Below are 138680 nucleotides of genomic sequence, written 5' to 3'. Positions count from 1 at the left end.
AAAAAAATGGCCTCCAGGAGCAGTAGATTCCTGGTGCAGGCACTGAGCCCCAGCAATAACCATGGAGGCAAAAAAAAAAAAAAAAGTGGGTGGTGAGACAGGGTCTCAATGAATCCCAGGTGAGAGGTGCTAACGCCCCCACAGCAGGCCATCCTGGGGGCTCCAATATTCTTGGGACAGTCCTTCCTCGGTTTTGCCTAACCTCATCGCCACTTTTCCTTTGTTTGCCTGTGAAGAAACAGCAGCTGTGGCCATCCACCTGGTACTCACCAGGGCGAAGCCTAGAAAGTCATTTCCTGAAGAAGTTCTTTGTGACAAAAGGTTTACTTGATAATCTCGGGTTAAATGACATCACTCAGAGCAGTATAGAGGGGGAGGAAGAAGACATGCAGTGGAGGATAGGAACCATGAAAATATGAAGTTATAGAAAGAGATTAGGCTGTTACCTTATAAAGACAATTTGATGGAACTGCCATTATGCTTGGATTAAAACATCTCATTCTCTACTCAGCATTGCAACAAAAACGTGCAAGGCAAGCAGACTACCTACCCCTTCCAGGTAAACCTGGTCGTAGCCTTGGTCCCTCAACACCTTTTCTAAGGCCTATCTTCAGGTAGGACCCGCCCCCAGAACAGTCTTTCCTTATCCCAGTAGCTGAAAAAGGCACTGTGGTAGTTTCTTCAACCCATTCTTGACAAATAATGACCGAGAGGCCTTAGAGCTCCCAAGATAAGGAGGGGTTCCATTTCCTTTCACGCACCGACAGCATAACCTTAAAAAGAAGGCACCGCGTCAACGTGCTTTCTCCAAGGCAAACCCCGCGGGGTGGGACTGGGGGGAGCAGCCACGCCCCCACCGCACCGGGCAGCCCCTTCCAGCTGCCACCTCCGCGCATGCTCCCGGGCCCCGGCTCCAGCGCCTCAAACTCACGGAGGGGAATCCCGGGGCTGGGTCCCCACCCACCGCCCCCTGACCCTCGCCCCCGCGCCAGGCCCTACTGGCGGAGCTCAGAGCCCAGCTCCGGCGCCTTCTCCCCAGAGACAGTAGCCCAGTCCAGCCAAGCTGAGGCCCCGCCCCCGGCATGCGGCAGCTCCGGGCCCATCTGTGCGACCCCCTCCTCTCTTGGACACCTGGAGCCCGCCCCCTGCCACCTGCCGGGCCTCCCCCTAGGCCTCCCGGGGCCCCGGAGTCCTTCCGTACGTCCGGGCCCTCAAAGCAGGTTACTTTCCACCCGCCCAGGTCTGCATGCTGCGTCCTTTGACAAACGACCCCCTATCGCGGGGCTCCCGTCGCCCAGGTCTCCCCCGGAACTGCACGCAGCCCTCCTAGAAGCTGGGCCCTCATCCCCAGGGCGTCCTCTCCTCCCTCGGAGTCCCGCGCTGCACGCGGCTGTCGCCAGGTCCCAGGAGCGCGCACCGGGCCCCCCGCCCGAGGGCCCCTTACCTGCTCCCGAGGGTCCCGCTTCCATCCCATATACCCGTGCGGAGGTCAGGCGGCCCAGAGTCTGTGGAATCCAGCGTGAGGGGCCTAGGTAGCCCGGGCCCTACCTCCTCGGGCTCCCGGGCCGGGCTCGGCTCCCCCCCCAAGCCCGGCCGCTCGCACCGTCGCCCCCGCCGCCTCCGTTGCCGCCGCCGCTGCGGAGCCTGCAGCAGCTCCCCCTGCGAGCGCCCGGCCAGCAGCTAGTGCGCAGGCGCGACCGCCAGGCCCAGGGGGCGGACGGGAACGAATCAAGCGGGGCGCTCCGATGGCAACAAAGGCCAATGGAGAGGGGCGGGGGCACCGGAGGGCGAGGCAGCGACCCCTGGCGGTCACTCATCGCCATGCAGCTTGGCGGGAGGGCTCCAGGGAGAGGCGCCGCGGGACCGCGCGGTGTTCTAAGTGGGGCCCGGCTGGAGGACACCCTCCCTGATAGCTTCCCTCCTTGGGTCTTTAATCCAGACAAGACCCACCAAACCAACACGCACAGTCTTCCGTCTTTGCAGGGACATGCGCACACCACAGGGACCCCACCTCATTTGCAGTCAACCCCTTACACCTCCCCCAACTGCCCCATCACCCCATGCCCTCCTTTCTACCTTTCCTTCCAGTCACCCTCATTCTTCAAGCCCTGGCTGCAAATCGGCTGCCTTCGTGAAATCATTCTCAGTCCTCAGTCACTGAATTCAGTGACGCCACCCTTTCTCCCAGGCCTAGGGCTAGTACCCTCACTACCCTAGAAATATGCCAGTCAACTCCAGAAAGCTAGTGTTCTCTCTCTCCCTTTGCCTCTTTCTCCAGAACCTAGGACTACTTTCTCATCTACACTCCAAGTTGCTTCCACCTTCACCACTTTGGGGGTCAAAATTCAAAGAATCACTTCAAGTCATTTCTCTGTAGCACCTGGTACAGTGTCTCTCCTTCCTTTATGGGTTCTCTGCTTGATTTAAGCGTTTCCTGAAGTCTCCTGTTGTCTATATCCTTTCCAGATATATTCAAGGGCCCCTTCTTGCTTTCTCTTCATTAAATAAGTGTTCACTGTAGTCTCAAACCGATTTTCTTCTAATCTGACTCTTTGTCCCCCCCCCCCATTACAGTTTCTCACCCAGTTTTCAAGCTCAACTAGACCTCCAATTCTCTATTTCCAGTCAGTCTCAGATTTCCAAAGTTCTGCTGGACGGCTCCACCTGGATACCCTACAGCATTCAAAAATGAGTCCAAAACCACTCTCCTCCACCACCACCACCACAAAGGTGCTTTTTCTATATTGTTGTACCCAGATATAGTACCTTCATTCCAAAAGTGACAATCTCCGGGCGCCTTGCTTCGGTCTTCCATTCAGATGTTCACCAAGTTCTGACAAACTTACTTCCTAAACTGCTCTCAGATGGTTCCCCTGCCGTTTGGACAATTCATCTTTATCATCGCTGGCCAAAAAAGTATAACAACCACTTTCTTGCTAGCCTCACATTTTATCTGCTACAGTTGATAAGTGGTGGCTCAAACATCACTTCATTCATTTATTTGTATTCTTTTCATTGTATTTTTATGCTCACTTTACACTAAGTATTGTGCAGAGGACTAGGAATATAAAAGATAAGCCATACTGAGTTCCTACCCAGGGGAGGACTACTTTCTGACACATTATAGTATGTCTTGCTTCTTTCTCCATTTAAAAAAATTAATTTGGGGGGGAGGGGTAGATAGTATAATGGTTATGCAAAGAGAGTCTCATGCCTGAGACTCCAAGGTCCCAGGTTCAATTCCCTGTACCACCATAAGCCAGAGCTGATCAGTGCTCTGGTAAAAATGAAAATAAATAAATAAATATATTAATTTTTTTAGTGGTCCGGGAGGTGGCGCAGTGGATAAAGCGCTTGACTCTCAAGCGTGAGGTCCTGAGTTCAAGGCCCATGTACCAGATTATGTCTGGTTCTTTCTCTCTTCTCCTATTTTTCTTATTAATAAATAAATAAAATATTATTTTTTATTGTATTGGGCTTGGAGTCTGAATGAGAAATTCACTGCTCCCAATGGCCTTTTTTCCCTTTTATTATTATTTTTTAATAAAGATAGAGAAATATTGAGATGGAAGGGGGAGATAGTGAAGGAGAAAGACAGACACTTGTAATGCTGCTTCACTGTTGGAGAAGCTTCCCCCTAACAGGGAGGGCCAGGGACTTGAACCCAGGCTTTTGCACATGGTAATGTATGGGCTTTATAGAATGCACCACTGCCCTACCTGGCCTTGCTTCTTTCTCTCTTGAAAAAGTTTTCAAACATCAACCTTCAGACTGACCTGGATGATGTTAATACCCTGATTATTGAGTCCAGCACACCCAAGATTTGTGATTTAAATGGTCTTAGGTGTAACCCAAAAGTGTGATTTCAAATAAACTTCAATATCCAATATCAGCTTAAGCTGATACTGCTTATCTCAGAACAACACTTTGAGAATTACTGTTCTACAATATAAAGAACAAAGATTCTAGAGACAGGCAGTCCTGGTGCTGCTATTTCCTAACCATGGAAATGTTGGATAAATCACTTCACTTTGTCTCAATTTCATCCTCTTTAGGATGGGGGTAAAATAGTCTCTACCACATCAAGCAGGTGTGAATATATATAAAGATCTTAGGTGACAGAGAAACAGCCCAGAAGTAGTAGAGTGCGTGCCTTGCGTTGCAAAAGGATCTGGATTTGACCCAAGACATCGCATGAGAACACCATGGATGGTTCAAAGGGAAGCTCAGTGGATGTTGAAGCAGAGCTATAGTCTCTCTCCTTCTGTCTCCCCCTGCCAGCCTGGGAGCAGTGGTGTTGCCCTGGTGTTAAAATTTAAAAAAAAAAAAAAAAACATGGAGTAGGGCACCAGAGAAAAAACCCTGGGTGGAAGGTAAGGGTGAATGTTCAGCTTCATGGGGGTGGGGAGTGGGGCAGGGCAGGGATGGGACACAGTCTTTTGGTGGTGGGAATGGTGTTTATGTACACTCCTATCAATCACTATTTATTTAATCAATATTTATTTATTAAATTTATTTATTAAATTTATTAAATCACTATTTAATTAATATGAGAGGGGGAAAATTGATTGAATATCTCAAACTTTTTAAAGCACAGACTGAGTCTTTTTAATACATAGGCTGAGTCTTTGATATGTTGACTCTCTTAAAAGCTTAGTCCAGGGAGAACAAAAGCAACTGGTGGCATAGCTATATGCAAACAATGTCAAAGGACATGAAATATGGTGAGAGTGTGTATGATACAGCAAATCCTGACAAAGGGATTCTTCAAAGTTAACCCAATTGCCAAACAGTGTGATTATTGCAATAACTATCTATTGTCTTCTTAAACCCTAAGACAACAGGAATCTCCTGCTTCATCTATAGAGCCTATGTTTCTCCCAATCCTGGAACCTCTAGGGTTGAGCTCACTTCCCTGCATGCTTCTCTCAAATCAGGCCAAATGATATTGCATCTGCTGATTCCAACCTAATCAATGCAACAAGTACCATCTCAGCATGCTTCACCTCAGACTGTGAACAGAGACGTCAGGCATGGAATGCCAACCCTTCACCCTCATCACTCGGGTGAGACCTTTTCTTTCATGGTATTCTCTAATTCCATTCCAGGAGGTTCACTTCCTAACAGAGTCCCAAAACCTAGATATAGGCCAGGTCCTGTAAGATAGAGCACATGTTCACATGTATCTATAAATTAGGGCAAATATATATACCTGAAAGCAAAAATACACAATAGTCTTTAGTGAGTCAGTATGAAGTTCATAATGAAATAGTGTCCACTTAGATTTAGATACCCTCCTCACCTACTTCCTATTACAGTTCTCTCATTTACTCCAAAGCTAACCTTAGCAAAGCAAGGACTGCAAAAACTGAATTAAGGGCAAGAGACTGGCATACTTTAATGATGACTCTTTAATCACTATCAGGCCATTCCACCAGCTGGGGCCCTAATTCGGGAGTCCTGAGTCTCCCAAACAGACTTGATGTGCCTAGACCTCAAATAAATCCCTCTCTCCATTGTTTCTGGTCATCTCTATCAGAAACAACAAAATAGACCCCTTTGTGGGCCCCCATAGGACCTTGCCCTCAACTTGGATCAACAATGGTAGAGAATGTTCCATCCTCAAAGGGAGGATGGATAACATACTCTATGCTACACCTGAAGAAGATGGGTCGATACTGGGGCAGCATGCAGTATGGAATGCTCCTACTCATGCATGACCACAGAATGTGAGCTCAGATCTAGAGGGATGTAGAGGTCACACAGGCTCCTAAGATAATTATGGGCTCCAGATTACATCAAATTGATGGGGTTTACAGTAATATTTATACCCCATTCCCATATTAGGGAGCTACTCTCTTCCCTGATCCAGCTTTCTAGTCCTTTTCCCAGCCATGACATCATCTCCCCAGACAATAATTAGGATTCACCTGCATATCAGATTTCAGGGTCAGGCAAAAAAAAAAAAATGCCTACTAGCTATCTACAAAATGAAGGATCCCCCCCCCCCAACACTTCATCTGCACTATTCCAGCCTTTAGGTCCATGATTGTCCAACAGTTTGTTTGGCTTTGTATATTAACTCTCTTTTCAGCCACCAGATTCCAGTTGCTAGCAGGATGCAACCAGACTTCTCTGGACAGACAACCCCAGCAATGTGTCTTGGAGCTCCGCTTCCCCAGAGCCCTTCTCCACTAGGGAAACAGAGAGACAGGCTGGGAGTATGGATTGACCTGTCAATGCCCACATTCAGCGGGGAAGCAATTACAGAAGCCAGACCTTCAACCTTCTGCATCCCACAATGACCTTGGGTCCATACTCCCAGAGGGGTAAAGAGTAGGAAAGCTATCAGGGGAGGGGATGGGATACAGAGATCTGGTGGTGGGAATTGTGCGAAGCTGTACCCCTCTTATCTTATGGTTTTGACAATGTTTCCTTTTTATAAATAAAAAATTAAAAAAATAATAAAAAAACAATAACAACAATGATGATAAACAACAAGGGCAACAAAAGGGGAAAAATATAAATAGCTTCTTAAAAAAAAAAGCAACCTTAGAAGAGTGCCTAGAAAATCTCAGGCAATTTTAGTTGCAACCAAAAGCACTTGTCTTCCTCAGGCATTATTGTCGTATGCTTTACATTGGTTTGTTCTAACCCTCCCCCGCCAAGAGAATTGGATTAGTCCAGTTAATTTGGCGGGCCTGCTTGGCCCCGCCCCAAGGAACCCTGGGAGAGAGTTCCTGAGTTCGAGAGTGCCAGAGTTCCTGAGTTCCTGAGTCCGAGAGTTCCTGAGTTCGAGAGTGCCAGAGTTCTTGAGTTCCTGAGTTCGAGAGTTTCAGGGTTACAGAGTAAGAGAGAGTGCCAGAGAGACAGAGTTCCTGGGTTCCTGAGTTCCAGAGTAAAAGAAAGAGTGCTTGCGCCGCCGCAAAGAGACAGCAGAGTTCTGTTTGGTGATTAGTTTGTCTTAGTTTATGAATCGTTGTTCCTGAATAAAGAAATACAGCTTCCCTGCCCAGCCGTTGTCTCCGCGTCTCTGTTACCCGCCGTGAAGCAAGCCGGCCGGTCAGAGCTTCCGAAAATTTTAACAACAAATGGCGCCCAACGTGGGGCTGACCTGCGCATCTCTCAGATAAGTAAAGACAATTTGGCTACCTATGCACTATGGCCTTCTCTTCTGCTTGTGAAGAGATCTCCAAAGGCCTCTGCTCTTTCTTCACGAGACTGTTTTGCTGTTTCTGGAACATTTATCTCTGGACCACTCTGTGGTTTCCACTCGCTCGAGCTAACTCAGAACAGCCAGCGGGAAGAGCCAGCGGGAGGGAGGCAAGGCGCGGAGCTGCCGTTTCCACCTGGTTAAGCAGCCAGCCAGCCGGCTGCGCCCAGACAACCCCGCGCACCGTGCCCGCAGCCCCGCAGCCCCGCAGCCCGCAAGAGGCCTACACCATCACACAAGAGCCCCTAGAGCCCGAGGCCAACACGCAAGAGCCCGAGGCCAGCCCACAGGAGCTGGCTCTCCACCACGTGGAGCAGGGCACTGGACGAGTGATCCCTCCACGCTGCTCGGCCACTGCGAGCAGGGCAGCAGACATGGCAGGGCCATGGGGCAGGGCCGCGGTGGCCTATCATGGCCGCCACCCCTGGGCACCTAGGCCCACGCCTTCTACAAAGATGGCCTGCCTGCCCTCTTGCTATGAATTCTGGAACCATCCCGGGCCTCCCGGACCCCCGGGCTCCCTGCCGAAACTGGGCACATGAGATCTCCAGCCGCCGCCGGTCCGGTCTGAAGACAGACAAGCTGGAGTACGCAGAGATTTGTGCAGAGATCGCAACCTACAATTCCTAAAAGTGAAGCTGTGCGGGAAGCCACCTCCGAATGGTGACCCCCCCCAACCACTAAGACAGTACAGATTTAAATTCGTGTTTAAAATGACATGTCTTCATAACAAAGGTTTCTCTCCTTGTGTATTAATGACCATGTTTATGTGTATGTTTAAAGTTTGGTAAACAGTAGCTTTAAGGCTAAATTCTTACTAGTCAAAGTTAAATGAAAAAGGTTTTCAATGTAATTCTCATAAAGATAAAATTAACTTACATTTAAAGTCTAAGGTAAAAATTAGTTAACAATCAATATATTTTAACTAAGTTAGTCTAAACAAAAGGTTAAATAGACTTGTTGATATGTAAAACTCTCCATTACCTTCTCTATTAGAAATGGTAGATCGCACAATGGCTATGCTAATTATTCTCATGCCTGAGGTTTCCTCTCCGGCCCACACCTAGGGTGTGTCTCCATCTTGAATGGGTGTAACAAAAGGTTAAAAGACGTTGTTGATATGTAAAAGTCTCAAATTCCTTCTCTATTAGAAACGTTGGATCGTGCAGTAGATATGCTAATAACAAGTTTTGTTTCATAGTAAGTAAGTTGCAGCCAGCTGCCTGTGGGACTCTAGGCCATTCCCCGCCCCCATGCAAATGCCCGTCGAAGAAAGTACACCCCCCAGAGGCAAGAAATGTTTTTTTTTAAGCTGATAAAGTTTAGTTTGTACCAGTTTCTTTTTTAAAAAATGCCTGTACGATATAGGTTTCTGTTCACCCCACACCCTTGATACTGTAGCCATTTAGTTAAAAAGAAAAGGGGGAATTGTCGTATGCTTTACATTGGTTTGTTCTAGCCCTCCCCCGCCAAGAGAATTGGATCAGTCCTGTTAATTTCGCGGGCCTGCTTGGCCCCGCCCCAAGGAACCCCGAGAGAGGGTTCCTGAGTCCGAGAGTTCCTGAGTTCCTGAGTTCGAGAGTTTCAGAGTTACAGAGTAAGAGAGAGTTCCACAGTGGAAGAGTTTCAGGGGGTTCCCCAGTACGAGAGTTCCAGAGTTCCAGAGTTGGAAAGTTCCTGAGTTCCAGAGTAAGAGAGAGTGCTTGCGCCGCCGCAAAGAGACAGCAGAGTTCTGTTTGGTGATTAGTTTGTCTTAGTTTATGAATCGTTGTTCCTGAATAAAGAAATACAGCTTCCCTGCCCAGCCGTTGTCTCCGCGTCTCTGTTCACCACCGCGAAGCAAGCCAGCCCGGCCAGAGCCGTCCAAATTTTAACAACACATTATAATTTTAAATTTTTTTAAAAAAGAGATTTTTTTTTTTTGCCTCCAGGGTTATTGCTGGGGCTGGGTGCCTGCACCATGAGTCCACTGCTCCTGGAGGTCATTTTTTTCCCTTTTGTTGCCCTTGTTGTCTATCGTTGTTGTTAATATTATTGTTGTCGTTGTTGTTGGATAGGACAGAGAGAAATGGAGAGAGGAGGGGGAGAGAAAGACACCTGCAGACCTACTTCACCGCCTGTGAAGCGACTCCCCTGCAGGTGGGGACCCGGGGGCTTGAACCGGGATCCTTACACTAGTCCTTGCACTTTATGCCATGTGTGCTTAACCTGCTGCACTACCGCCTGGCCCCCAAGAGATTTGTTTTTAGGGGCCATTTGAGTTGGTGGTGCACCTAGTTGAGTGCACATATTATAATGCACAAGGAGCAGGGCTCAAGTCCCCGCTCCGCACCTGCAGGGGGAAAGCTTCACGTTTGGTGAAGCAGGGCTGCAGGTGTCTTTCTGTCTCGCTTCCACTCTATATCGCCCTTCCTCTTGATTTCTCTCTGTCTCTATTAAATAAAGATAATAAACAAAATTTTTTAATTATTAAAAATAAAATATTTGTTTTTATTTACTATACATGGGAGAGAGTTTCAAATGAGTGAGAGAGAAGGAAAGGAAGGAAGAGTAACCAGAGCACCACTCCAGTACATGCCATGCCAGCGATCAAACTGAGAACCTCAGTCAGATGCTATATGAATTAAGCCATTTTCCCAGTAGCAGTCTTTAAATAACTTCTGAGATAATAAGACTTTTGCTAAACTGAAAACTCAGTATTCCATAAGAGTTAAAATCCCCTGTTCTAAATATTAAGCCTCACACTTGAATTTGTAGACACTAGTCAGTCACTAGTCAAGTGCATCTACAAAGTAGCTTGTGAAGTCAGCCTTGCCCCAGACTCTAAGGTTATTTCTGCAGTATCCATCATAATAGCTTTCACTTGGCTAGGCACAATGGTAAAATACAAAAGACATAAATATTGAGTTGTCAGAAAAGCTGTATGATGCATTTTTTGCGTAGAAAAATATGTCATGTGGGGCCAGGTGATGACACACCTGGTTGAGTGCACACATTACAGTGCACAAGGACCCAGGTTCAAGCCCCTGGTCCCCACCTACAGGGAGGAAGCTTCATGAGTGATGAAGCAGGGCTGCATGTGTCTCTCTGTCTCTCTCTCTCTCTCTCATCCCTTTCCCTCTTAATTTCTGGCTGTCTCTATCCAATAAATAAATAAAGGTAATACAAAAAAGAAAGAAAGAAAGAAAGAAAGAAAGAAAGAAAGAAAGAAAAATATGTCATGACCTCATCAATGTGTCCCGGGACCTCCCCTTTCCAGAGCCCTACCCTACTAGGGAAAGATAGAGACAGGCTGGATGTATAGATCGACCTGCCAATGTCCATGTCCAGCAGAGAAGTGTTTACAGAAGCCAGACTTTCCACCTTCTGCACTCCAAGAAGAATTTTGGTCCATACTCCCAGAGGGAGAAATGTTCGATGACCAGAGGGCTCAGAAACTCAGATTGAGAAGGAAGAGAAAGATAGAGTGGGAGAGAGAGAGATACCTACAACCCTGTTTCATCACTAGTGAAGCTTCCCTCCTGCAGATGGGCACTGGAGGTTTGAACCCAGGTCCTTGTGCATAGTAAGATGTGAGTTCAACTGATTGTGCCACCACTCAACCCCAATTTAATCAATTCAAACATATATATAGACCTATCAAACTAACATCACTATCAAGAAATACATCACTCCCAAATTTTAAAAATCATCACAGTGGGGGGTCGGGTGGTAGCAACAGCAATGACAACAATAACAATAAATACAACAAAAATAAAATAACAAGGGCAACAAAATGGAAAATAAATATAATTTTAAAATCATCACAGTGATTTAGTAAATATAGGAAACTTTTAGATAAGTGTAAACTAGTCAAGTTGAATTCCTGAGTAAAAATCTTAAGTTACCTGTATATTTTCCTTTAAAAGTGCAAAATAAGAACTAAAAAACAAGAACTTAATAATAAATTAAGGACATTGATATAGTCACCAAAAGTGAGCAAAGATCATCTGGCTCAGAAAGTTAATTATTTAATAATTCTTCCAAAAGAGATAATTCTGTCCCATGTTATATGACTAACTACATAGGGGAAAGAGGGATTCTCCCAGTTTGTTCATAAAAGATACAAGTACTGACCTCTTATCAGACATGGTAAGTGAAATACTAGCATATAGAATTCTAAAAGAGTCACTGAAATTATGATAATAATATTTAACATTATTAAATGTTTACTTAATGATAACTGTCAGGCACTATTCCAACTCTTCATTATTTATTTTTACTTGGCACAAAGGAAGAAATAGCAAGATCTTATTCATGGATAACATCAATGAGCAGCCTCCTGGCCCAACATTTCATTCTTTTTTAAAAAAATATTTATTTATTAAAAAATATTTATTTATAGTTTCTCTTTTATTGCCCTTGCTGTTTTATTGTTGTAATTATTGTTGTTGTTGGATAGGACAGAGAGAAATGGAGAGAGGAGGGGAAGACAGAGAGGGGGAGAGAAAGATAGACACCTGCAGATCTGCCTCACCGCTTGCAAAGCGACCCCCCTTTTGCTGCAAGAACTCCAGGATCACTCAGTTTTACATATTAACTCACATATACTCCTCACAAAATTTCTGAAACACCACAGAATGGATAGGTAGGTTTAGTCGGAGAAACAGCAGATACACAATCAGCACAAGCAGGTACTTTTACTTAAAACACAGACACAGAGAGGATGAGGTGCCCAAGATTACACAGCTTCCAACTAGTGAAGGCAGAACCTGAACCTAGATTGGATGGTCCTAGAGTTAACACTGTTAACCACATCACTATTTGACATTATTATTAACAGAATAGCATACTATAAACACAAGGGCAAGTCAAGGATGGTTCAAAAATAAAGAAATATCCTACCATGCCATATATTTAATTAATAAAAATAAGCATGACAATTGTAGAAGATTAGGTTATCTGGTAAAATTTAAGTTTTATGAGTTTAAAATTTTCAAATCTATCTTACCAGAACACAGCCACTATCAATTCAATAATATCCCTTCACTGCAGTTCACTGAACTTACTTCATCCCTTGATTCTTCCTCCCCCTCTTTCCCTCTTACTCATTCTTTTATTTATTTATTTATTCCCTTTGTTACCTTTGTTGTTTTATTGTTGTAGTTATTAATGTCGTTGTTGCTGGATAGGACAGAGAGAAATGGAGAGAGGAGGGGGAGACAGAGAGGGGGAGAGAAAGACACCTGTAGACCCGATTCACCGCTTGTGAATTGACTCCCCTGCAGGTGGGGAGCTGGGAGCTTGAACTGGGATCCTTACACCCGTCTTTGTGCTTTGCGCCCCTCTTACTCATTCTTAATAAGTATTATATATTTTTGGCAGCACCAGGGTTTCGTGCATGCACAGCCTCACCACCTGTAGGTCAACCTTTTTTTTTTTTGCCCTTAATTTCAGATAGAGGGAGACAGAGAAAGAGAGGAAGAGATACCACAGCACCATTCCATCAACTGTGGAACTTAACCCTGGCACCATGATACATTTCATCTAGTGCCAGGGATTGAAGCTGGGACTTCAGGCATGGTAAGGTAAGCACTCTACTAGGTGAACTATGTCCTGGGCCTTAAAACCATTCTCTCTTTCTTTCTTTCTTTCTTTCTTTCTTCCAGAGGACTACTTAGTTCTGGCTTATAGTGCTAAGGGATTGAATTTGGGCCCTCAAAGTCTCAGGAATGAAGGTCTTTTGAATGGCTATGCTATCCTCCCGACCCAAATCATTCAATCTTAAGATAACATATCCATTTTTACTCAGTGAGAAGCAGTAGATACCTTCTTTCTCCCCTTTTTTTTTTTTGAAGATTTAAAAAAAATATTTACTTATTTATTCCCTTTTTTTGCACTTGTTGTTGTAGCTATTTTTGTTGTAGTTATTGATGTCATTGTTGTTGGATAGGACAGAGAGAAATGGAGAGAGGAGGGGAAGACGGGGGAGAGAAAGATAGAGACCTGCAGACCTGCTTCACCACTTGTCAAGTGGCTCTTCTGCACATGGGGAGCGGGAGGCTCGAACCAGGACCCTTACACCGGGCCTTGTGCTTTATGCCACCTGCGCCTTCTTCCTCCTCTTCACACCCCACATCCTTTGTTGTTATTTTTTTTAATTTTTTTAGTATTTATTTTATTTATTTATTCCCTTTTGTTGCCCTTGTTTTATTGTTGTAGTTATTATTGTTGTCGTTGTTGGATAGGACAGAGAGAAATGGAGAGAGGAGGGGAAGACAGAGAGGGGGAGAGAAAGATAGACACCTGCAGACCTGCTTCACTGCCTGTGAAGCGACTCCCCTGCAGGTGGGGAGCCGGGCTTCGAACCGGGATCCTTATGCCGGTCCTTCTGCTTTGCGCCACCTGCGCTTAACCCGCTGTGCTACAGCCCGACTCCCGCATCCTTTGTTTTTAACTAGAGCACTGCTCATCTTTGGTTTATGGTGGTGCCAGGCATTGAATCCAGGATCTCAAGCCTCAAGCATGAAAAATTTTTTGCATAACTTGATACTATCTCCTCAGCTTCTTTTTAAAAACAGAAATACAGAGAGTTGAAGCGGTAGTGCAGCGGATTAAGCGCAGGTGGCGCAAAGCGCAAGGACCAGCGTAAGGATTCAGATTCGAGGCCCCAGCTCCCCACCTGCAGGGACGTCGCTTCACAGACGGTGAAGCAGGTCTGCAGGTGTCTGTCTTTCTCTCCCCCTCTCTGTCTTCCCCTCCTCTCTCCATTTCTCTGTCCTATCCAACAACGACAACAATTAAAAAAAACAACAACACAGAAATACGGGGGAGCCGGGTGGTAGCGCAGCAGATTAACTGCAGGTGGCTCAAAACACAAGGACCAGCGTAAGAATCCCGGTTCCAGCCCCAGCTCCCCACCTGCAGGGGACTTGCTTCACAAGAGGTGAAGCAGGTCTGCAGGTGTCTATCTTTCTCTCCCCGTCTTTCCCTCCTCTCTCCATTTCTCTCTGTCCTATCCAATAATAACGACATTGCTATAACAATAACTACAACAAAACAACAAGGGCAGGGAGTCTGGCGGTAGCACAGCAGGTTAAGCGCACGTGGCACGAAGCACAAGGACTGGCATAAAGATCCCAGTTCCAGCCCCAGCTCCCCACCTGCAGGGGAGTTGCTTCACAGGCAGTGAAGCAGGCCTGCAGGTGTCTATCTTTCACTCCCCCTCTCTGTCTTCCCCGCTCTCTCCATTTCTCTCTGTCCTATCCAGCAAGGACAACATCAGCAACTATAATGACAACAACAATAAAACAACAAGGGCGACAAAAGGGAAAATAAATAATATTTTTAAAAAAAAAAAAAAGGCAATAAAAGGGAATAAATAAATAAATAATTTTAAAAAGCCAGAATTACATAAAGTAGGGAGATAGCTCATCTGGTAGTGTATGCATTTGCTATATGCAAATACCCAGGTTGGAAACTCCAGAACTATAAGAACACAATGCATTGCGCCAGAAAGAAGCTCCATGAATGCTGGAGTGGTGTTACAGTATGTCGCCCCTGTCCCTCCCACGACCCCCTCTTCCCCCTTACCCCCACCCCCCATCCTGTCTCTTTCTATCTGAAACTGAAAAAGAAGGAAGAGGAGGAGGAGAAGAAGAAGAAGGATGAAAGACAAAAGACTACCAGGAGCAGTGGAGTTATGGAGGTGTAAAGCTTAGATAAAAAAAATAAACAAGTGGTGTGGGAGTTGGCACAGTGGATAAGGCACTGGAATCTTAAGCATGAGGTCCTGAGTTCAATCCCTGGAGCACATGTACCAGAGTGATGTCTAATTTTTTTCTCTCTCTTCTATCATTTCTCATGAATAAATAAGTAAAATATTTAAAAAATAAATAAATAAAAAGTTAATACAATCACATGGTTCAAAACTCAAAAAGTGTAGGAAGTTAGAGAGATAGTTAGCTGTAGTATACAAGACTCAGAGGTCCCAGAGCCCCTAGAACCACCATATGCTAGAACTGAGCTCTACTCTGGTGTCACTCTCTTTCTATCATGTAAATAAATACATATGCAAAGACCTGAGCAAGGATCCCAGTTGGAGCTCCCAGCTCCCCACCTGCATGGGGGTCACTTCACAAAAGGTAAAGCAGGTCTCCAGGTGTTTATCTTTCTCCCCCTCTCTATCTTCCCTTCCCCACCTCAATTTCTCTCTGTCCTTCTGTCCTACCCAAAAAAAAAAAAAAAATGGCCACAGGAGCTGTGGATTCATAGTGCAGGCACCAAGCCCCAGCGATAACTCTGGAGGCAAATAAATAAATAAATAAATCTTTTAAATAATAAAAATGGCAATATATGAGGTCATTCTCTATACTAATATTATCTTACTATTGAGTTATATAATATAATCAGAAAAGAAAAAAGTCAGAGACAGAAAGGAAGGACAGAAATATAAATATATAAAAAATTGTAGTGCGGTCAATGCAGTTATATAATTAGAAAATATACAGTCCATGGGGGGGGGGGTAGATAGATAGCATAATGGTTATGCTAAGAGACTCCGAAGTCACAAGTTCAATCCCGTGCACCACCATAAATTAGAGCTGAGCAGTGTCTAGTAAAAAAAAAAAAAAAAAGCAAAAAACAACTACATCAATAATAACTACAATGACATCAATAATAACTACAACAATAAAACAACAAGGGCAACAAAAGGGAATAAATAAATATTTAAAAACTAAATATATATATATATATATATATATATATATATATATATACACACTCTACTAAAATTACTAAGATTAAGTAGTAAGATTTGAGAAAGTAAGCAGAAATTGGCAGCATTCACTGATGGTTCCAGGAATTATTAATTAGGCATTATAACCACCACTCTATAAAAAAAGAAAGAAAAATAGAAACTATAATGATGAAAAAAATCCAATTCAAAATACCTAGAAGTAAGTTTCATGAAAAATGTTTGTGATCTATAAGAAAACCAATAAGAGGTATTAAAAAATGTGTGAGTTAAGTATATAGATGGGCAAACTTCCTGAATGGAAAAAATGTAATAATATGGGTTAAACTCTTGCTACTTCAACTCCAAGTTCTAAGGACTAGCATGAGATATCCCTGCTCATCCCAATGCACTGTGTTCCAGCTATATAAGCTAGATTTATGTCAGTCCCTGCCCCCAAATAAGAGAAAGACAGGCGCCAGGCAGTGGTGCTTCTGGAAAAGAACACACATTATCATGCATAAGGAATGGCTTCATGAGTAGTGAAGTGGGGTGTCACTCTCACCCCATCTGCTCCTTCCCACTCAATTTCTATCTCTCTGAAAAAACAAAAACAAAAACAGAGTTCACAAGCATTGGGGCTTCTTTGGCATTCCGGTTTGTGGGCTCCTCAGCTGGCAAACTCCCCCCTCCACCGTGTGTCTAGGTCTCAGCTGAGCCCCCTATGTCTTTACCTGTGTAAGTTTGTGTCTTTTTACTGACTATTCTTTGTGTTTGTGTGAATAAATACCTCAACTTCCTCTAAAAAAAAAAAAAAACAGAAAGAGAAACAGACATGACAGTTCAACATAATAAAAATATGTGAAGGAGGAAGATAGCATAATGGTTATGCAAAAAGACTCTTGTGGCTGAAGCTCTAAGGTCCAAGGTTCAGTCCTTTGCACCAACATAAGCCAGAGGTGAGCAGTGTTCTGGAGGGGGAAAAAAAAAAAAACTAGAAATATGTGAGATACATAATTTTAGACTTTTCCAGTAGTAGCATTATAAGAAGCAAAGAAATGAAATTAATAATTTTTAGTACTTCTCAGTCCCCAAACAGTATCATTTCAATATATCAATATAAAAATGATTAAAATTATACATTCTTTTTATATGTCTTTGAAACCTGGTGTTTATACTCATAACACTTCTCAATTTGGACTATTCACATTTCAAGCACTTAACATACAAGGTTAATGCCTACTGTTCTACATAGCACAGATTATTTTGTGTAAATTTTTGCTTATTTTGTTTTTTTACCAAAGCACTGCTCAGCTTTGGCTTATGGTGGTTGTGGGGATTGAACCTGGACCATTTGGTGCCTGGGCATGAAAGTCTTTTTGCATAACCATTATTCTATCCCCCAGCCCTATTTCATGCAATTTTAAGTACAATGACAGAGGCAAGCAGAGGTCCTATAAAAAAGGTTCTGAGCTAATTCCAATGTGTGGGTTAAGAGGGAGGGGTGTTCCCCACCACCATCAACAAACAATTCTCTTTGACACCAGCTAGATATCCTACAATTCACCTCATTCTGACACAATTTGAAGAAGACATCTGTTTCCACAGGTTAAAGGCTTAATCCTAGGGCCAGAGAAATTCTTGAATAGTGTGCTGCTTTGCCATGTGCGCTACCCAGATTTAAACCTGGCCCCCACTGCATTGAAGGAAGTTCCAGTGCTGTGATCGTTTCATTCTCTCTCTGTCTCTATCTTTAAAACACACACACACACACACACACACACACACACACACACAGAGAGAGAGAGAGAGAGAGAGAGAGAGAGAAGAAAGTGGTGGAGACTATGTCACTCCTCAGTCTTAGAAGGCTGCCTGCTGGGAGTCAGGTGGTAGCGCAGCGGGTTAAGAGCAGGTGGTGCAAAGCGCCAAGGACCTGTGAAAGAATCCTGGTTAGAGCCCCCAGCTCCCCACCTGCAGGGGAGTCGCTTCACAGACGGTGAAGCAGATCTGCAGGTGTCTATCTTTCTCTCCCCATCTCTGTCTTCCCCTCCTCTCTCCATTTCTCTCTGTCCTATCCAACAACAACAACATCAGTAACAACAACAATAATAACTACAAACAATAAAACAAGGTCAACAAAAGGGAATAAATAAATAAATACTAAAAAAATATTTATAAAAAAAGAAGGCTGACTGCTCCCACCCCTAATTTCAAATAACAGTTGCAAGCCCACATGTTACCAGTATTTCTGCACTAGCTGTACACAAGACATTCCCACTGTTTAATTTGCCTGAGTGTCTCTTAGAATGTCAGAGAAACAACTTATCTGTAGTTGACCAGTTTATTAAAGATATTATAAAGAATACAAATGATAGAGAAAGACATAGAGCAAGGTCGGGGAGGATTCCAAAAGCAGGAGCTTCTGTCCTCACAGAGTTGGGGTGTTACCTCCCGGACATGCATACACTCAGCCTGGAGGCTCTCTGAACCCCATACCACCAGGATTTCAGAGGCTTTCTCACTTAGGCACAATTATTAACTCTATTCCTGCTCTCGCTCCTCTCTGGAGAAGGGCTGAGGTGAGCAGAGCTAACAATTCCAAGCTTCTAAGCATGGCTTGGTATTTCTAGTGACCCAGCCCCCATCCAGGAGCCATCCAGAGGCCACATTGTTTCCAGTGTTCTTATCACTTAGGAATTTAGAAGGATTTTAGGAAGTCTGTGTCTGGTACAGGGTAAAAGACAAATATTATAACAAGAGATGTCACTAGTGCTCTTATCTCTTAAGGAATTATAGGGGTTTAGGAACTCTGTGCTAAGAACTGGGGTCAAGGACAAATATATATATTTTCAACATCTCACAGATGGTATGGGGACTATGAGGTGATGTGTTAACCAATCTAGTTGAATTGGTTTTAAAAAAAATACTTAAACAGACCTGGAATGATGAACCAGGGAAAGGAGCAATAGGAGAAAGGCATGCCAAGCAGCATCAGCAGAGAGCATGATTGTGGAAATAGCACGTATGCCAGGAACTATTAGTAGTGATTTTCTAGCATAAAAAAGGAAACAGGGGCTGGGTGGTGGAGCACCTGGTTGGGTGCACATGTTACAGTGCACAGGGACCCAGGTTCAAGCCCCCAGCCCCCACCTGCAGAGAGAAAGCTTTGTGAGTGGTGAAGCAGTGCTGCAGGGGTCTTTCAGTCTCTCTCCTTTTTTTTTTTTTTTTTTAACCAGAGCATTAATGGTGGGACAGGGCATCCTGGGATTTTGGAGCCTCAGGCATGAGAGTGCCTTTGCATAACCATTATGCTATCTACCCCTGCTCCCTCTCTCCCTCTGTCACACCCTTCCATCTCGATTTCTGGCTATCTCTATCCAGTAAATAAGTAAAATTAATAATCATAAGAATAATAATAAGAAGAAGAAAACAAAGGACCCAGGCTCAAGCCCCTGGTCCCCACCTGCAGAAGGAAAACTTCAGAATAGTGAAGCAGTGCTGCAGGTGTCTCTCTGTGTCTCCTTCCTTCTCTATCTCCCCCCACTCCTCAATTTCTCTCTATTCTATCAAATACAATAAATAAATGAAGTTTAAAAAAAATGAAAGTCTTTAAAAAAAAAGAAAAAAGAAAAGAAAACAGTAGGGGCTAGGGCTGGGTGGTGTAGCACCTGATTGGGTGTACACATTACTAATAAGCAAGGACCTGGGTTCAAGCCCCCATTTCCCAACTGGGGGGAAGCTTTATGAATGTTAAATCAGGTCTGTAGATGTCGCTCTCTCGTCTGTTTCCCCCACTCCTCTCCCAATTTCTCACTGTCCTATTAAATAAAAAAGAAAAAAAGAAGAGAAGAGAATAAGAAAAGGTCACCAGGAGTGGTGGCTTTGTCATGCCAGTGATATCCTTGGTGAAATAAAATAAAGAAATAAAATAGGGGTCGGGTGGTGGTGCACCTGGTTAAGCATACATGTTACAGTGCTCAAGGACCCGGGTTCAAGCCCCCAGTCCCCACCTGCAGAGGGAAAGCTTTGCAAGTGGTGGAGCAGGGCTGCAAGTGCCTCTCTCTGTCTCTCTCCCTTTCTTTCACATCCTTCCCTCTCAATTTCTGGCTGTCTCTATCCAATAAATAAATAAAGATATAAAAAAAAAACACTTAAAAAGAAAGAAAAAATAAAATAAAAAGATAAGAAAACAACAGGGGCTGAGGAAATAGTACAGTGGTAGTGCATTTGATACGCATAATAGAGGTCCTAGGTTTGATCCCTAGTCAGAGTTGAGTGGTGGAAAGAAAGAAGGAAAGAAGGAAAGAAAGAAAGAAAGAAAGAAAAAAAGAAAGAAAGAAAGAGAGAAAGAAAGAAAGAAAAAGAAGGGGAGAGAGAGATAGAAAGAAAAATAGGTGGAAGAGAGTCAGGCTGTAGCGCAGCAGGTTAAGCTTAGGTGGCGCAAAGCGCAAGGACGGATGTAAGGATCCGGATTCAAGCCCTGGGCTCCCCACCTGCAGGGGAGCCGCTTCACAAGCGGTAAAACAGGTCTGCAGGTGTCTATCTTTCTCTCCCCCTCTCTGTAGTCCCCTCCTCTCTCCACTTCTCTCTGTCCTATCCAACAACGACAACAACAATAATAACTACAACACTAAAACAACAAGGGCAACAAAAGGGAATAAATAAATGAATGAAAAATAGGTAGAAGAAGGGGAAAGGAGAGATGGTGAAAGAAAGAGGGAAGTGGTCCAGGAGGTAGGTGACACAGTGGATAAAGCATTGAACTCTCAAGAATGAGGTCCTAAGTTCAATCCCCGGGAGCACATGTACCAGAGTGATGTCTAGTTCTTTCTCTCTCTCCTCCTATCTTTCTAATAATTAAATAAAAATCTTAAAAAAAAAAAAAAGAGGTAAGAGGGGGGAAATTAGAAAAATATTAGAGGGAGGTCGGGCAGTAGCACAGCGGGTTATGCGCACATGGCACGAAGCGCAAGGACCAGTGTAAGGATCCAGATTCGAGCCCTGGCTTCCCACCTGTGGGGCGGGGGCGGGGGGGGGGGGGTCGCTTCACAGCTGAAGCAGGTTTGCAGGTGTCATTCTCTCTCATTCTCTGTCTTCCCCTCCTCTTTCCATTTCTCTCTGTCCTATCCAACAACAACATCAATAACAACAATAACAAACACAACAACGATAAAAAACAAGGACAACAAAAAAGGGAAAAAATAGCCTCCAGGAGCAGTGGATTTGTGGTGCAGGCACTGAGCGCCCCAAGTCTGGCCACTCTCTTCCCCAGTCCAAAACAGGAGAGAGGCAGCAGGGGAAGGACAGGAGGAGCTGTCCTTGGTTCTGACACCCACTTTTGTTCTTTTAAAAATGTATTTATGGGGGCCGGGCGGTAGCACAGAAGGTTAAGCGCACATGGCCCGAAGTACAAGTACCAGTGTAAGGATCCCACCTGTGAAGCGACTCCCCTGCAGGTGGGCTCGAACCCGGATCCTTACACCGGTCCTTTGGCTTCGCGCCACGTGGGCTTAACCCGCTGCGCTATCGCTCGACCCCCTTTATTTTATTATTTTATTTTACTAGAACACTGCTCAACTCTGACTGGTGGTGGTGCTGGCGATTGAACCTGAGACCTCAGAGTATTTAGTCTTTTTGCATAACCATTAGATTGTCTCCCCAGCACTTCAAAAAAAAAAATTTTTTTTTTCTTACTAGACTTCAAAGGCAAAACCTCAGGGGCTGGAGAAAAAAGTGCTAGATTTGAATCTTAACTCTTAAAAGTTACCTAACCGGGAGTCGGGCTGTAGCGCAGCGGGTTAAGCGCACGTGGCACGAAACACAAGGACTTACGTAAGTATCCGGGTTCAAGCCCGGCTCCTCACCTGCAGGGGCATCATTTCACAGGCGGTGAAGCAGGTCTGCAGATGTCTTCCTCTCTCCCTGTCTTGCCCTCCTCTCTCCATTTGTCTCTGTTCTAGCCAACAACAAGGACATCAATAACAACAACAATAATAACTACAACAATAAAAAAACAAGGGCAACAAAACGGAATAAATAAATAAATCTTAAAAAATAAAAAAAAAAATTAGTCCTTCCATTAGGAGTTTAGTGGTATCTTACTGTGGTTTTGATCTAAACTTTCCTAATGGCATATTATGTTAAGCATCTTTTTTTTTTTTTTTTTGCCTCCAGGGTTATTGCTGGGGCTCAGTGCATGCAGCATGAATTCACTGCTCCTGGAGGCTATTTTTTCCCTTTTGTTGCCCATCGTTGTTATTATTTTTGTTGTTGCCATTGCTGTTGTTGTCGTTGGATAGGACAGAGAGAACTTGAGAGAGGAGGAGAAGACAGAGAGGGGGAGAGAAAGATAGAAACCTGCAGACCTGCTTCACCACTCATGAAGCGGACACTCCCTGCAGGTAGGGAGCCAGGGGTTCGAAGCAGGATCTTTAAGCTGGTCCTTGTGCTTAGCGCCATGTATGCTTAACCCACTGCACTACCATCCAGCCCCTTATGATAAGCATATTTCAAGTGTTTGCCATTTGTGGTATTTCTTTTCTTCTTCTTTTTTTAATCTTTATTTATTTATTGGATAGAGACAGCCAGAAATTGAGAGGAAGAGGTTGATAGAAGAGAGAAACAGAGAGACACCTATAACACTGCCTCACCAGTCCCAAAGTTTTCCCTTTGATGGTGGGGACTGGGGACTCAAACCTGGGTCCTTGAGCATTTAATCAGATGCACCATTACCCAGCCCCTGTGTGTATTTCTTTAGGTGAAGTGTCTGTTCATATTACTTATTTTAAATCAGCATATTTATCTTATAAAACAATTTTTTCAGAAATTTGAGCTACATGCTCTTTATAAGATATAGACAAATATTTCCTTTCTTTTATGACTTACCTCTTCATTTTCATAAGTGTCTTTTAAAAAATAAATTTTTTAATTGTCATGAAATTCAATCTATTGATACTTTGTAGGGGGCTGGGTGGTTAAACACCAGGTTAAGCACACATAGTCCTAAGCACAAGGACCTACACAAAGATCTGGGTTCGAGACCAGCTCCCCACCTACAGCAGGGATGCTTCAAGAGTGATGAAATATATATATGTGGAGTGGTGAAGCAGGTATCTCTCTCTCTCTTTTTAAATATTTATTTATTAATGAGAAAGGTAGGAGGAGAAAAAGGACCAAACATCATTCTGGTACATATGCTGCCAGGGATTGAACTCAGGACCTCATGATTGAGAATCCAATGCTTTATCCACTGGGCCACCTCCTGGGCCACCTCTCTCTTTCTCTATCTCCCCTCCCCTCTCAATTTCTCTCTGTCCTACTGAATTTAAAAAAAAAAAGGAAAAAATGGCCACCAGGAGCAGTGAATTTATAGTGCTGACACTGAGCCACAGCAACTGGACATATAAAAAAATCAATTTATTTAAACTTTTGGTATAAATAAATAAATAAACTTATTTATTTATTTATTTTAGAAAGATGCAGGGAGAGAGACCCACAGAGAAACACCAGAGCACTGTTCAGCTCTGGCTTATGATGGTACAGGGGATTGAACCTGGGATTTTAGAACCTCAGGCATGAGAGTCTGTTTGCATAACCATTATGCTATCTCCCCTGCCCTATTTATACTTTTATTATATTGTTTTTGCCTTTGTTTTATTCTTTGTAAGTTAAAAAAAAATTATTCATTCTAATTTCATAGGCTGGAGAGAAATTGAGAGGGAAAGGGGAGGTAGAGAAGGAGAAAGGTACCTTCAGCACCGCTCCATCACTTGTGAAGCTTTCCCCCTGCAGGTGGGGACGGACCTGAGGCTTGAACCCAGGCCCCTGAGCATGGTAATGTGTGGGCTTAAGAGTGTTCGAGACCACCTGGCCCCTTTTGTTTTCATGAGATGCCAGGCTTTGAACCCAGAGCCTTGCACTTGGGCTCCACCAGCAAGTCACCTCCCTGACCCAATTTTCATTGTATATTTTTATGAGAGTACTAGATAAAAGACAAAACTTATCCGACAACAACAATTATTACAATAACAACAAAAACAAAGGTCACAAAAAATGGGAAAAGTAGCCTCCAGGAGCAGTGGATTCGTAGTGCAGGCACTGAGCCCCAGCAATAACCCTGGAGGCAAAAAACAAAGCAAAACAAAACAAAAACCAAAAAAACTTTAAAAAGAAAAAAGAAAAGAAATTTTTGCTATATTCAAGATCATTAATATTTTCTTTTAGAGGTTACCATTAAAGTTTTTTACATTTAAGTCTGTAATCCATTTAAAGTTATTTTATTTGCACAAGACTATCTAATTGTTGAAAAGACTGCTTCCATTAACTTATCCTAACATATGAGTTGAAAATCAGACTGTAGACATTGGAATCTATTACTGGACTCTGTTCTGTTCTATACACCTATCTATCTATCTTTATACTAATATTACAGTCATATTTTTGTAGCTTTGTAGTGAGCCCTGCTATCTAATAGTGTATTGGCTATCTATTATTGCATAACAGATTACACAAATCTAGAGGCCTAAAATAATACACATTTTATTATCTCACAGTCTCTGAGGGTCAAGAGTCCAAGCACAGCCCAACTGGATCCTCTAGTGTCACTTAGGGTGAGACCACATTATAGGCTGGAGCGAGAGTTTCATCTGGAGACCTAACTGAGAGAAAAAAAAGTCACCTCTTAGCTAGTGTGTTGGTCAGCAGCACTCAGCTCACTATAGTTGTACCACCAAGAGCTTCCTCTTTGTTGTTATTGACTGACTGCTGGAGACCACCCTCAGCAACCAGAGACCGTCACAATTCCTTCTCACCTGGGCTTCCTTGACATAGCCAAAAACATGAGAGGAAGCAGAGAGAGAGAGAGAGAGAGAGAGGAGAAACACACACACACACAAACACACACTGACTTTAGAGTGAGTCTGCTAGTAAGACAATCTAATCTTTTTCTTTTCAGAGCCATAGACTTGTCAATGCATCTTTTCATGGTTCACATGTTGACTTTATTTTCTTCATTCCTTTATTTCTTTTTGTTTGTATCTCTCTCCCCCCTCTCTCCCTCCCTCTTGCTCTCTCTGTTTCTTTTTCAGAATTTTTTATTATCTTTATTTATTGGATAGAGACAGACAGAAATTGAGAGGAGGAGGGAAGCTAGAGAGGGAGAGAGACAGAGACAACTTCAGACCTGCTTCACCAATCGCAAAGCTTTCCCCCTGCAGGTGGGGACTGGGGGCTTGAACCTGGGTCCTTGTGCACTGTAGCATGTGCATGCTTAACCAGGTGCACCACCACCTGGGCCCTCCCTCTTCCTTCCTTCCTTTCTTCCTCCCTTCCTTCCTTCCTTCCTTCCTTTTTCTTTCTTTCTTCCTCCTTCCTTCCTTTGTTTCAATTTTTTTATCTAAACCATCTGATTAAGGAAGTAATGGTTCACAGGTTAGTTGTTGATACAAGAGTAGTTTCTTATCTCCCTGTGATAGGTGTCTACACACCACTCCTACCACCAACCCTGGTCAACTTTTTCATTGACAGAGAAAGAGACCACAGCACCTGGAGTCATAGCACTCCCATGTAGTTCAGGGACTCAAACATGGGCCATGATTGGCAAGACATTTGCCCTACCCAATAAGCTATCTCTCCAGTTCTAATACAGAGTCTTACATAATAACACAATCACAAAAATTACATCCTCTTTGCAAAGCACTGCTCAGTTCTGTCTTATGGTGGTGACAGAGACTGAACTGAGGGGCTAGGTGATAGCGCACGTGTTTCAGTGTGCAAAGACCCAAGTTTGAGCCCAGAACCCACCTGTAAGGAGAAAGCTATGCGAGTGGTGAAACAAGGCTGCATGTGTCTCTCTGTCTCTCTCCCTCTCTATCACCCCTTCCCTCTCAACTTCTGGCTGTTTCTATCCAATAAATAAAGATAAGAGAGAGAGAGAGAGAGAGAAGAGAGAAGACAGAGAGAGATGGAGAGAAAGAGAGAAATTGAATCTAGACTTTTTTTTTGCCTCCAGGGTTATCACTGGGGCTTGGTGCCTACACTACGAATCCACTGCTCCTGGAGATCACTTTTTCCATTTTGTTGTTGTTATTGTTTTTGTTGCTGGATAGGACAGAGATGACTTGAGAGGGAGAGATAGAGAGGGGGAGAAAAAGACACCTACAGGCCTGCTTCACTGCTGGCGAAGCACCATGCCCCCCCAGCAGGTGGGGAGCCCAGGCTGGAACCGTAATCTTTTAGCAGGTCTTTGTGCTTTGTACTATGTGCGCTTAACCCAGTGTGCTACCACGCAGCCCCATCTCTTCTAATTTATATCAGCAGTGTTTTATAGTTTTCAATGGACAAATCTTGCACTTATTATTTACTTTATTTAATTTTTTTCAAATTTATTACTAAGCATGTCTGCTGCAATTTAAATGGGATTTTTCTTTTTTTTTTCTTTTTTGTTAAAAGATTTTATTTATTTATTCATGAAGAATGAGAAGAGAAGAGAGAGAGAGAGAGAGAAAGAACCAGACATCACTCTGGTCCTTGTGCTGCCGGGTACTGAATTCAGGACTTCATGCCTGAGAGTTCAATGCCTTATCCATTGCACCATCTCCTGGACCACATTAAATGGGATTTTTCTATATTTAAATATTATTCTAAAATGCCTGGTCTATAAACTTGGAAAGTAGACTTATTCCCTTTGTGGAGAACCTAGTTTGTCCTGGACTTACTGTGATTAGGAGAAACAAACCAGCTACATAAATGAGAATGTTAATACGTCCTTTTGGCTTCACTTCTTATCTAAGTCTTATCAGCAATAAAGTTAACCTCTTGCTCTTGGTCTGTCTGATGTCAGTGTCTATTTCCTAGTTGTTTCTGATTTGGAGTAAGAAAGAGAGCATGACTTATGAACTCCTAAGGCCTCAAGATTTCCTCCATCTGACTGATGAAACCTACTTACATTTCAAAATTCAGCTCAAAGTTTCTTGGTTTGATGTCAACTTCCTGACATTCCCTACTATTCTTCCCTGCTTGGACTTCCTGTGTTGCATGTGGTAACTCTTACAAACTCTTACATACTCTCCTTTGTCTATATAGCCTTCTCCTCCCTCTAAACACACAGGTCTAAAATAAATAGGATCAGAAATAAAGGGGAAAAAATACTACTGATATACAAATTTGCAAAGGATCACAAGAGACTCCTATGAACAACTTTATACCACTGAATTGAAAAACTTAGAAGAAATGTATATATATTTTAAAAAAATTGTTATTTAGGGGTAGTGCAGTGGGTTAAGCGCACGTGGTACGAAGTGCAAAGACACCGGCATAAGGATCCTGGTTCCAGCCCCTGGCTCCCTACCTGCAGGGGAATCGCTTCACAGGCGGTGAAGCAGGTCTGCAGGTGTCTGTCTTTCTCTCCCCTTTCTGTGTTCCCTCCTGTCTCCATTTCTCTCTGTCCTATCCAACAATGAACGACATCAACAACAACAATAATAACCACAAGGCTACAACAACAAGGGCAACAAAAAGGGGAAAAAAATAGTTATTTATAAAAAGGAAATACTGACAAAACCATAGGATAAGAGGGGTACATCCTTAGCCTCACTAGAGTGAATGAAGAGGAAGTAGAAAACCTGAACAGACTGATAGCATGTCAAGGTGTTTAAAGAGTAATCAAAAGTCTCTCCCCAAGGGGCTGGAAGATAGCTCACTAGTAGAACAGACACTTCGCTATGTACAAAGACCTGGCTGGGGGTGGAGGAGGGCAGCTGGCTGGTTGGTGGTGCACCTGGTTGAGCGCACATGTTACAGTGCTCAAGGACCCATGTTCTAGCCTCTGGTCCCCACTTGCAGGGGGAAAGCCTTGCAAGTAGTGAAGCAGTGCGACAGGTGTCTCTCTTTATTTATTTATTTATTTTTAAAGATTTTATTTATTTATTAATGAGAAAGTAGGAGAAGAGAGAGAGAGAACCAGACATCACACTGGCATATGTGCTGCTGGGGATTGAACCCAGGACCTCACGCTTGAGAGTTCAGTGCTTTACCCACTGCACCACCTCCTGGACTCTTTTTTAAAAAAAATTATCTTTATTTATTATTGGATAGAGACAGCCAGAAATTGAGAGGGGAGGGAGAAATAGAGAGGAAGAGACAGAGAGACACCTGCAGCCTTGCTTCACTGCTTATGAAGCTTTCCCCCTGCAGCTTGGGACTGAGGTCTTGAACCTGGGACCTTACATATTGTAATATGTGTGCTCAACCAGGTGTGCCACCACCCGAACCCCACTCTTTTTTTTTTAAAGATTTTATTTAGTTATTAATGGGAAAGATAGGAGGAGAGAGGGAAAGAACCAGACATTACTCTGGTACATGTGCTGCTGGGGACTGAAACTCAGGACCTCATGCTTGAGAGTCTAGTGCCTTAGCCTCTGCGCCACCTCCCGGACCACCCCGGACCACTCTTTCTCTCTCTCTCTCTCTCTCTCTCTCTCTCTATCTCTATCTCTATCTCTATCTCTCCCTTCCCTCTTGATTTCTGGCTGTCTCTATCCATAAACAAAGATTAAAAAAAAAAAAAAGTCCTGGGTTCAAGACCCTAACCACCACATTAGGAACACCATGCAAAGTGTTAGCGTCAAATGCAGGGTAGCATTATTGTGGTATCTCTCTTCCTCTCTGTCTCACTTGCTATCTGGGAAAAACAAACAAACAAACAAAAAAAAAAACAAAAGAAAGAAAGAAAGGAAGGAAGAAAGAAAGAATCCACTAGGAATGATGGAATTCTGTAGGTACAAAGTCCTAGAAACAAAAGCCCAGGACCATAGTCACTGGGAGCTATAGTAGTACCGGCACTGAGTCCTAGTGATAACCCTGGTGGCAATTTAAAACATTATCTGATTGGGGGCTAGGCGGTGGTGCAGCAGGTTAAGCGCGCATAGTATGAAGTGCAAGGACCCGCGCAAGAATCCTGGTTTGAGCCCCCAATCCCCACCTGCAGAGTGGTCACTTAGTAAGAGGCGAAGCAGGTCTGCAGGTGTCTTTCTCTCCTCCTCTGTCTTCCCCTCTTTTCTCAATTGTTCTCTGTCCTATCCAACAACAGCAGCAGCAACAACAGTGGAAAAAAGATGGTCTCTAAGAGCAGTGGGTTCTCGCACCTGGTTGAGCGCACATGTTACAATGTGAAAGGACTCAGGTTCGAGCCCCTGGTCCCCACCAGGAGGAGGAAAGCTTTGAGAGTGGTGAAGTAGTGCTGCAGGTGTCTCTCTGTCTCTCTTTCTCTTTATCACCCTCTTGATTTCTGGCTGTCTCTATCCAATAAATAAAGATAATAAATTTCTTTTAAAATTAAAAAAAAGAGCGGTGGGTTCATAGTGCAGGCACCCAGCCCTAGCGATAACCCTGGAGGATATATATTACATGATCATATTAATAGATAAAGAAAAAGCACTTGACAAAATTCAATAGCTATTCATGATACAAAATAGGGATATATATATTTTTTCTTTTATGCCACCAGGGTTATCACTGGGGTTCTGTGTTTGGACAATTCCACTACTCTGGCAGACTTTTTTTTATTTGTTTATTTGTTTTCTAGATAGAGGGTGAGAGACAGAGAACAAGAGAGAGACACACACACAGAGAGGAGAGATACCACAGCACCACTCCTCCAGTCATGACGCTTCCCTTTGCATATTCTCCTACGTGGTAACTAGAGGCTTGAACCTGAGCAATGTGTGAACTCTACTGAGTGAGTCATATCCAAATTCCAAGGAAAAAATATTTTATAAGGTTATTTCCTATTGATTTAGCACTGGTTTACAAAGGTGTAAGGCTTTCGGGAGCAGGGGAGATAGCATAATGTTTATGTAAAAAGACTTCTGTGCCTGAATCTCCAAAGTCCTAGGTTCAGTTCTCTGCACCACCATCAGCTAGAACTAAACAGTGATCTGGCCTCTCTCTGCACTTCCCTCTCATTAAAATAAAACAGATAAAATATATATTCAAACATTTTTGTGAATATAGTTTCATATGCATGTACATGTATACACTAGTCACCACACCCACTACCAAATGCCACTACACCAGAGACCCCTTTACCTGTCCTCCAACTCCTTTCTTTCCAATAATTACCACCATATTTTTCAGAGTCTAATAGTTAGTTTGATCATTATTTACTGAGGTTCATTTGTTTTAGGTATTTATATTCCCATACATGAGTGAAAAACCATATGGTGTTAAATTTCACTTCCTATTTCACTTAGCATAATCACTGCCAATTCCATCCATTTTGTCCTAAAAGACATTATATGACCATTTTAAATGACATAATAGCATTCCATTGAATATATCTCCCACAACTTCTCCTTTTTTTCTTTTTTATTATTTTAATCTATTTATTGTATAGAAACAGCCAGAAATTGAGAGGAAAGTGGGAGATAGGGAGGGAGACAGAGACACCTGCAACACTGCTTCACCACTTGCAAAACTTTCCCCTTGCTGGTGGGGACTGGAGACTCAAACCCAGGTCCTTCTGCATTGTAACATGTGCACTCAACCAGGTACACCACCACCCAGCCCCCCCCCAACAACTTTTTAAAAAATATTTATTTATGTATTCCCTTTTGTTGCCCTTGTTGTTTTATTGCTGTAGTTACTCTTTTTGTTGTTGCTGATGTCATCATTGTTGGATAGGACAGAGAGAAATGGAGAGAGGAAGGGAAGACAGAGAGGGAGAGAGAAAGATAGACACCTGCAGACCTGCTTCACCGCTTGTGAAGCAACTCCCCTGCAGGTGGGGAGCCGGGGGCTTGAACTGGGATCCTTATGCTGGTCCTTGCGCTTGGAGCCAAGTGCACTTAATCTGCTGCGCTACTGCCCGACTCCCCCAACAATTTTCATTTGTTCCTGCTTATTGAACAATTTGTCCTGCTTTATATCTTATTGCCTTTCAGCCACAAAGTTGCAGATACTACCATGACACCATCCTGACCTTCCCAGGTAGATGACTTAGACAACATGTCCCAGAACCCCACCTCTCCAGAGTCCTCCCCTACCAGGGAAAGATAGAAACAGGCTGGGGGTATAGATCAACCTGCAAACGTCCATGATCAGTGGAGAAGCAATTACAGAAGTCAGACCTTCCACTTTCTGCACCCCATAAAGAATTTTGGTCTGGGGGGAGCAGGCGGTGGTGCACCTGGTTAAGTGCTCACATTACCATGCACAAGGACTAGGGTTCAAGACCCTGCTCCCCCACCTGCAGGGGGGGAAAGCTTCACAAGTGGTGAAGCACGGCTGCAGATATCTGCCTGTCTCTCTCCTTCTCTATCTCCCCCTCCCCTCTCAATGGCTCTCTGTCTCTATCCAATAATAAATAAATAATTTTTTTTAAAAAAAAGAATTTTGGCCCATATTCCCACAGAGGGATAAAGAATAATTGGGAAGCTTCCAATGAAGGGGATGTGACCCAGAACTCTGGTGGTAGGAACTGTGTGGAATTATATTCCTGTTATCTTACATCTTCTTAATCATTAGTAAACCAGTAATAATAATAAGTAAAAAAAAAAAGATTGCTACTAGCTTCTGGAAAATGAAACTACATAGAAGGGACTGGGCGGTAGCGCAGTGGGTTAAGAACACATGGCGCAAAGTGCAAAGAGCAGAGTAAGGATCCGGGTTCAAGCCCCCGGCTCCCTACTTGCAGGGAGGTCACTTCACAAGCAGTGAAGCAGGTCTGCAGGTATCTGTCTTTCTCTCCCCCTTTTTGTCTCCCCCTCCTCTTTCCATTTCTCTCTGTCCTACCCGACAACAACATCATCAATAATTACAGTAATAACCACAACAACGATAAAACAACAAGGGCAACAAAAAGGGGGAAAATAAAATAAAAATAAAAAATTTTTAAAAAAGAAAACTACATAGAGGAAATCAGAGTCAAGAGATGGAGAAAAGAGGCAGAAGAGACACATGCCTAGTAATGATGCTGATCAGTCTGTGATTTCCATATTGACTGGCCACACATACAAGAACAGGCAGTGACTGATTTAAGGAAAGGTGATGAATATGACACCAATAGTGGGAGGTAAGATTTTGATAGAATAAAGACCATTTGGAATCAACTAAAACACATAAAATAATAAGATTCCCTAAGAACCCCTAAAATGAGGATTCTATCACCCAAAGGAAGACTAAGGAAAAGTATTTGTATAGGAAAAAAAAATGTTGCTACCCTAATTTATTCAATGGAACACAGTATCCAGAATCCTTTGGCTCGCCTACCTCAACTACTTGATAAATTCTTGCTCATACTTCATGATCTATCCCAAATTTCACTAGTCTTCCCTAACTCTCTATTGGAAAATTTATTTTTCCCTTCTAAGTTCCTCAGAGTATTCCGTCATTTAAAAAAAATGTTTATTTATTTATCCCCTTTTTTGTTCCCCTTGTTGTCCTTTTATTGTTGTAGTTATTGATGTCGTTGTTGTTGGATAGGACAGAGAGAAATGGAGGAGGGGAAGACAGAGAGGGGGTGAGAAAGAAAGACCCTGCAGACCTGCTTCACCGCCTGTGAAGCGACTCCCCTGCAGGTGGGGAGCCAGGGGCTTGAACCGGGATCCTTCTGCCGATCCTTGCGCTTTGCACCACGTGCGTTTAACCCACTGTGCTACCGCCCGACTCCCTAGTCCGCCATTTTATGTTTAATAGCAGAGGTAAAGATTTAGGCAAGCCTGGTCTCAAAATCTGGCTTTGCAGCTCAGTAATTGCGTGGTATTGATATACTATCTTAAAATCAGGGTATCATTACCAATCTCAAGGGACTTTTGCTGGTATTTTAAGATGTCAATAAAAAATGACTAGCTACTCACAAAATGTTAATTTCAGTGACTCTTCATGCCCATGTCATATTAGAATAAACCCTGAAGATTTAAAAAAAATATTTTATTTTAATGAGAGCTATAGGTAGAGGAGAGACCAGAGCACTGCTCAGCTCTGCCTTATGGTGGTGCAGGGGATTGAACCTGGGAATTTGGAGCTTCAGGCATGAGTCTCTTTGCATAACCACTATGCTATCAATCCCACCTGAAGATTTTTTTTCCATATCTTATTTATTTATTTATTTATTCCCTTTTGTTGCCCTTGTTGTTTTATTGTTGTAGTTATCATTGCTGTCATTGTTGTTGGATAGAACAGAGAGAAATGGAGAGAGGAGGGGAAGACAGAGAGGGAGAGAGAAAGATAAGACACCTGCAGACCTGCTTCACCGCCTGTGAAGCGACTCCCCTGCAGGTGGGGAGTTGGGGCTGGAACCGGGATCCTTATGCCAGTGCTTGTGCTTTGCGCCACCTGTGCTTAACCCGCTGCGCTACAGCCCGACTCCCCCACCTGAAGATTTTTTTAAAAAAAGATTCATTCACTTATTTATGAGAGAGAGGAGGAAAGAGAAATAGTATCACCCTGGAACATGAGATCAAACATGGGACTTTATGCTTGAGAATCTAACCTTCCTCCACTGTACTACCTTCCAGGCTGCAAGAATTAAGTTTTACTTTCTTGTGTTCTCAATAACTGCATGTACTGAGTTCATGGTAAAGGGACAGTTCAAAGGCTTAAGGGACAATTGTGAGAAGAGGCATGTCTTGGGAGATGGTGCAGTGGACAAAATTTGTATTCTTAAATATGAGGTCCCAAGTTTGATTCCTGGAATCACACGGCATCTGGTTCTCTTTCCATCATTTTTATAAACAAACAAATCTTTTTTTTTTTTTGAGAAAGAGGTATATGATGCTAATGAAGAAAACAATTACCTATAATAAAGTTAGATTTTTTTTTTGATAGAGGATGAGACAGAGATAGACAAGGAGAGGAAGAAAGGAGAGACACCTGCAGCACTGCCCCGTCACTTGTGAAGCTTACCTGCAGGTGGAGCTTGAACCAGGACCTTGAACATGGTAGTGTGTGCACTCTACTGGGTGAGCCACCACCTTGCTCCAAAATTTATTATATACAGGACATGGTCCTCTGATAAATGACAAACTCCCTGAGGATAAGGGCCATATCATGTAAACTGCTGACACATGCACCAAAAGAGCTTTGCTTGTGGGATTTTTTTTTCTTTTTTGCTACCAGGGTTTCTTGTCTATGCAATTCTACAACTCCTAGTAGTTTCTTCAGATAGAAGGTGACAGAGAAGAAAGGAGAAATACCATAGCAATGTTTCACTGCTTGTTCCACTTATTTGCATGGTGCTCCCATGTGGTGATGGGGATTTGAAATTGGGTTCTTGTACATGATAAAGTGTACACTCTCCTGGCCCTGCTTGTGGGAATTTTTTTTTTTTTTTGCTTCAGGGTTATTGCTAGGACTCTGCCTGCACTACGAATCCACTGCTCCTGGAGGCCATTTTTTTCTCCTTTTATTGCCCTTGTTGTTTACCATTGTTTTTTTTATTGCTGTTGTTGGACAGAAATTGACAGAAATTGAGAGGGGAGGGGTAGAGAGAGAGGAGGAAAGGCAAATACCTGCAGACCTGCTTCACTGCTTGCGAAGCAACTCCCCTGCAGGTGGAGAGTTGGGGCTCAAACCCGGATTCTTATGCCGGTCCTCGTGCTTTGTGCCATCTGTGTGTAACCCGCTGCACTACCACCCAGCTCCCACTTGTGGGAATTTTTAAAAAGACCTTAGAATGGACAATCACATGTTAGATGAATTCTTCTCCAGGGGAGAAATTAGTCTTATAAAGTATGTGGCCAGACTGTCCTTGGTAACTGAAGACTTTTGATAAAGCATCACTAAAATAGATCTTCCCACTACCCAGAATCCTGATAAATCTTAGGTAAATTTTTTTAAAATATTTATTTTATTTATTCCCTTTTGTTGCCCTTGTTGTTTTATTGTTGTAGTTATTATTGTTGTTGTCATTGTTGGATAGGACAGAGAGAAATGGAGAGAGGAGGGGAAGACAGAGAGGAGGAGAGAAAGACAGACACCTGCAGACCTGCTTCACCGCCTGTGAAGCGACTCCCCTGCAGGTGGGGAGCCGGGGTTTGAACCGGGATCCTTATGCCGGTCCTTGTGCTGTGTGCCACCTGCGCTTAACCCGCTGCGCTACAGCCCGACTCCCCTTAGGTAAATTTTTATTTGTGAAATGTTTTGTGAATTTCCTCTAAAATTCCCAAATAACAATATCTAAAAATAACAAGACCCGAGCTTAAACACAAAGTTTTCCCAGAATTCTTTTGTCCTCAAATGGAAGTTACTGTTTTTAAAAAGCAACCAAGTGTGTTGCTGTTACATACTCCATATTTGTCAGACAATCAACCAGACAATATTTGGCATAAGAATACCGATTTATTCATTTTTGTAGACACATAAACACAAAAAAATCCCTGCAAGCCAAAATAAAATTGCAAAATTTAAACAACCATCATTTTGTCTCAACATGGGGATACCACCTCTCCCTTAATAGTTTAGAAAGTACCTCGTATTGCTAGAGACATACACCCAGTCCAAGTTTTATAAAATACATTTTAAAACATTACAAATCTAACAGTATAAAAACAAAAATTACACCATTAGTCAAATGAACAAATGCAAACATTTTTTTCAGCCACTAGACATAGAAGGGCTAGAAAGAGCATGAGTAAGTCAATAGCAAGGGATAAGAAAATGGTTATTCAATAACAAGATTTTCCCATTAATTGTATAGGGAAAAGTTCTTGGAGTTCAAACAGTATTGATACAATGCCCTCAGTCTCCACTTTCTTAAAATGAAAGCAGAGCTGCTACCTTGCTATTGAGCAAGAAAGTCTTACAGCACATTCACAAAGGGTCTCTAGGGCAGGGAGGCTAGGGTGAGTCTTATTAAATAGTAGATTACCTTTTCCCTTAAGAAGGGTAGGTAGTTGAGCCAGGTAGATAAACTGTGATATAGGCCGGGCACCAGATCCTAAAATACAAACTATCTAGAACATATCTGTTTGTAAATCATTACCTTTGGAAGCAGCAAATAGAATTTACAGTAAGAGCGAAATGTTTTGCCTGCCCAGACCGCTGGCTGCATTTAAGTCAGCTAGTTCACTTTATAAACCATTCAGGATTCAACAGCTACCAACAAGAACAAAACATAATTGGTTCAACATTTGGGTCTTTACCACTCTCTTTATGTCCCAGCTCCTTAAACCCAAATTGTACTCTTTAGCTTTGCTACATTTAAATCTTTCACACCACGTGACAATGCCTAAACAGGCTGCATTTTATAAAACCAAACAGCCAAAAACTACTTCTAGAGAATGCATACCTCCCATTGATTGACACATGCATAACGATTCAGTCAGCCCCAAGGGGTTACATATTCAAATTGTCAAGCCGAATTAAATTAAAACCAAACATGTAGACTTGATTGCAATAGTATTGCTGTAACTCTGATTCTGCAGTGATAACCTCTAAGAGAGCCACCCCATAGCAAGCTTTTTTTTTTCTTCACAATAATCCTAGTTTGTCCGTATTTCTTTAATTTCATTCAAAACGACAGCACAACACCTGTCATGGTTCTGTTTTCGTATAAAAATAGGCCTCCCGGCTTTTCCTCCACCACCATACTGGTCAACTCCAGTGTACTAGGAGTGACTGAGGTTGTTGTACTGTATAGTTTGAGGTTCCATTTATAACCAACTGCAGGCAAGTGAATCAGGGCTTCCAGGTACTCTACTTTGCTCCCTGCTCCAAACATACCAGGGGATGGTGAGAAGTGACGCTCTTTTTGTGCTCTGTGCATTAATATCAAGCAAGCCTGAGGCACTCAAGTGCAGGTCTGGTGTCCGCTGGCCAGCCAGCCAGTCACCAAGAGTTCTTCATGTCCTGGACTCCAGTGAGTCCTTCTTCTCATTAAAAAACAAACAAACAAACAAAAAAACCCTTTCATTTATTTTGTTCTCCTCTTGGGTCCAGGGTGGCTTTGCTGAAGGGTATTTTCTGTGCTCTCCCTGAACAAGCATGAATAACAGCAGCAGCCAGTTCCTCACCAACATGTCTTGATTTGTACTATCCAAGTGAGGTACTTGAAAAAAAAAAAAAAAAACAACAAGAAATTTACAGATGTGATCTCTTCACTTCTGCCTATAGTGTGCCTTAATTCCAGAGCTTGCTTTCACCTCATTCTGTGCAGAATTAAGGATGTCTGCTGCACTCATCTTAATGAGCATTCAGATTCCATTTACATCATAAAACTCTCAGGAGACCAGTCTCAGCAAACATTGGTGGTGCTGCTGATCAACAGCACATGTAAATGTAAACCTCAATGTATTTACAAGCTTGTTTTAAAAACTGAAGAGAAACAATTCTTTATATTGCTGGGATTTTGAGAAGGCTAGTTTAAGAGATTTGGACTGGCTAATGAGTTCAAACAAACATCCTTCACCATTGGATTCAGAGGTGACAAAAATCTCATTTTATCACATGGGGTTTGTCTCTCCCCAACATCTTCCCTCAGTCATGTGGAGTGCGGCTCCAGGTCATTTACTCCTCTTTTCAGCTCTTGTTCCTGAGTTTCCAGGATAAAGAACTACGAGCCAGTAAAACCCAGGTCGGGATACACTGGGATACCAAGACTATGTAACTGCTGTCCATTCACAAAGTATTATCTACACTAAATACAAAATACATTTTTCCTTACTTTTTTTTCTCTTTCCTTCCCTTCTTTCTTTCTTTTTTTTTTTCTTTTCTTTTCTTTATTTATTTTTGCCAGAGCACAGTTCAGCTCTGGAGTATGCTGGTGCTGGGGACTGAACCTGGGACTTCTGATCCTCAGGTATGAAAATCTATCATGTAAACCACCGTGCTATCTCCCCAGCTCTTTCTTCCCTTACATTTTAACTGATGTTTGTTTTATATTAACTCCCCCCTTTTTAAAACAATAAAGTAATCTTGTTTCTGTGTGAGAAGAATCCAGAATCTTTTAAAAGAAATTAATCTCTACTATGTAGTTTTAACTTAACAAAAGGAAGGAAACCCCACCAAAACATTTCAGGTTGAAGGGGAAACAAAAAAATGTGCACCGCAAATAATTGTGTGGGTAACCTTAATTCCCAGGAGGAAAAGAGTTTTAAATGCTGGTACATTTTTATAAGTTGCAGCATTACTTAATGAACCTTAAGGATCGGCAAAGTCAATCCAATAAGGAAGCATCTTAGTTCTAGCTTATTTTAAAACAAAACAACAGGACACCAATTTGTGACTATAAAACAGATTATAACAATTCTTTTAAAAAGTATGGAAATATATGTCATATCTGACCAGTTTCAGAAATTGCTACTAGTTGTGATCTATAAGAAATAGTTGATAAAATCATACTGAAATATCACCTAGAAAACCTCATTGTCAGAGGGAAGTGGAAGGACCTTAAAAAAATGTTTATTGCCAAAGTTAACTTTCTATGAGAAAAGTTTAAAAATCATTTAGAGCTAACAAACCACACAGCAGCATAAAATGGGCACTTTTAAAAACTTTGAAAAATTCTAAAAGCTACTTTTCAAGAGAGGGAAACATGAGTACTTTTACCATGGCAGTGTTATCTGTCACAGTGACATGCATTACATCTGTTTGTGTTACACATTCACAAAAGTCAACCAAGTAAGAGAACTGCCTGTTTGAATCAGCAGCCAAATATAGTGCAATTGCCTGGCAGCCTGTACTTGCACCAGCACAAGTCTGGAGAGATTAATAAGGTAAAGTAGTAAAACTAATAAAACTCTGTAAAACTTTCAAAAATCAATGCTCATTAAAGGCATTAACAGTGGCGAAGTCAGAAATCTCCAGTAAAAAGTCGATTTTCCCACATCATTAAATAGTTAACGCTGAACAGAAGTAGATTGTTTGGTTTTTGTCTCCCACTTATTTATACGCTTCACTCGATGAAGACAGATAAAGTGAATAATCTTCTTTTATAAGACTAGAGGGATGCGGTGAACACCACAGCAAGCAAAATATTCCATAGAAACTTTTCTTGTAAAGACCTTTAGAAAATTCAGGTTGATCGGTCTTTGCATGATGAGGTAAAAATTCGGTCCAGTGCATCAGAAAAGACAACCTATGAGTACCTACTACTTAAAAAAAAAAAAAAAGAAAGAAAGAAAGAAAGAGAGAGAGAGAGAAAGAGAGAAAGAAAGAAAAAAATGGCTCAATTTTGTTGATGCATCAGACAGTGCTGTGAAGTAAAGATTCAGTGCGACTATTTCAAGCTGCTGGTAGAAGAGCATTTGAAGTCAACTTGGTTCTCTCTATAGGCAGTATGAATTTGAAAGATTAGACTGCGTGCGGTGCCAAACTGGTTGAGTTCTTCCTCTGAGGCTCTCAAGCGAAATACATTGTGTGCTGAGTATCGTGGTGAATCTGCACAGCCTTAGCCAAGGCCTGAGGATCTCGGCCATTGCTCTGTCCTGACACATGGCTGCCTTCCGCACTATAAAGAGAATAAAACAAAACAAAAAAAACAAGGAATGACAGAAGAACATTTCAAACTACACACTTCAAAATAAATATAGCACAGGATTGAAGATCTTTGGCTCCAGCTGTGGCTCCTTAAATAATTTGTTATGCCACTCTAAACATCAGTTTGCCCCAATTAAAAATGCAATAGAACTTATTTAAAGAATGCTGTGATAATTATGTAGAACAATGTCTGCAAGGACCCAGATTATTTAGTGTCTACATAATGTCTGCCTGTTACATCTGGTAAATGCCTATGTTCCTTTAGGCTTCAGTCTAATGTCACTCCCACCCCACCCCACCCCCTACTCCCCCAATCTCTCCTAACTCCAAAGTTCAGTTAGAGCCACTACAAAAGTGACTTCACAGAATCTTCTTTATTTAACCAGAGCACTGCTCAGCTCTGGCTTATGGTGGCGTGGGGGAATTGAACCTGGGACTTTCAAGTCCTCAGGCATGACAGTCTCTTTGCATAACCATTATGCTATCCACCCCTGCCCCCTTCACAGAATCTTCTATTCTCTTTTCACTTGAAAGAAATTCAACTGAAATCAAATGATGCCATCAGTTTCTTCTTGTCTTTACCTCACTAGTGGTATGACCCTGGAAAGGCAACAATTCCTTTGAACTTTGGTCTTTTAGGACAATAACTCCTAAGGGTACTGTGTGCTATAAAGGGCTTAGTAAACTTTTTGTTCACTTGTTTAAGGAGCCGGGGCCTTGCACATGCACACTTTCAACACTCACAGGCTGTTTTGTATGTGAATGTTTGGGGGCAGGCATGGGGGTGGGGGGAGAAAAACACACCACAACCCTGGAGCTTCCGCTGGTGTCACGGCACCTCCTGTGTGGTGCTTGAGCTTGAATGTGAGTTTTTTTTGTTTTGTTTGCTTTTGTGATTAAGAGTGGGTTACAAGATTGTAAGATTACAATATATAGTTCCACACCACATCCACCACTTGAATACGAGCTGCACGCATGGCTAGGCAGTCACTCTACCTAGTAAACAAAGTACTTCTCTGGTCCTGGGACTGAGATCATCATTTTTCTTACTTCTCTGCTTAAATTATTATCCTTATCACTGAGGTTCAAATATCAATAATCTTTTATTTCACCTTCTCTGCTAATGATATCCAATTAATTTTACCCAGGAATAGTTATTTATGTTTAATGAAGATAATACTTTTTCATCGTCATGCCTGTTAGTGCCCTTTCATATGCTCCAGCCAAAGAAAACTTGCTATTGTCCCAACATGCCACTAGCTCTCTCTGCTTTGTGTGCACTGTTCCCTCTGCCTGGAAAATCCTTTCTCTTCAACGTAGAGCCAAATCCTACCTACCCAGTTACGACATTTTCTCTTAACAGCCTTTCCTCTAATGTCCCACTACACTTTCCTCTATATTGCTTTGGGCTAGTTATCAGTTCTCTGCCCTTATAGCCTCTCATACCTAAAAATAAAATCCAAAAAAAAAAAAAAAAACATGTCATCCTCATCTTAAATTTTTCAGTACCTAGTACAGTGTTGGGCATGTTGTTAATACCTAATAAATGTGCTATATGAATGAATGTACATTACAGAATGCAAGGTGCAATGCCAGAATTAGGCATTTTCCATAAAAGAGTATTTTCAACTCTTACAGAAATAGACTTGCAGTGGAATGTCTACTATTTAGCAGCTGAATTCAGATTTGGGGAAGAGCCCAGAAATTGCTACACTTCACAGATGGTCATTTGGAAAAGAAAATAAATGCAGAGAACTTGATTGACTGTTTAATAGTAGCTTACTAACAGGTTAAAATGATTCTCAGGACCAGGCTATAGTTTACCTAGTGGTCAGTGCAATTTACTATGTGTGAGGACCCAGGTTTAAGCCTCTGGCACCACATGGGAGCACATATATAAGGTGAAGTTTCATGAATGGTGTTGTGGTGGTGTGGTATCTTTCCAAGTGGGAGGGAAATAAGTATATAATAGGGATTCTCTTGAGATTTCTATTTGGGTGTGAGACTGGCTTGGCACTTGCTTCCCCTCCACAGGTTCACTATGGTGCAGTCTTCCAGACTGAACAGAAAGCAAATAGTTGGTCGGCATGCCCTTTTACAAGGAGTAGAGTCCACAAGGCTGTAATTGTCCAGGCCACTGTGCTGGACATTTTTTAAACTTGCTCAGGATCTGAGCAGAACTGAGAGGCATCTGGCTTAATGAGAAAACTATAGGAAACTTCCAGTTAGACTCTTTTGTTTGGGCAGATTTTAGACACACTATACACGTATGAACAAGCCTGAGTACTTCTTGGATCAAAAGCCACATTATACGCTTTCAAAGGCACATACAATTTTATTCACTCCTTGTAATTTAAGCCCTAAAAGGAAGTTTAACTTTCCAAAAGAGTTTTCTGTGGAAGTTCATTTTTTAAAACATCTTGCAAAGAGAGATAGAAAGAGATTTCACTGTGCCTGAGAAACTTGCCTGTCATGATCTTTATCCACCAGGTGATACCTTGCCCTGAATGCTACAAGTCGGGCATAATATGCAGGAGCTGGAATAGAGACTGAGCGTGTGCACCGCACATAGGTGTGGCATAACTGGTAAGTTAGCAGCTGGAGCTCATCTGCGGTGAAGCAGTTGTCATCCCACAGGACCTGGTAATGTGAAGGACGGCTGGTTCCCTGGTGAGAGTGTTATTAACGTAGTTAGGGTAAGGGATGACAACCTGAGAGAAGAAGTAGCACCTACTCCTTAGACCCCTGTTATTCCTGTCTAGTACACCTACAGGCAGATACTTAGACCAAAAGATAATAATGCCAGGGTAGGAACACGAGCAAAGTTATATAGCATTTAATAACAAGTCTACTCAAGCTAGGCACTCAATTTGCAAACATCTCCCTATCAAGTAAAATATCTGGACCAGTTTCCAAGTTACCTGAATTCCTGCATGACTACAGAGGTAAAAGTCAAACTCAGAAGGATGTGTGATGGTGCTATCCACTGTAGTACCTGCTGGTACATTGCCACTTTTCCCCACCTATCAGAGCAAACACACACAAAACGGTATAATTAATCATTAAAGTGTCAAACTGAGCTCAGGTTTTTTTGCTTTTAAATTTATATGTTAATTGACAGTGAATTAGGGGTTCGAACCGGGATACTTATGCCGGTCCTTGTGCTTTGCGCTACCTGCGCTTAACCCGCTGCGCTACAGCCCGACTCCCAATCTTATAGTTTATTTAGCTCCTTGTTAACTGTTGTTACCTTCAGCTGAAGATCATGTATCAACGCATGCAAGAACATCTATAAATATAAGAAAGTTTCATACTGGCAAATTCATATAAGAACTTGGGTGTCTAGCCATGTAACTGAGTTCTAATTATTAAAAATTTTTTAAAAATATTTATTTATTTATTTATTCCATTTTGTTGTCCTTGTTGTTTTATTGTTGTTGTTATTATTGATGTCATTGTTGTTGGATAGGACAGAGAGAAATGGAGAGAGACGGGGAAGACAGAGATGGGGAGAGAAAGATAGACACCTGCAGATCTGCTTCACCACCTGTGAAGCAACTCCCCTGCAGGTGGGGAGCCGTGGGCTCGAACCGGGATCCTTATGCCAGTTCTTGTGCTTTGCACCACCTGCGCTTAATCCGCTGTGCAACTGCCCGACTCCCTTAGTTCTAATTCTAGCAGTTTTCCAAAGTGTGATTTAGGTTTATTATTTCTGTAGGATATGTTTAGATACTTTATAGTCAGATTTGAGAAACAATGGATTAATTCAGAGTTAAAATATTTATTTATTTAAGACAGATACAGAGGAAAAGTTACTGAGAAAGATCAGAGCACTGCTTAGCTCTAGCTTATGGTAGTACTGGGGCTTGAACCTGGGGCCTCAGAACTTCAGGCATGAAAGTCTTTTTGCATAACAATTATACTACCTCCCCAGCCAGGGCCTTTATTCAGTAAGTATATATATATTTTTCTTTTGCCACCAGGGTTACTACTGAGGCTAGGTGCCTGCATGATGAAACCACCTCTCTTTGTAGCCACTGGCCTTTTTTCTTTTTCTCTAGGGTTTTCGCTGGGGCTCGGTGTTGGCACTACAGTTCACTACTACTGGTGGCCATTTTTTTTTAAATCTTATTGGATAGGACAGAGAGAAATTGAGAGAGGGGACCGGGTGGTGGTGCACCTGGTTGAGCACACGTGTTACAATGTGCGAGGGCCCGGTTTCTAGCCCAGTCCCCGCCAGCAGGGGGGAAAACTCTGGGAGTGAAGCAGTATTACAGGTTGGCAGTCAGCTGAGGTAAAGAACAAACACCTCATCACAGACCCCTGCAAGCGTCAACCCGGCTTTGACCTAGCACGTTATGATTGGGCCCTCCTCAATCGCTATCGAACAGGCCATGGCCGGTGCGCCACTATGTTCCATCGCTGGGCAGCCAGAGACGACCCGAACTGCCCCTGCGGCTCCAGACAGACTATGACCCACATAGTCAACGACTGCCACCTCTCCAGATTCAAAGGAGGTCTCGAAACTTTACATCAGGCTCAACCTGACGCTGTTGACTGGCTACGGAAGAAGGGCAAACGCTAGAAGAAGAACAGGTGTCTTTCTGTCTCTCTTCCTCTCTATTGCCCTTTCCCTTTCAATTTCTGGCTGTCTCGATCCAATAAATAAATAAAGATAACTGAGAGAGAGAAATTGAGAGATGAGGGGGAGACAGAAAAGGAGAGAGAAAGATAATACACTTGCAGACCTGCTTCACTACTTGTGAAGTTACCCCTGCAGGTGGGAAAGGGGGTGAGGCTTGAACCCAGATCTTTGTGCAATTCCTTGAACTTTGTACCAAGTGCACTTAACTTAACCAGTGCATCACTGCCAGGGCCCCGCCCCCTTTCTTTTATTTGCTAGGGCAGAGAAAAATTGAGAAGGGAGTGAGAAATTGAAAGGGAGGGAGACAAAGTATTTGCAGTATTTGTTTCTCTACTCATGAAGCTTCCCTCCTGAAAGTGGGGAGTAGGGACTCAATCCTGCGTCTTTGTGCATGACAACGTGTGCTTAACCTCCTGGCTCCCAGTAATGTATAACCTTTTTTAAAGTTTTTTTAAAAATTTTATTTATTTATTCTCTTTTTGTTGCCCTTGTTTTATTGTTGTAGTTATTGTTGTTATTGATGTCGTCGTTGTTGAATATGACATATAGAAATGGAGAGAGGAGGGGAAAACAGAGAGGGGGAGAGAAAGATAGACACCTGCAGACCTGCTTCACTGCCTGTGAAGCGACTCCCCTACAGGTGGGGAGCCGGGGCTCGAACCAGGATCCTTATGCCGGTCCTTGTGTTTTGCGTCACGTGCACTTATCCCGCTGTGCCACTGCCCGACTCCCGTAATGTATAATCTTAAATAGGGAGATAAAGTATATAACATTTCCTTTTTAAGTATTCTATTTCTTTCTTATTTTTTTAAAATTTATTTTGCCTCCAGGATTATTGCTGGGGCTGGGTGCCTGCACTACAAATCCATTGCTCCTAGAGGCCATCTTTTTTCCATTATTGTTGCTGTATAGGATACGGAGAAATTGAGAGAGGAGGGAAAGACAGAGAGGGGGAGAAAGATAGACAAGTGCAACTTGCTTCACCACTTGCAAAGCGACCCACCTGCAAGTGGGGAGCCAGGGTCCTGAACCTGGATCCTTATAAGGATACTTGTGTTTCACTTAAACCGGTGCGCTACCGCCCACCCCCTATTTCTTTCTTTTTTATTTATATAACTTTTAAAAATTATCTTTATTTATTAGATAGAGACATCCAGAAATTGAGAGGGTAGGGGGAGACAGAGAGGGAGAAAGACAGAGAGACACCTGCCGCAATGCTTCACCATTCGAATAGCTTTCTCCCTACAGGTGGGGACTAGGGGCTCCGACTGGGTCCTTACCCATTGCAACATGTGTGCTCAACCAAGTGCACCACCACCCAGCCCCAGTACATAACATTTCCCAAATGTATCTGACCACAAAAATTTGTGAGTTAATTTGTTTTTACTTATTATTTTTTATTGAGGGGATTAATGGTTTACAGTAAATACAGTTGTTGATACATTTATAAAATTTCTCAATTTTCTACAAAACACTCCTACCCCCAGCCTGGGTCCTCCTCCACCATCATGCACCAGAATCTGAATGCACACCCTCCCTGGCCCCCAGAGCCCTTTCTTTGCTTTGATGCAAAATACACCAAACCCAGTGCAAGTTCTTGATCTCATTCATGAAGCGAAGTTGAGAAATAATAGCAGAAAGGGGAAATATCCATCATTAATTTAGATTAATTAAACATTAATTAAAAAAAATCTCTTAGGGCTTGGGAGACAGCTCACTCCGTATGGTACATGCCCACATACAGCACCACACGGGAGTACCACGAACGCCACCAGGAAAGCTCCACAGATGGTAGAACAGTGCTGTGATGGAAAAGTGTGTGCACTTGTTGAAATCTGTAGAACATCACACTAAAAAGAGTGAAGTTTACTGTAGCTATATTAAACACTAATAAAAATAAGAAAAGGCAGTGGCTGAATGTGGTCATTCTATGGATAAAAAAATGTAGAATGTAGGGGCTAGACAGTGGCACACCTGGGTGAGTACACATGTCACCATGTGCAAGGACCAGTGTTCCACCTGCAAGGGGGAGCTTTCACTGCAGCTGTCCCGCTTTCTCCCTATCTCTCACTCCCCTTTCAATTTTTCTCTGTCCTGTTAAATAATAAAACAGAAAGAAAGAAAAAAATGTAGGATATATTTTGGGAAATCAGACATATGAGGACATGGTGAAAGATAAAACTAAAATGTTTTGTTTGGGATACCTGAGGAAAACAATGAACACTGTGAGAAATTATTTGGCAGGCAGTGGACTATACATTAAGATTTCTGAGAGATAGACTAGCAACATAAGATCTATATTTTTAAAAAGTCAACTGGGGGGACTCAGGTGGTAGCTCAGTGGGTTAAGCGCACGTGGCCCAAAGCGCAAGGACTGGCAGAAGGATTCTGGTTCGAGTCCGTCTCTCCACCTGCAAGGGAGTCACTTCACAGGTGGTGAAGCAGGTCTGCAGGTGTCTGTCTTTCTCTCTCTCTCTCTGTCTTCCCCTCCTCTCCATTTCTCTCTGTCCTATCCAACAACAACATCAATAACAACAATAATAACTACAACAATAAAAGAACGAGGGCAACAAAAGGGGATAAATAAATATTAAAAATAAATAAATAGTTAACTGGGAGTTGGGTGGTAGCACAGGGGGTTAAGCGCAGGTGGCGCAAAGCGCAAAGACTGCTGTAAGGATCCTGGTTCGAGCCCCTGGCTCCCCACTTGCAGGGGAGTCGCTTCATAGGTTGTGAAGTAGGTCTGCAGGTGTCTAACTTTCTCTCCTCCTCTGTCTTCCCCTCTTCTCTCCATTTCTCTCTGTCTTATCCAACAACAACGACAACAATAATAACTACAACAATAAAACAAGGGGAATACAAAAGGGAATAAATAAATATTTTTTATTTTCATTTTTTAATATTTATTATTGATGTCGTTGTTGTTGGATAGGACAGAGAGAAATGGAGAGGGGGGGAAGACAGAGAGGGGGAGATAAAGATGGACACCTGCAGACCTGCTTCACTGCCTGTGAAGCGACTCCCCTGCAGGTGGGGAGCCAGGGCTCAAACCAGGATCCTTACACCGGTCCTTGCACTTTGCACCACGTGCACTTAGCCCGCTGTGCTACAGCCCAACTCCCAAATAAATATTTTTTAAAAAGTTAACTGTAAGGTCAGTAATGTACTCTGCAGTAGAGAACAGAACTTGCATGTATGTCGTCTCAGGTTTGATCCCCAGTACCACATATCCAAAGCTGAGTGATACTCTCTCTCCCTGTTTCCTTTTTTTTGCCTCCAGGGTTATCTGGGTTATCAGGGTTATCGCTGGAGGTTGGTGCCAGCACTACGAATCCACTGCTCCTGGAGGCATTTTCTCATCTTATTGCATAGCACAGACATAAATTGTGGAGGGGGGGGTTAGAGAGGGAGAGAGACAGACACGCGCAGACCTGCTTCATCTCTGTAAAGTGAACCCCCTGCAGGTGGGGGGGGCGCTCGAATCAGGCTTGAGCATGTCCTTCCACTTTGTACTATGTGCACTTAACCCGGTGCGCCACCACCTGACCCCTATTTTCCCTCTCTCCCTCCCTCCCTTCCTTCCTTCCTTCCTTCCTTCTTTCCTTCTTCTTTTTTGTCTCCAGGGTTATCACTGGGGCTTGGTGTCTGCACTACTAATCCACTACTCCTGGAGGCTATTTTTCCCTTTTGTTGCCCTCGTTGTTTATCATGGTTGTTGTTATTATTACTGTTGCTGTCATTGTTGTTGGATAGGACAGAGAGAAATGGAGAGAGGAGGGGAAGACAGAGAGGGGGAGAGAAAGATAGACACCTGCAGCCCTACTTCACTGCTTGAGAAGCGACCCCCTGCAGGTGGGGAGCCGGGGGCTCGAACCAGGATCCTTATGCCGGTCCGTGAGCTTTGCCACGTGCGCTTAACCCACTGTGCTACCTCCCGGCTTCCCCTTTCTTCCACCTCCCTCCCTCTCTTTCCCTTTCTTCCTTCCTTCCTTCCTTCCTTCCTTCCTTTCCTTTCCTTTCTTTTCTTTTTCTTTCTTTTTTTTTAAATTTTTTAAAAAAATTTTATTTATTTATTCCCTTTTGTTGCCCTTGTTGTTTTATTGTTGTAGTTATTATTGTTGTCATCGTTGTTGGATAGGACAGAGAGAAATGGAGAGAGGAGGTGAAGACAGAGAGGAGGAGAGAAAGACAGACACCTGCAGACCTGCTTCACCACCTGTGAAGCGACTCCCCTGCAGGTGGGGAGCCGGGGTTCGAACCAGGATTCTTATGCCGGTCCTTGTGCTTTGCGCCACCTGCGCTTAACCCGCTGCGCTACAGCCCGACTCCCTCCTTTCTTTCTATCTTTCTTTCTTTCTTTCTTTCTTTCTTTCTTTCTTTCTTTCTTTCTTTCTTTCTTTCTTTCTTCCTTCCTTCCTTCCTTCTTTCCTTCCTTCCTTCCTTTCTTTCTAAAACAATGAGAAAGAGAGGGGGAGAGAACCACATTATCACCCTGTCATATGTGATGTTGGAGTTCGAATTGGGGACCTCCTGCTTGAGGGTCCAATGCTTTAGCCACTGCATCATCTCCCAGGCCACTCTATTTACTTGTTTATTAATGAGAGACAAACAGGAGAAGAGAGAAAGAACCATAGCATCACCTGGCACATGTGATGCAGGGATAAAACTCAGGACTTCACGATGGAGATTCCAATGCTTTATCCACTGTGCCACCTCCCAGGCCTCCAATCAGTCTCTTTTTCATTTCATTAATTAACTAAAAGTAAAAACAAAGAGGTAGCCTTGCAGGTGAGGGGGAAAAGGAAAGAGGGCGATTTCTAGGACTCCCCATAAATACAGAAAAGTTCCACTAGGGCAGAGGAAACACACCAGAGGAAGAACTAAAGCAGGGGACTTCAGGGGAGAACTCTAGAGAATTGTGGCCAATTGTTTATTAGGGAGTGGGGGGATCAGGAAAGGAGAAACATTTAAAGATAATTCTGAAGTTTCTAAGTTAGACAACTTAATACACAGTGCTGCCAAGTAAAAAAAGAAAACTTGGGTGGGGAGGGGAGGAGGGAGGAAAAGTGTTTGGATGAGGATGAAACAATAAGCAGAAAGAAGGCTTAGACATGTTTTGCTGTGGATGATTGTATCAGTGGTGCCAAATATTTCTATGTCACTTTTAAATACAGGATTATATATCCCTGCCCAATTAACTCAGGAATAGCTATGTAACTTGCTTTGGCTGGTAAAATGTGACCTGAGCCGTGCTAATTCTGAGCAGAGGCTTAAAGAGTGTGTAGCTTTTTATCCCTCTGCAATAATGATCGAAAATGTTCAAATATTGCATGTACAAACTATTGTATTTACTGTTGAATGTAAAACATTAATTCCCCAATAAAGAAATAAAAAATATAATATAAAAAAAAGAAAATGTTCAAATACAAGCATCTCTGTTAACCTAGGCTTCAAAGGGAGGATAGTAGGGTCATAGCTGCTGAAGAGCCACAATAAATGTTTAATGTGAGGGAAAAAACAATAACAAAAACAAATAAACAATAACCCAAATCTCTGTAAGTCACCAGGACTTTATACAATTTTTTAAATTAATGTGACAGTCCACCTATCCTGAGTGATATAATTCCTACAGAACATCCAAGAAAATATACTGGGGGTGGAGGTACATAGCATAATGGTTATGCAAAGGCATTCTCATGCCTGAGGCTCCAAGGCCCCAGGTTCAATCCCTCGTACCACCATCAGTCAGAGCTGAGCAGTGCACTGGTACAAAATAAAGTTAAATAAATAAATAATACACCTAAAATAGACCTATTAGCTTTTTCCAAAACAGAGACCCCAAATCTCATCTGCTATACTTCTGCCTTTAGGTTCCTGATTATTAAACAATTTGTTCTGCTTTATATCTTAATTCTTTTTCAGCCACCAAGTTGCAGATGCTACTATGGCGCCAGCCTTCACTGGGCAGGCAACCTCACCAATATGTCCTGGAATCCCACCTACCCAGAGCCCTGTCCCACTAGGGAAAGATAGGGACATGCTGGGAGTATGGATCGACCTGCCAATGCCCATGTTCAGCGGAGAAGCAATTACAGAAGCCAGACCTTCCAGCTTCTGCATGATCCTGGGTCCATGCTCCCAGAAGGGTAAAGAATAGGAAAGCTTTGGGTGGGGGTATAGCATAATGGTTATGCAAAGAGACTTTCATGCCTGAGGCTCTCAAGTCCCAGGTTCAATCCCCCACACCCCCATAAGCCAGAGCTGAGCAGTGCTCTGGTAAAAAAAAAAAAAAAAAGAAAAAGAATAGGAAAGGTTTCAAGGGCGGAGATGGGATATGGAACTCTGGTGGTGGGTATTGTACCCCTTTTATCCTATGGTCTTGTCAATATTTTTTATTTTATAAATAAACTTTTAAGAATTAAAAATATAAATTAAATAATTCCTTCAAAAAAAGAAAAAAATATACTGGTAAATAATCAGAAATGAAGTTTAAGAGCTGCACAAAAAATCTTGGGGCTGGAAATACAGATTTAGAAATCTAAAAGCAAGTGAGTGAGTATAGGAAAGTGGGTGAGTACAGAATGGGAGAAGATCTTTACATGCCATACATCAGACAAGAGGCTAATAACCAAAATATATAAAGATCTCACAAAACTCAGCAACAAAAAAACAAAAACAAACAAAAAAAGAAAAAGACCCCATCAAAAAATGGGAGAGGATATAAACAGAATATTCTCCATAGAAGAGATTCAAAAGGTCAACAAATGTGAAAAAATGCTCCAACTCATTGATTGTCAAAGAAATGTAAATAAAAACAACAATGAGGAAGTCTGGCAGTAGCATAGCAGGTTAAGCGCAAGGTAAGAAGCGCAAGGACTGGCTTAAGGAGCCGGGTTCGAGCCCCCCCTCCCCAGCTCCTCATCTGGGGAGTCGCTTTACAAGCGGTGAAGCAGGTCTGCAGGTGTCTTTCTCTCCCCCCTCTGTCTTCCCCTCCTCTCTCCATTTCTCTCTGTCCTATGCAACAACGATAATATCAACAACAACAACATTAATGACTACAACAACAAAAAAAAACAAGGGCAACAAAAGGGGGAAAAAAGACAACAATGAGATACCACATCACTTCTGGAAGAATGCCATACATCAGAAAAGGTAGCAGCAACAAATGCTGGAGAGGTTGTGGGGACAAAGGAACCCTCTTGCACTGATGGTGAGAATGTAAATTGGTCCAATCCCTGTGGAAAGTAGTCTGGAGAGCCCTCACAAGGCTAGAAGTGGACCTACCCCATGACACTGCAATTCCTCTCCTGGGGATATATCCTAAGGAACCCAACACACCTACCCAAAAAAATTTGTGTATACCTATGTTCTAGCAGCACAATTTGTAATAGCCAAAACCTGGAAGCAACCCAGGTGTCCAACAACAGATGAATGGTTGAGAAAGTTGTGGTATATATACACGATGGAATACTACTCAGCTATTAAAAATGGTGAATTCACCTTCTTTACCCCATCTTGGATGGAGCTTGAAGAAATCATGTTAAGTGAGATAAGTCAGAAAGAGAAGGATGAATATAGGATGATCTCACTCAGACAAAAACTGAAAAACAAAATCAGAGCTAAGCAGAACCTGGACTGGACCTGGTGTATTGCAACAAAGTAAGACTCTGGGGCTGGGGGGAAGGGTTCAGGTCCTGGAACATGATAGCAGAACAGGAGGACTTAGTGGGGGTTGAATTGTTATGTAGAAAACTGGGAAATGTTACACATGGTACAAACTGTTGTATTTTACTGTCAACTGTAAAACATTAATCACCTAATAAAGAAAGTTAAAAAAGAAGAGTGAGTGAAATTAAAGGCAGTAGAAATTGAGAAGAAAAGGGGGAAGATATATGGAATGCCAGGAATCACTGGTATTTAAAAGAAAAAGGAAGGAAGAGGAGTCAAGAGAAGCCTAGGTAAAAAGGTGGATAGTGAACTTGGGGAAAGTCACATTACCATGACCATAGAAGGCAACTATCTTAAGTGTTGCAAAGAGATGGGTATAAGAACCTCACAAGGTATTATTGCTGGATTTGAAATGAGTAAATTACTATACAGAATTTGAGTATTATAGTCATAGAAATCAAAGTCAGGCTACAGAAAATTGAAGTATAATGTGAGCAAGTACTTTTTTATTTCCTAAAATGTTGACTATGAAAGGAAGAAAAGAGTCAGCCAGGAGATAGAATGGTGAGTGGGTTGAGTATGAAACTTAAGTTCATGAAGTCCTGAGTCTGATCTCCATCACCACACGTGGCAGAGTGATGTTATGGTTCTCTCTCATTGACTAAATCTTAAAAAGAAGGACTAGGACTGTCAGTCTTGAAAGCTTAGCAGTAGCATTGGATGGTAAAGAGCAAAGGTATGGAAGAGGTAGAGAGAAGACAATGCAGTTAAGAGTTGAGAGAATTTGTACTAGTAGGGCTTATTTCAAAGACAGTATTTTGAATCTAAGTTGATTGGTGGACCTGGAGCCTAAGGAAAACACCAGAATTTTCCTTCTTTTTCTTTTTTTCTTTTTACCAGAGCACTGCTCAGCTCTGTCTTTTTGTATAACCATAACACTATCTCCTTAACCCCAGAGTTTTCTAATGATTCAGAAAACAAAAATAACTGCTTAATTTTGAATTAGAGGCCAAAAGTGAGGTTGTACCAAAAATAATGGGAGTGACCTACAAGTTTAGGCAACAGAAAGAATTGAGTCTCTCTGGGGATGGATCAGGCAGGACTTGGTAAAGATGAAGTAATGTCATTAGAAATACCATAGAAGTCAAGTCATCCAGGGGTTGGGCAGCAGTGCAGAGGGTTAAGTGCATGTGGCACAAAGCCAGTGTAAGGATCCCGTTCGAGCCCCGGGCTCCCCACGTGCAGGGAAGTCACTTCACAGGCGGTGAAGCAGGTGTGCAGGTGTCTGTCTTTCTATCCCCCTCTCTCTCTTCCCCTCCCCTCTTCATTTATCTCTGTCCTATTCAACAACAAAGACATCACTAACAACAACAATAATAACTACAACAATAAAACAACAAGGGCAACAAAAGGGGGAAAATAAAATAAAAAAAAAAGTCAAGTCATCCAATATTATATACCTGCGACCTCTCTAGTTAATGTTAAATACATACATATATACATATCAGATATATGTACTACATAAATACATATCAGATTATAAACAGATAGATTACACAAAGTGTCTTTTACCAAGGACAAGAAACTATACCCAAAATTAACACTAATTTACTAACTTAAACTATAGCAACTCTGTGAAACTTTTAAAAAATTTTTACCACAAGGGTTCTCATGATTGCATTGTTCTTAGTGAACTGTTTTTTTTTTTTTTAATTTTTCTTTACATAGAGGATAAAAGGCAGAGAGGGAGAGAGAGAGAGAGAGAGAGAGAGAGAGAGAAGGACACTACAACTCTGTTCTACTGATTATGAAGCTTTCCCTTTGCATGGTGCTTTTAAGTGGTGACTGATGGGCTCAAATCCAGGCCTGTATGCATGTAAGGTGTGCAGCTGCAGAGTCCCAGTACCTATATATTGGTTTTTAAATATTTATTTATTTTCCCTTTTGTTGCCCTTGTTTTTTTACTGTCGTTGTAGTTATTATTATTGTTGTTCAGTAATTATGTCTTCGTTTTTAGATATGACAGAGAGGAATGGAGAGAGGAGGGGAGACGGGGGGGGGAGAGAAAGATAGACACCTGCAGGCTTTATGTGCATAACCCGCTGCGCTACTGCTCTACTCCCTATGTATTTTTTTTACATTTATTTATTTTCCCTTTTGTTGCCCTTGTTGTTTATCGTTGTTGTTGTTATTGCTGTCATTGTTGTTGGATAGGACAGCGAGAAATGGAGAGAGGAGGGGAAGACAGAGGGGGTGAGAAAGGCACCTGCAGACCTGCTTCATTGCCTGTGAAGCGACTCCCCTGAAGGTGGGGAGCCAGGGGCTGGAACCGAAATCCTTACGCCGGCCTTTGCACTTTGCGCCACCTGTGCTTAACCCACTGATCTACGCCTGACTCCCCTATGTATTGTTTTTATAACATTTTACTGAGCTAGTAAGCAGGACATCATAAATTCTGTTCTAAGTCTGTATCCTCAGTATCTCCTGCACTGACGCAAAATTATTTGGAAGATAAATTATTATTTTTTAATGTTTATTTATTTATTCCTTTTATTGCCCTTGTTGTCTTATTGTTGTAGTTATTATTGTTGTTGTTGTTATTGATGATGTTGTTGGATAGGACAGAGAGAAATGGAGAGACGAGGGGAAGACACAGAGGGGGAGAGAAAAATATACACCTGCAGACCTACTTCACCACCTGTGAAGCAACTCTCCTGCAAGTGGGGAGCCAGGGGCTCAAACTGGGATCCTTAACTTGGTCCTTGTGCTTTGTGTCACGTGCGCTTAACCTGCTGCACTACCGCCCGACTCCCCTAGAAATTATTCTTTATATCCTGGAACTACTGGCAGCTCTGGCAGCAAAAGGCAATAAATTCAAATAGCTAAGCCTTCTTTATGTAGGCTGCCTACAACCATAATATATTAGGCATGTTTCTTTTTTTTTTTAATTATATTTTTATTTTGATAGAGACAGCCAGAAATTGAGAAGAATGGGGAGGTAGAGAGGAAGTAAAACAGAGAGACACCTGCAGCCCTGCTTCACCACTTGTGAAGCTTTCCCTCTGTGGGTGAGGACTGGGGGCTCAAACCCAGGTCCTTGAGCACTGTGATGATTAGGTATGTTTCTGATCTCCACTCTAAACTCTGTAAGTCAAAAGAAAGCCTCTGCCAATTTGACCACTTATTCTAGCATAACATCCAATTTTGGAATTAACAAAGACTAAAACACCACCCACCCACCTCCCACCCCCTGCAAAACAAAACTCTCTAGAAACCAGCATAACTGCCACACAAGAGAAGCAGTCAGTCTTCAGTCCTTTATCACTAAGAACTGATCATCTAGGCTCAACCTAGAGTTGTTGTTAGGTTATTATGATGCATTTCTGACTACAGAAAAATTGTATATATGTTCACACAAAAACATATTCACGCATGTCTGATAATAAAGCTTAGCCTATGCTTTCTTACCCTTTCTGTTTTATCTGCACAGAAGAGTCGTGTGTGGTGTCTTTTCTGCACCACAATATAAGTTATTCCTGGTCGATAATCTTCTTCCAAGCTAATGCATGCCTTTCGAATTGCTATTAGTTCTGGCCAAGCTACCTAGGAGTCAGAAATGGAGTGACGTTTAATTGAGAAACCCCCTGGTATCTCTCAGATCTGCTTTACCCAGAGTGGCAAATAGGAGGAAACTCCTAGAGACACCTAGAAATCCCAGAAGGCAACTGTAAGATAATGCGTACCTGTTTCATTTGTCCCTCAGATACCCCTCCACGGTAATAGATGATCCTTGTGGGTTTGAAGCGTGTGGATTTGTAGAACTGGATCAACAACTCTCGAACCATGTTAGTAAGGTCTTGGATTACCTCCTGACTATAGAGGAGCTCCTGCGAGATCTCCTGGCGGGAGGTCTGCACCCGAACCGTGGCACAGTACCGGCTGGGGTGGCCATCCATACTGCCAACCACAGCAGCAATGGAAGGTTTCTTCCCATCTCCTGCTGGGGGGTGTGTGACATCTGCTCCCAGGAAGATGACGGGCTGCTGGAATACTGAGGGCCTGCTCAGATTTAAGCAGATATTGCCTCTTAGACATATAAATGAAGATGATGGGTTAAGTCAGCTCATAAGAAGCAATCACAGTTTTTAAAGCAAGAATAAAGACTTGTGACATTGGAAGAGTAACTATTAATGTTGAAAATATGTATTCTATGTGATTCAGAAATTCTTTTTTTTAATTAAAAAAATTTGTTTTGTAATTCAGAAATTCTACTTCTGAATATATACACTCAAGTCCAACAAAAATTTCAAGAACTGCATAATGAATATAAAAAAAATCTACCAATGGTAAACTAGATTAAATTTTTGGTATATTCATATATTGACACAATATAAGCAATGAAAAGAATAGACTACCACTTAATGCAGCAACAGGCATGAATCTGAGACATAATATTGATCAAAAGCAGACAGACAGTTAACATGATTCCCTCAAACTCCATCCAACATCTTAAAGCAAGTACAAAAAAGAAAAAGGGGAAAACATAAACTAAAACTTGAACTGGGATTGGAGTATTTTGTCAGCAAAGAATCCTGCTGACAAAAGGCAGAGTGGGGGTAGGAGGAGGCTTTGGGGCCCTGTGCATGATGGCAGAAACGACCTAAGTTAGGGGGTGAGAGTGTTTTAGAGACACCTAGCATAGGGACATGAGAAATTGTACCTGTGTGCCAACAACTGTACTGTAAACCATTAATACTCTAATAAAATGATTTTTAAAAAAACAGGAAGAAGATAGACACAAAACAGTACACATTTTTAGGGTGGGAAATGATTCACTTGGTGGAGTACACAAGTGATTTGAGCCCTTGGCTACCACATAAGAACACCCGCATGGAGAAAGCTTCATAAACTTCAGAAGCAGTACTGAGGTGTCTCTCCTCTCTCTGTGTATGTCTCTCTCTTTCTTCCTCTCTCTTTTACCCTCTATCTTAATGGGGAAAGAAGCCTGAGGGGAGTGGAGGAACTGTGCAGGCATAGAGCCCCAGCAATAATCCTGGTGACCAAACAAAACAAGTAGTGTACACTGTGTACACTGTGTAGTTACATTTTTTTGAAGTTCAAAAATAGGCAACATTAGTCTGTCAAAGTTAGAACAATGGTCATCTCTGAGAGTTATCTTATAGTGAGACACCATAAGGAAGTCTAATGAGGTGCTGGGAATACTGTCTTAACTTGGGTGGTGATTACATGAGTGTTTATATACATATGCTTATTAGAAAGTAATCATAATGCATCATTGAGACTTGTGTGCTTTACCATAAAGTATGTAAGTTAATTCTTCATAAAAAAGTAGAGAGAAAAAGTTCAGAAACTTACCTTTGATGAGGTACAAGCACGTTGTTAATTCCTCCAAGCTTTGCATTTATCTTCAGGCAAAGGTTGGAAAGGGTTTGGGGTGAGGTCTTCACTACATTTTTTACCTGAACACACTGAGTGGCCATACCCAGAAGGGTATCTCCAACACGCTTCACTTCAGCTATAAAAATAATGTTAAAATAGTCTTTGAATTACTAGGAATAGAGAGAAGAACTACATTAACACTTACAGAATGCTATTATAGAGTGTGTACTGTACTCAATCCTTTTAACCTGTGTCATCTCCTAATCCACCTCCCCAAGGTATTTTCCAATGTGAATAAGTCCTCCTCCTCTCGTTTATTTATTTATTTATTCATTTATTTATTTATTTAATTTATTTTACCAGAGCACTAATCAGCTTTGGCTTATGGTGGTGCAGGGGATTGAATCTGGGACTTTGGAGCCTTAGCATGAGAGTCCCTTTGCATAACCATTATGCTATCTACCCCCACCCCACCCCTTTCTTGTTTTTTTAATGGGGTGCCAGGGAGCAAACTGGCACTGAACAGAGCCACTTCTACGGGGCTCCCCTGGGGCAAATTTTTATTCTTCTTAAAATTTATTTTATTATTTTGAGAGAGAAAGAGAGAAAGAAAGAAAGGAGACAGGGAGAAGTGAGCATAGTGAGAGGAAACATACCATAGTACCACTTCACCATCCATGGAGGTTCAATGTGGCTCAAACTCAGGGCCTCATGCACAATAAGGTGTGTGCTCTACTGTGTGAGCTATCTCCCAGTCCTTCTCTTCTTCTTCTCCCTTCTGTAGCTCTTGAAGCATTCTATTTCCTTTATTCTTATCTGCCTCCCACCATTCGCTTAGATCCTATGATGCCCTTTCCCACAAAACTGGTCTAGCAACTGCATCAGCAGGCCAAGATTTTTTTCCCCACCTACTTTTGTTTAAACACTACAGATAAATATAAGGAAACAAAAGAAGCCAATTCAGAGAGGGTTGAAGACATTTTTTAAAGTTCAAAAGGCTGTTTGTGAGTTTCTAAATCAGTTACTTAGATGATAGCCAGAAGAATTTTGTATCGTTCTTCTTATTCCTGAAAGTGGTAGGCTTCCCTCCTCTTCCCTTTTCTGATACTACTAAATGCTTTTCTCCAAACAGTTCAGTTCTCTCTGCCTTGGAATTTATGGTAGAATTGCACTGACTGTCCCAGTCTTTATTCCCATTGCTTTTTCTGGTGCCAGCCCCACCTTTCCTATTCAGATCGGGAAAAGCCACGCAGCTGGTGGAAGGCAAGGAATTGCATATATAGGGAGCCAGGTGGTAGCACACCTGGTTAAGAGCTCACATTACAGTGCGGAAGGACCCAAATTCAAGTCCCCGGTCCCCACCTGCAGGGGGGAAGCTTCACAAGTGGTGAAACAGGGCTTGCAAGTATCTCAGCTTCTCTCTGTCTCTATCCAATAGTAAGTAATTAAAAAAAATTAAGAAAAGAAAAAAGAAACTGCAGATATAGACTCCTCTCTACAACGTTTCAAAGGTTCCACCAACTGAGGCTTTTGGCCACTAAGAGTTGGGTTGTTTGTGGCTGAAGCAAAACCTAGTTTATCCTGACTACCAGATCTACTACTTGAAATTAGCCCTTCTTCAAGATTAAAAGGATCCATACCATATACTGGTGTCTTTCCAGGTAAGATAACCACTATGAGCTGTAGGCCCACGTAAGTCATTTTCAGATGTTTAAACATGGGCTCCACACTGTCTGCACCTTGTGCATATTTGCAGAAACATGGTTGACCTTGGATGGGCATTCCTGCATCCTTCGAGATTTTACGAAGCTGGTCGGTGAAACTCCTATTAAAACAGAACTATTGGTCCAATCTTTTCATTTGTCATCACATTCTTAGATTACATTTATTTCCCTCTAAGATGTTTCTTTTTAGCTCTTTAAACTCTCGGTGAAAATTTGAAAGAAACAAACAAACAAAAAATTTCAACTGATCATCAAAAGGAGATTAGTTGTGGTATCACTTATTGTTTTGAAGTTTTAAATAGTTATACATAAATTAGGCCCAATTAGTGACTTGAAAATCTTCAAATAAGTAACTCAGGACTAAAGTAAAGTGAACAGGTAACATGTAATCTAAAAAGCCTGGGACAAGAATAGCTAGCTAAGTTTCTATTCAAGTAAGAACATGGAAACAAACACACTGTGTATTTAGTATATTTAGAATTACATTCAAACTGGTAACAAACTTGATTCAGTAACAGTTTTAAATGAAATATCACTAGAAATAATTGTGAAATTAAAATTTTTAGATTTAAGAATTTACTTCAATCTTCAGAATAATGTATTTTGTGCATTTGTCAATATTTTATAGGTCTCCTTTCTTTTTTCCTATCTAGTTTTTTTCCATCTTTCTTACTTTCTTTATATAGGTAGTTGCATCTGTAAGGGTAAGACATGAACCAATGATTTCACTCAGTGACACTGCAGTAAAACACACTAGTAACTTATCTTGATTCGAAGTGAACTTGTTTTTATCTTAGCTGAAAAGATGCAATTAGTATCAAGGGAAACGTCACTTAGAACACAAAAATTTGCCAACTGGCACCACTTTTGCCTGGCTAGTCACAAATTTCTGCTCTAAATATAAGGAAGCTGAGTCAGGTTCTTAACATAGTTCTCAAGTTTACAATTTTCTATAATACAAGGTCTTTTCCCTATAGTCAGATGGTGTCACTGTAGGAGTGAGGGGTCTAGTGCCAATGTTCACAGCACATTCACATCAAGATGGCATTTTTATATCTGGAAATGATATTACTAAGCTGAAAATAAGAAGGTACTCACTTTAGTAAATCTTCCCTACATTGTTTCTGAGGCGCAAAACAAGCAACTGCCCAAACTTTAATTTCAATGCCAGCATAAAACTGCTTTCCTCGCATGTCCCAGACACCCTGGTTGGGTGTGGCTACTGTTTTATTCTTAAAAAAACAAACATAAAAGAAACAAAAGAAAAGAGAAAAGACATTACAATCTAAGGCCATTTTTAAGTTGATGAGGGGATAAACTTAATTAGCCAAGAGATAAAAATCAATAATGTGCCAAACTATGGATAAATTCAGTGTGCTGTAGTAGTTAAAAACAAAAAACAAAAAAAACCCAGGTTTACTCTCATTTTGATTAGTTGCTGGAAGTAGTTTGTTAATAAAATAAAATAAAATAAAATAAAATAAAATAAAATAAAATGCTTACCCGGCCTCCGTATTGCAACATTGGTGCTGGAAGTACCCTGCCTGTGAGCTCTGTCATTTCATTGTGGACAACAATACCAAATTCTTTAAGGTATGGATCAGGTCCACCCACCATGCTGTTACTCTTCACCTAAAGAACAGGAAAGCCTGCATATATAGAAGCCAAACAGTAACTGTGTTCTATCACAAGTATTCTATTTTTTTTTAATCTTAAAGTTAGCTTATCTTAAAGAGCACCCCTTTACTGACCAGTCTACTGATTTCTTCCTGCCTGTCAGGAGCAGATCTTGCTGTGGCTTTGATCATCGTGGAAGTCTGATTGTCTGTAAGCTTCTTTATACATCGTTGTCCTGCCACTATATTACAGACCTACCAAGAGGCAAAGAAGAATTAATTTGTGTTTAAGTCTTTGCCAGATTGTATCTCCATTTCCTCCCAAGTGCAAGCACTGTTGTTATATAGTAAGCTATTAAAATATTTTACAATTTAATTTTACCATGAATTAAAAAAATGACTTTTAGAAATATTTACCAAAGAAATAAGTTTAGCTTACCTCAAGTGGCAAGTATGTATGTTTTTGTTCTTGTCCCACTTGGAGACAGGGAAGATGAGGGTATTTCAACTGCAGACTATACTTTTGCTTGAAATATTGAGCTACTGTACATTCCATGGCTTGGCCATTTTCTAGCTGTAAAGGAAAACTATAGGAGAGTGTCTTTTTTAGAACATTTCTCAGTCTTTCTTTTTTTTTTTTTTAAGTTTTGTTTTATTGTTGTAGTTATTATTGTTGTTGTTATTGATGTCATTATTGTTGGATAGGACAGAGAGAAATGGAGAGGGGAGGGGAAGACAGAGAGGGGGAGAGAAAGATAGACACCTGCAGACCTGCTTCACCACCTATGAAGCAACCCCCCTGCAGGTGGGGAGCTAGGGGCTTGAACCGGGATCCTTATGCCGGTCCTTGCGCTTTGCACCATGTGCGCTGAACCTGCTGCACTACCGCTGGACTCCCCTCAGTCTCTTTTTTTCCTAAACAAGCAACAAAATTCTATTAACATTTTCTACCTTGATCAGCCACTACAAAAAAACAAAGGTCGGGAGTCGGGCTGTAGCACAGCGGGTTAAGCGCAGGTGGCCCAAAGCACAAGGACCGGCATAAGGATCCCGGTTCGAACCCCGGCTCCCCACCTGCAGGGGAGTCGCTTCACAGGCGGTGAAGCAGGTCTGCAGGTGTCTGTCTTTCTCTCCTCTCTGTCTTCCCCTCCTCTCTCCATTTCTCTCTGTCCTATCCAACAACGACAACCACAAGAATAGCTACAACAATAAAACAACAAGGGCAACAAAAGGGAATAAATAAATATTAAAAAAAAAAAGGTCAATCTTTATTTGCACAATTTCACCTAAGTCATTTCAGTATTTATTCAAAAAAAACAACCCCATTGGAATGTTCCTTGTCAGCTGAAGCTAGAACAAGAAAAAAATGTTGATTGAAATATAAAAAGAACTTGAAGTAAGAAGTGTCAGGGGCTCAGAGATGGCTTACCTGGCGGGGCATATGCCTTGCTGTGCTCAAGACGCTGGCACCACATGAGAGCACCACAACACTGGGGGAAGTTCTGGTGCTGTGGTGTCTCTCCCTCTCTCCGAATAAAAAAGTTTGCTTAGGAACAATAAAGTCACATGTGTGCAAGGTTCCAACTTCACCAAATAAAATTAAGTAAATAAAGTAAATAAGATAGTGCAAATATAGAGAATAGACAAACATCCTTGAGCTCAATTAACACCTCCAGATACAAATATGATCTCTTGCTGGCTTCTTAGAGATGATTCAATTCCAATAAGGAGTTGCAGTCAACCACATGGCTTTGGTTATATAAGAGAATTTTTTTTTTTTCAAATGTGTAGCATAGTTATTCAGACCACATTTCAGATACCCATATGAGGACAAATAACTGTGGATGTGGACCTCAAACACATAAAACAGAGACTGGACCAGGATATTTGCTGTAACTATGCGGCATGATTCCAGCAGCTATTTTCTCTCATTCATCATTCCTTCCTCCCCTCCTTCGTTCCTTCCTTCCTCTTTTTCTTTCTTGGCTGGACTACAGTGGGAAAATATTATCTCAAATACTTTGCATAATAATCATTTCAATCTTGCTTTCTTTATTGCTATAGTCCCACAATGTAACAGAATAGCAAAGATCAATTATGTACTTTTAATTAAAATTAATTTTTATTAGTGCTTTAACAGTGGTTTACAAGACTATAAGATTAGAGGGGTATGCTCCCATACTACACCCACCACCAAAGTTCTATGTCCCCTCTCCCAACAACAACCAAAATAGTTCTCACAAAGTCTTAGAGATAATTGGCTACATTTTTATTGAAAGTTCAGCATTTAAATTCTCCAGATGCTTTTATTTATTTTTTTTAACTTATCTGAACACTAATTAATTAGCTCTGGCTTATGGTGGTGTGAGGAACTGAACCTGAGACTTTGGAGTCTCAGGAATGAGTCTCTTTGCATAACCATTATGCCATTATGCTATATACCCCCGCTCACTTTTTTTTTTAAGACTTATTTTTAATTTGTTTTATATGTGATAGTATTTTACATGAAAGAGAAGTCAGAGCATCACTCAAGTACATGCAGTGCTGGGGAGCAAACCAGAAGTGTGAGGAACGCACGTCCTGTCTCAGGCATGCAAATCCTTGTTCTACCAGTTGCACTGTTTCCCTGGCTATTAGTTTGGGGTTTCCTTCCTTCCTGCTGCTTCTTCTTCTTTTTTTTTTCTTCTCTTTTTACCTCCAGGGTTATTGCTGGGGCTCGGTGCCTGCACTATGAGTCCACTGCTCCTGGAGACTTTTCTTTCCCCCTTTTTGTTGCCCTTGTTTATCGTTGTTATTGTTGCTGTTGTTATTGTTGTCGTTGTTGGATAGGACAGAGAGAAATCAAGAGAGGAGGGTAAGACAGAGAAGAGAAGAGAAAGATAGACACCTACAGACCTGCTTTACCGCTTGCAAAGTGACCCCCTGCAGGTGGGGAGCCGGGGGCTCGAACTGGGATCCTTAAGCCGTTCCTTGCACTTTGCGCCATATGTGCTTAACCCTCTGCGCTACCGCCCGACCCCCTCTCCTTCCTTCTTCTATTTCTTTCTTCCTTCCTTCATTCCCTTCTTTCACTTAAAAACTTCAACTATAGGGGCCAGGTGGTAGCACACCTGGTGGAGCACACATGTTACAATGCACAAGGACTTGGGGTTTGAGTTTCCGGTCTCCATCTGCAGAGGGAAAGCTTTGTGAGTGGCGAAACAGGGCTGCAGGTGTCTCTCTGTCTCTCTCCCTTCCTCCCTCTTCCTCTCAATTTCTGTCTCTATCCAATAAATAAATAAAAATAATTAAAGAAATTATTTAAAAATTCAACTATCAAGAATAAAGCTTAAAAAAAGGAAAAAATAGGGAGGGAGATAGCTTAATGGTTATGCAAACAGACTCTCATGCCTGAGGCTCCAAAGTCCCAGGTTCAACCCCCTGCATCATCTTATGCCAGAGCGGAGCACTGCACTGTTAAGAAAAAATTATACACACACACACACACACACACACACACACACACACACACATATTTATCTTAAAAGCATATTTACATTTACTTTCTCCTTTGGTTCACAGTTGGTTAGAAACTGGGTGATTAGAAAAATTAGGCTGGAGAAGTAGAAAAAAGTAAGTACTGGAGGTAGGAAACACTGACTGATAGTTGAAGTGCTAGCTATCTACAAAAGGAGTGCCGACAATATCAGCAAAATACAAAGCTGCATTTATCATCTTGTGACAGCTTAGTGGTTTCAATAGGCCCATTGGACTATGCTTTAAGAATTGTAATATTGGGGGAGTCGGGCGGTGGCGCAGCTGGTTAAGCACACGGTGCAAAGCGCAAGGACCAGCGGAAAGATCCCGGTTCGAGTCCCCGGCTCCCCACCTGCAGGGGAGTCGCTTCACAGGCGGTGAAGCAGGTCTACAGGTGTCTATCTTTCTCTCCCCGTCTCTGTCTTCCCCTCCTCTCTCCATTTCTCTCTGTCCTGTCCAACAACAATGACATCAATAACTACAACAATGTTAAACAACAAGGGCAACAGAAGGGAAAATAAATACAAAATAAAAATAAATTAAAAAAAAAGAATTGTAATATTGGGAGTCGGGCGGTAGCGCAGCGGGTTAAGCGCAGGTGGCGCAAAGCACAAGGACAGGCATAAAGATCCCGGTTCGAACCCCCGCTCCCCGCCTGCAGGGGAGTCGCTTCACAGGCGGTGAAGCAGGTCTACAGGTGTCTATCTTTCTCTCCTCCTCTCTGTCTTCCCCTCCTCTCTCCATTTCTCTCTGTCCTATCCAACAACGACGACAACAACAATAATAACTACAACAATAAAACAACAAGGGCAACAAAAGGGAATAAATAAATAAAATAAATTAAATAAATTTTAAAAAAAGAATTGTAATATTAGGGAGTCCGGCAATAGCGCAGCAGGCTAAGCACACGTGGCGCAAAGCGCAGGGACTGGCATAAGGATCCCGGTTCAAGCCCCGGCTCCCCACCTGCAGGGGCGTCACTTCAAGGGTGGTGAAGCAGGTTTGCAGGTGTCTATCTTTCTCTCCCCCTCTCTGTCTTCCCCTTCTCTCTCCATTTCTCTCTGTCCTATCCAACAACAATGACGTCAATAATAACTACAACAACAGGGGCAACAAAAGGGAATAAATATTTTTTAAAAACTGTAGTATAATCACTGATGCTTATAATGATGAAACTATATTATTAAATAAAAGTTGCTCTGTTTAGCATACTCTGCTTAAGAAATGAAATTAATTAATTGCAGGAAATATATTTTACAAATACCTATCAAAATATTTAATGTATTTTTTAATATATTTTTTGTTCTTTTATTATATTTTTTAGGGGAGAGCGCGAACGCAGTCCCCCACTACCACAAATTATGCAGTTGAGTTTCCCACATTTGGGGAAATCGCAGGGGTCAGCACATCTGGAGTGCAATGGATAAGCCTCGCCCTAGGAAAACCACCTTCGTGATCATTGTATCTCTCCTGCCAGGTAAGTATAATATTTAATGTATTTTTTTAAAAAGTTTTGCGCTTAAATGTGAAGACTGTACTGAAATGATACCAATTTCTCAAGTGATTATAGTAGCTGTTTCTGTTACCAGAAATGCAATGGCATTGCTTTAAATACAATTAACAGGGGGTCGGTTAGTAGCGCAGCGGGTTAACTGCATGTGGCACGAATTGCAAGGGTGGGGTAAGGATCCCGGTTCAATCCCTCGGCTCCCCAACTGCAAGTGGAGTCACTTCACTGACAGTGAAGCAGGTCTGCAGGTGTCTTTCTCTCCCCTTCTCTGTCTTCCCCATCTTTCTCCATTTCTCTCTCTCCTATCCAACAATGACGACATCACTAACAACAATAATAACTACAACAATAAAACAACAAGGGCAACAAAAGGGGGGGAAAGCAAAATTAAAATAAATAAATAAATAAATACAATTAGCATACGTTTGATGACTGGCTGGTCGTCTAGTAACATTACAAACTCGATATTTTCGTTTCATCTGTCCACAGTGAGTGACTTCAACTTTAAGACCTAAAATTAAAAAAAAAAAAATCAATATTAATTAAAGTCATAGTTAACAAAAAAAAATTTATTTTTGAATGCTTTAAGAAAGCATTTTATGGGAGCCGGGTGGTGGCAGCAAGTTAAGCGCATGTGACACGATGCGCAAGGACGGGAGTAAAGATCCGGTTTGACCTCTGGCTCCCCACCTGTAGACGGGTAGCTTCACAGGCTCACAGGGTCTGCTGGTGTCTGTCTTTCTCTTCCCTCTCTGTCTTCCCCTCCTCTCTTGATTTCGCTCTGTCCTATCCAAAAACTATGACAACAATAATAAAAATGACGAGCAACAAAATGGGAAAAATATCCTCCAGGAGCAGTGATTCGTAGTGTGGGCACCGAGCCCCAGCAATAACCCTGGATGCCAAGAAAAAAAAAAGAAAGAAAGAAAAGAAAAGCATTTTATAAGACAAAAGTTCCAAGGATGGGGGAACAGCTTTCTCATAATATATGGGGAAAAGTCTTAGCTATACAGAAGAAAACAGAACTGAAGAGCCTGGAAAATAGCTCAGTAGTAGAGTGCAGGACTTGCTAGCCTAAATTCCCAGGTTCAGTCCCCAGCACATATATGCCAGAGTTACATAATGCCAGTTATATGCCAGAGTTAAATCAGGTTCATGAGGCTTTGGTTCTATAATCAATCAATCAATCAATCAATGTTTTAAAAAATGAAAACTTTGGGTTTGGGTGGTGGTGCACCGAGTTAAACGCACATAGTATGATGCAAGGATCCCTGTTTGAGACCCCTACTCCCCACCTGCAGTTGCTGTGGGGAGAGAGGGCGGGTTGCTTCACAAGTGGTGAAGCCAGTCTGCAGGTGTCTATCTTTCTCTCTCCCTCTCTATCTTCCCCTCCTTTCTCAATTCCTCTCTGTCCTATCCAAAAAACTGGAAAAAAAATAAATGGCCCCAGGAGCAGTGAATTTGGAGTGCGAGCACTGGTAGAGCATGGGACTTGGTATGGCTGAGGTACTCTGTCATCCCACGTACCAGAGTGGTGTGCTCTGGTATCCTGGCATGCCCCCCCACACCTCATTCTAATATGAAATAAATCAGAAAAACAAAAACCCAAATTACTTAAGATGTGAAACCTCTTTTAATTTATTAATTGATTACTTCATTATTAGGCACTAACTATGTTCTGGTGCTTATTCTCAGATCAGAAATGACCTTAAGGAAGCTTATATTCCAGTGAAAAAGATAGCCAATAACAAACTAAGAAGAAAAGAAATTCTAAAGGGCTAATATATGAACTTGTATTATCATCATCATATTAGAAGCTATTTTAATTTTTATTTATTTATTTTTTAATTAATTAATGTATTTATTCCCTTTTGTTGTCCTTGTTGTTTTATTGTTATAGTTAATGTTGTTGTTATTGATGTCATTGTTGTTGGATAGGACAGTGAGAAATGGAGAGAGGAGGGGAAGACAGAGGGGGGAGAGAAAGATAGACACTTGCAGACCTGCTTCACTGCCTGTGAAGCGACTCCCCTGCAGGTGGGGAGCTGGGGGCTCGAACCGGGATCCTTCAGCTGGTCCTTGTGCTTTGCGCCATGTGCGCTTAACCTACTGCACTACCGCCCAACTCCCTAGAAGCTATTTTTAAATAACATTTATGAGAGGGAGAGAGAGAGAAGACAGAATCAGAGAATCACTGTGGCATATGCAATGCCAGGGTTCAAAACGACCCCACCAATGTGTCCTGGAGCCCCGCTTCCCCATAACCCCACTCCACTAGAAAATGAGAGAGACAGGCTGGGAGTATGGATAAACCTGCCAACGCCCATGTTCAGCAGGGAAGCAATTACAGAAGCCAGACCTTCCACCTTCTGCATCCTGACCCTGGGTCCATACTCCCAGAGGGATAAAGAATAGGAAAGTTGTCAGGAAAGGGGATGGGATACGGAGTTCTGGTGGTGGGAACTGTGTGGGGTTGTACCCCTCTTATCCTATGGTTTTTGTCAGTGTTTCCTTTTTATAAATAAAAAATTGGAAAAAAAAAACACACACCTCAGTTCTGTGCTTTGGTCACTGTGCTGCCACCCAGATCATAATATAGAAGCTTTTAAATAGATAAGGGTAATCATTGCTGAATGCCTGATATAGGACAGGTACTATTCTAGGAGCTTCATAAATCTGATTATGCTGAATTCTCACAATAATTCTACAAGATACAAATTATTGTCTTTACCTTAGAGATGAATAATCCAGGGTTCATAATGGCTAAGTAACCTGCCCACTGACAGAACTGGTTAGGATAGGATGAAAGCCCAAGTGTATCTGACCCTAAAATCCACACTCCTTGCACTATGTTTAGCTGCTTCTGCAAGCAAACCCCTGCCTCTAAGTTGGCAATGTAAACACTTACCTCTGATTTCTTTGGTAAACTTGACACGCTGGGAGTCTGTTAGAGGTTTGGTCTGTTCATTGATGTTCTGAATATCCAAAACTTCACACATGAACTCAATGATAGGCTGAGCCCGGTAGAAAGCAGTTGCAGATACTAACAAACAGAGAGGAAGAATCCTTTGCTTCAGGGAAAGGGAAAGGACCCAAAAACCCAGTTAAAAGAGTAAAAGGTAAAGAAAAATCCATCCTACCATCAATATTGAGCATCATATTCCACATGGCAGGCCTCACAGACTGATGAAAGCCAAACCAGACCTCCCTGCCCCCTCCCAGAGGGTGGTAGTAACCTTCAGGAGGTGAGAAAAAGGAACGGCCCACTGGGGTGTACCTGAAGAAATTTAAAAAATTCCATGTTCCACGGTTCTCTTAACTTTGTAAACTGAAACTAAATTTGAACTATGACTTATGCAGAAATCTTTCAATGACTCCAACATAGCCTACCAAACAAATTCTGATAATTTGGGGCAAGAATCCAAACTAAATTACTAACCTCATGGAGGGAAGGTGTCTTGTGATAACATCAAGAGCCTGAACTGAGTCATCTGGGACTTCATTCAAGTGCCCGGCCAAAGCTTCTAACAGCAACTGAAGGCTCACAACTGATACCCACTGAACAGATACTTTAAAGGTTTGGTCTTTGCCCTCACCTGGAAGGGTCACTTCCATATCAACCTAGCCGGAAGGAGAATATAAATATATATAAACATACAGATCTATTTATTTACACACACACACACACACACACACACACACACACACACACACACACACACGCGCTGAGAGACAGATCCCAGGAATATCCAATATAACACATAGCACATGATCATATATATATTTTAATCAGAGCACTGCTCAGCTCTGGTTTATGGTTATGTGGGGGATTGAATTTAGGACTTTGGAGCCTCAGGCATGAGAATGTCTTTGCATAGCCATTATGCTAACACCCCTGCCCTGATTTAAAATATTTTTAGTAGCTTGGGAGGTACTGCAGTGGATAAAGCAGATTCTTAATCACAAAGTCCCAAGTTCAATCCCCAGCATCTCATATAGTCTCCTTTTCTCTCTCATTAATAAATAAATCTATAAAAAACAGTTGAAGAGGGAGTCGAGTGGTGGCACAGTGGGTTAAGTGCATGTGGTGCCAAGCGCAAGGACCAGAGTAAGGATCCCAGTTCAAGCCCCCAGCTCCCCATCTGCAGGGGAGTTGCTTCACAGGTGGTGAAGCAGGTCTGCAGGTGTCTATCTTTCTCTCCCCCTCTCTGTCTTCCCCATCTGTCTCCATTTCTTTCTGTCCTATCCAAAAACGATGACATCAATAACAACAACAATAATAACTATGACAACAATAAAAAAAAAAAACAGCAAGGGCAACAAAAAGGAAAATAAATATAAAAATTTTTTTTTAAAAAAGTTGAATATTTCACACTTTCTGCAATTTTTAAAAGATTTACCCTTTTTTTTTTTTATACTAATGTGAGGGAGAACCAGAGCACATGTAATGCTGGAAATCAAATTTAGAACCTCATGCTCCCAAGTCCTATGGTTTATCTACTGTGCCACCTCCTGGGCCACAACAGTCTGTAACATTAAAACACTAGAAATTACCTGAGTGTCCATCAATAGCAAAGTAATTTAGTATGGAATATTCTGCAATAATGTAAACTAAGGTAGATACTATAATACAGATGAAATGTGAAAATAAGCTAAGTGAAGGCCAGGTGGTGACACACCTGGTAAAGGAAGCATATTACCAAGTGCAAGGACCCCTCTCCCCACCAGCAGGGGGTCTGCTTCACTAGCCATATGAATATAGTTGATAGCTTTGAATTGTGTTATAAAAATGGTTAAAATAGGGTGGAGGAGATAGCATAATGGTTGTGCAAAGAGAGTCTCATGCCTGAGGCTCCAAAATCCCAGGTTCAAACCCCTCCAACACACACACACACACACACACACACACACACACACACACACACACATCACCACAAGCCAGAGCTGAGAAATGATCTGGTGGAAAAAAAAAGTTTAAAATAGTAAAGTCTACTTTACTACAATAAAAAGCAATTGAGTTAATAGGGTTGAGGTGTTGGGAAATTGTGCAGATGTGGTAGAGCTTGGCAGGGCCCACAAACCACCCTATTTCCATGCTAGTATTATGATCTCCCCTTAGGATATTGCTAATTCTCTCCAACTGAATCCCTGGCAACGGTTGCTAGGGAAGCCCCTACCATTTCCAGCCCCTCCCACTTAATGGTATTATAAAAGCCACTTCCTTTTCTGATTTCTCTCTCTTCTGCCTCCTGACCTGGAAGAGGTCAGGCATGCAGACTGGGAGGCTGACCATTGCAGCTGGCTCCACGTGGCTTAACCCGCTGCACTCACGCCAGACTCTGGGGCTCCCACATGAATAAAGATTTGTATTGCTACGAGCTTGGTTCCTGAGTCATCTATCTCTCCCCTTGCTGAGTGAGTAGCAGCCCAGGCTGAGTCCGGTCGAATTCTCTCCAACCCAGAGTGCATGCACTCGGGGAAGAGGCACCCCCACGCTAACCCAGCATTGAGGACACAGCACTAGATGTAGCACAACAAACTTTCATGTCTATGGTACTACAGGTCCCAGGTTCAATCCCCAGTAGCTCCAAAGCCAGAGCTGAGCTGAGTAGTGCTCTGCTCTGGTGAAAAAAAGGAAAAAAGAAGACAGATTTAGATGTACAGATATGGAAAGATCTCCCAGACACAGAGTTAAATGAAAAACTATCAGAACAATAGGAAAACAAGTAAGAATGTATATAAACAAATGCATAAATAGCTAATGCACATGAAAATATACAAAAGGAGGCAGTGATGGAACATGACAGGCAGTTAAGAGATGAAAGGCCTATGAACACTGCTGAGCTTAGTGTGGTTTGGTGTGGCCAATGGCTTGACTGGGATCTTGGAGAAGCTGGGGACATGAAATCTAGGCCATAGAATATATCTAGGGGGTAGGATGGGAGAGTCCTTTGGAGACAGTTATAAATTCTATTCTTGTACAGCCTTTCATCCAAAAAAAAAAAAAAAAGTAAAAACAAATATAAACTAGTGTTTTATATCCAAAAGGATATAAAACACTAGTTTCTTCTGACAGGGTAAATGAGATTGAGGGGTACAAGTGGATGGGACCAAGGCTGAACAGTGGAGCATTTCTAGGTTGTCATAATGAGTTTATAATAAGTATATATGTACATGCTTTGTAAGTTTAACAATAAATATTTTAAAGTTGTGATATTAAAATAGTTTCATAAGTAGGCGCTGGGTAACTTTCTATAATTTATGTACACATTCATTGTTCAGATTCAGACAGGTCTAAAAATGGGAGGAATCTGGAATAATCATAAAAATAAAATCAATCTGGGGGTCGGGCGGTGGCGCAGTGGGTTAAGCGCACATGGCGCTAAGCGCAGGGACAGGCGTAAGGATCCCGGTTCGAGCCCCCGGCTCCCCACCTGCAGGGGAGTTGCTTCACAGGCGGTGAAGCAGGTCTGCAGGTGTCTATCTTTCTCCCACCCCTCTTTCTCTGTCTTCCCCTCCTCTCTCCATTTCTCTCTGTCCTATCCAACAACAAAGCAATGTCAACAATGGCAATAATAACCGCAACGAGGCTGCAACAACTAGGGCAACAAAAAGGGGGCAAAATGGCCTCCAGGAGCGGTGGATTCATGGTGCAGGCACCGAGCCCAGCAATAACCCTGGAGGGAAAAAAAAAAAAAAAAAAATCAATCTAAACTCTAGAGCTCACCTCAATATCAATTACCAGTTAATTAGATGAAGAGAAGATGAACAGAAAGGCTACTTTATGATCATGAGAGACAATGGTGAGAACTAAATTGTTATAAGAAAGGGAGACATTGTTGCTGGACATAATTACCATTGAGTGGCTTAAGTCTAATATAATACTTCTCACTATTAACACTTACCCTGTCTCGTCCAATTGGCAGTGGATGTGCTGTGTACATGTTTCTTTTACCATCATAGCCAGGCTGCCGATCACCAAATATTTGCATCTTGAAGTGCCGCACCATTGTATCTACTACCTCCCTTAACAGTAATGACAAAAAGTGAACAGTAAGGAGACTCTTGCTCCACCTTGATAATCTAAATGTAGTTCGAAACATAAGAGAAAACATAAGAGTTAAGGTTAACTGATTTAAGTGATTTGAAAGACAGAGTTAACAAAGGCCAGAGAGATAGTTCACTGGGTAGGGTGTATGCCTTTCCACTAGCCAGACACAGGATCCAAACATGTTGTCTCTTGTTCCCTCTGCCTCTATCACTTTGTCTCTCTGTTTTTTTTTTTTAGTTTAATGGGGAGAAAAAGTCATACTAGCTCCTTGGAATATGTCTAAAGTATACTTCCTAGCTTTTTCCAAAATGGAGACCCCCTATCTCATCTGCTGTATTCTTACCTTCAAGTTCCTGATTAATAAATGATTTATTCTGCTTTATATCTTAATGCTTTCAGCCATCATATTGCAGATGTTACCATGATGCCAACCTGATTTCCCTGGGCAGACAACCTCACCAATGTGTCCTGGAATCACACCTCTCCAGAATCCTGCCCCACTAGGAAAAGACAGAAACAGGCCGAAGTATGGATCGACCTGCCAACACCCATGTCCAGTGGAGAAGCAATTACAGAAGCCAGACCTTCCATCTTCTGCATCCCGTAAGGATCCCAGGTCTATACTCCCAGAGAGATAAAGAATAGGAAAGCTTCTGGGCTGGTTGATGCTGCAGCAGGTTAAGTGCACAAGGCACCAAGGCAAGGACCAGTGGAAGGATCCCGATTCGAGCCCCCAGTTCCCACCTGCAGGGGGGTTGCTTCACAAGCAGTGAAGCAGGTCTGCAGGTGTCTATTTTTCTCTCCCCACCCCCCACCCGTCTTCCCCTCATCTCTCAATTTCTCTCTGCTTTGTCCAACAACGACAGCAATGGCAACAATAACAACAACAACAAAGGCAACAACAAGGGCAACAAAAATGTGAAAAAATGGCCTCCAGGAATAATAGATTCCTAGTGCAGGCACCGAGGCAAAAAAAAAAAAAAAAGAATAGGAAAGCTTCCAATGGAGGGGATGGACTATGGAACTCTGGTGGTGGGAATTGTTTTAAATTGTACCCCTCTGTTGTACAGTCTTGTAAATTATTATTAAATTTAAAAAATTGGGGGGGCTGGGCGGTGGTGCACCGGGTTAGGCGCACATAGTATGAAGGGCAAGGGCCAGCACAAGGACTGCAGTTTGAGTCCCTGGCTCCCCACCTGCAGGGTCACTTCACAAGCAGTGAAGCAGGTCTGAAAGTGTCTTTTTCTCTCCTCTCTATCTTCCCCTCCCCTCTCAATGTCTCTCTGTCCTATCCAAAAAAATAAAAATGAAAATAAATGGTCACAGAAGCACTGGATTTGTAGTGTAGGCACTGAGCCCCAGTGATAACTATGGAGGCAAAAAAAAAAAAAAAAAAAAAAGTCAGCCCAGAAGCATTACACATAAGGCCTCAGCTCTGTAAAAAAAATGTATATAGGGGAGTCGGGCTGTAGAGCAGAGGGTTAAGCGCAGGTGGCGCAAAGCACAAGGACCAGCATAAGGATCCCGGTTCGAGCCCCGGCTCCCCACCTGCAGGGGAGTTGCTTCACAGGCTTTCTCTCCTCTCTGTCTTTCCCTCCTCTCTCCATTTCTCTCTGTCCTATCCAACAACAACAACAATAATAATAACTACAACAATAAAACAACAAGGGCAACAAAGGGAATAAATAAATAAAATAAATATTTAAAAAATTGTATATAGTAATAATATAACTAAGGAAAGGTATTAATAAGTGAACTAAGGCATTACAAAATAATAAGAGTGGGGTAGAGAAAGTGGTATGCCGGCTAGAGAGATAGCTCACCAGAGAGAGTGTTCTTTGCCATGTAGGAGGTCTAGATCAAACCCCAGCAGCACCAAAGGGAGATGCTATGACACAGGAGAGACTAAGTCTTTCTGTCTCTAGCTGAGTAAAAAAGTATCCCAGGAGCAATAAAACCACATGAGTGAGCCTTTAGCTCCACAAAAAAAGAAAGAGAAAGAGAAGAAATAAGTACAAAATTTAGGGCATTCCCTCAAACTTCTGCTTTCCAAAATCCTCTCCAATGATAAAGAGTCTTTTTAAAATAATTAGTTTAATTAACTAATTTTGGTGTGGATGTCAATGATTGGAGAATGACAAATGAAAAAGAATGGCTAGAGGCTCAGAAATCCGAGAATTAAGGGAATGTAGCTCAGGGGTGGCATGCATACTTTATGTCCTGGGTTTGATCCCTAACACCACATACACCAGAAATCTGAGAAACAATAAATCTAAGATGCATCATATTCAAAGGCAAATGCTGGTGATTTATTCTTCTGCAGCCTGTTCTGTATTATTTTAAGAATTATTTATTTGTTTACTGTAGATTGAGAGGAGAGGGGCAGGGAGATGGCGCACCTGGTTGAGTGTACACGTAACTGTGCAAAGGACCTGGGTTCCAGTTTCCAGTCCCCATCTACAGAGGAAAAGCTTTGCCAGCAGTGAAGCAGTGCTGCAGGTGTCTCTCTGTCTTTCTTTCTCTCTCTCCCTCCCTCTCCCTCTCTCTCTCTCTCTCTCTGCCTCCAGGGTTATCACTGGGATTGGGTGTCTGCACTACAAATTCACTGCTCCTAGTGACCATTTTTTCGATAGGACAGAGAGACATTGACAGGGGAAGGGAAGATAGAGATGGGGAAAGGAAGACACCTGCAGATCTGCTGCACCACTTGTGGGGTGGTGGACAGCCCAGTGCTCGAACTGGGATCCTTGTGTGGGTCCTTTTACTTCATACTACGTGTGCTTAATCCGGTGTACCATCACCTGGCCCCCTCTGTCTCCCTCACTACCTCCCCATTCCTCTCAATTTTTCTCAGCCTCTATCCAATAAATAAACAAAATATTTTTAAATTTTTTAAAAATATTTATTTATTTATTTTCCCTTTTGTTGCCCTTGTTGTTTTATTGTTGTAGTTATTGTTGGTGTTACTGATGTCATTGTTGGATAGGACAGAGAGAAGTGGGGAAGGGAGGGGAAGACAGAGAGGGGGAGAGAAAGACAAGCACCTGCAGACCTGCTTCACCTGCTTCACCGCCTATGAAGTGACTCCCTTGCAGGTGGGGAGTCAGGGGCTCGAACCGGGATCCTAATGCTAGTCCTTGTGCTTTGTGCCACGTGGTCTTAACCCGCTGTGCTACCGCCCGACTCCCATAAACAAAATATTTTTTTAAATATTCGTAGAGAGAGAGAGAGAGAACAAAAACCAGAGTTTCAGTCTGGCACATGTGATGATCTTCCTCCATTATAATATAAGTTTCTCAAAGGTAGGAACTTTTTGCCTCTTGTTCATGGTGTATTCCCAGAGTATAGAATGACACCTGACTTCCAATTAAATATCTGATGAATGGATTAACATTAGTCATTACCACCACTGTGTAATCTCAGTTATACAATTACCAAATAGTTATGGACTTAGCTGAAATTGAACAGTACTATAATGCCAAATTATTGCTCTAGGGGCTGGGTGGTGGTGTATCTGGGTGAGCACACATGCTACCATGCACAAGGACTCAGGTTTAAGGCCCCAGTCCCCAGCTGAGAGGGAAGGTGGGAGAAACTCAAAGAGCAGTGCAGCAGTGCTACAGGTGCCTCTCTCCTTCTCTTTATCTCTCTTCCTTCTTGATTTCTCTCTGTCAATAACAATAACAAATAAACAAATAAGTAAGGGGGTTGGATAATAGCACAGTGGGTTAAGTACACATGGTATGAAGCACAAGCAACAGCATAAGGATTCCAGTTCGAGCACCCGGCTCCCCACCTGCAGGGGGTCCCTTCACACATGGTGAAGCAGGTCTGTAGGGGTCTTTCTCTCCCCCTCTCTGTCTTCCCCTCTTCTCTCCGTTTCTCTCTGTCCTATCCAACAACAATGGCATCAATAACAACAATAATAATAACCACAATAATGATAAAACAACAAGGGCAACAAAAGGGAAAAAAATAGCCTCCAGGAGCAGTGGATTCACGGTGCAGGCACCCAGCCCCAGCAAAACCCTGGAGGCAAAAAAAAAAAAAAAAAGAATAAGTAAATAAATAGAAATAGTTAATCTAAGTTACTGATCTATAATGAGAAAAAAAGAGCAGCAGAACTGTACTTGACAGCAAAAGCAGTCAGGAAAAAAATAGCAAGAATCTTAATAAGACTGCTTGAATAATGTAGTATAGAAATAGAAAATTAGGTGTTATTTAAAAATTTTTTATTATCTTTAGTTATTGGACAAAGACAGCCAGAAATTGAAAGGGAAGAGGGTGATAGAGAGGGAGAGAGAAAAAGAGACACCTGCAATACTGCTTCACCAGTCACTAAGCTTTCTACCTGCAGGTGGGGACCAGGGGCTCGAACCTAGGTCCTTGCACATTGAAAATTAGATGTTCTTAGTACATTATAAAACTATCTGAAGGGGCCAGGTGGTGGCACAGCATTGAGCTCATATATTACAATGCATAAGGACCCAGGTTCACCTGAAGTGGGGAAGCTTCATGAATGAAGCAATACTGCAAGTCTCTCTCTCCATCTCTATCTTCCCCTCCCCTTTCAACTCTTGTCTCTACCCAAAATATACCAAGAAAATAATTTTAAAATGAGGAAATAAAACTCTGCTACAACACTGTCTTCATAGAAAGTAAATTCCATTCCAAGAGTACACAATGCTTAAGTCATATAACCCAGACCCATCATGAATTATGCTGGAAATAAACAGAGCTTTTTTTTTTTTTAATAATCCAAGAAGAGTCTTCTTTTTACATTTCTATCTTCACATGTCCAATACATATGTTTAACAGTAAACTTTTAATTTCCAGATAGTTTTATTTCCTATAGATAACTGCAAGTGTCAACCCGGCTTTGACCTAGCACGTTATGATTGGGCCCTCCTCAATCGCTATCGAACAGGCCATGGCCAGTGCGCCGCTATGTTCCATCGCTGGGGAGCCAGAGACGACCCGAACTGCCCCTGCGGCTACAGACAGACTATGACCCACATAGCCAACGACTGCCACCTCTCCAGATTCAAAGGTGGTCTCGAAACTTTACATCAGGCTCAACCTGACGCTGCTGACTGGCTACAGAAGAAGGGCAAACGCTAGAAGAAGAACTAATATCTTCACCTACATAAAAATGTCATCTACCCTTTGTCAATGAAACAGTGGGTTTCTTCATTTAGTAAATATTTACTGATTTGGTATACGATAATGAGTATGAGACAGAAATCAACAAACTTATTGGGGCCAAGTGGTGGTGCACCTGGTAGCACTCACATGCTACAATGCACAAGCACCCAGGTACAAAACCCTGGTCACCTGCAGAAGAAAAGCTTCAGGAGTGGTAAAGCAGTGCTGCACATAGCTCTCCTGCCCTCTCTCTCTGTCTCCGCTTTCCCTCCTTAATTTCTCTCTGTCTGTAACCAATAAACGGTTAAAAAAAAAAGTATATATAAACAAAAGAGAAGAAAGAAATTCATCATCTTAGAGAAAAACAAGTCTACATATCACAATAATTCAGAGAATAATGGGATACGAATAAAGTTTATGTACTTAATATATAGAAATGTACTCTTTCTAATACTTACCGGTTGACTCTTCGAGGTCTTTTTTCTGGTTTAATATCCACATCATAGTGATAAACATCTATTTTAGGAATCTGAACCTGAAAATGATTGGCTAACAGTCGAATTGGTTTTCCAACAGTTCCAAGGCCAGGACGACGAGGTGGTTGGAACAGGCTGGTTGGCGGTCCTGAAGAGATTGAAAGACATTTAATATGCTATTTGATCATGAAGAATAGTATTCCCTTCTTGATAGCAACTGTAGTTACTTTTTTTTTTTTTTTTTGCCACTAGGGTTATTGCTTGAGCTTAGTGTCTATATGACTCCACCATGCTAGCATTGATTTCTCCACTCTTTTCTCTCTCTTACGTAGAGTTTAGAAAGAAAAAAGAGATAGAGTAGAGACACAGAAGCATCACTCCACCTCTCTAGAGAAGCTATCCTGTGTGGTGGCCAGGGACTTGAACCAGGGTCCTTGTGCATGGTAACATGTGCATTCTTCTGGGTGAGTAACTTCCCAGACACAACAGTCACCACTATTAAGAGTTTCTTATTCATAGAGTTTGGAGTGTCCTCTGAATCAGTATTTTCTGGATTTCTAAATATTTTGTCTTGATGTTATTTTTTCCCTTTTATATGATAGGCCAGAGAGAAGTTGAAAGGGATGTGGGAGACAGAGGGAGAAAGACACCTGCAGGCCTGCTTCACTGCTCGTGAAACTCCCTCAACCTCGTGAAGCTCCCTCCCCACCACCAGAGGTGGGGAGCTGGGATTTGAACCTGGGTCCTAGTCCATAGTAATGTGTGCACTCAACTGAGTGTACCACCACCTGGCCCCCTCTGTTGCTATTGTTTGAGTATAAGTAGTATAGTTGTAGGGGCCAGGCAGTGGCATTCCTGGTTAAATGTACATAGTAAGTACGAAGCGCAAGGACCAGCATGAGGATCTGGGTTTGAGCCCCAGGCTGTCCATCTGTAGGGAGGAAGCTTCACAAGCATTGAAGCAAGTTTGCAGGTCTCTCTCCATCTCTCTCTCTCCCTCCCTCCCGCCCCCCCTCAATTTGTCTCTGTCCTATCCAGTAAAATTGAAAAAAAAAAAAAAAGGCTACTGGGGGCTGTGGATTTGTAGTGCCACCATCAAGCCCCAGTGATTACCCTGGAAGCCAAAAAAAAAAAAGAAGCTATTCTAAAAAGAAAAAGTAGTACAGTTGTTAGTATGACAAACTTTCAGAAGTAGGCTACTATATCATAAAAACCTTTAATGAATATCAATAAATTTAAAGCTAGGTATGAAATCATATGCATTTTATTATTCATTTGTTTCACTGAGACTTCTCCACTCCACATCTGTTTCAGACAGATAGAGACAGAAGGAGAGAGATAAAGAGGGCAGAGGTAGATAGCACAATGGTTACGCAAAGAGACTCTCCTGCCTGAGGCTCCAAAGTCCCAGGCTCAATCTCCCCACTAACACTACCATAAGCCAGAGCTGAGTAGTGCTCTGGGGTAAGGGGAAAGAGAGAGAGAGTGAGAGAGAGAGAAGAAGAAGAAGAAGAGGAGGAGGAGGAGGAGAAGGAGGAGGAAGAGGAGGAGGAGGGGAGGGGGAGGGGGAGGAAAGGGGAGGGAAAGGGAGAGGGAGAGAGATAAAAAGTACAGAAACTTTCTCTAGTATAATAGGGACCAGACTTGAACTTGGGTCGTGTACAAGCTAAAGAAGGGACACTATCCAGATGCCCTCTAGGAATTTATAATCAAGAGCAGAGTTTCTCACCTTGGGGAGATTTTTGTCTCCCCCCACCCCAAGAAACATGTTGATAAATGTACAGAGATGTTTTGAGTTGTCACACTTGAGGAGTGCCACTGACATGTTGTTAGGGTCAAGAATACAACTAAACATTCAGGACACAGGAAACACACAGGACAGTCCCTACAACAAAGAATAAGCTAGTCTAAAATATCAATAGTGTTAAGGTTAAGAAACATTGATCAATACAAATCATCCATTCCAAACTATTTTATTTACAGTTTAAAAGAAATAGCTTACAAAAGGATACCATAAGCTAAAGAAGCTGCATATTCTCTGAAAGAAGCAATCCTACCTCCAATTGAAGCCAAAGAGATAATACTTTGGAATGAATCTAGCAAAGGAAGTGAAGAACTTTTTTTTTTAAAGGAGTTTTTTTTTTTAATATTTATTTTATTTATTTATTCCATTTTGTTGCCCTTGTTGTTTTATTGTTGTAGTTATTATTGTTGTTGTCGTCATTGTTGGATAGGACAGAGAGAAATGGAGAGAGGAGGGGAAGACAGAGAGGAGGAGAGAAAGACAGACACCTGTAGACCTGCTTCACCGCCTGTGAAGCGACTCCCCTGCAGGTGGGGAGCCGGGGTTCGAACCGGGATCCTTATTCCGGTCCTTGTGCTTTGCGCCACCTGCGCTTAACCCGCTGCACTACAGCCCGACTCCCGGAAGTGAAGAACTTTTATGATGAAAACTATAGGATGTTGTTAGAAGAAATAGAAGATGACACAAAGAAATGGAAGAGTATCTTTGTTCATGGATTAGAAGAATAAATATTACTGAAATTATTATCTTTCCAAAGTCAATAAATAGATTTAATGTAATACTAATAAAAATTCCAAGGATATTTTTCAAGGAAATCCATTAACTTTTCCAAAAGTTCAGGTCGAATCACAACACACACACACACACACACACACACACACACACACACACACAGTCAAAGCATTCCTCAGGGAGGAAAAAAAGGAGAATGGAAATATGGTCCTCAACTTTAGTTTTGATTACAAACCAATAACAATTAGAACAGTTAAAAAAAAAACAATTTAGAACAGTGTGCTACTAGAACAAAAATGATCACTTAGGCCAATGGAACAGAGTAGAGAGACTAGAAATCACTCCCCCACATATGCATATCTAATATATCACAAAGGGGCCAAGAGTATCCAGTGGGGGAAAAGAAGGCCTCTTCACTAAAAGTTATTGTGAGAACTGGACAGCCAGCCACATGTAGAAAAATGAAACTAGATCACTATTTAATACCATATGCCAAAATAAGCTCAAAGTAGATCAAAAGATCTGGATATTAGATCTGAAACTATAAACATCTGATGTTTATCTGACAAAAGATTGATATCAAACACCTAGAAAGAAATTCTATGACTTAACAATTGTGACATAGCATGCATTTTGAGCGTTAATTAGCATATTGCTGAGGCTGATGAACGTAATTAGAAAACAAACCCCCAACTAACCTGGTTATAATAATAATAATTAATTATTGATAGTCTAAGCTCTTTCTAAGGCTATAAAACAAGCCTGTTGGATATGAAGCTCTAGGGGTGAACACTGTGTTGAAATGTATCCCTCTTATCCTATAGTCTTGTCAATATTTCCATCTTATAAATAAAAATTAAAAAAAAAAAAGAAACTCCTTGCATTCTCTTTAAGACCCTCATTTTGCCCAGTCCTGGTACCTCTAGGACTATGCCCATACTTCTTGATATTTCTTCCCTGTAACTCGTAACCACCATACCACCTCTGTTGACTTCAACCAAATTACTACTGGTGCTGCCACCGCACATTACGCTGCTACTGAATTCCTACTGTGGACTGTAACTAGAGATACTGAGCCTGAGAAGTCAACCTCACAACTCTTCAAATCTGGTCATGCCACCTTCTAGAAACCAAGTTACAGATACTACCATGATTCCATCCTGACTTCTCTGGGCAGACAACCTTGTGTCCTGGATCCTCACACCTCCAGAGCTCTGGCCCATTAGGGAAAGACAGAAACAGGCTGAGGGTATGGATTGACCTGCCAATGTCCACGTCCAGCTGAGAAGCAATTACAGAAACCAGAACTCCTACCTTCTGTACCCCAAAAACAACCTTGATCCATATTTCCATTGGGGGAGAAGTGAGAGGATAAAGATAAAAGAACTCCAGCTCCATCAGCACCCAGAGAGAGAGAAGGAAAAGGAGGGACATATGGAGGTAGTGATGTTGTCATGAGTGGTTTGGAGGGGAAGAAAGGATTGGATCAGGGAAAAAATTGGATCAGGGCAAATATGTATAAATGTTGGTAGATAGTTGCAGAGATGATGGTTGGCCCATGTCTACAACCTTAGGGTAACTATGGTGGATTACAGTGGGGTGACTGAAGAGTCAGAACCCTGGTGGTGGGAATGGTATGGATTTATACCCCTGTTGACATGTAATTTTGTAAAATAAAAAAAAATAATAAAAAGAATATATATATATATTTGCCTCCAGGGTTATTGCTGGGGCTCGGTGCCTGCACTACGAATCCACTGCTCATGGAGGCTATTTTTTCCCTTTTGTTGCCCTTGTTGTTTATTGTTGTTGTTATTGTTATTACTGTCATTGTTGTTGGATAGGACAGAGAGAAATGGAGAGAGGAGGGGAAGACAGAGAGGAGGAGAGAAAGACAGACACCTGCAGATCTGCTTCACCGCTGGTGAAGCAACTCCCCTGCTGGTGAAGCAACTCCCCTGCAGGTGGGGAGCCGGGGCTCGACCCGGGTTCCTTGCATTTTGTGCCATGTACACTTAACCCACTGCACTACCACCCGAACCCCCCCCCCAAAAAAAGGAATATTACAACAACTATTGTTGAATATTATCAACAACTATTGTGACAGCACAGAATTTGAATGTAATTAGCATACAGCCAAGTCTGATGAATGTAATTAACATATGGCTGACGTCAATCTGACCAAGTGACTTGAGTGCAAGCTGGCTGATGTTAGGCTCTCTTTTCCTGTGCACTCTAGTGCTGGTTCTGCTTCCCAGGCCTTGCCATGCTGCTTCCCCCTGGAATTGAACACCTGAACCCAAGCACTGGTAACTAGTCTCTTTTCCCTCCTCTCCGTTCTGTTTGCATACTTGGCTGCAGCTCTCTTTTCCTGTGCGCTCTTGGCGCTTGCTCCCATCCCCAAGGACTGCCATGGCCACTTCTCCCGGGACCCGTACAAGGGGAGCTCCGCTATGGTAAAACTAGCTTAAAAGACTCATGGCTCTTTGGCATTACGACTACCCAATATCTCTGCCCCATTGCCTATCTTGATGTACCTAAAAAATACTGTTCCATACCGCTGTACTGTGATGTAATAAGCCTCTCAACTGTATAAATCCCAACCACAGCTGCCCCCTGAAGTCTTATTTTTTAATTACTATATACAACAACAAAGATAAATAACCCAATTAAAAAATGTGCAAGAGATATGAGTAGACAGTCTACTTTTTCTTTATTTCCACCAAGGTTATCGCTGAATTTGGTGCCTGCACGGCAAATCCACTGCTCTTGATGGCCTCCCCCACTACTCTTTTTTTTCCCTGATAGGCAGAGAAGTAGAGAACAAGCAAGAGATAGAGACAATGAGGAAGCGAAACGCCTGAAGCATTGCTTCACTGTTAGTGGGGACCAGGGACTCAAACTCTGGTCTTTGCGTACGGTGGCATGTGTACTCCACAAGGTGTGCCATTGTGCAGCTCTCTGAATCGAGTTTTCTAAAGGAGGCATGAAGATAGCTCACAGACACACGAAAAAAATGTTTCACTTCGTCATTAGATAAATGCAAATTAAAACCACAATGAGATACCACCTACAAGAATGGCCTATATGAACAAAACAGGAAATGTCAAGTATTGGCAAGGATTTGGAGAAAAGGGGACTCTATTACACTGTGCGAATACTGGTGTAACCCCTGTGGAAACAGTATGGAGAGTCCTTAAACAAATAAAATGAAAACATTTTATGAGAAAGCAATATCCCTCCTAGACATATATCCAAATGACATGAAAGCATTAACTCAAATAGACATATGCACCTCTGTATTCATAGCCATTTTATTTGCAATTGCTAAGGAGTGGAAGCAAGCTAAATGCCCAGCAAAAGAAAGCTTGATAAAGAAGTTATGGGACATATAGTCAATGAAATAATACTCTTCGGGAGTCGGGCGGTAGCACAGCGGTTAAGCGCAGGTGGCGCAAAGCACAATGACCAGCGAGAGGATCCCGGTTCAAGCCCCCGGCTCCCCACCTGCAGGGGAGTCGTTTCACAAGCGGTGAAGCAGGTCTGCAGGTGTCTTATCTTTCTCTTCCCTGTCTATCTCCCCCTCCTCTCTCCATTTCTCTCTGTCCTATCCTACAACGAAGACATCAATAACAACAACAATAATAACTACAACAATAAAACAACAAGGGCAAAAACAAAGGGAAAATTAATAAATATATAAAAAAAGAAATAATACTCTTCAATTAAAAAAATGATATTGTATCTTTTGGGACAAAATGATAGAACTGGATAGTTGTGATTACAGTGGGAAGTTAAAATAAGTGTTCTTATTACAATGACTTTTCTTATAACTTCTTTTTTTTTTAGATTTTATTTATTTATTAATGAGAAACAGGAGGAGAGAGAAAGAGCCAGACATCACTCTGGTACATGTGCTGCCGGGGACTGAACTCAGGACCTCATGCTTGAGAGTCCAATGCTTTATCCACTGCGCCATCTCCCGGACCACACAATGACATTTAAAAAAAAAAAGTTTTAATCGGGGGAGGGTGGACATGCAGCTTCCTGGGCCGGTGGGGGGGTGGAGGTGGGGGGGTGGGTGGGTGGGATGAGACACAATCTTTTGGTGATGGGAATGTTGTTTATGTACACACCTATTAAACTGTAGTCATATAAATCACTAATTAATATGAGAGGGGGAAAATTGATTGTACGTCTAACAAAGGGACTTTTCAAAGTTAACCCAATTATCAAATAATGTGATGATAACAATAACTATCCATTGTCTTCTTGAACCCTAAGACAGCAGGAACTTCACATTTCCACTATAGAGCCTAAACTTACCCCAGTCCTGGGACCCTAGGGTAGGGCCCACTTTCCCGTATGCTTCTACCAATTCTTATCAAATAATATTGCATCTGCTGATCACAACCTAATCAATGCAATGAGTGCCACCCCAGCATGCTTCACTTCAGACTGTGTCCAGAGACTTCAGTGTGGAATGACAACCCTTCAGCTTCATCACTCGGATGAGATCTTTCTTTCATAGTATTCTCTAATTCCATCCCAGGTGGTTCACTTCCTAACAAAGTCCCAAAACCTAGATATAGACCAGGTTCCAGGAGACAGAGCATATGTTCACACGTATCCATAAATAGGGCAAATATATACCTGAAAGCAGTAGTACACTAGAGTTTGCAGTGAGTACCCCCCAACACTTCATCTCCACTATTCCAACCTTTGGGTCCATGATTCTTCAACAATTTGTTTGGCTTTGTATGTTAACTCTCTTTTCAGCCACCAGGTTCCAGATGCCATCAGGATGCCAGCCAGGCTTCCCTGGACTGATGACCCCACAAATGTCTCCTGGAGCTCCGCTTCCCCAGAGACTCACCCTACTAGGGGAAGAGAGAGGCAGGCTGGGAGTATGGATCGACCAGTCAACGCCCATGTTCAGTGGGGAAGCAATTACAGAAGCCAGACCTCCCACCTTCTGCAACCCACAACAACCCTGGGTCCATGCTCCCAGAGGGATAGAGAATGGGAAAGCTATTGGGGAGAGGATGGGATATGGAGATTGGGTGGCGGGAATTGTGTGGAGTTGTAACCACCCCATCTTATGATATTGTTAGTCTCCTTTCTTAAATAAAAAAAATAAAATTAAAAAATTTAATTTATTTTCTTTTGTTGCCCTTGTCTTTTATTGCTGTTGTAGTTACTATTGTTGTTGTTATTGATGTTGTCGTTAGGACAGACAGAAATGGAGAGAGGAGGGGAAAACAGAGAGGGGGAGAGAAAGATAGACACCTGAAGACCTACACAGCTATTAAGAATAATGAACCCACCCTCTCTGACCCATCTTGAATGGAGCTAGAAGGAATTATGTTAAGAGAACTAAGTCAGATAAAGATGAGTATGGGTGATCCCACTCATCAACAGAAGTTGAGAAAGAAGGACAGGGAAACTAAAAGCAGGACTTGACTAAATCTGGAGTAGGGCACCAAAGTAAAAACCCTGGGGTGAGGGTAAGGGTGGACATTCGGCTTCCCAGGGCAGCGGGTGGGTGGGATGGGACACAGTCTTTTGGTGATGGGAATGGTGTTTATGTACACTCCTATTAATCTGTAGTTATATAAATCAGTATTCAATTAATATGAGGGGAAATATTGATTGTATGTCTCAAACTTTTTAAAGCACAGACTGGATCTTTTTAGTACATAGGCTGAGTCTTTTATATGTTGACTCTCTCAAAAGCCTAGACCAGGGAGAACAGAAGCAACCGGTGGCACAGCTATATACAAGATGCTGGGTCTTATACAGCAAATCCTAACAAAGGGAATCTTCAAAGTTAACCCAATTACCAAATAATGTAATGATAACAATAACTATCCATTGTCTTCTTGAACCCTAAGATAGCAGGAACCTCATATTTCCACTATAGAGCCTATATTTCCCCCAGTCCTGGAACCCTGGGGGGGGGGCGCACTTTCCTACATGCTTCTCTCAATTCATATCAAATAATATTGCATCCGCCAATATTATCAACACAATGAGTGCCACCTCAGCATGCTTCATTTCAGACTGTGTCCAGAGACTTCAGGTGTGGAATGACAACCCTTCAGCTTCATTACTCAGGTGAGACCTTTACTTTCAGAGTATTCTCTAATTCCATAACACTTCCTAACAAAGTCTCAAAACCTAGATAAAGACCAGGTCCCCTGAGATAGAGCATATGTTCACACGTATCCATAAACTAGGGCAAAATATATACCTGAAAGCAAAAGTACACAATAGTCTGCAGTGAGCAACCCCCAACACTTCATCTGCACTATTCCAGCCTTTAGGTCCATAATTGTTCAACAATTTGTTTGGCTTTGTATGTTAACTCTCTTTTCAGCCACCAGGGTCCAGATGCCAGCATGATGCCAACCAGACTTCCCTGGACAGAAGACCCCACCAGTGTGTCCTGGAGCTCCACTTCCCCAGAGACCCACCCTACTAGGGAGAGAGGCAGACTGGGAGTATGGATCGACCTGTCAACACCCATGTTCAGTGGGAAAGCAATTACAGAAGCCAGACCTTCCACCTTTTGCAACCCACAATGACCTTGGGTCCATACTCCCAGAGGGATAAAGAATGGGAAAGCTATCAGAGGAGGGGATGGGATACAGAGATCTGGTGGTGGGAATTGTGTGGAGTTGTACCCCTCCCATCCTATGGTTTTGTTAATGTCTCCTTTTTAAATAAATTAGTTAATTAAAAAAAAAGACACCTGAAGACCTGCTTCACCACCTGTGAAGCGACTCCCCTGTAGGTGGGGAACCCAGGGCTCAAACTGGGATCCTTACACTGGTCCTTGCTTCATGCCACATGCACTTAACCCGCTGTGCTACCGCTCAACTCCCTACAATGACATTTTACATTTCAATAAAGAGAAAATTTTTTAGTAAGAACCTATTCTGGTCCACCATTAGTCAAGAAAATCAAAATAAAGCAAATGAAATTTGTGTTGGACCCAGGCTTTTTTTCTGGCAGAAAGTCAGGAAAAAAAAACAAAAAACCCATATACTTAATGTATTTAAAATCCTTTCACATACTAAATTCATTGTTCATTCTTCCCCTAAGTTCTGCTCATTCTTCAAAATTCGGGTCAAGTGCAACCTCCTTGGAAAGTCATTCCTGAATTTCTCAGGACAGGAGAATGCATATCCTATAGTCTCAAGACCATTTGTATAAGAGGACTCTTAACAAAGTATGATAAATAACTTGTTAAATTACTCTGTCTCCTCAACTCACATGTAAAGCCTTAGAAGAAGTGGACCTCCAGTTCACACTTACCTTCTCCACACCTACTTCAAAATTCAACCACCAGTACACTTTAGGAATTCAGCAACTATTGAACTAAACAGGATCAATAATCCTTTTAGCAGCTCCAAAGAGAAACTAAACAGAAACTCAGTCATTCCTAAACCCCAAGAATTGACTTTTTTTCATTAAAGCAAGAGCACATAATTTATATTAAAATATTTTCATTATTTGTAGTTGAGTTCCATTTCTGATATATTAGCAAATCTGAAAATGATAAGACATTTATAAACAAGGTAAATTTAAATGCTAAATAATATCAGAGGTGATATGAATACTAAATTTAATTAAATAATATTCATGTTATCCATGCATATTTCAAGATACGCTTCTATCAATTTCATATAGAAATTTTGAAAAACAGACCTCTGGGCCTGAGCTAAGGCGACACAGTCTCATGAAGCTGGCTCTCTTCCAGAAAACAAATACTAAAATGAAGTGTCTCAACAACTTTCATCAGAGCACACCTGTGATTTCTGGTAAAGAAAAAATCATTACTGTCTGAAGGCTGGTGATTGCAGAAACAGGAGGGGAGCGAAAAGATTCAAGCACCAGCACTACATTGCCTGTGAGCACCATGTTTACAATTGCTTTACACCTGGTGGACTTAAGGGCCAATGCAGAACCACTCAGGAGTGATGTGGTTTAAAAACAACAACAACAACAACAAAACTCAGAACTGCTGTTTGGAGCTGGAGCTATAGAGGCCACAAGCTCTTGAGTGAATCCCAGAGGACCATCTAGGGAAACTAGGAAAAGTGGATATTGTACCGCTGTGGTAGCAGAAAAGCCAACTAAACTCGAAGGTGTTCCAGCTGCCATAGAGACCCTGGTGAACAGGCTCAGACTGCCCTGATAGTGGGTAAAGTGATTTTGACCTTACAGTAGAGTTCCCACTTATAGGAAATAGCCCAGTACCAGTTTTTATTTACTTTTTCCTTTTGACTAACAACCGCCTCCAGATATCTGCCTTTTTTTTTTTTTTTTTTAACCAGAGCACTGCTCAGCTCTGGTGACTTTGGAGCCTCAGGCATGAGAGTCTCTTTGCTAACCATTCATTATGCTATCTACCACAATCCCCTCTCTTTCTTTTTCTTTCTCTTTTTGCCTCTAGGGTTATCTCTGGGGTGTGGTGCCTGCACTACAAATCCACTGCTCCTGAAGGCCATTTTTTTCCCCATTTTGTTGCCCCTGTTGTTGCCCTTGTTATTATTGTTATTGTTGCCATTGTTGTTGTTTTTGTTGGATAGGATAGAGAGAAATCGAGAGAGGAGGGGAAGACAGAGAGGGGGAGAGAGACAGACATCTGCAGACCTGTTTCACCACTTGTGAAGTGACCCCTCTGCTGGTAGGGAGCCCGGGACTCTAACTGGGTTCCTTACGCCAGTCCATGCGCTTCACATCATGTGTGCTTAATCTGCCACACTATCGCCCAGCCCCCACCCCCTCTCTTTCTTTATAAGCATGTTTTATTTGCCATGTTTTTATGTGAATTAAAATTCTTTCTTTGCAAAAAAAAAAATTCATTTTGCAATATTATTATTATTTCATCCATTTTAAAGCAACTTTTTCCCAGTTCATTTCCTTCACACTGGAAACTATTGCTGTTTTTCTTATAATACATAGTATCTTGCATGAATGTTATGTATTCAACTTTTGATGATTTACATTTGAATGAAATGGTGTTTCTGGGACAAATTACTATAGGAATGATCTGAAGGCCTGTGTGGGAGACATTCTATCTTCTGAAAAGGAAACAAATATGACTCAAAATTGGGCTGTCCAAAAAGTCATGCTGTATTTTTCTGTGAAAAAAATGTTTCATGACTTTTTCAACAACCCAACATTCTGGATGAAGCCAGTCTAAAATGAGGATGCCACTGGACCAGGAGTCAAATGACCCAGGCTAATCCTCCCTTCACTATTCAGCCTTGAGACCTTGATGATGTCTCATAAGCTCTCTGAATATTTTTCAAGTGTAAAATGGGGATACTACCTGCCTTTCCTACCTCACAGATGATCAAATGAGCTGATAACTATGAAAGTACTTTCCAAACTGCAAAGCACAGTCAAAAACAAAAGCTAATGGGATCAGGTATTGTCATACCTGGTAGAACACACAAATCACTACGCATAAAGCCCTGGGTTTCAAACTCTGGAAGAGCGAGAGAAGGAGGAGAGACACCTGCAGCATTGATCCATCTCTTCCCCTCTCCCTTCCAGAAAAAGAGGAAGGAAGGGAGGGAGGAAGGAAGGAAGAAAGAAAGAAAGAAAGAAAGAAAAGAGGAGAGGGGGGAGGGAAATGAAAGTTATCATCAATATAATGATAAACAGTAACCTCAAATAATACATTTCCAAGTGATTATCAGAAACCAAAATTGGGGAGGCACAACACTAAGATTGTTTCAAAGATATTTCAATGACTGTTTAATGGGGAAGGGCACAAAGCACTAAATAGGTGTGCTTTCAACAAAGACGCAGGAATGCCTCTCTAGGTTGTACAACAGTCTAGATGAAATATCCCACAAGACTATCAACTCCCTTTGCTCTGATTCTATGCTTAGCAAGCAACTGCTTGTTATTAATTGGGTTTCCAAGGTTCTGTGACACCAAAGAAGGATTTGCTAGATAGCACACCAGAAAATATTCTAGCTAACACAAGAGATCTATGTGATATTTTGGCTTATTCATCAGTCTTAACAGTATCTTATCCTACAGCACCAAGTTGAACTTTTCTAAGACATACAACTTGTGCATAGTTATACAGTCTCACAAATGAAATAGTTGCTTCAGTTGTAAGTTATTAACAAAGGAGGAAGAAACATTTGTTAGGAACTAAAATGCTCTCCATTTTATATTAAGACTCCTTACATTATCTCATTTCATTCTCACAACAGTCATGCAACACATAAGTATTACTACCACCATTTTACAGATGAGGAAATAAAAGTTCAAAGGAATTAAGTAATTTGTCCAAGGTTATACAACGATTAAATTACTAGATTGAACTGAAATGAAGTTTGTTATATTCCTACAGACTTGATCATGCCTTAAGTTGGGGGACATAGTCAAAGTAACCCAGTGTAATACTCCCATTAAGATTCATCAAATAAACTCATGTGACAAAAATAATTTATTTTAAAAGGCATATGAAATCTTACTGTAAGAGACTTAAAAGTAATGTAAGCAATAAGTTAAAAAAAAAAGTAATGTAAGCACAGAACTAAGTGGGGTTAATCACTCAGTTATGCAAACTAGTTCTAAGTAGACAGGTTGCAGCTTCCAAACTCAAATGATAAACTAAAATTTTCCATACACCAAAAAAGTGAAATGTTCATGGCCTGGTACTGGATTCTCAAGCAGGAGATCCCGAGTTTGACCTCTGAATTCACATATTGCCAGAGTGATGCTCTGGTGTCTTCTCCCCCCCCCCATATATATATATATATATTTATATATATATATGTATACATACATATATACATACATACATATATTTCCACAACTAACTCCACTGTGTGGATATAGTTTGATATAAAAGTTAATTCTATCATAGTCTCTAAATTCTGCCCTACTTAGCTAAGGCATTAGAGACCTGTTCAGGTTCCAGGTGGGAGCAGCAGGCTCCAATCTGCAGAGCATTTGTAACAATCTACAATCGTTCTGTTTTGGGCAGAGTAGGAGCAGTAGCCAGAGACCATTCATAAACAAAAATTATAATTTCTTTGGTGTATTGCACCAAAGTAAAAGACTCTGGGGTGGTGGGGAGGGGGGCTGTTCGGGTCCTGGAACATGGTGGCAGAGGAGGACCTAGAGGGAGTTGAATTCTTATGTGGAAAACTGAGAAATGTTACACATGTACAATTTACTGTATTTTACTGTTGACTGTAAACCATTAATCTCCCAAATAAAAAAAAAAAAAAAAAAGAATTACACTTTCTAAAGCAATTTCTTTTTCATTTGTTCCTCCAATGACCCAGAACTCTACTAAAGCAGGAACTCCGGGCATTAAAGTCTGTGCTGTCATAGGCTGGCTGGCAAGTCACTAGCTCAGACCACTCTGAGGCTGTCACACAAACTGGCAGGCACAGGACCATGTTCCACAAGACTTCTGGGCCTTTGAGAACAGTGTGTACTTTGCCTCTAGGCTTTCAGGTGCCATGAGAAGTGTTTGGAGGAAGTTCTCTTTCTGCCTCTCTCGATCTGGCCATCTGTCAGTGCAGACAAAAAAACAAGAGATGCCCAGACTAAGCTAGCTCTAGTAACAGGTATGCGTGAGGGTGAGGTGGGGTTAGGGGTGGTCTCTCCTGGCCCCATCCAGGCCGTGACTCTGCTGTGCACCTGGCACAGCTCGACCCTTCAGAGGCCCCAATTGGCCTGGCGCCACCCAAGAGCACAGCCCACCTCTCCGAGGCTGGGTCGGTCTGCTGTATACCGGCGGGCGCAGGTCACCTTCCTGGGTCTCCCAGCCCTTAGACCTTGAGATCTGGATCATCTCCCCAGGCTGGGGCGCGGTCACCCCCCGCCAGGCCGAGTCAGCTCCCCGCGGCCCGGTGCAAAGGGACACGGGCCCCGTCCCGAGGCCTGAGCGCCCGAGCCCGACGGAGCGAAGTCAGTGACTGTCCCGCCCGCCCGCGCCCAGCCCGGCCCGGCCCCAGCGCGCTCTCACCGGGTCCCAGTGCCTCCATGGCGGCGGCCGGGGCCGCCTCGCCCCGGTCCCCGGCGCCTCCCGCTCCGGGCCCCGCCGCCGCCGCCGCCGCCGCGTAACGCTTGCTCTCCGGAATATTGGCGCTGGGGGGGCGCCGCGGAGATGCGGGCGCTGGGCAGGGGGCGGCGGCGGCGCCCGGCCCGGGCACGGGGACCGGCTCCCGCGGCTCTTCCGGCCTCAGCGACAACAAAAACAATCCCCGCCGCTGCCGCTGCCAGCGCGAGCGGGAGCCAGCGCGCGCGCCCGCCGGCGGGGAGGAGGCGCGGAGCGCGCGCGGCCAGGGGGCCAGGGGGCCCTGGGGCCCGGCTCGCGGAGGTGGCGTGCGCGACCCCAGGTGCCAGGTTCAGCGAGCTCATGGGGGGCGGGGTGGGGCAGCGCGGGCACGCGCGGAGCAGTGCGCCCCCCCCCCCCGGGGGTGACGGGCGCGCGTCCTACTGCCCAGCCTACCGAGGGCTGCCCTCCTCCCTCAGCCACAGGGTAACCTTCTTGGGGGCAGGGGGGGCGCGGGGACTAGTCACAAGCGATCTTAGGGCTGTGCCCTAAGACCTCTGCCCCCACACTCCCCCCAGATCCAGCAACCAGGCCTCGCTCATCTACAGACACAGTTCTGAGATCCACGTCAGGCATCCCTCTTCCTTCTTCCCTCCCCTCAGACCACTTGTCCTAGGATAGAGAACCCCAGGACCCCCTCAGACACAGCTCTTTCCCTCCATTTCTTCATCCAACAAGGCAAACTCTGTTGTGCTTCCCTCTCCGAGGAGCTGGAGTGGACCAAGAAGAATGATGTCTTTCCTGCATGGTTCCAGGACCAGGACCTCCACCAGCAAGTTTCTTTTTCTTTTCTTTCTTTTTAAAATTTTTTTATTATCTTTATTTGTTTATTGGATAGAGACAGCCAGAAATTGAGAGGGAAGAGGGAGTTAGAGAAGGAGAGAGGCAGAGAAACACCTGCAGCACTGCTTCACCGCCTGTGAAGCTTTCCCTCTGGAGGTGGGGGCCAGGAGCTGAACCCGGGTCCTTGTGCATTGTAACATGTGCGCTCTGTTGAGAAATTGTGCAGATGTGGTTGAGTTAGGCAGGGCCCACAAACCACCCTATTCTAGTATGGCCAGTCCCTATGTCTACATACCAATCTTCTGCTTTGTCTTATAAGTGACTAAAGGTCTCCCCCACCACTTATCCCCTCAGGGTATTGCTAATTCCCACCAGCTAAACCATAGCAACAGTAGCTAAGGAAGTTCCCAGCTTGCCTTTTTCTTTTCTCCACCCCCTTTCCTAGCCATATCCATTCCTCACTTGCCACATCCGGTTTTATCCCATAAAACCCACTTCTGTTACTCGTTTCGCTCTCTTTTCTTTCCAGCTTCCCGACCTGGAGAAGGGCTGGTTGTGCAGAGTGGGGGGCGGCCATTGTGGCTTGTCACCATGTGGCTTAACCTGCTGTGCTCACATCGGACTCCGGGGTGCTCCTGGGTTTTCCCATGTGAATAAAAATTTGTATTACCACGCCACCATAAGTTCCTGGATCCTCTCTCCCTCAACACTGGCCCTGGCAGCGCTCAACCAGGTGCACCACCACCCGGCCCCCTATCAGCAAGTTTCATGTCACTTCAGGAGGGGGATATATTGCTTTAGCAGCTAATCCATCAAGCAGGTCCTGCATCCTTGGCGTTTCCACTTTGCACTTTGAGTTGGAGAACATACAAGCTTCTGATCCCTACCTGCAGGAGAAGAAGTTTCACCAGTGGTGAAGCGGTACTACAAGTGTTTCTTTCTCTCTCCCTCTCTACCTCTCCCTTCCCTCTCAAGTTTTTGGTCTCTATAAAAATAATAACGTAATCTGAGATTCCCAAACAGACTTAATGGGCCTAGAACTCGAATAAATCCCTCTCTCCATAGGACCTTGCCCTCCACTTGGATCAACAATGGTAGAAAATGTTCCATCCTCCGAAGGGAGGATGGACAACATACTCTATGCTACACCTGAGGAAGATGGGTTGATACTGGGACAGCATGGAATGTTCCTATTTATGACCACAGAATGTCAGATCTGTGGTCAGATCTAGAGGGATGTAGAGGTCACACAGGCTCCTAAGATAATTATGGGCCCCAGATCACATCAAATCGATGAGATTTACAGTCAACAATATTTATACCCCTTTCCCATATTAGGGAGCTACTCTCTTCCCTGATCCAGCTTTCTGGTCCTTTCCCAGCCATGACACCATCTCCCCAGACAATAACTTGGATCCACCTGCATATCAGATTTCAGGCTCAGGCAAAAATAAAACAAAACAAAACAAACACAGTAGTATAGCTACAGGCCCTTTGAAATATAACTAAAATATGCCTACTACAAAATGGAGGACCCCCCCCAACACTTCATCTGCACTATTCCAGCCTTTAGGTCCATGACTGTTCAACAATTTGTTTGGCTTTGTATGTTAACTCTCTTTTCAGCCACCAGGTTCCAGATGCTACCATAATGCCAACCAGACTTCCCTGGACAGATAGCCCCAGCAATGTGCCTTGTTGCTCTGCTTCCCCAGAGCCCTGTCCCACTAGGGAAATAGAGAGAGTATGGATCCACCTGCCAACACCCATGTTCAGCGGGGAAGCAATCCCAGAAAGCAGACCTTCCACCTTTTGCACCCCTTAATGACCTTGGGCCCATACTCCCAGAGGGATAAAGAATAGGAAAGCTATCAGGGGAGGGGATGGGATACGAAGGTCTGGTGGTGGGAATTGTGTGAAGTTGTACCCCTCTTATCCTATGGTTTTGTCAATGTTTACTTTTTATAAATAAAAAATTAAAAAAGAAAGAAAACAGTACACAGAGAATAAACAGATACTTCAATTTAAAAAATAATAATAACGTAATAATAATATAAGTGAATTAGAGAACATAGGACTACTGGCTAAGAAGCAGCTTGTCCTGAGTAAAATAAGGGAGCCAGTTAAAAAGTATGTGTGGAAGTTGGGCGGTAGCTTAGTAGGTTAAGCGCATGTGGCCCAAAGCACAAGGACTGGTGTAAGGATCTGGGTTCGAGCCCCCGGCTCCCCACCTGCAGGGGAGTCACTTCATTGGAGGTGAAGCAGGTCTGCAGGTGTCTATCTTTTTCTTCCCCTCCTCTCTCCATTTCTCTCCTATCCAACAACGGCAACAACAATAAAACAGTAAGCGCAACAAAAGGAAATACATTTTTTTTTTTTAAAGTGTGTGTGGTCACAAGACTGATTTAGCAACAGAAATCTATGTCTTCACAATCATGGACACTTAACATTCAAAACTAAGGATCGGTTTACTCTGAGATTTCTCTTTTGCTTGTAGGTGACTGCTTTCTCAGTCTTCCCTCTGTACATGACTGTGCCCAGATTTCTCTCTCTTTCTTTATTTATTGATGGGATTTCATCACTCCTGGCACACTCTCTCCCTCAACTTCCCCAACCCCAAAGGGAGAGAGAGAGACCTAGAGACTGAAAGACCACAGCACTGAAGCTTTCCTAAGCATCATGGGAGGGGTAAAAGGCTGAAGTCTGGGTGGCATGTACATGACAAAGCAGGCACCTTCCCAGCTGAGCTGTCTCCACAATCCTAAATTTCCTCTTCTTATAATGATATCAGTCAACTGAATCAGGACTCACCAAATAGACATTGTTTTAACTTAATTATCTCTCTGATCACCCTTCCTCCAAACACAGTCACATTCTGAGGTATTGGAGGCTATGATTTCAACATGTGGATTTTGAAGATGGGACAATTCAACCCATAACACATGGAGTGAGATGTTCATTTGAGCACTTATATGCAGGCATAGGTCAAACGATTGTTTCCCTAACGAATTCCTGATTTACTACAAGAATTTATTAAGAATCTAGTAAAATGTGCTGCACACTGGAGAAATACTAGAGGACAAAAAGCAGATGGTTCCCTTTCCCAGGAAACTTGTGGGTAATGGAGCTGATATAACCAATCAAATAATGACACATATTCTAATTTCAATTAGAGTTGACTATTTGAAGAATATGAAGCACATGTGTAAGTCAACTTATATGCAAAGAAACTTACCTGCACAAGGAGGAGAAAAAAATGTTTCAGGAGGGCTGGAGAGATAGCATAATGGTTATGAAACAAACCTCCATGCCTGGAACTCCAAAGTCCCAGGTTCAATTCCAGGCACCACCATAAGTCAGAGCTGAGTAGTTGTGTAGAAAGAAAGAAATCACTTTTTAAAAAAGTTTCAGGCATGAAGCAGAGAAATTGAAAACACCCTAAGATGGAAACTGATCTTATACTTGAGAAAATAAAGGCAGACTAGCATGTGTAAAGTTTAAAACCCAAGGGCACTGAAGCTAGAAATGAAAGCAAGAGTCAGATCATCCAGGGTTTTTGTATCATTAAAATAAAAAATAAATACTCATTCTACCTATCTAGCACACCAACAAAAACAAGTTCCAATACCAGCACACTAACAAAAACACTCCATCTAGACCACACCAAAGTGTCCTGGAACCTCACATCTCCAGGGCTCTACCCTGCTAGAAAAAAAGTAAAAGAAGCTGGGGGTATGGATCGACTTACCAACACCCATGTCCAGTGGAGAAGCAATTACAGAAGCCAGAACTCCCACCTTCAGCAACTCATAAAGAACTTTGATCCATACTACCCAGAGGGAAGAAATGTTAGGGGAAGTTGACCAAAGGACTCTGAAACCCAATTCTATCAAGATCCAGAGAGAGAAGAGGAAAAAAGAAGGATATTTGGAAGTAATAGTTGATGTAGGTGTGACTTAGAAAGGAAGAGAACCCCCGTCCGAGCCCCTAGTTCCCCACCTGCAGGGGAGTGGCTTCACAGGCGGTGAAGCAGGTCTGCAGGTGTCTATCTTTCTCTCCCCCTCTCTGTCTTCCCTGCCTCTCTCCATTTCTCTCTGTCCTATCCAACAACTACGACATCAATAATAACTACAACAATAAAACAAGGGCAACATAAGGGAATAAGTAAATAAATAAATATTAAAAAGAAAAGAAAGGAAGAGAAGGTAGCACCATAGGGAAATGGGTAAATATATGTATAGACTGTCATAGAAATAGTAAGTCCATATCTGTGACCTCGGGACAACTACTACAGTTTCCAGTGGAGGAAATGGGAATACAGAACTCTGGTGGTGTGAATGGTGTGGAATTATATACTTGTTATCTTATAATTTTGTAAATCAATATTAGATCACTAAAACAAACAAACAAACAAAAAACCCCTCTACCTAGTCCCTGATATCCCTTCCCTATTCCCTCTGATAACCACCATATTTTTCATTGCCGCTAAGAGTTAGATTCGTTTTAGTTTTCCATATAGTAAATCCATCTGGTAATTGTCTTTCACTTCTTTGTTTCACTTAGCATAATCTCATAGAGTTTCCTCCATTTTATTGCAAAAGGCATAATGAGTTTTTTTTTTTTTCCAACAGCACAATACTATTGCACTGAATACATATTCCACAGATGCTTCATCTATTTATTTTTTTTCCATGGGCAATTGCTTGATTCATTGTGTGAGTCGATTTTTTTTTTTTTTAAGTGAAAGACAAAGAGAGGGAAAGAAATGACAACACTGAAGCTTCTTTCAATGTGGTAGGAACTGGCCTTGAACTTGGTTTGTGTATTTGGCAAAACAGCATACTACCCAAATGATCTATTTTGCTGACCCATGTCAAGTAATTTTTGTATGCAAGTGTATGTAATAGGGACACACAATAACCATATACTGTATTAGGAATGTTGCATGTCTTCATAACCAAGTAGTAGTTATTGGAGAAGGCACTTGTACACACAAGGGAACTGAAGTTCAGGGGAGCTAAGCAAGTTTGGTTCTGTATTGTGTAACATAGCAGCAAAACAGACATTTTGGGTTCCCAGGTGGTAGTGCACCTGGTTAAGCGCACACATTACAGTGCGCAAGGACCTGAGTTCAAGCCCCTGGTCCCCACCTGCAAGGGGAAAGCTTTGCAAGTGATGAAGCAAGGGCTGCAGGTATCTCTCTGTCTCTCTCCCTCTCTATCACCCCCTTCCCTCTCGAGTTCTGGCTGTCTCTATCCAATAAATAAATAAATATAACAAAAAAATAAAAACAAACAAACAAAACCCAGATATTTTGGAGTTCTAAATCCTGCATTCTAGTTTAGGTTGATTCCAAGGAGTGGAACTTTCAATTGAGTTAATAGATTCTGGTCCACTCAGAATATTCCAAGTCCTTTCCATAGTGCCATGCCACTTCTCCATTAAACCAGGTAGCAACAGAAATCAACAGAAGACAGAGAATTTAATGGGATGAAGTAGTCACTAAATGAGTAGATGGTTTTACAACTAAAAAGATTTCAAAACCCAACTAGAGGTCAAATTTTGAGTTAACTCTAATAACTATAACCCTTTTCTACTCTAGGTTAAGTTCCTCCAAAAGTTTAAGCTGTGCTCACCAGGACAAATAGTTCTGGTAGTTTCTAGCCTAGGTTGAGACTGACTTTCCTATTCTCACTACCTAACAAACTTTCTGCCATATTCTATTTGGTACTTTTGCTCAGAGACCATAGCTTGTCTCTTGTACTAAAAATAGCCTCAGGAACCTGAATGTGAATTTTACAATAGTTTCAGATGGCTCTGCAATACTGTAATTACTCTTGTCTCTCAGTACTGTGTTCTTGACCACTCTGGTCTATATTCTAATTCCAAAACTCATCCCCTCCCAAATCTGTTGCCTCTTTTCATTAGGAAGAGCTCTCTCAAACCAAAGTCCTATAGTGAATTAGTTCCCCTTAACCTCAGCCTCTATAGGGAGCCCTTCCTCTACTTCCTGTTATGGCTGCAAAGAAGCCCTGCCCCAGAATACCACTTCCGCCTCAGCTCTCTCTGATGGGGGGGCTGCTTCCACACCCCACACGTTTCCTGGATAGGGGTTGAGGGGAGAGGGGTAAAGAATTGGCAATTTATTTGTTCCCATTGCACCAAGCCTTGAAGTCTCATTCTCACATTAAAATCACTTGCCATCTGGATAAACCACCATGGGACCTCTAGATGGTGATACAATTAACCTAGCTCCTGGTCTTATGTCTAAACCTGGCTCTAATTACACTGTCCATTCTTAAAGGCAGGGCTCAAGCCTTATTCAAATATTCAGGTTGTGTATCTGTTGCCTAACATCCTACTTGGCACCAAATGCCTACTCAGGGAAATGTATGGAATGAACAAGTGAGCAAGAAATGTGTACACAGCAGAAACTAGCAATGGTCCAGTGTTCTGTGTACACATATGTTCTTGGCAGCACAATTTGTAATAGCCAAAACCTGGAAGCAACCCAGGTGTCCAACAACAGATGAGTGGCTGAGCAAGTTGTGGTCTATATACACAATGGAATACTACTCAGCTGTAAAAAAATGGTGACTTCACCGTTTTCAGCCGATCTTGGATGGACCTTGAAAAAATCATGTTGAGTGAAATAAGTCAGAAACAGAAGGATGAATATGGGATGATTTCACTCTCAGGCCGAAGTTGAAAAACAAGATTAGAAAAGAAAACACAAGTAAAACCTAAAATGGAACTGGTGTATTGCACCAAAGTAAAAGACTCTGGGGTGGGGTGGGTGGGTGGGGAGAATACAGGTCCATGAAAGATGATGAATGACATAGTGGGGGTTGTATTGTTAAATGGGAAACTGGGGAATGTTATGCATGTACAAACTATTGTATTTACTGTTGAATGCAAAACATTAATTCTCCAATAAAGAAATAAACTATTAAAACAAAAAAAAGAAAGAAGAAATGGTCCAGTGTATGGGGCATAGGTGAAAAACTCTGGGTGAGCTTTCAGCTTGCCCAGAGCACAGACTTGTGAATTAGATTGCCATAGGATCAAATCCTAGTTTCACAGCGTGCTCATTTTTAAGTAACTGGGGCAAGTCTCTTCATTCAAATCACACCTGTCCATGTTTCTGTGTGTCTGGCTCCAATTAAATGCCAAATATTACTAATTTTCCTTCCTTCCTCCAGCTAAAATTTGCTCATCTGCTGCTGTCTTGAACCTAAGATCTCAGCTCTGTCCAAGAAAAGGGAGCAGAACCATCAAGGACTCACTCATCCACTTGGGGTTAAGAATCAGAGCATGCTCAGTCAAGAGTTATGAATGGAATCAAATTTCTTTATTTATTTTTGATTATCTTTATTTATTGGATAGAGACAGAAATCAAGAGGGTAGGGGAGATAGAGAGGGAGAGGGAAAGAGAGACACCTGCAGCCCTGCTTCACCATTTGCAAAGCTTTCCTTCTGCAGGTGGGGACCAGGGGCTCGAAGCCGGGTCCTTGTGCACTGTAACATGTGCGCTCAACCAGGTGCACTACCACCCGGTCCCAGAACCAAAATTCTTGACTCTATCAATGCCAGCATCCTTGTCACTAGTATATGTGATGTCAGAAGACAGGACTCCAGCTTCCTGAGCTGATTATGACTCTTCAACCATTGTCTGGGACCCTGGTCTCTGCTAATGTTTTGACTTCTGAGCCTCTCTGGAAATCTGCAACTTCTAAGTCAAGACGAGTTTTTGTAATTGATCATTTCAGTTCTCTTTATCTGGAAACCAAACCCTAATGCAGACACAAATTTTAAGTAGGAGCTAAAGTGGAGTGACTTTAGCTAAAGGGTATATATATTAAATTTTTGAGAACAAAAAGTAGGCCAGTTACCAAAAGATACCACCTGGCCTTTGAATGGACTGCCTGCTCACCTGTTCCTACTCCACTGGCAGACTTACCCTTCTGAATTTAAATTTTACTATTATTATTTTCATTTCTACAATTCAAATACCATAAAATGTACTGACTGGGGGAGCTGGTGCTGGGGTACCTAGTAGAGTGCACATACAACCACATACAAGGACCTGGGTTCAAGTTCCAGGTTCCCATCTCCAGAGTGGAAGCTTTACCACAGGCGGGACACTGCTATAGGTGTGTTTACATCTCTTCCCTCTCTGTCTGGCCCTCCTGTTATGCCTCCTGGTGGCAAAAACAAATAGACAAGCAAACAAACAACCCAGTTTTAAAAATTGACTTAATAAAGTAGGAAAAGGGCTAGAGAGACAGCATAATCATTATGCAAAAGACTTTCTGCCTGAGGCTCTGTGGTGTCAGGTTCAATCCCCAGTACCACCATAAGCCAGAGCTGAGCAGTGCTCTGGAGTCTCTTTCTCATAAAATAAATGCAAATGCTAAAAAAATAAAGTGGGAAAAATGAACTAATGTTGACTGACAAGCCTGTGTGTGTTTTTTTTAATTTTTATTTTATTTATTAATGGATAGAGACAGAAATTGAGAGGGGAGCGGAAGAGAGAGAGACAGTCAGGAGAGATACCTACAGCCCTGCTTCACCACTTGTGAAGCTTTCCCCCTGCAAGTGGGGACCAGAGGCTTGAACCCAGGTCCTTGTGCAATGTAATGTGAACACTTAACCAGGTGCACCACCATCTGGCCCCCTGTGTGTGATTTAAAATATATATTTAATTTTTTTCTTTTAATTTGTTTATTTTCGATAGACACAAAGAGAAGTTGAGAGGGAAGGGGAAAATAGAGAGGCAGAGAGACAGACACCTGCAGCACTATTTCATCACTTGTGAAGCCTCCCCCCTCAGCCTAACCATTCTGACTTTGTGACTTCATCTGGCCTCGTCCATTACCTCATTCTTCATCCTCTTTTCCTTTTTCCCTCAAGGGAAAGAAAAAAAGCCTGAAGTATTGTCTGGGGACATGGTGTCAGAGTTGGGAACAGGACCAGAAAGCTGGGTCGGGGCAAAGAATAGCTCCCAAACATGGAAAAAGTGTATAAATATCGTTAACTGTAAACCCCATCAATCCAACCCAGGGCCCATGTCCATTCACATTCAGCACAGGAGTCTGTGTAACCTCTGTATCCCTGTAGGTCTGAGACCCCATTCCATAGCAATAGCTAGGAACACTCTAAGCTGCACTGACTTCAGTGGCAGACTCTAAGCTGCACTTCGGAGAGTGGGGCAGTCCCCATCATTGTTGTTCCACACTAGGCAAGGTTCTCTAGAGGCCCACAAGAGGTTCTCCGATGTTGTTTCTCATGGAGATGGCCAGTGATAGTGGACAGAGGGTTCTGCAAGAGGTCTAGGCCCATCCTATCCATATGGGAGTCCCAGGTGGGGAGTTGGGGGCTCAAACCGGGATCCTCATGCAGGGCCATGTTTGATGGGCTATGTGTAGGTGTTTCAGTTTACTGTCCCAAGTACTAGACTTATGAGTAAAAAGTCTTCAGAAGGGAGTCCGGCAGTAGCGCAGTGGGTTAAGCACAGGTGACGCAAAGCACAAGGACCGGCATGAGGATCCTGGTTTGAGCCCCCAGCTCCCCACCTGCAGGGGAGTCGCTTCACTGGAGGTGAAACAGATCTGCAGGTGTGTATTTTCTCTCTCCCTCTGTCTTCCCCTCCTCTCTCCATTTCTCTCTGTCTTAACAATGGCATCAATAACAACAACAATAATAACTACAACAATAAAACAACAAGGGCAACAAAAGGGAATAAATAAATAAATAATTTTTTAAAAAAGTCTTCAGATGGTTCCAACCATAAGTATTTTGAAGCATCCCCCTCTATTTAAGCCTTGTTGGTTAAGGTTCTTGGCACCACATAAAGTTGCCACGGCACTGGGGGGAAGCTCTAGTCTCTCTGACTTTGTATCTCTGCCTGAAATAACAGTGAAATAAATCAGTCCAGAAGTAGTGAAGTCACAGATGCTTGAGATTCCAGGGACACAAAAAAAGAAGAAAAGATGAAAAAAAAAAGATATTTTATTCAAGACTATCACAACAAAGGAGAGAGACTGAACTGAACTCTAAAAACACCAAAAACAGCTAAGTGTTTATAATTAATGATCCAAGAAAGTGGTTTATTACTGAAGTTAAGAAAACTAAGTGTATCTAGAAGGATGTGGTTAACTATGCTGAAACCTTCTTAGAAATCAAATAAGAAAGAGGACAGAGAAGTGAATTTAGCCAAACAGAGTCAATGATAAATTTGACCAGAAAAATTTTAGTGGGAGGGAAAGACAGAAAGAGGCTGAGAGTATGGGTCAATCTGCCAATGCCTATGTCCAGCAGAAAAGCAATTACAGAAGCCAGAACTCTCACCTTCTGCAAAGAGAATTTCTGTCCATATTCCCAGAGGGGGAGAAATGTTAGGGGAAGATGACTAGAGGGCTCTGAATTCCAATTCATTCAGGACCCAGAGAGAGAAAAGGAAAAAAGGGAGGACTTAGAAAGGAAAGAAAGGCAGGACCATAGAAAAAAATGGGCAAAAATATAGATAGATGAGAGAGAGAGAGAGAAATAATAGTCAAGGCAGAAATAAGTAGCATAATGGTTATGCAAAGAGACTCTCATGCCTGAGGCTCCATAGTCCCAGGTTTAAACCCCCATTAAGCCAGAGTTGAGCAGTGCTCTGATGAGAGAGAGAGAAGAAATAACAGTCATGCTCTTGGCCTTAGTGCTATCTTCCTAGAAGCATCTGTGCAATGAGAATCAAGTGGGGAAGAAGTGAAAACGCAGGCAACAGTACAAAAGAAGAAAATGAAACAGAGGTCCAAGTAGTCTTGCGCACCCATGGAAGCCATAGGAACAGAAATAAAGAACACCAGAAGCCAGAGGCACTGGTACAAACTGGACTTCTATGCTGCAGCTTAGAATTTGTTTCAGCAGATCTAGAACCTTCATTACCATCTGATCTTATGTGGCCATCTTTGAGAGCCCTTCTTTGCTCATACCAAAGCAAAGTCCTTTTTGTTCCTTTGCCTTGGACTTGACATTCTGGACTAGTTTTGTTCTCGTTGTGGCTGAATGTAACCTGTGTAGAATAAATAACCTTTACCTTTCATGTTATTATAGCTGAAGGGAGAAAAAAGAAAGAAAGAAAGAAAGAAAGAAAGAAAGAAAGAAAGAGAGAGAGAGAGAGAAAGAAGGAAGGGAACAAGGAAAGAAGGAAGGATGGAAAGAAATGAATGAAAGAAAGAAAGAAAGAAAGAGAAGAAAGGAAGGAAGGAAGGAAGGAAGGAAGGAAGGAAGGAAGGAAGGAAGAACAGTCAAGCCATATCTGTGATCTTGAGAGAACCATTGCAGTTTCCAAGAAAGAGAATGGGGACACAAAGAACTCTGGTGGTGGGAACGATGTGGAATTTTACCACTACTCTCTTGTAATTTTGTAAATAAATATTAAACCACTAATAAAGATAAATAAATAATTTCAGTGGGGTGAAAAGGCTGATGGGAGTATATGAAAATGATGGAAGATTAAGAAGCAAAGAAAGCAAATACAGACAACCTTTCTGTACGTTTTTGCTCTGAGGGGGGATAAGTAGAGTGGCAGCTGAAGTGGTATGGTGTTGAAGGAGGGCTTTTGATTGTGTGCTTTTAGATAGAAGGCAAATATATTTGCTGACGGAAATGACACAGTAGAGAAAGAGATCTTGATGAAGCAGTGAAAAGTAATTTGATTCTTAGGAAGACAGAAGGATGTTGAATAAATTACAGACCAAAGAAAAAGCAGAGAATGTGGATTCTGATGCAAATTGGTCAAAGTTGGTAGTTTAGGCTGGAAGATGAAAGCATGTCATCTGAATGCTTTTCTTTTCTCAGTGAATTACCAATTGAAAATACATAAAAATGAACAAGGGAGATATGTTAAAAGTTTGAAGGGGGAAAGCAAAGGAAACTGGGGAAAGAAAACTAGTATGGGAGAGCGGGAGGACTTCTGGGCAATTCTGAGTACTCATTCAAGATTTGTAGTTGGAAATTTCAAGTGAGATAGCACAGTTGAGTGATTCTCTCCAGCTATTTCCAGCTGCTCAGGCACAGGTGTGGACTATTCAGTTAGCTAATTTTAAGAGAAGTTGGAGTTTCGTCAGTGAGAATAATGAAGAAGGGGAAAAGAGAATTATGAACATCTATATTATGATGATAACCATAGTGCTCCATGGATGCTAGACCAGGAAAGAAAAATAACAAAAACATGTGGGGATATAGGCTAAGTAGTAAAAGTGACAATGTTGATAGTGATAGGTCAGATGACTCTATATAAGTTTAATATATATATATATGTTTTATTTTATTTCTTTGTTTTATTTTTTTAATTGGGGAATTAATGTTTTACATTCAACAGTAAGTACAATAGTTTGTACATGCATAACATTCCCCAGTTTCCCATATAACAATACAACCCCCACTAGGTCCTTTGAATCCTTCCTGGGCCTGTATTCTCCCCACCCACCCACCCACCCCAGAGTCTTTTACTTTGGTGCAATACGCCAATTCCAGTTCAGGTTCTACTTCTCTTTTCTTTTCTGATCTTGTTTTTCAACTTCTGCCTGAGAGTGAGATCATACCATATTCATCCTTCTGTTTCTGACTTATTTCACTCAACATGATTTTTTCAAGGTCCATCCAAGATCAGCTGAAAACAGTGAAGTCACCATTTTTTACAGCTGAGTAGTATTCCATTGTGTGTATAGACCACAACTTGCTCAGCCACTCGTTTGTTGTTGAACACCTGGGTTGCTTCCAGGTTTTGACTATTACAAATTGTGCTGCCAAGAACATATGTGTACACAGATCTTTTTGGATGGCTGTGTTGGGTTCCTTAGGATATATCCCCAGGAGAGGAATTGCAGGATCATAGGGTAGGTCCATTTCTAGCCTTCTGAGAGTTCTCCAAAATGTTCTCCACAGAGGTTGGACCAATTGACATTCCCACCAGCACTGTAGGAGGGTTCCTTTGACCCCACACCATCTCCAGCATTTGCTGCTGTTACCTTTTTTGATGTATGACATTCTCACAGGAGTGAAGTGATATCTCATTGTTGTCTTTATTTGCATTTCTCTGACAATCAGAGACTTGGAGCATTTTTTCATGTGTTTCTCGGCCTTTTGGATCTCTTCTTTGGTGAATATTCTGTCTATGACCTCCCCCCATTTTTGGATGAGGTTATTTGTTTTCTTGTGGTTGAGTTTGGCAAGCTCTTTATATATGTTGGTTATTAAATTCTTGTCTGATGTATGGCATGTAAAGATCTTCTCCCATTCTGTGAGGGGTCTCTTAGTTTGGGTAGTGGTTTCTTTTGCTGTGAAGAAGCTTTTTAATTTGATGTAGTCCCATAGGTTTATACGTGCCTTAGTCTTCTTTGTAATTGGATTCGTTTCATTGAAGATGTCTTTTAAAATTTATGCGGAAAAGAGTTCTGCCAATATTTTCCTCTAAGTATCTGATAGTTTGTGGTCTAACATCCAAGTCCTTGATCCACTTGGAATTTACTTCTGTATTTGGTGAAATACAGGGGTTCAGTTTCATTCTTCTGCATGTTTCAACCCATTGTTTCCAACACCATTTGTTGAAGAGACTCTGCTTTCCCCATTGAATAGTCTGGGCCCCTTTGTCAAAGATTAGCTGTCCATAGGTGTGGGGGTTCACTTCTGGGCTCTCAATTCTATTCCACTGGTCAGTGTGTCTATTCATGTTCCAGTACCAAGCAGTTTTGATGATAATGGCCCTATATTACAGTTTGAGATCTGGGAGTGTGATGCCTCCGGTTCTGTTCTTTTTTCTCAAGATTGTTTAGGCAATTCTAGGTCTTTTCTGGTTCCAGATAAACATTTGTAGCATTTGTTCTACTCTCCTAAAAAATGTGCTTGGGATCTTGATGGGGGTAGCATTAAATTTGTAGATGGCTCTGGGTAGTATACTCATTTTGATGATGTTCATTCTTCCAACCCATGAACATGGAATATCTTTCCACTTCTTTGTGTCTTTTTCAATGTCTTTGAGTAGTGACTCATAATTTTCAGTATACAAGTCTTTCACTTCTTTGGTTAGGTTTACTCCTAGATATTTTATTGTTTTTGTTGCTATAGTAAATGGAATTGATTTCTGGATTTCAATTTCTTCTAACTTAGTGTTTGCATAGAGGAATGCCACTGACTTTTGAATGTTAATTTTGTAGCCTGACACCTTACTGTATTTCCTGATGATTTCCAAAAGCTTCTTGCTGGATTCCTTAGGCTTTTCTGTGTATACTATCATGTCATCTGCAAATAGGGAGAGTTTGACTTCTTCTCTTCAAGTCTGTATGCCTTTAATTCCTTGCTCCTGCCTGATTGCTATAGCAAGAACTTCCAACACTATGTTGGATAGTAATGGTGACAGTGGGCAGCCCTGTCTAGTACCTGATCTCAGGGGAAATGCTTCCAGTTTTTCACCATTGAGTATGATGTTGGCTGTAGGTCTGCTATATAGAGACTCCACTATCTTCAGGAATTTTCCATCTATTCCCATTTTTTGTAGTGTTTTGATCATAAAGGGATGTTGTATTTTGTCAAAGGCTTTCTCTGCATCTATTGATATGACCATGTGGTTTTTGGTCTTGCTTTTGTTGATGTGGTGGTTCACATTGATTGATTTACGTATATTAAACCAACCTTGCATGCCTGGGATAAACCCCACTTGATCATGATGAACAATCTTTTTAATATACTGCTGTATCTTGTTGGCTAGAATTTTGTTCAGTATTTTAGCGTCTATGTTCATCAGAGATATTGGTCTATAGTTTTCTTTTTTGGTTTGTGTCCCTGTCTGCTTTTGGTATCAGAGTGATGTTAGCTTCATAGAAGCTGGCAGGGAGTATTCCAGTGTCTTCAATCTTCTGGAAGACTTTTAAAAGTAGAGGTATTAGTTCTTCTTTGAAAGTTTTGTAGAATTCATTTGTAAAACCATCTGGTCCAGGACTTTTATTTTTGGGAAGATTTTTGATAACTGTTTCAATTTCATTAGCTGTGATGGGCTTGTTCATGTTATCCACTTCCTCTTTACTTAGTTTTGGCAGTTGGTAGGTATCTAGGAAATCATTCATTTCTTCCAGGTTCTCTAGCTTGGTGGCATATAGTTGTTCATAGAAGCCTTGCATGATATGTTGAATTTCTGTGGTGTCTGTTGTGATATCTCCTCTTTCATTTACTATACAATTTACTTGGGTCTTCCCCCTTTTTTGTTCTGTGAGTCTGGCTAAAGGTTTGTCGATTTTGTTTACTCTTTTGAAAAACCAACATTTACTTTCATTGATCTTTTGTATGGTTTTCCTATTCTCAATGTTATTTATTTCTGCCAAAATTTTAGTGATTTCTGTCCTTCTGGTTGCTTTAGGGTTCCTTTGTTGTTCTTCTTCTAGGTCTTTAAGATGTGCAATCAGGCTGTTTATTTGTGCTTTTTCTTGTTTCCTAATGTGTGCTTGTATAGCTATGTACTTCCCTCTTAGGACTGCTTTTGCTGTGTCCCAAATATTTTGATAGCTTGTGTCTTCATTTTCATTAAACTCTTGAAACATTTTGATTTCTTCCTTGATTTCCTCTTTGGCCCAGAGGTTGTTAAGAAGTGTACTGTTGAGCTTCCACATTTGGGACTATTACTAATCTTTTGTTGATTGTTAAGTGTTAGTTTAATTCCATTGTGGTTTGAGAAGATGCTTGGGATGATTTCAATGCTCTTGAATTGGCTGATGCTGTCTTTGTGGCCTAATATATGGTCTATCCTTGAGAATGACCCATGTGGATTTGAGTAAAATGTGTATTCCAGTTTCTTGGGATGAATGACTCTGAAAATGTCCAATAGTTCTAGTTTATCTATCTCTTCATTTAGCTCCCTTATGTCTTTACTGATTTTCTTCCTGGATGATCTGTCAAGTTGAGATAGTGGGGTGTTGAAGTCCCCTACTATGATTGTGTTACTGTTAATATATTGCTGTAGCTCTTTCAGTAGACGTTTGATGTATTTAGATGGCTTCTCATTGGGTGCATAGATGTTAATAATTGTTAAGTCCTCTTGATTGGACTGATCCTGTGAGCATTAAGTAGTGTCCATTCCTATCTTTTTTAATCTTATCTATTTTAAAGTCTATCATGTCAGATATGAGAATAGCTGTTCCTGCCCTTTTTTGTGGGCCATTGGCTTGTATGATAGTTTTCCATCCTTTCACTTTAAGTCTGTGTTTGTCTTGTGAGTTAGGTGGGTTTCCTGTAGACAGCATATTGTTGCGTTGTATTTTCTGATCCATCTTCCTTCTCTTTTAATAGGTGAATTCAGGTCATTGACATTTATTGATATCAAAGATTGAAGATATTTTAATGCCATTCTTGTAGAGTTTTAGAGTGTTCTGATATATGTCCTATTTATGATGGTCTGAATGTTTATAGAAGACCTTTCAGAACTTCTTTTTTTTTTTAATTTTATTTTATTTATTTATTTATTCCCTTTTGTTGCCCTTGTTCTTTTATTGTTGTAGTTATTATTGTTGTTGTCGTTGTTGGATAGGACAGAGAGAAATGGAGAGAGGAAGGGAAGACAGAGAGGAGGAGAGAAAGATAGACACCTGCAGACCTGCTTCACCACCTGTGAAGCGACTCCCCTGCCAGTGGGGAGCCGGGTTTCGAACCGGGATCCTTATGCCGGTCCTTGTGCTTTGCGCCACCTGCGCTTAACCCGCTGCGCTACAGCCAGACTCCCCTTTCAGAACTGCTTTCAGGGCAGGTTTGGTAATAGTTGATTCCTTCAACTGTTGCTTGTCTGAGAATGTTTTGATGTCTCCATCTAGTCTGAATGACAGTCTAGCAGGATATAGTATTCTTGGGTGAAAACCTTTCTCATTGAGCACTCGATAGATATCTTGCCATTCTCTTCTGGCCTGTAGTGTTTGTGTGGAGAAGTCTGCTGCTAATCTTATGGGTTTTCCTCTGTAGGTGATTCTTTGTTCTTCTCTTGCAGCCTTTAGGATCCTTTCTTTATCCTTATTCCTTTCCATTCTAAATATGATGTGTCTTGGTGTCTTTAAGTCTGGGTTAATTCTGTTTGGGACCTTCTGGGCTTCTTGAATCTTTATGTCCTTGATGTTGTCTAGACTAGAGAAGTTTTCAGCTACTATGGCCTGAAGAATGCTGTCTTCCTCTCCCTCTCTTTCTTCCACTGGTAAGCCAATAATGCATATATTGTTTCTTTTGAAGTCATCCCATAGGTCTCTGTTGTTGTTTTCAGCATCTCTTAATCTCTTTTTGAGATCTCTTACTTCTTTTTTAGTTGTCTCTAATTCGTCCTCGATCTTGCTAATTCTGTCTTCAGCTTCATTGATTCTATTTTCTCTGCCCTCTACTGTTTTCTGGAGTTCATCTATTTTGTTTCCCTGTTCTGATACTGTTTTAGCTTGTTCAGCTAGTTGTGTTCTTAGCTTAGCTATTTCAGCTTTCAGCTCTCTAATAACCTTGAGATAGTTAGTGTTTTCTTCCAGAGTCTCATTTGTTGTTCCTGTATATCTGATTACAATTCTTTCAAACTCTTTACTCACTCCTATGATTATTTCCTTAGCTAGTGTTTGGATGTTGAACTCGTTATTTTGTACTTCACCTTTTGGGGGGCTTTTAGCTGGACTCTTGTCCTGGTTAGTTTCTCCAATATTTCTTCTTGTTGGTTTACCCATTTTATATATTATGTTATGAGTTCCCTCTCTTAGTACTTTTCAAATTACTGATCACTATTTCCTGGATTGACTTGTGTTTAAGTAAGGTAATTAAAGGGTTCACAGTGGTTTATGTTAACAGTTGTTTCAATAGTATTTTAATCCCTGAGTTGGAGCTCAGTGATTTAAAAGCCTCTTTTTAAATTTTTTTTCTTCTCTGTAGGCTATGGGAGCCTGAGGGCTTCTAACTATCAGTAGGCTTCTTAATCACTGACTCCTGACCAAGAGATAAGGAAGGGTGTGGCAGAGACAGTCCAGTGGTTATGCAAAGAGTCTTTCACAGCCCCACAGCTATGCCACCGAGGTATAGGTCTTCTCCTGAATTTCCTGGTTAGATCTCTGTCCCCCGGTGTCCCTCCCTGCCGCTGCTCCAGATTCTGAGGGCATTAGCAATGGAGACTCAGAGTTGCACTTGGTGAGTCTCTGGGGAGTCCTCTCCTCCCTTCAGCTGTCCCCTTGTTGGTGGAACAGACTGGAGGTGGTGTCTCAACTGACAGACTGTCGGACTGTTACCAGCCACTTAGTCTCTCCCTAGGCTCCTCTCTGTCACCAGCCACGTGTGTTTGCACTCACCAGTGATTTGGTGGGTTCCTGTAGTGGTTCTAGTCTTGTCTTGGTTCAGTCCCAGGTGGTCTCCTTTGGTATTCCTAGTTGATCCGGGATAGGAGAGGAGAGGAGAGGAGAGGAGAGAAACAGATCTGCTGCTGCTTGTAGCCCTGCCTCCCGTGAAGCCATATATATGTTTTATTTTATTTATTTTTTTTTTTAACTTTTTATTTTATTTTATTTATTTATTCCCTTTTGTTGCCCTTGTTGTTTTATTGTTGTAGTTATTATTGTTGTTGTCGTTGTTGGATAGGACAGAGAGAAATGGAGAGAGGAGGGGAAGACAGAGAGGGGGAGAGAAAGATAGACACCTGCAGACCTGCTTCACCGCCTGTGAAGCGACTCCCCTGCAGGTGGGGAGCCGGGGTTCAAACCAGGATCCTTATGCCGGTCCTTGTGCTTTGCGCCACCTGCGCTTAACCCGCTGCGCTACAGCCCGACTCCCTATATGTTTTATTTTAATGAGAGAGATCTACAAAAAGAAAGATAGGGAGTCGGGCCGTAGCACAGTGGGTTAAATGTATGTGGCGCAAAGTGCAAGGATCAGCATGAGGATCCTGGTTCGAGCCCCCGGCTCTCCACCTGTAGGGGAATCACTTCACAGGTGGTGAAGCAGGTCTGTAGGTGTCTATCTTTCTCTCCCCCTTTCTGTCTTCCCCTCCTCTCTCCATTTCTCTCTGTCCTATCCAACAATGACATCAATAACAATAATAACTACAACAACAATAAAAACAAGGGCAACAAAAAGGAAATAAATAAATATTTAAAAAAAGAAAGAAAAAAAGAAGATAAAGAGGGGGAGAGGGAAATGGAGAGGGAAAAAGTTTCCAGAGCACCACTTATCTCTGGCTAATGATGCTGTGCACTTTCAATTTCTCTCTGTCCTATCCAGCAGCAGCAGCAACAGCAACAACAACAATGGAAAACTGGCCACCAGGAGCAGTGGATTCAAAGTATAGACACTAAGTAGGGCACCAAAGTAAAAACCCAGTGGTGAGGGGTAGGCATGTAGCTTCCTGGGCCAGTGGGGGGTGGGAGTGGGCGGGAGGGATGGGTCACAGTCCTTTGGTGGTGGGAATGGTGTTTATGTACACTCCTAGCAAAATGTAGACATATAAATCAGTAGCTAATTAATATGAGAGGGGGAAATCAATTGTATGTCTCAAAGTTTCTCAAAAGACAAACTGAATCTTTTTAATATATAGGCTGTGTATTTGATATGCGGACTCTCTCAAAAGCCTAGACCAAGTAGATTAGAAGCTTCCAATAGCACAGCTATATACAAGATACTGGATACTGTCCAGCAAACCCTAACAAAGGGACTTTTCAAAGTTAACCCAATTAACAAATAATGTGATGATAATATTAACTATTGATTGTCTTTTTGAACCCTAAGACAGCAGGAACCTCACATCTTCACTATAGAGCCCCTACTTCCCCCAGTCCTGGAACCCTTGGATAGGGCCCACTTTCCCGTATGCATCTCCCAATCCAAACCAAATAACATTGCATCTGCCGATTACAACCTAACCAACGCAACGATTGCTACCTCAACATGCTTTACCTCAGAATGTATCCAGAGACTTCACGTGTGGAATGACAACCCTTCAGCTTCATTACTCGGGTGAGACCTTTCCTTTAATAGTACACTCTAATTTCATCTCAGGTAGTTCACTTTCTAACAAAGTCCCATAACCTAGATATACACCAGTTTCTGTGAGAGAGAGCTTATGTGCACACGTATCCATAAACTACTGCAAAATATATACCTGAAAGCAGGACTACACTAGAGTTTGCAGTGAGTACCTCCCTAACACTTCCTCTCCACTATTCCAAGCTTGGGATCCATGATTGCTCAACAAATTGTTTGGCTTCATATGTTAACTCTCTTTTCAATCACCAGATTCCAGATGCCACCAGGATGCTGGCTAGGCTTCCCTGGATTGAAGACCCCACCAATGTGTCCTGGAGCTCAGCTTCCCCAGAGTCACACCCTACTAGGGAAAGAGAGAGGCAGACTGGGGGTATGGAGCGACCAGTCAACGCCCATGTTCAGCGGGGAAGCAATTACAGAAGCCAGACCTTCTACCTTCTGCAACCCTCAACGACCATGGGTCCATGCTCCCAGAGGGATAGAGAATGGGAAAGCTACCATGGGAGGGGGTGGGTTATGGGGATTGGGTGTTGGGAATTGTGTGGAGTTGTACCCCTCCTACCTTATGCTTTTGTTCACTAATCCTTTCTTAAATAAAAAATTAAAAAAAAAAAAAAGTATAGACACTAAGCCCCAGTGATAGCCCTGGAGGCAAAAAAAAAAGGAAAAGAAATGGCCACCAGGAAAGGTAGAGCCTTAGAGACACTGAACCCCAGCAATAACCCCAATGACAAAAAAATAAATAAATAAAAATAAAAAGAGAGAAAGGAGGAAAGAAGAAGAAAGAAAGAAAAATAAACAAAGGAAGAAAGAGAAGAAAATTCAGAAACTTCAGAAACAGTGAAGAAAGACTGACAGATCTAATTAATTAAAAATTTAGACTTTTCACAAAAGTTTCCATAAAAATAACTATAAGGAGATCTTACAAATCTATAAGGAAAAGGCTTAGTTCAATATAAAAGTTGGCAATTTATCAACCCAGGAGATGGCACAGTGAATAAAACACTGAACTCTAAAGCACTGAGGTCCCTTGTTAGATTCCCAACATTGCATGTACCAGAGAACCTCTGGTTCCTTCTCACTCTCTCTCTCATTGTTAAAAAAATCTCAAAAAAGAAAATCTGGCAAATCTTAGAATAAATGGAATTGTTAGTGAGCAAAGAGAACTGCAAAGTATGGTTCAGGAGTGACTGAGGAAGTTCTCTACATGACTTCTTCCATAAGGTCCTGGATTCTACCTACGTACCATATGGTCACATCCAGGAACCAAGGACAGAGACTAGTGGAACTCTATGGATGCTGGAGCAGTGCTTTGGTGATTTTCCTTTTTCTCTCATAAAACAAATAGAAACAATCAAAAAATTCGACCAGGGTGACTCAGCAATGGAGCACATGTGTGAGGACTTGGGCTCACTCCCCAACAATACCTTTGATAAAAAGGCAAAAGGAGGACAGGGGAGATAGAATAATTGTTATATAAACAGACTTTCATGCCTGAGGCTCCCATGCCCCAGGTTCAGTCACCAGGAACACCATAAGCCCATAAGCCCATAAACCAGAGCTGAGCTGAGTAGTTCTGGGGGTGTTGGGGATGTTGGGGGGGAGAGACTGGGTAGATAGCTCACTAGGTAGGGTGCTTGCATTGTCATGTATGCAACCCAAGTTTGAGCACCCTATGGGAGGTACTATGGCATAGAGGAAACTTTAGAGCTGTGGTGCCTCTCCTCTCTGTCTCTCTTCTGAATAAAAAAATCTGTCCCAGTGGTCTAGGGAGTGGTATAGTGGTGGTAAAGTGTTGGATCTAAAAGCCTGAGGCCCCAAGTTCAATATCAGCATCACATGTGCTGGAATGATGCTCTGCCCCCCCACCTAATATATAAATAAGCCCTAAAAAAAGAAAAGAAAAACTAGTAAAAATATGAAATCACACATGTGCAAGGCCCCAGTTCCACCAAAACAATACTAACACTAAAACTAATATAAGAAGAAGTCAAATACAAAAATTGATATTTCTAGGGGGGTGGGGCGGTAGCACATCGGGTTAAGCGCACGTGGCACAAATTGCAAGGACCCGAGTAAGGATCCCAGTTCGAGCTCAACTGCAGGGGAGTCGCTTCACAGGTGGTGAAGCAGGTCTGCAGGTGTCTATTTTTCTCTCCCCCTCTGTCTTCCCCTCCTCTCTCCATTTCTCTCTGTCCTGTCTAACAATGATGACATCAATAATAACTACAACAACAATAAAATACAACAAGAGCAACAAAAGGGAAAATAAATAAATATATTTTTAAAATTTGATACTTCTAATTTTTTGCCTCTAGGGTTATTGCTGGGGCTTGGTGCCTGCACTAGGAATACACTTCTCCTAGAGGCCATCTTTTTCTCATTGTTGTTGTTGTTGCTGCTGCTATTATTGTTGTTGTTGTTGGATAGGACAGAGAGAGATTGAGAGAGGAGGGGAGAGGGGGATAGACACCTGCAGATCTGCTTCACCACTTGTGAAGTGACACCCCTCACCCACCTTCAGGTGGGGAGCTGGAGGTTTGAATCGGGACCTTGCGTTGGTCCTTGCATTTTGCACTATGTGCGCTTAACCCAGTGCACCACCACCCAACCCCTAAAAACTGACATTTCTTAAAAATCCACAGCTTGAAAAATATTTTTAAAATGAAGTGTATCCAATTCTTGGTACAAGTGAGGGAAGTTAATACTCTCAAACAGTATTGGTGAGACAATAAATTAAAACTTCTTTTAAAATCATATATACTTGAGACCTTAGCATCACAAATAATAAACAATGATTTACTGGAGGATGCCGGCATGTACAGAAGCCCTGTATCCATATCCAGAATGAGAAGAGAAAGAGAAGGAGAAAAAATAATTTACTAAGACGAAGTTCACATAACATGATCATGTTAAAGTGGATAATCTAGAGGGCTGCCTGAGATTCTTCTTGTAAAATTTCTTTTTTTATTATTATTTTATTTATGTATGTATGTATTTATTTATTTATTGGACAGAGACAGCCAGAAATCAAGAGTGAAGGGGGAGATAGAGAGCATGAGAGACAGAGACACTTGCAGCCCTGCTTCACCACTGGTGAAGCTTTCCCCTGCAGGGACTGGGGACTCAAACCCAGGTCCTTATGCACTGTAACATGTACGCTCAACTAGGTGCACCATCACCTGACCCTCTCTTGTAACATCTCTCTCTCTCTTTTTATTTTGTTTTATTATTATTATTTTTTTACCTCCAGGATTATTGCTGGGGCTCAGTGCCTGCACCATGAATCCACTGCTCCTAGAGGCCACTTTTCTCCCTTTTGTTGCCCTTGTTGTTGTAGCCTTGTTGTGGTTATTATTATTATTGTTGATGTCGTTCATTGTTGGATAGGACAGAGAGAAATGGAGAGAGGAGGGGAAGACAGAAAGGGGAAGAGAAAGACAGACACCTGCAGACCGTCTCATCGCCTGTGAAGCGACTCCCCTGCAGGTGGGGAACAGGGGGCTCCAATCGGGATCCTTACACCGGTCCTTGCGCTTAACCCGCTGTGACACTGCCTGACCTCCAAATGTCTCTCTTTTTTAAGATTTATTTTATTTTATTTATTTTTATATATATTTATTTTATTTTTAGGACAAAGGGAAATTGAGAGGGGAGGGGGAGATAGAGAGGGAGAGAAACAGAGAGATAACCTGCAGATCTGCTTCACCACTTGTGAAACGATCCCCCTGCAAGTGGGGAACTGGGGGCTCGAACCGTCATCTTTACACTTCATACTATGTGCACTTAACCTGGTATGCCACCACCCACCCCCGCCAAAATTTCTTTAATATTTTATACTTTATTTCTTCCTGGATCTCCTAGTGATTATTATTTTTTTAATTTATATATGAAAAAGAGAGCTAGGAAAGTAGGAGAGGGGGCTGGGTGGTACCGCAGCAAGTTAAACGCATATGGAGTGAAAGGCAAGGACCAGCATAAAGATCCCAGTTCGAGCCACTAGCTCCCCACCTGCAGGCGGGTCGCTTCACAAGTGGTGAAGCAGGTGTCTTTCCCCCCCCCTCTGTCTCCCCCCCTAGATTTCTCTCTGTCCTATCTAGCAACAACAACGTCAACAATAAAAATAACAAGGGCAACAAAAATGTGAAAAATGGCCTCCAGGAGAAGTGGGTTCATAGTGCAGGCACTGAGCCCCAGCAATAACCCTGGAGGCAAAAAAAAAAAAAAAGGATAAAGGAAGGTAGGAGAAAAGAAGAGACACAGAGGACTGAGAAATGCCATAGACCCCTGCATTACTATGCATGGGGCTCTTTTTATCTCTACAGATTCTTTTTTTTTATTTTAACTTTATTTATTTAAAATATTTATTTATTTATTCCCTTTTGTTGCCCTTGTTGTTTTATTGTTGTAGTCATTGTTGGATAGGACAGAGAGAGATGGAGAGAAAGGGGGAAGACAGAGAGGGAGAGAGAAAGATAGACAACTACAGACCTGCTTTACTGCCTGTGAAACGACTCTCCTGCAGGTGGGGAGCCTGGGCTCCAACAGGGATCCTTATGCTGGTCCTTGTGCTTTGCACCAGTGCGCTTAACCCACTGCGCTACTGCCCGACTCCCTAATTTTAACTTTATTGTTTGATAGAGAAACAGAGGTAAATTTAGGAGAGACAGAAAGACACCTGCAGCCCTGCTTCACCATTCATGAAGCTTCCCCAGTGTAGGTGGGGACCAGGGGCTTGAACCCAAGTCCTTTTGCACTGTAAAGTGTGCTTAACCAGGTGTGCTATCGCCTGGCCCCTCATTTATTTACTTATTTGTGAGAGAGAAAATGATAGCATCACTCTAACATATGTGGTATGCCAGAGATTGAACCTGGAACTTCATGAATTCAAGTCTGGGGCTCTACCCTCTGTACAACTTCCTGGGCTGCTATAGTGCCCCCTCGTGGTGCTGAGGTTTGATCTCCAGACATCAAGCATGACAGCGGGTCCCATATTGCCCAGGACACCATTCCGATTTTTTTTTTTTTTTTTTTTTTTTTTGCCTCCAGGGTTATCGCTGGGTCTTGGTGCCTGAACTACGAATCCACTGCTCCTGGAAGCCATTTTTTTTCCATTTTATTGTCCTTGTTGTTGCCCTTGTTGCTATTGCTATTGTTATCATTGCTGTTGTTGTTTTTGTTGGATAGGACAGAGAGAAATAGAGAGAGGAGGGGAAAACAGAGAGGGGGAGATAAAGATAAACACCTGCAGACCTGCTTCACTGCCTGTCAAGCGACCCCCTGCAGGTGGGGAGTCTGGGTCCCCAACAGGGATGATCCCTGCGCGGATTCCTGTGCCTTGCACCATGTGCGCTTAACCCACTGTGCTACCGCCTGCACCCCCCATTCTGATTTTTATCCACTCACATCAGAGAGTCAAATATTAAAAAGTTTAATTTGGGGAGTCGGGCGGTAGTGCAGCGGGTTAAGTGCAGGTGGCGCAAAGCGCAAGGACCCGTGTAAGGATCCCAGTTTGAGCACCCAGCTCCCTGGCTCCCCACCTGCAGGGGAGTCCCTTCACAGGTGGTGAAGCAGGTCTGCAGGTGTCTATCTTTCTCTCCCCCTCTCTGTCTTCCCTTCCTGTCTCCATTTCTCTCTGTCCTATCCAGCAACGACAACATCAATCACAACAACAATAATAACTACAACAATAAAACAAGGGCAACAAAAGGGAAAACAAATAAATAAATAAATATTTTTTTAAAGTTTAATTTGAATTCCATATCTACATGTGGAATTTGTCATTTAATTGCTTTCATACTAAGAGTTACAACTTTAAATCATATCTCTGAGACTGTTTAGTTTCTCCAGAAAAGAATTCCTTTTTTCCATGCAAGTAGAGGAAATAGCCTAATTACCAAAAAAAGATCATGGAGGACAGGATGAGAGTGGACAGAGAAGTATGAATCCCTCTGTTTAGTATGAAGCCCTCTGATAAACAACTGTACCTCCAGACTCCTGCTAGAAGGAATTTTCCTCTGACATATCTAGATTATATAACAGATCTGTAGGTTAATAGATCCCCAGACTCTGATTCCAGCCTTAAGTTTTCAATCAATTCTCCTTGAGTGTTTCTTTAATTATTTTTCTTTCTTTTTCAATTATGTATATTTACTCATTGGATAGAAATAGCCGGAAATCAAGAGGGAAGGTGGTGATAGGGAGAGAAACAGAGAGACCCCTGCAACCCTGCAAAGCTGTCCCCCTGCAGGTGGGCACCAGGGACTTGAACCCGTGTCTTTGTTCACTCAACCAAGTGCGCTACCACCTGTCCCCTAAGTGCTTCTTCTGGAGCTTCTGGGCACTCTAGAACCTCAGCTTAGCTGGAGTCTGGGACAGGAAATGACTTGCTTCTCATTAGCACCACCTCTGCAGACACTTGGTATGCCTTTCTCAGCCCTGCTAATGCTCCACTTGGCTTTCCATCTTCTCATCCTCTCCCACTCTTTTTAGACTTGAAGGTTTATTCTGGTTTTATTCATTTGCTCTCATATTTATGAAGCTCCAGGATGGAAAAGCAACAAACATGTATGTCAAACTACTGTTTTTCCTTTTCAGCAGTGGTATTTTGAAATTATCCAATGTATAGGAATTTTCTAGGTTCTTTGAAGAAACATTTCAGAAGTGAAATTTGAGTTCTTCCTGTAAAAGTCACATTCCTTAGAGCTCTTGGTGCCTCTCATCTTCTAGAGTATCACTTGATTTTTATTTTTTCCCTCCTAAAGGCTAGAACTGAGTCAGAACTATTTCTACCTTCTCTGTCCATTTATTTTCCCTTTTTTTTTTTTTTTTTTTTTTTACCAGAGCACTGATCAGCTCTGGTTTATGGTGGTGCTGGGGATTGAACCTGGGACCTTTAGTGCCTCAGACATGAAAGACTTTTTGCATAACCATTAGGCTATCTCTCCAGCCCATATTTTTCCTTTTTAAGAATATATTTTCCAAAGTCAACCCAATTGCCAAATAATTTGATTATAATTTGATTAGTGCCTTCTTAAACCCTAAGTCAGCAGGAACCTCCCACTTCTTCTATAAAGCCCAAATTTCCCCCAGTCCTGGAACCTCTAGGGTGGGGCTCACTTTCTAGCATGCTTCTCTCAATTCATACAACTGATACTGGGATCTGCTGATCCCAGCCTATTCAATGCAATGAGTCCCACCTCAGCATGCTTCACTTCAGAATTTGTCCAGAGACTTTATGTGTGTAATGTCAGCCCTTCAGCATCATTACTTGGGTGAGACCTTTCCTCTCTCATAGGATTCCTTAATTCTATTTCGGTTGGTTCACTTTCTAACAAAGCCTCAAAACCTAGATATAGACCAGGGCCCATGAGATAGGGCAGACATACACATGTATCCATAAATTATGGCAAATATACATACCTTAAAACAAGAGTGCACAATAGTTTGCAGTGAGTCAATAAATGAAGCATGCAAGTAGAAAGACCTAAAAAGACATCTTAAAGTACCTAGTGAAATAGTTTCTACTTAGACCTAGATACCCTTCTCACCTACTTCATATTACACTTCCCTCAGTCACTCTAAAGTTAACCTTATCAAAGTAAGGACTACAAAAGCTGAATAAGGGCAAGAGACTGGCATACTTTAATGATGACTCTTTAGTCACTATCAGGCCACCCCATCAGCTGGGGCCCTAGTCGGGGAGTCCTGGGATCCCCACACAAACACGATGAGCCTAGAACTTAAATAGGTCCCTTTCTTCATTATCTCTGGTCATCTCCATCAAGAATAACACAATGGACCCCTTTGGGGGCTCCCATAGGGCGTTACCCTCAATGTGGATCAACAATGGTAGAGAATGTTCCATTCTCCGAAGGGGGGTTGGATAACATACTTTATCTACCACCTGAAGAAGATGGGTCCTGAAATTGGTGCAACTCAGAATGTACCTACTGATGACCACAGAATGCAAGTTTGGACCTACAGGGATGTAGAGGTTACATAGATAAGCTCCTATGCTGAATATGAGGCCCAAATCAAATTGATGGGGTCTACAGTCAACAACACTAATACACTTTCCCCATATTTGGGAGCTACTCTCTTCCCTGATTCAGCCTTCTAGCCCTTTTTCCAGCCATGGCATCATCTCCCCAGACAATAACTTGGGTCCACCTGCATATCAGATGTCAGGCTCAGGAAAAGACTAATAAAGTCATGGGCCCTTTGGAATATACCTAAAATAGACCTACTAGCTATTTCCAAAATGGAGACCCCAAATCTTCATCTGCAATATTCCAGCCTTTAGGTTCATGAATAATCAACAATTCGTATGGCTTTATATGTTAACTCTTTTCGACCACCAGGTTCCAGATGCTACCATGATGCCAACCAGACTTCCCATTTCACTTCTTCAGAGCCCCGCCCCTCTAGGGAAAGAGAGAGACAGGCTGGGAGTATGGATCGACCTTTCAGTGCCCATGTTCAGTGGGGAAACAATTACAGAAGCCAGACCTTCCACCTTCTGCACCCCATAATGACCCTGGGTCCATATTCCCATGGGGTTAAAGAATAGGAAAGCTATCAGGGGAGGGGATGGGATATGGAACTCTGGTGGTAGGAATTGTACCCCTCTTATCCTATGGTCTTGTCATATTTATATTGTCTTATTATAAATGAATAATTTTTTTAAAAGAATATATTAAAATTTTATTATCTATTAATTTATTGGATAGAGACAGCCAGAAATAGGGAAGGGTGTGACTGAGAGGGAGAGAAACAGACACCTGCAACACTGCTTCACCACTTACAAAGCTTTCCCCCTGCAGGTGGGGACCTGTGGCTCGAACCTGGATCCTTGCACACTGTAACATGTGTGTTCAACCAGGCGTGCCACCACCTGGTCCCAAGAATATTTTCATTTATATGAGTAAAGAGAGAAATTGATAGGGGAGGGAGAAATAGAGGTAAATAGACATAGAGACAGACACTCATACCCCTGTTTCCCTCTGCAGGCAAGGACCAGGGACTTGAACTTGGGTCTTTGTGCACTGTAATATGTGATCTTAACCAGGTGTGCCCCCACCTATCCCCCACTGTCTACCTATTTTTCTGGAGATAACTATTTGTTGAGGTGTTAGCTTGAATTAAGTCCTCCCTATTGTTAAGCTTTATATGTCCATGATAGTCACACAGTAGAAATACATGTACAACTGCATTATGTCTTGAAAAAGGTGATAGTTATGAAAAATTAATCTCTAAGTCATATGGGAAAATATTTGCAAACTTGTGACTGAGAGTATGTGCACAGAACAGGCAGAGATAACTTGGGCCAAAATTTTAGTTCATATCATTTTCTATATATCCTGGCATTTCTGAATCTTCCAACAGTGGTGCTAATGATTTAGAATATTTTCATATGAGCCATATGACTATATATGAATATATAAACCTCAACAACCCTATGAGATATGTAACTATAATTATTACAAGCTTATCACTTAGGAAAATAAAATACAAAAGAACTGGCTGGAGTAGATAGCATAATGGTTATGCAAAAAGATTCTCATGCCCAATGCTCCATAGTCTCAGGTTCAATCCCCCGCACTACCATAAGCCAGAGTTGAGTGGTGTCTGGTAAAATAAAAATAAATTTTAAAAGAAATAATAATAATAACAAAAGATTTAATAGGGCCCAGGTGGTGGCTCACTTGGTTGAGCACATAAGTTATAGTGCCCAAGGACCCAGGTTCGAGCCCCCAACCCCCACCTGCAGGGGTAAAGCTTTGCAGGTGGTGAAGCAGTGTTGCAGGTGTCTCTCTGTCTCTCTACCTCTCTATTACCCCTTGCCCCCTTGGTTTCTGGCTGTCTTTATCCAAAAAATAAATAAAGACAATATAAAAAATTTGAAGAAAAAAAAAGTTAAATACAATCCCAAGGTGAAGGGAACTGAATCCAAGCATTCTAACTCCAGAGTTCAAATGCTTAATGATTACATTATCTACCTGTCTTCTATAGGCTAGATTATGCTTTGCTTTCTTTAGCTTGTGAGATGGAGATTTGAGGATACTGAGTCTCAGAAACCAACTAAAGGTTTTTCATAATATTTATTTCTTATTTTATTTAACAACCAAACCATATTTTACTGATACTATTATTTATTTATTTATTTTAAATACTTCTTTAGTATTTATTTATTCTCTTTTGTTGCCCTTGTTGTTTTATTGTTGTAGTTATTTATGTCGTCATTGTTGGATAGGACAGAGAGAAACGGAGAGAGGAGGGGAAGGCAGAGAGGGGGAGAGAAAGACAGACACCCACAGACCACCACCTGTGAAGCGACTCCCCTGCAGGTGGGAGCCGGGGCTCGAACCGGGATTCTTAAGCCGGTCCTTGCGCTTGGCGCCACGTACGCTTAACCCACTGAGCTACCGCCCGACTCCCTACTATTATTTATTTTTAAGCTTTCATTTTAAAATCATATTATTCACTGGGAGCCTAGAAATAAATCCACACATATTGAACAATTAACGTGTGGCAAAGGAGTGCAAACATTTATATATATATTTTTTATTTTTATTATTTTTATTTTTTTAACCAGAGCACTGTTTAGTTCTGGCTTATGGTGGTGCGGGGGGATTGAACCTGGGACTTTGGAGCCTCAGGCTTGGGAGTCTGTTTGCATAACCATTATGCTATCTATCCTCCACCCAGGAGTGCAAACATTTAATGAAAAAGGGAAGTCTCTCACCCTCTCTACCTACCCCTTCCATTTCTCCATTTCTGGCTATCTGTATCCAATAAATAAATAAAAATAATCAAAAAAATTTTATATTTATTTTCCCTTTTGTTGCCCTTGTTTTTCATTGTTGTTGTAGTTACTGTTGTTGTTATTGATGTCGTCATTGTTAAACAGGATAGAGAGAAGTGGAGAGAGGAGGGGAAGACAGAGACGGGAAGAGAAAGATAGACACTTGCAGACCTGCTGCACCACCTGTGAAGCGACCCCCACCTGCAGATCGGGGAGCCAGTAGCTCCAACCCGGATCCTTATGCCGGTCCTTGCGCTTTGCGTCACGTGAGCTTAACCCGCTGCCCTACTGCCTGACTCCCAAGATAGTTTTTAAAAAATGAAAAAGCAACCAACTGAACAGGTGAAGATACTTACAGATTAGATTACTTCTAGCAAGGAACTGGTAGCAAAAATAAAAGAATGGACATGAAGGGAAAAACACATACTCACAGTAACAAAAAACATAACAATCTCATTAAAAATGTGCAGATCTGGGGGAGGCAGGCAGTTGCTCAAGGGGTGAAGCGCACATGGCGCAAAGTGCAAGAACCGGCATAAGGATCCCAGCTCGAGCCCCCCCCCCCCCACCTGCAGGGGGTCACTTCACAGGCAGTGAAGCAGATCTGAAGCAGATCTGTCACTTCACAGGCAGTGAAGCAGTGTCTTTTTCTCCCCCTCTCTCTCTTCCAGTCCTCTCTGGATTTCTCTCTGTCCTATCCAACAACTATAGCAATAACAACAACGATAAAGAACAAGGACAAGGATTCTCACATAGATATGATGGGCCTAGACCTCTAACAGATCCCTCTCTCCACCACTGGTGGGCCTATCAGGAACAGCATCATGGATCATCTTGTGAGCCACTAAAGGACCTTGCCCTCAATGAGGAACAACAATGGTAGAGACTGCTTCATTCACTGAACGGAGGCTGGGTCAACATACTCTGCCACTCCAGGAAGACTTGTCCTAAAATGAGTGCAGCCTAGAATGTTCCTATATATGATCATAGAATGTGAGCTCAGACCTGCAGGGATGCAGAGGTTGCACAGGCTTCTGCACTGAATATGGGCCCCAGATCAGATTGATGGGGTTTACAGTTAACTGTATTTATATACTTTTCCCACATCTGGGAGCTATTCGCTGCCATGATCCAGCTTTCTAGTCCTATGTCCAACTATGACACCATCTCCCCAGACATTACCTTTAGCTCACCTGCCTGTTAGATGTTGGGCTCAGGCATAAATTAGGAAAGTCATGGGCCCCTTGGAATATACCTAAAATAGGCTTCCTAGCTTTCTCCAAAATGGAGACCCCAAAGCTCACCTGCTATATTCTTACCTTCAGGTTCCTGATTGTTAGACAATTTGTTCTGCTTTATATCTTACTGATTTTCAGCCACCAAGTTGCAGATGCTACCATGATACCAACCTGACTTTCCTGGGCAGACAACCTCACTCATGTACCCTGGAACCCCACGTCTCCAGACCACTGCCCCACTATGTAAAGATAAAAACAGGCTGGGAGTATGGATCAACCTGCCAATGTTCATGTCCACCAGAGAAACAATTACAGAAGCCAGACCTCCCACCTTCTACACCCCATAATGATTGTAGGTCTATACTCCCAGAGGAATAAAGAATGGAGAAGCTTCCAATGCAGGGGATGGGATATAGAACTCTGGTGCTGGGAATTGTACTGAATTGTACCCCTCTTATCCTACGGTCTTGTCTATCATTATTAAATCAAGTAAAAAAAAAAAAAAGCCACAATATTGAGGAAAAAAGCAAAGACTAAGACCACCAAGAAGTGCCCCCAGCATGCAACATCCAATGTCTTTGCCATGTTTGACCAGTGTCAGATTCAGGAGTTCAAAGAGGCCTTCAACATAATTGATGAGAACAGAGGTGGTTTCACTGTCAAGGAAGATTTGCATGACATGCTTGCTTCTCTAGGGAAGAATCCAACTGATGCATACCTTGATGCCATGATGAATGAGGCCTAGGCCCCATAAATTTCACCATATTCCTCACAATGTTTGGTGAAAAGTTAAGTGGCACAGATCCAGAAGGTGCATCTATTGGCAAAAAGGAAAATTTCAAATTACATTGAATTTATACACATCTTTAAACATGGAATGAAAGACAAGGATGATTGAAAGAACTACAGTCAAAATGTTCTGGTGAGAATGTGAGCTCAGATCTACAAGGATGCAGAGGTTACATATGGGCCCCAGATCAAATTGATGTGTTTACAGTCAACGATATTTATACCCCTTTCCCATATTAGGGAGCTACTCTCTTCCCTGATCCAGCTTTCTAGCCCCTTTTCCAGCCATGACATCATCTCCCCAGACAATAACTTGGGTCCACCTACATATCAGATGTCAGGCTCAGGAAAAAAAAAAAAAAAAAAAAAAACTAGTATAGTCATGGGCCTTTTGGAATATAACTAAAATAGATCTACTAGCTATCTACAAAATGGAGGACCCCCCCCCAACTCTTCATCTGCAATATTCCAGCCTTTAGGTCCATGATTAGTCAACAATTTGTTTGGCTTTATATGTTAACTCTTTTTTTTCAGTCACCAGGTTCCAGATGCTACCATGATGCCAACCAGACTTCTCTGGGCAGATGACCCCACCAATGTATCCTGGAGCCTCACTTCCCCAGGGAAAGAGAGAGACAGGCTGGGAGTATGGATTGACCTGTCAATGCCCATGTTTGGCGGAAAAGCAATTACAGAAGCCAGACCTTCCATCTTCTGCAGCCCATAAGTATCTTGGGTCCATACTCCCAGAGGGATAAAGAATAGGAAAGCTATCAGGGGAGGAGATGGGATATGGAATTCTGGTGGTGGTAATTGTGTGGAATTGTACCCTTCTTATGCTATAGTTTTTGTCAATGTTTCCTTTTTATAAATAAAATTTTTTTAAAAAAAGTTCTGTGATTGTTTCTTGCTGCTTCAGACACCTGCCCTCACTCCATAGACCTGCTGCATGCAACTTAGTTTCACTACTTCCTCTCTTTTTCTCTCTCTTTCTCTTTCTCTCTCTCTCTCATTTGTTTATCCTAGACCTTTCTGCCACTTGGTACTTGTGTAATCAGGCTGGAAATAGGGATGAGGTTGTAAATTGTACTGAAGAAAAAAAAAGATTGTAAATAAAAAAATCAACAAATTTGAAATCCCAGGGAAATATATGTGGTATTTCTGGTTTTGTTGGATTTTTTTATATAATAAAATTTCTATTTTGAAATAAATACTATGCTGACTCAAAAAACAAACAAACAGCATATTGAGTTCAAGCCTCTGGTCCTCACCTACAGGGGGAAACTTCACAAGCAGTGAAACAGTGCTGCAGGCCTATTTTTCTACAAGTTTATCTCCCTCTTTCCTTTCAATCTTTTTCTGTTTCTTTCCAACATGAATAAATTAATTAAAAGAAAACAAAGATAGTTAAAAACAAAGATTTGGGGAACTGCAAGGATAGGAACTGGAAATGGAATGAAAGGATGGGTGTCTGCTTAGAATACCTCTTGAGACATCAGAAAGGCAAATGGAGTGTGTGTGGGGGGATTGGGAATGGTCATCAGAGAGAGGGTGCTCCTCTTTGGACAAAGGGTCATTAGGGATGAGCTAAAAGGGAGAAGTCTTATATATATATATTTATTTATTCCATTATGTTGCCCTTATTTTTTTATTGTTGTAATTATTATTGTTGTTACTGATGTGGTTGTTGTTAGATAACACAGAGAGAAATGGAGAGAGGAGGGGAAGGCAGAGAGGGGGAGAGAAAGATAGACACTTGCAGATCTGCTTCACCGCTTGTGAATCAACTCCCCTGCAGGTGGGGAGCCGGGGGCTCGAACTGGGATACTTACGCCAGTCCTTGTGCTTTGTGCCACATGCGCTTAACCTGCTGGCTACTGCCCGACTCCCCGGGGAAGTCTTTCATTCTACACATTTACTTGAATCAAACAAAAATGAGCCTGTATTCAGAAATCGTGATCTATATTCTTAATTTTGTTAAATGGCACCATAATGCCTCACTCATCAATTCAGAAAGCTGCAAATCAGTAGAGACACATTGGTTCCACCTTCTCACACCTCCAGATTAGCCTTGTCACTCCTGCCTCACTTTTCCTATTTATTTCCTCTAGACTGTTATTCCCATTGACCTAATTCAAGTTTCTATAATCTCCCAATTATGCAGCTGGTCCTCCTGTCTCTCCAGACTAATCCCCTTCCAATCCATCCTTCATAGGCTACCAGTGTAATCTCCCTCAGACTTATATCTGACCCTCCATAATGTTGCCCCCAAGCTCACAGCTGTCCCATTCACAATGTCTAAAACAGCTTCTAGATCTTTAATTCCTTATTTACCTTTCAGCCTTTTTTCCAGCCATTCCTCCTTCCACCACAAGCACAAATCCTATGCTCTAGTAAACTGACCTACTTTCAGTTTTCCAAGCACAACATGCTTGATCAAGCCCCTACAGGTGCCTGGAATGTCTTCTTGTCCCTACATCAGCCTGAAGAACTGCAGTTCATCTTTAAAATTAATGTCAGTTACACAGCTATATACAAGATGCTGGGTATTTTACAGCACACCCTAACAAAGGGACTTTTCAAAGTTAACCCAATTACCAAATAATGTGATGATAACAATTACTATCCATTGTCTTCTTGAACCCTAAGACAGCAGGAACCTCACATGCAAGGGCTTGACTCTCTGGAACACACACACACACACACACACACACACACACACACACACACACAGATGCACACTTTCTTTATCTGCCTCCAACCAGGCAAGAGAAGTTGTTTGAAAACAAAATAATATTATTATTACTATTACTTTTTTCCCAGAACACTGCTGGGACCTTACGACCTCAGGTATGAAAGTCTTTTTGCATAATCACTCTGTTATCTTCCTGCCCAAAAGTTGTATTTATTTATATTTTTATTCCCCATGTTTAGCATAGGTTAAAAATGGATGCTCCAGATTTGTTGAGTAAGTCGATGAATGTTGCCAAAACTTGGGGTTAAAAAGTGTCTGAATTCCAAATATATGATGGTATTTGTGCTGTTCATGTTTTGTGAAAAAAAGTCCTGCTATGTGTGTGTGTGTGTGTGTGTGTGTGTGTGTGTGTGTATGTGTGTGTGTCTATGGCCTCACTTGAGGCTATCTGTCAGGCAGCCCCCCTGCTCTGCTCCACCCTCCATTGCTGATACTATGGTCTATTTACATAATCATTGTTTTGTTTGAGACCCGCCCTGCCTGCAGGGTATTAATTAATCTCACCAGTTAAAACCTTCGGGAAGCTTTCTACCTTCCTGCTCTTTCCTTTTCCCCACCCCCTTTCCTAGCCATTTCCTTTTCCAACTTGCCACTTCCGGTTCAAAATATATAAAAGCTTGGTCTCTGATCAATAAGACACATTGTGTTCCCGTTCCGCCATGAGTTCCTGGTCTCTCTCCCATGTCGCTGAGTAAGCAGCAGCCCATGTTGGCTCTGGTCGAGTTCTCTCCAACCCAGAGAGCACGTGCCCAGGAAGAAACACCCTCACTAGCTAGCCCGGCATCGGGCGCCTGAACAGGGACCTGCCCCCCTGCCAGCTTCACACACAAGTGGCAGATGTACGAAGGCACCCCAGATAAGTATACAGCCTTCGCTCTCTGCAGCCTCGTGTTTTATGAAGGCACTGTGATTCTTTTTTTCCCTTTTCTTATGTTCCTGAGACCCCTCTGTCATGGGCGACCTTCCTCCTTATCAAGATGAATCCCAAATCCTCTACTCTTTTTTTTGCTAAACAGGTTTTCTTTCTCTGGGACATTTTGCTTTGGGATGCACCTTGGTTCCTCTTGACCACAGTCACAGGTTTTAGGAGATATGCAGGACCCCTCCCAAAAGGACCGAGGGCAACTCTAATTCTGGAAACAGCCCCAGTCTAAGGGAACTTGAGGCTGCAATCCAAGAGTTAAAGGAGACGGTCATTCTACTTACTCAGCACCATACATGCTTTCTAGACAAAGCAAAGCCTGTCCCAATCCTGACCCACCCTAAGCCCTCTGCATTTTGCCCAGAGGCTCCGATTTTGGCAGACACGTCTACAGCTGCCACAGCCACTTCTGTGGCTCCACCCCCCACTGCTACACTGCTATCAGACACAAAATATTTTTACCAGCTTCGTGATAGAGCTTTTCCTCTGGAGCAAGTCCACACATTCCTGGCAAACGTTACCCCCAATAGACAGAGATCTAAGGCGTGGTACCTGTATTCCTCCACAGATCTTAAAGAACTTCACCAGGCAATTAAGGAGGACAAAGTTCATGCTCCATGGACGAGATCCATTTTACAAGGCCTTCTCCAGAACCTTAATACCCCCAAAGACTGAAGAGACGTAGCTCGTGCTACACTCCCAGGCCCATTCTTCCTTCAATGGGAAGCATTTTTCAGGGATGAATGCCTGCAGCAATCCCACAGGAACAGTCAGAACCAGCCTAACTGGGATTTTGAGGTCCTTTTTGGGGTGGGACGCTGGGAGACAGGACTTCAGCAAGCCGACAGGAATTTCCGCCCCCCCCCCCCGGCTATTTTGATCAGGTACGCCTCTTGCTACAAGCATGGGAGCTGTAACACCCCCCACCCCCCATAGGAGCGGCCTCAGCTCTCATTCTCTCCCTTTGCCAAGAACCTGATGAATCCCTAGCTAAATTCATTACCAGGGTCCAATCAGGTTTAGAAAGAAAAATTTCTGACCCAGATGCCAGGCTAGCGTGAGAGTGTTTCTTCCCAGGCATGTTCTTTTTGGGTTGGAGAGAACCTGACCAGAGCCAACCTGGGCTGCTGCTTACTCAGTGACATGGGAGAGAGACCAGGAAGTCGTGGCAGAGCGGGAACACAATGTGTCTTTCTTGAGCAGAGACCAAGCTTTTATATATTTTGAACCAGAAGTGGCAAGTCGGAAAAGGAAATGGCTAGGAAAGGGGGTGGAGAAAAGGAAAGAGCAGGAAGGTAGAAAGCTTCCGTAGCAACTGTTGTGAAGGTTTTAACTGGTGAGATTAATTAATACCCTGCAGGCAGGGTGGGTCTCAGGCAAACCAATGATTATGTAAATAGACCATAGTATCAGCAATGGAGGGTGGAGCAGAGCAGGAGGGCTGCCTACAGCTATCCACTGTTGAAAGGTCTTATTTGATTTTGTTTATTTTTAGAGAGACTCTAAAGGACAGAGGGAGAAGAGAGAGACATCATAACACTGCTCCACCATCCATGGAGCTCCTTTTTTGCCATCATAATTTTTCCATATGGGACTAGGGCTCAAACCTAGGGCCTCAGGCATAATTTTATGTCATTATATTTTAATCATTATTTCAATCATTACTAATTAAGCACACACTATGTATCAGATACTGTACCATTTTTAAAAATTGGGGATATTACATTGAGCAAAAGCAACAGTTTTGGTTCTCAGGCAGGTCACTCTCCAAGAGAAGCTATTTAATTGTATGAAATTATTTTTGGAAGCAGATTCTGGGAGATGCAATATTACACCATACCAAACGAAAGTTCAACTTTTAATGTCTGAATCTTAAAAGATTATTTGTTAACAGGAGTCGGACAGTAGCACAGCAGGTTAAATGCACATGACACAAAGTGCAGGGACCAGCATAAGGATCCTAGTTTGAGCCTACGGCTCCCCACCTACAGGGGAGTCACTTCATAAGTGGTGAAGCAGGTCTGCAGGTGTCTATCTTTCTCTCCCCCTCTCTGTCTTCCCCTCCTCTCTCCATTTCTCTTTGTTTTATCCAACAACATTACAACAATAATAACCACAACAATGATAAAAACAACAAGGGCAACAAAAAAATAGCTTCCAGGAACAGTGGATTCATGGTGCAGGCACTGAGCCCCAGCAATAACCCTGGAGGCAAAAAATACATATATATTATTTGTTAACAAGAGTAGGGGGAGAACCAGAGCATTGTGATGATGGCATTTCATTTACCAGGTAAGGGGCTGGGTGGTGGCACACTTGGCTGAGTACACATATTATAATGTAGAAAGGCCCAGGTTCATGGCCCTAGTCCCCACCTGCAGAGGGGAAGCAGTGCTGTAGCTCTCTCCTTCTCCTCTCTATCTTCCCTTTCTCTCTCTATCCAAAATAATTAAATAAAAATACTTTATTTTTAAAAAAGAAGAAGAAAAAAGGGGGAGGGTGGTGGCATACTCAGTTAAGCGCACATAGTACTATGCACAAGGATACACACAAGGACCCAGGTTGGAGCCCCCATTGCCCACCTGCAGTGGTGAAGCAGGTCTTCTGTAGGTGTCTATTTCTCTCTCATTTTTTTTCCTCTCTCTTTCTCTCCCTTCTCAATTACTATCTGTCCTATTGAATGAAAAGGAGAAAAAATAAAAATAATAAAAAAGGATGAATCAGAGCATCATTCTGGCATATGTGATACTGGGAATAGAACTTGGGACCTCAGGCATACACTTTCAGTCTCTTAGAAGACTGTATTTGTTAACAAGGTACCAAAGATTTCACTCTACATTTATGCAATCTTACATTTATGCAATGCTGTTAAGCTACCACCACAGTCCAATTTTAATTTTATATTTTTAGCAAGATAGCTATGCCAAATAACTGCTCTACCTTCCATAGAACTCCACCCATCTTTGTATTTGATTTTTCTGGTGTGATTCCAGATGATGAGTCCAGAGATGAATCCAAGGCCTCACCCACAGAAGGCATGTGCCCTACCTGCTGAGTCACCTCCAAGGCTCCTAAACTCAAAGAGAGAGAGAGAGAGGGAAACGGAGAAGGAGAGAGGCCTCAACTAAATCAATGCAACCAGTGCCACCATGCCACATTTTACTTTGGACTGTATCCAGAGATGCCAAGCCTGAGATGCCAACCTTCCAACTTCAATAATCCAATAATCTGGTGAGATCTCTCTCTCTCTCTCTTTCTTCCTTCCTTTCTTTCTTTCTTTTCTACCACAGGGGTGTACCTCTGGTTTCTGGTGTGAAATTTTTCCTAATACATGGAATTACATAGTTCCATTTTATACTATGTGTATTTAACCCAGTGCACTACCATCTGGTCCCCAATAGTTCCATTTCAAATAACACAATCCCTAACAAAGTTACAGACCCTAGATATAGACCAGGGCCTAAAGGACAGGTTACATGTGCACATGTATCCATAAGCTAGGGGAAAATATATACTTCAAAGTAAAAGTGTTCAATAGAACACTTCTATGATTAGACTATGACTTAATAAAATCAGTAAGCAAGTAAAAAGACCTAAAGAAGACACCATAAAGTGTCTAATCAAACATTTACTAATTAGGCTTAGATACCCTCTTCTCCTAGCCCCTACTTCACTTCTCTCAGTGACTTTATCTACTCATTTAACTACACAAAATAAGTAAGAGATAGGGAGTTGGGCAGTAGCACAGTGGGTTAAACACAGGTGGCACAAAGTGCAAGGACCAGCATAAAGATCCTGGTTTGAGCCCTCAGCTCCCCACCTGCAGGGGAGTCGCTTCACAGGTGGTGAAGCAGGTCTGCAGGTGTCTGTCTATCTCTCCCCCTCTCTATCTTCCCTTCCTCTCTCCATTTCTCTCTGTCCTATCCAACAATGATGAAATCAATAACAACGACAATAAAACAAAGGCAACAAAATGGAATAAATAAATATAAAATAAAATAAAAGTAAGAGATAGTCCCTAATCTCTTCTGACAGCAACAGCATTAATGTCACCCCCTTAATAATTTTTTTTTGTTTTTACCAGAGTACTACTCAGCTCTGGCTTATGGCGGTATGGGGGATTGAACCTAGGATTTGAGAGCCTCAGGCATGAAAGTCTCTTTGCATTATGCTATATTCCCCACACACCCCTGATAATCTTTAGAAGATACACTATATACAATTGGCCAAGAGGTATACTGGCAGAAATATATATATATGTGTCAACTAAAGGACAATTATTGTTCCCTATGACAACATCTATTAGAATCATCAAACAAGTAAAATGCAATGAAACTTAAGGTTAAGTTAGACCTCACTTAAACCCTAGGTCTATTCCCTCCCTGACTTGAGGCCAGATCCTAATACCAGTTTGGATGCCATTCAGTGATTTAACAACTGGTAGAAAGTCTAACCTCATCAGATAAAGAAAAGCCTACAAAAATTGGATAAGGTCAAGAGACTGATTCACTGTAACAATGGCCTTATTCAGGTCAATATCAGGCCATCCCATCATCTGAGACTCTAGTCAGGGAATCCTTGGATTCCCACATAGATACGATGGGCCTAAACCTCTAATAAATCCCTCTCTCCACCGTCACTGGTCACTTCCATCAGGAACATCATTACAACAATAGTAGGAACTGTCTCACTCTCTGAAGGGAGACTGGGACAACCTACTCTGCCACTCGAGAAAGATTGGTCTTGAAATGAGTGCAGCCTAGAATGTTGCCAGCTGTGACCTTGAACTGCAAGTTCAGACTGACAAGGACTTAGAGGTTACACAGGCTCCTGTGTAACTATGAATATACATATGGTCCTAGGTCAGAAAGATGGGGTAAATGGTTAATGGTGGGGCTAGGTGGTAGTACAAGGACATGGCATGAAGCACAAGGACTGGTGTAAGGATCCTGGTTCAAGCCCCCAGCTGCCCACCTGCAGGGGGGTTGACCCATTTCACAAGCGGTGAAGCAGGTCTGCAGGTGTCTAGCTTTCTTTCCCTCTCTGTCTTCCCCTTCCCTCTCAATTTCTCTCTGTCCTATCCAACAACAACAGCAATAAGAACAACAATAACAACAACAACAAAATAGGAAAAAGGCTGCCAGGAGCAGTGGATTTGTAGTGCAGGCACCAAGCCCCAGCAGTAACCCTGGAAGCAAAAAAAAAAAAAAGTTAATGGTAACTATATATTTCCCTCATATTTGGGAGCTACTCTCCGCTCTAATCCATCTTTTTATTTCTATCCTCAACTCTGACACCATCTTCCCAGATATTTTTAGCCCACCTCCATGTGAACTTGCTAGTCCCTGTTCAAGGCGCCATATGCCGGGCTGGGTTAGCTTCACAGGCAGTAGAGAGAGACAACCAGGGATATGCCAGTCCCTGTTCAGGGCACCATTATACCGGGCTAGCTTCGTGGGTGGGAGACAGACGACCAGGGACTCATGGCTGAGCTGGGAAGCAGTATCTAGTTTATTAATCAGATACATTGCCTTTTATGCATCTCTTCACCGGAAGTAGCAAGGGAAAGGAAAATGACTGAGAGGGGGCGGAGCAAAAAAGAGCGGGAACAGAACATAGAAAGCTTCCATCTAACCAGTGGTGATTAAACCAATACCCTGCAGGCAGGGAGGGACCCAGGTAAAACAGTGATTATGTAAATAGACCATATTGTAAGTAATACAAGTGAACCTAATGTGATAATCAAAACAGAAGATCTTATAAGCAGAATTTAGAAGCATACCAACATTAACTGATGAACTCAAGCAAAAGTTACTTAAGTTTCGGGCCCCTTGGAAATAGACTTCCTAGCTTCTTCCAACACAAAAACCCCTAATTTCATCTGCTTTATTCTTATCTTTGGGATCCTATTTATTAAACAATTTGTCCTGCTTTATATTTTACCGCCTTTCAGCCACCAAGTTGCAGATGCTACTATAATGCCATCCTTGTGCCGGTCTGTGTGCTTCGTGCCATGTGCGCTTAACCTGCTATGCTACTGCCTGGCCCCTGATTCTATTTTTTTTTAAATCTTTATTTATTTGCTGGATAGAGATTGTCAGAAATTGAAAGGAAGGGGGGTGACAGAGAGGGAGAGAGACAGAGAGACACCTGCAGCCCTGCCTCACCACTTGTGAAGCTTTCCCCCGGCAGGTGGGGGCCAGGGGCTCGAACCTGGGTCCTTGCACACTGTAACATGTGTGTTCAACCAGGTGCGCCACCACCTGGCCCCTCTATTTTTTATATTAGTGATTTATAATGATTAACAAGGTTGTAAGATAACAAGGATATAATTCCATATAGTTATCACCACCAGAGTTCTGTGTCCCATCCCCTCCATTGGAAACTTTCCTATTTTTTATCCCTCTGAGAGTATGGACCAAAGTTCTTTAATGAGATGCAGAAGATAGAAGTCTGGCTTCTGTAATTGTTTCTCTGCTGGACATGGACATTGGTAAGTCAATCCATATACCAGCCTGTTTCTTTTTCTTTAAATATTTATTTATCCCCTTTTCTTGCCTTTGTTGTAGTTATTATTGTTGTTGTTATTGATGTCGTCGTTGTTGGATAGGACAGAGAGAAATGGAGAGAGGAGGGGAAGACAGGGGGAGAGAAAGATAGACACCTGCAGACCTGCTTCACCGCTTGTGAAGTGACTCCCCTGCAGGTGGGAAGCCGGGAGCTCGAACAGGGGTCCTTATGCTGGTCCTTGCGCTTTGTGCCACGTGCGCTTAACCGGCTGTGCTACTGCTCAATCCCCTCCCCCCCCAGCCTGTTTCTATCTTTCCATAGTGGGGTAGAGCTCTGGAGAGGTGAAGCTGCAAGACACATAGGTGAGGTCCTCTGCCCAAGGAATAACCCTGGAGGCCAAAAAAAAAAAGGATCCAGCAACTATAATTAATCGGTGAATTGACAGAACTATGTCATGCCACATGGTGGCAGCACTTCCCAAGGAATGAAGGTTTAGCACACTATGCCTTTAGAAAATCTTTATGTATTGATTATTTATTTTTCCTCCAGGGTTATTGCTGGGGCTTAGTGCCTGTACTACAAATCCACTGCTCCTGGAGGCCATTTTTTCCATTTTATTGGATAGGAAAGAAAAAAAATTAAGAGAGGAGGGGAGGATAGAGAGGAGATTAAGTATTAAAAAGTAAGCACATAGCAAATGTTTCACATAGTAGGAACTATCATTGTCACACAAAATCAATACATGGGGGCGGGGGGGTGATGCACTTAGTTAATCCTGAATCAAGCCCCTGACCTCCGGGGGGAGTCACTTCAGAAGCGATCAGCAGGTGTCTATCTTTCTTTCCCCCTCTCTGTTTTCCCCTCCTCTTTCGATTTCTCTCTGTCCTGTCCAACAACAACAGCAGTGACAACAATATCAATAATAACAAGGACAACAAAAACGGGGGAAAAAAGCCTCCAGGAGCAGTGGATTCGTAATGCAGGCACCGAGCTGCAAAAAAAAAAAAAAAAAAAAAAAAAAAAGAGGCAGAGAGGATGGTCAACAGATATGGGCATGAAATGGTAAAATGATGTGAAGAAATGAAAATGAGGAGCAAGAAATTTTATTTCAGGATGTGAGGGCGATCTGGCTGGGACATCTGTCACCCCATTGATCGCCAGGGTTGATTCGGCTGATCTGGCTGGCTAGGCGGGTGTCGCCTTCCTCCCTCACTGCTCCATGTGCGTCCCTTCCGAAGCTGAGCGCTCCGTCGAAGAGGACGGCCTTCCCCGAATAGAGACGGACCGGTCTTCGGTCGGTCAAGGGTATACGCTCCCCTTCTAGAACCTCCAAACAAGCTCTCAAGAAATTTTATTTCAAAGAAAATTGGGAGAGGCAAAGAATAGGGTGACTAACCATCCTGGATTGTCTGGAACTGAGGAGATTACTAGGATTGGGACTGGCAATGCTAAAACATGAAAAGTTATGGGAAAATGGGGTTACTCTTCCAGTAGATAGGACTGTGGTAATTTGAGGGTTTTACTGTTTGCACCACTGTCTGGCCCCTAGCAGACAGTACTGTGGGAGTGAAGTGAATGAAGGTGAAGGTGTGGTAAACAGGAAGGCCAAAGGTGGACATTCCTTCCCGATGCCCTCTGATCTCTTTCTTACAACAATCGGGTAAGATGGCGGCCAGTAGTTTGAACTAACTTGAAATCAAAGGGCAAAGGAGTTAGCATAATGCAGTAGAGAGAAGTCAGCCCGGCTTCTGCAGAGCAGGCAAAGTAAAGAGAGAATGAATGGACGTTGTAAGAGTAAAAAGATACAGGGAGTCCGGTGGTAGCACAGCGGGTTAAGAGCAAGGACCGGCGTAAGGATCCCGGTTCGAGTCCCCGGCTCCCCACTTGCAGGGGAGTCGCTTCACAGGCGGTGAAGCAGGTCTGCAGGTGTCTGTCTTTCTCTCCCCCTCTCTGTCTTCCCCTCGTCTCTCCATTTCTCTCTGTCCTATCCAACGACAGCAACAACAACAATAATAATAACCACAACAATGATAAAACAACAAGGGCAACAAAAGGGAGAA

The 138680-nt window shown here is 42.2% G+C and overlaps 2 protein-coding genes, 1 non-coding gene and 1 pseudogene across 4 annotated transcripts in view; 1 reads left to right on the top strand and 3 right to left on the bottom strand.

Annotated features, from left to right (window-relative positions):
* Positions 1–1720, bottom strand: part of AGO1 (argonaute RISC component 1) — a 47016-nt gene extending 45296 nt beyond the window's left edge. For both annotated transcript variants that reach the window (XM_060205850.1, XM_007533088.2), the window contains exon 1: positions 1445–1720. In XM_060205850.1, coding sequence (XP_060061833.1) covers positions 1445–1469 — 25 coding nt within the window. In that variant the 5' untranslated portion in view covers positions 1470–1720. The remainder of the gene's footprint in view (positions 1–1444) is intronic.
* Positions 1721–35124: 33404 nt separating this feature from the next.
* AGO4 (argonaute RISC component 4) lies at positions 35125–93091 on the bottom strand. The gene is made up of 18 exons (XM_060205874.1): positions 92705–93091; positions 78135–78300; positions 72386–72506; positions 68920–69101; positions 68621–68757; positions 68389–68523; positions 65904–65991; positions 60894–61041; positions 60590–60709; positions 60342–60470; positions 59937–60070; positions 58755–58939; positions 57091–57250; positions 55458–55773; positions 55183–55317; positions 42323–42424; positions 41869–42068; positions 35125–39372 (listed from the first exon to the last, which is right to left on the bottom strand). The coding sequence occupies exons 1-18, from the start codon at positions 92721–92723 to the stop codon at positions 39264–39266; spliced, it is 2586 nt and encodes an 861-aa protein (XP_060061857.1). The 5' UTR covers positions 92724–93091; the 3' UTR covers positions 35125–39263.
* LOC132532595 (U1 spliceosomal RNA) lies at positions 65292–65455 on the bottom strand. The gene has a single exon (XR_009544530.1). It is a non-coding gene; the product is annotated as a U1 spliceosomal RNA (small nuclear RNA).
* Positions 93092–126137: 33046 nt separating the features above from the next.
* LOC132542522 (myosin regulatory light chain 12B-like) lies at positions 126138–126542 on the top strand (annotated as a pseudogene).
* The last annotated feature ends 12138 nt before the right edge of the window (positions 126543–138680 follow it).

Source organism: Erinaceus europaeus, chromosome 13 (genome assembly GCF_950295315.1).
Source record: "Erinaceus europaeus chromosome 13, mEriEur2.1, whole genome shotgun sequence".
Lineage (NCBI taxonomy): Eukaryota > Metazoa > Chordata > Mammalia > Eulipotyphla > Erinaceidae > Erinaceus > Erinaceus europaeus.
The sequence above is the reverse complement of the archived record's forward strand: the minus strand, read 5'-3'. Positions and strand labels throughout refer to the sequence as shown.

Coding starts and splice junctions, on each gene's coding strand:
- AGO4 (XM_060205874.1), bottom strand. Junction 69,102..72,385: donor TGCCAATTGGACGAGACAGG/GTAAGTGTTAAT, acceptor CCTTCCGGCTAG/GTTGATATGGAAGTGACCCT. Junction 57,251..58,754: donor TGGAAAGACACCAGTATATG/GTATGGATCCTT, acceptor TTATTTTTATAG/CTGAAGTGAAGCGTGTTGGA.